This window comes from Kogia breviceps, chromosome 13 (genome assembly GCF_026419965.1).
Source record: "Kogia breviceps isolate mKogBre1 chromosome 13, mKogBre1 haplotype 1, whole genome shotgun sequence".
Taxonomy (NCBI): Eukaryota; Metazoa; Chordata; class Mammalia; order Artiodactyla; family Physeteridae; genus Kogia; species Kogia breviceps.
This window is the reverse complement of record NC_081322.1, coordinates 69,427,205-69,571,383: the sequence shown is the minus strand read 5'-3', so window position 1 is coordinate 69,571,383 and position 144,179 is coordinate 69,427,205.

The window sequence follows — 144,179 nt, the reverse complement described above, 5'->3', positions numbered from 1 at the left end:
AGGTGATAGAAAAAGATATTTCATGCAAATGGAAATGACAAGAAAGCAGGGGTAGCAATACTCATATCAGAGAAAACAGACTTTAAAACAAAGGCTGTTTAAATACTTAAACATAAGACATGACACCATAAAACTCCTAGAAGAGAGCATAGGCAAAACACTCTCTGACATAAATTTTAGTAATATTTTCATAGGTCAGTCTCCCAAGGCAATAGAAATAAAAACAAAAATAAACAAATGGGACCTAATCAAACTTACAATCTTTTGCACAGCAAAGGAAATGATAAAAAAAACCCCAAAAAGACAACCTATGTAATGGGAGAAAAATACTTGCAAATGACACGACTGACAAGGGCTTAATCTCCAAAATATGCAAACAGCTAATTCAACTCAACACCAAAAAAACCAAAAAACCCAATCAAAAAATGGGCAGAAGACCTAATAGACATTTCTCCAAAGAAGACATTCAGATGGCCAGTAGACACATGGAAAGATGCTCAACATCACTAATTATTAGAGAAACACAAATCAAAACTACAGTGAGGTACCTCACACTGGTCAGAATGGCCATCATTAAAAAGTCTACAAATGAAAAATGCTGGAGAGGGTGTGGACAAAATGGAACCCTCCTACACTGTTGGTGGGAATGTAAGTTGGTGCAGCCACTATGGAAAACAGTATGGAGGTTCCTCAGAAAACTAAAAATAGAACTACCATATGATCTAGCAATCCCACTCCTGGGCATACACCTGGACAAAACTCTAACTCATAAAGATGCATGTACCCCTATGTTTATAGCAGCACTATTCACAATAGCAAAGACATGGAAACAACCTAAATGTCCATCAACAGCTGAATGGATAAAGAAAATGTGGTATACACACACACACACACACACACACACACACACACACAAGGGAATACTACTTAGCCATAAAAAAGAATGAAGTTTTGCCATTTGCAGCAACATGGATGAACCTAAAGATTATCATACTAAGTGAAGTAAATCAGACAAATATCATATGATCACTTATATGTGGAATCTAAAATATGATACAAATGAACTTATTTACAAAACAGAAACAGACTCACAGACATAGAAAACAAACTCATGGTTACCAAAGAGGAAAAGTGAGGGGATAAATAAGGAGTTTGGGATTAGCAGATACAAATTACTGTATAGAAAATAAACAACAAGGATTTACTGTGCAGCACAGGGAATTATATTCAATACCTTATAATAACCTATAATGGAAAAGAATATGAAAAAGAATATGTATATATATGTGCAACTGAATCACTCTGCTGTACACCAGAAACTAACACAACCTTGTAAATCAACTATACTTTAATAAAAAATTTAAAAAAAACAAATTCAACATGTCTAAGATATGTATGATCTCTGTGCACCACCTTCTTCTTCTACAGCATGATTGTGTATGCACCACACTTCATTAACACTCACATCCCATACCTCTTAGTTAACTTCTGTTTCTCATTTCAGTGAGAGGCAGTGCCATCCAGAGAAAGATGTGAGATATAATTTTTTCACTCTACTTCATCTTCATTACCCCTCAATCAAATTAACCATCAAATCCTGTCACTTAACAACTGCAGTTCAGAGGGATGGGTCCATTAATGATAAGTATAGGTAGACCCAATGATGGGCCATAAAACAAATCTCAATACATTTAAAGGGATTAAAATCTTGCAGAGTATCTTTTCTGACCACTATGAAATTGAATTAGAAATCAATTACATTTGATTGATATTCAGTCAATCATATTACAGTAAGATATTTAGAGAAACCCTAAATATTTGGAAATTAAACAGCAAACTTCTGAATAACCCACAGATAAAAGAATAAGTTACATGGGAAGTTAAAAAGTATTGGTACTGAATGATAGAAAATACAGTTAAGAGTTTACTGAAGTAATGTGGGTAAGAAAGATACTGGCTCTTCACATCAGAGTGGTGACAGCAGGGGTGATAGAAGTGGTTGTAGTTTGGATATTTAAAAAAAAAATAATGAACAAGATTTCATGACTGATTGGATGTGATATTTGAGAGAAAGAAAAGAATAAAGGATGGCTTCAATATTTTTTGCTGGAACAACAGAAAAGATGGAGTTACATTAATTCAATGGAGACAGCTGTGGGTAGAGCAAATTTGGGGAAGAATATCAAGAGTTCAGTTTAGAGCATGTTCAGTTTGAGATGTTAAGGAAGAAAGCTGAAGAGAGGTCTGAGCCAGAGATATAAATTTGGGATTCATCACTTTACATAAAGTATTTAAAGGCATGAGAGTGTATGGGGTCACCAAGAGAGGGTGTTTGGATGGAGAATAGAACAGGATCAAAGATTGTTCCTTGTAGAATTTCACCATTGGGAAATTAGGGAAAAGAAGAGGAACCAGCAAACATAGCAGAAAATGTACAGTCACCTATTAAGGAGGAAAACCAGTATGTGGAAAGTGCTGGAAGAAACACAGAACTGTATCAAGGAGGAAGCCATAATCCTTTGTGTAAATGATGCTGACAGGTCAAGTAAGATGATAACTGTTAAATGAGCATAGGACTTAGCAATATGGAAGTCATGGCATTTTTGACATGAGCAGTTTTGGTGGAGTGTGGGGATGAAAGCCTGAGAGGTATGGGTTTAAGAGAGAATGGGAAGGGACCTCCCTGGCGGTCCAGTGGTTGAGACTCCGTGCTTCCAGTGCAGGGGTGTGGGCTCGATCCCTGGTCAGGGAACTAGGATCCTGTATGCTGTGTGGTGTGGCCAAAAGAAAGAGAGAATGGGAAGAGAGGAAATGGGTAAAGTTAGTTTAAACAATTTCTTTCTAAAAGTTTTGCTGCCAAGGAGAGTAATGCGATTGGGTGATATCAAATGGGGAAAATGAGATCAAGAGAAAAAAATATCATAAGAGAAGTAAGAAAATGCTTAAATGTTTAAAGAAATGATCCAGCAATTAAAATATTAAAAGAAATTCCACTTTTTAGAACTTTTAAAAACAATAAAAATGAAAGTGATAACTCAGCAATATTTTTTCAAAATGTGCCTCTTCTAGCCCTTGATTCACTTTCCTGCTGCAACAGCTTCTAGAATCTATTTGCTAATCAATCTCCCCAGATGCCTCCTCCAATCCAAACTGTTCCACCCCATCCCCTCCCTAATCTAGCCTATCCTCTCCCATCTCCTCAAAACTTTGAGAACCCTCACTCTCTCTAACAGCCTAGATCTCACTCTCTCTCTGCTGTAGAACCTGCATCACAAGAGATTCAGAAACCTACCATCAAGAACTTCTCTAGAAAGTGAGTGCTGGGGTCAGGGGTGAGCAGTAGGTAACAATGAGGGGAAATCAGAGAATATCCTCATGTTAATAATTTTTTTCTCTTTCACTGTGGTTTTGCTTGTTTGTTTGTTTGTTGTTGTTCTTTTGTTTGTTTTGAACCAGATTGGTTTCAGGCTGCTCTAGACCTGAACAGCCCCAGTGAATATAGCAGTAATTGGGAAAAAGGTTTTCCCTTGGAAATTGGGTGGATGCTAAACTAGTTGAAAATACAGAGCCACAAAGAATGTTAAATGCTCTCAGGGTTTTCTTTTCTCTCTTACTTGTCAAGAGATTCTAGGAATTAAAGGCTGGTAAATGACATCAATAATTAAGATTTTGTATAATTTCTTTGCATGAATAAAGCATTTTTTCCTGATGCTGTCATAATAAAAAATCTTTGCCCATTGAAACAGTATTTTATCTTTTCCAAGCATTTATATTTTCTGTCTAGATAATTACTTCATAGCATTAAATACAACTACTAGATTACTAATGATCATATAACTATGGCCGTAATCATCTCTAATATGTGATCACAATATTTTGAAATTATCATAGCATTAAAATAATACTGGAGGTCAAAAGTCTATCTCTATGTAATTATTTATCTGGATAATTTTAAGATATAATATTATACATATTTTTATGACAGGGAGTGCTTTCTTTACGTTTGACTTATCTGTATGAAAGTGAACATAGCAAGTGATTTAGAAGCTCATCTTGACTTGGTTTCTGGTTCAACACATAAAGAGCTCAGGAGTTGTCACTTCCATCCTCACAACAGAATAAAATCTGAGTAAACTAAAAATCAATCGCTCTTCTAAGAGCTATCAGAGAATTGAGGTCACGGGACAAACCATTGCCCCTCAAACTGGAGAGACAGGCTGATAACAGAAAATCATTCTTGTGGGCCGCAGAAGGCATGGCTGGAGCCTGGTAGGAATGCTAATCGGTAAAGCACTAATTGTTGGAGATTGAGTGTGAACTAACAGAGAGAAAAACTCCTGGGGTCTTGGCCTTTTTTATTGCAGGGGTGGTAAGGAGACCCACGCTTTCATACGTTTTCCCTCCAGGAACCCCACCAGGTTCTCAGGGTGAAGATCAGAGAAAAATCTCCTCATGCTTCCGGTGGGAGGAGAGGAAAAGCATCCAGTCTGAAGTAAGCCCAAAGCTCCCTGTTCCCTGAACAAAGGCCTCCCCTCAAGGGAAACTATTTTACCAGAAACTTAACTGATTTGGGTTTTACCAGACCTTAACCAATCTGAGGAAAGGAAATACCAACGCTGGCCCCTCTAGCCTTCCTGTCACACCTAAGTGGGGGAAACAGAGCTGGGAAGCACATGTGAAGGTCACATCCCAAGAACACAGGCTCCCTAAGGACTGAGCCTATAGGATTAAGGGCTAACATAGGATTACAGAATGCTCACCACCACACCAATATGGGTTCCTCTAATAAAAAGGGATTACAGCTGAAAGAACTGTAAGACTCAGACCTTATTTAAGATGGAGTTTGTACAGAGACCCAAAGATAATAGAGGAAACAAAAACAAGGACACTAGAGGAAATTTAGCCTCTAACATCATAGCTACAACAAGCAGTCATCACAGCCTAACTCTTAGCAAGATAAACATAGCGCCTTATATTAAAGGGTTTATTTACCTTGGTTCCTTTTACCAGATACATCATGCCTGGCTTTCCACAAAAATTTACAAAGCATACTAAAAGGAAAAAAAAAAAAACCCCAAACCAAAAAAATCAAAAGAAACAAAACAAACATCAAAACCAGACTCAGACGTGGTAGAGATTTTGAATTTTCAGATTGGGAATTTAAAGTAACTATGATTAATATGCTAAGGTCTTTGATGGGAAAAGTGGACAACATGCAAGAACAGATGGGTAATGTAAAGAGAGAGATGTAGCTCAGAGGAAAAATACAAACAAAATTCTAGAAATAAAAAACACTAATAGGAATAAAGAATGCCTTCAATGGACTCAGTACACTAGACATGGCCTAGTTTGCTGAGAGTTTATACTATGACTGGGTGTGCATTGTTTACCCTGCAGATGTGAGAGACAGCATTAGTTGATTTTCGAATGTTGAACCAGCCTTGCGTACTTGAAATAAATTTCACTTCCTTGTGGTGCATAATTCTTTTTATACATGATTGAATTCAACTTGTTAATACTATCTTGAGGATTTTTCTATTTATGTTTATTAGAGATTGTGGTCTGCAACATTCCTTTCTTGTGATGTTTTTGTCTGGTTTTTGTATAAGAATAATACTGGCCTCATAGAACTGGGGAGTGTTTCCTCTGCTTCTATTTTCTGAAACAGATTGTAGAGAGTTGGTATCTTTTCTACCTTAAATATTTGGTAGAGTTCACAAGTGAACCCATCTGGTCCTGGTGCAAATAAGCATGTAAAAAGATGCCTAACATCATATGTCATTAGACAATTGAAAATATAAGTGAGATACCATTATAATCATTACAGCAGCAAAACTCTAAAACACTGATTGCATCAAATACTTGTGAGGATCCAGAGTAACAAGAACTCTCATTCATTTTTGATGGGAATACACCATTGTACAGCCACTTTAGAAGACAGTTTGGAAGTTTCCTACAAAACTAACACAATCGTACCATATGACCCAGAAATTGTGTTCCTTGGTATTTACCCGAGTGAGTTGGTAACTTGTGTCCACACAGAAACTTGCACACAAATGTTTATAGTACTTTGTTTGTAATTAACAAAACTTGTGACCAACCAAGATATCCTTCAATAGATGGATGAATAAACTGTGGTACATCCATGTAATGGAATTTTCTTTAACAATAAAAAAATTAGCTGTCAAACATGGAAGAACTTTAAATGCATATTACTAAGTGAAAGATGCCAGTCTGAAAAGGCTACATACTTAGGATTCCAACTATATGACTTTATGGAAAAGGCAAAACTATAGAGAGAGTAAAAAGATCTGTGGTTGACAGGGGTTAGGGAAAAAGATGAATAGGTGAAGCACAGGAGATTTTTAGAGCAGTGAAACTATATAGTACTGTAACGATGAATGTGTGACATCATGCCTTTGTTAAAATTCACAGAGCTTTAAAACACAGAGTGAAAGCAAACTATGAACTTAGTTAATAAAAACGTAAATATTGGTTCATCAATTATAACAAATGTATCACACTAATACAAGCTGTTAACAATAGGGGAATAATCGGGGAGGGGACATTGGAGCTCTGTACTTCCTGCATTTGTAGCACTAAAACTGCTCTGAAAATACAGTCAATTAAATTTTAAAAGATCATCTTTAATTCTTGTTATTTTGAATAAGCTTTAGTTTCATGAAAAGAATTAATTATAGAAATATCACTGTTATTGGGTTGCTTAAAAAAATATCAGATAGTGATAGAGGAGCAATCATTTTTTTAAGCACATGATTGTTCCTCCAACTGCACATAAATGACAAAGAACTGCTGATGTGGAAGAGAAGGGATTATTTTGCTGTAGGTTGGTAGCCTACTAGAAGGCCTGGTGTTATAGATAGTTGTAGTTTCTTAGAATATTTCATAGTTTATATCAGTCAGATAAGCAATGGAAGCTTCATTTGGACTCTACTTCCATTTTACAGAACTGAAGTGATTACAAAACAGACGTAATGACAGAACAAATGATAATTAGCATTAAAGATAAGGAAGATAGCTTTTTGTTCATGTTAGTTACTAGGTAAAAATGAATAAAGGGTGCATAAATTTAGCCAAATTAACCAGAATCTTATTAAATAACTATATCATATAACCATTTCACAGTTTGATTTATTTTAGGTTACCAGACACTTGATAAACAACAAGAATTTTAAGTGTACTTGGCTAAGATCTGTCATGTACTTGGGAAAATAGAAAAATGAAATCTGTATTAAATTATATCAGATTTTATGGTAATCATTTGAGCTATAATAAAATTCTAATTGTTTTACCAGTGAATTTTTTAGGTTTCTTATTTCTAACATTTTTAATGATCAATTTCAATTTGCTTTCATGTATTTCATTTCTCCCTTCATCACCTGTCTTTTAATATTGTGAAACCTGGTAATAATAGATTCATTTGAATTTTATGAACCTAGTAAATGTCTTTTTATGATGCCTTTTGCATTTCTAGGGAAAAAGATATTCCCAGCCTTGGAAGACTGTTTCTTTAAGCGTTTTATAAAAGCTAGTAAAATTGGTTTAACTGTCCTGACCCTTTCAGTTTTAGTCAGTTTTCCATTCCACTGTCTCACGTAAAAGTGCATCTCAAGTTTTTAAAAGTAGCTATCAGAAGTTGAAGTATCAAAGATAAAAACTGAAAACAAAAAACCCCAACATGATATGGAAACAAATCCTATAAAAGATATTATAGTATCATTGCAATTATATTATCCCTGTTTGGATATAAAAGAGTGAAAAAAGTTTTATTTTGTTACTACCCTGAAGTTCATACTATAACACCCTTATTCACTAAATATCTCCATATATTTTGCACATTTGTAATAATAGCTAATATCAGCTGAGCACTTAATATGAGATACTACCAAGATAATTGTATTAGCAGAAGAGGATTCTGCCCAACAGGAGAATAGTAATGGTTTTAACACGGAACAAGTGCTCAGTAAAAATCAGTTATTCTTATTATTTATCTTAGGGCATTGCTTTCTTTCTAAACTGAGATTTCTAACTTTGTTCCTAAATTGAGATTTAATTTATGTATGGTGAAGCACACAAGTACACATTCTGAATGTACAATTCAATGAGTCTTGATAAATAATTACATCTACATAACCTGCACTCAGTCAAGATATAGAATATTTTGATCTTCCTAGAAAAAGTCTTTCTTGCCCCTTTCCAGCAGATCTGAGTAGAGGCAACTTCTATTCTGACCTCTATTAGTTTACATAAATTGTGCTTATTCCCAAACTTCATAGAGTGGAGTTCTATAGTTTGTACTCTTGTTTCTGGCTTCTTTCACTCAAGAGTATTTTTGAGCTCATCTATGTTGTTGTTTATATCAGTAGTTTGTTTCTTTTTGTTTCTGAGTAATATTCCATTTGTATGAATCTGTCTAGATTTGTTTATTCATTCACCTGTTGACGAGCATCAGTTGTTTTCAGTTTTTGGCTACTGTTAATAAAACGAATACAGTTACATTCAATGAAATGCAAGGAGGCCCTTATAGCTAGATTTTATAGCACAGGGAAGAATTGATAAGAAATGATGCTCGTGAAGATAATGTGGGGTCGATCATGAACTTTATTTTGCTAAAGGAGTTTGGTTTTAATTGTCAGAGATGGGAGACCATCTAAGGAAATAATGTTTCAGATAATCATTTCAGATTTACTACTTGGGTAACAATGAGTAAAAAACATGGCTTTCTAAAAGCTCCACCTCAAAGGAGGAAAAAGATATTGCTCAGAATTAAAATATGTCAAATATTTCCTGTTACTTAAAGCATAGGATACAGCTGTGTGTTTGCGGAAAGGATTTGTTTGGGCCCTGTAGGGTAAGAAATAAGCGCCTATGCATACAGAGATCAGTACTCAGCCATAGACTTGAGGGGATAACCCTGTGGAACTCTGGAATGTTCCCTCCTTGCTGCCTCTTCCTCTCCAGTACACAAATTCTAGCACCTCAACGTCCTCAAATTTGTAACTCCAATCTCTTTCCCCTCAACCTATGGAGACTGCCAACCTCTGTTTTGAGTTTCCTGTCCCTGTGCTGCAGTTTAGAATCTGATTCCAGGCAATCAGTTAGAGTCTCCATGAAGCTCACCTCATTGGTTTCCTTGCTGTCAAGCATTACAGGCCTGCACTGCCAGTTGTCCAACCTATGAAAATATTAAATATAAAAATATTTATATTAATTATAAATTAATTATTTATATTAATTATATATTTAAATATATAAAAATATTCAGTTTTCTACGTGTTTACAGTAAAAGTACAATTTTCACAGCAGTTTGTCCTTACGGAAGTCACAATTCTATTTTTATTGCTAGTACTGAGCTCACTAATATGTCTGTTTCTCCCTGCAGAGCAAGTTCCACAAGCATGAGAATTTATTATTTAAAATTTTTTTTTTGCCCCTGCTCAGTAGTACTGAGAACAATAGGGCTCTGGGTGGGCTTGTTCTGCAGTGTCCAGATGAGGCAGTGCTAGACTGAAGAACCTAGGGGAGCCTGGAACATACTCACCACCAAATTCTTCTTTATTCTAGAAGCTTCCCAAGTCTGGGCATGTTTGTCTTGTAGAAGTCATTCAGTATCCTTGCCCAGTGTGTACCAGAGACAAAGTATGCAAGAAAATAAGAACTGTTTTCTGACTTGGTAATTTATTGAAGTAGAATTATTAGTTTCAGCACCATATATGTATTAGCCTGCAAAGGGCATTATATATATTACACCATTTGATTCTCACTGGAATCTCACTGGCTTTTCAGAAATCTCACTGGATATTTTTTTCTCAGAGTAAGTAGCCCATTTAGGGTCACAGAACTAGTGACCTAGTGGGTGGCTCAAGTGTAGTAGAAGTGCAGGCCCTTAGAACCTAAGAAGTAAGAAGTTTTCAGGAGCCTTGTCTGATGAGTTATTTATACAGATAAACCAAGTCTCTACATCTCCCAAAAATGGAGTGACAGAATTGATGCTAAGAAAGTAGTCTAAGATTATACACACCTGGAACCATGCTAGGATTTGAACCAAAGCTGTCCAAACCCAAAGTATTAGTAAGCAAAGAGCATATTTTATTGTATTTATTATATAAAGCCAATTCATTAATTTTGTATCCGTTTTCTTGCAACATGATTTTCTGATCTCTAATGGTAATTCCTCCTTGTTGAATTTGTATCTGTGATAGTTGACTTAGTTTCAGCTGTGTCTGATTTTGGATTGGCTGCTCTGTCTCTAAAATCCACAAGGAGGAAAAGAATTACTGAATCACAACTTTTCAATCTATAGTGGTTGAATTGTGATTAATTTCATTCGCCAAACATTGATTTATGTCCTCTTAGGTATCTAAAGTCATACAAAATAGCAAATTTTGTAACGAACCAAGCTAATTTTCTAGGACTGCCTTGGAAGCTGATTTCAAGTCATGCCATTTAAAAAAAAAATCGTTTTCATATTTATACTGAACATAGCTTATTTTGAACTTCTAAATGAAGCAAAAATAACATCTGGAAAGCAATAATAACATCTCTCACACATTCTCCTCGATGTGGTTTCATGCCCAGTTTTTATACAGCATTTTCCCATTATCACATTATTCTTAAAAAAAGCTGATGAAGTACATAGAGATGGTATTTTCACTCCTACATACAAATGCTGGAAGTGATATGCAGAGATGGCCAAGCATTGGTCCTGATAGGCAGGATATGTATGAGGAGGAGGACTGAGTCAATAACTTAGCTCTCCTGTTGTTCTGCCCACGAATCTTTCAGTTTTTGCTGTCAGCTTTGACAGATAGTCTGAACATGATTGAATCCTCAGAAGAACTGCTCATTCCACCTCCCCCGCCCTCACCATGAACTACAGCAGAAGCGAGCAGGCTCTCTGGCCTTCACACTCGCAAAGAAAGCGAGTGAAACTAATCAAGAAACAAACATGAAGCACTGTGAAAGCATCTTGGAAATTAATATTCAAAGCACTCTATGACTTTATTATAATGATTCCCAGAGTCATGTTTTATCTTCATAGAAAATGCTGAAGAAACTTCATATAGATTGAAATGAGAAAATAATACTAAGCTGCAAGAAACAGAATAAAATGATGTTTTCATTTTCTCTCTCAAATCAGGATTTATCCAACTAGTAACATTTCAGTGTTCATGTGTATTTAGCAATTTACTGAGTAGTACACCCTCACTTTCGGGATTCTTATGAATCCTATGAAATAAATGAGTTTGCTGGTTCATGCTTGGCAGACAGTGGTCAATCATTTTTACTAGTTAAATCTAACTAAGTGATAATGTGAGAAAAAAAATCAAACCTGTGAAAATTGCAAGAAGTAAAATGACTAATTTTGTTAGAACATAGCATTTGTGTCTTGTTTTGAAGTGTATATAATTAGAGGTTTTTTTTTTTTTTTTTTTTTTTTTTTTTTTTTTTTTTTTTTTCCGATACGCGGGCCTCTCACTGTTGTGGCCCCTCCCGTTGCGGAGCACAGGCTCCGGATGCGCAGGCTCAGCGGCCACGGCTCACCGGCCCAGCAGCTCCACGGCATGTGGGATCTTCCCGGACCGGGGTACGAACCCGTGTTCCCTGCATTGGCAGGCAGACTCTCAACCACTGCGCCACCAGGGAAGCCCGAGGGTTTTTAATGAAGAGAAAAATGTGGTTATATATTGATCTCTTTCCTCTGAATGATCCCTCATTTCCTCCTTTGAAATCTAGTAGCACTTTGTGCAATCTTGAGGTACTTGTAACAAATTACATTACAGTAATTTATAGAGCTTTCTAAAGTCTCTCTGAGTACAAGTACTTTTCTCCAGGTTGGGCACATGCTGGATATTCCTCTTTTTCCTGTAACACCTTGCTGAGTGTCTGGCTAAAAACGTATGAATATTGAACAAATTAATCAAAATCATGATTAACAAAAGTTTTTTCCAAATTTCTGCCTTCGAAACCTTGTTTTCTTAGGATTCTCTAGGAAGATTCTCTAGGAACAGAGATTCTCTGTTTGCCAGCACAATCAGTATAAATTTTGCAGGATTGCAGGATAGATTTACAGGCAAGTGTCGCGACCTAACATCCGTCTGCAAGATGGAGGCAGCTTGCCAATTAGTTTTCCCTGTTTTTCTGAAATATAGTTTTTACTTTCTGAAGTTTAGATATTGTTAGTCAAGTTTTTATTTTAAATCTTCCTTACAGCTTTTCAAATATGTTTTGTGGACCATCATTTGAGTTAACCTGAGCTGTGTGAGGAAGTGTGGGGTTTCAGGGAGGCTTCCAACCGTTCTGGGGAATTATAGAAACAGAGAGAGTTCTCCATGAAGAAATGCATGGCTATGCAATGAGAAGTACAAAGCCTGCTGTAGCTAGTATTCGATCAGATGTCATTTCTTTGAAATGCTAATATTTTAGCAATAAAGAACTTTTTATCATGTCAAGTACATAGTTTACCTTAAAAATCTTTATCAAAATGTAAATATACTCATTAGTCTTTTATCAGCTGATACTCAAAGCTACCTTTAAATGCTAAAGAAATAGGCTTTGAAAGTGAAGCACCGGCAAAGTAAATATTTGTTGAAAGGGAGAATTAGAAAGACCAAGTTCACTTACTTTGAGATTTTACTGTAGGTCTGCCCTGGATAAGGGTGAGCATTTCATTTGCCATTGGCTTCCCTTTCTTAGCCTTTATGCTCAGTACTTGGGAAGAAACCATATCTTATAATGGCACTAAAGCTGCTTTTCCACTCCTGGGAGCTGTGTTAACAATAGCGCATTCCTTTAGCAGTCACTGTGAGTGGCAAGGCAAGGACGCCTTCCAGGCTGATGCCATCTGGAAATGTTCTCCTGCATTCTTCCAGCTCCAGGTTAATCTGAACCCTCTGTTCACACATTGTGTTGCTATTAATATTATATCTGTTGCATGGATATAAAGAGATAATATCAAGGAATGAATATGTATTCTGAAAATACAGGCCAAAAAAGTAAAGTTGACATTTTATTATAGTAGAATCTATTGAATCAAATTTACACGTGTCAAAAGATTGTAAATGGTCTTTGAAAAACCATGGCAAAAGAGCTTTCCAACTGTAACAGAAGTCACTGGGTGGCTGACAGGTCAGAAATATCAGCCAAAGTCAAAAGAATTGGGAGAATTACATTTTATCTTTTGCTTTTCATGTGAACAGTGATTCACCCATCAGATACTCAGAAGGAAGCTGTATTTTGTATGGCTCTTAGATTAGTTGATACCGTCTGTGAGTCGATATCAACTTCCTTGTTTGTTGAAATTGACTGGACAAAGAGAGATCTCTTTAATGCTGCAAAATGCTACCTAAGTCTTTTTTATATTTATGAACGCATAATTTTGGTTGAGTTCATGAATAAATAGAAAATTGTAATTATATTTGGGTTGTTTTTTTAAACTTTTGAAGTGAAGGTCTTAGCATTCATAAAATTTTCAAAGGGTTCCTATAGCAATCATTTTCACAGCAGGAAACAGATGGCATAAACAAATTGAGATAATTTGAGGAAATTTAAATAGGGGACTATGTATAAGGAAATCATGCTGAATAACACAATATCCTTGGGCTTGTATCACTGAGGACAGGAACCTCCAAGGCCTGAAGTGGCAAGTACCTGGAAGAAGAGGCACAGAGGCTTGTGTAGACAGGGCTGACTGACATTAACTCTGATCTTCAGTTGAGAGATGATGCCATCCCATGGTGATCTCGCCTCCTCCCCCATGGGTGAGAGTCAGAGGATAAATACCTAGATCTCATTTTCATTTTACTTTCTGTTTTCCTATTCAGACCCTAACTGGTGGAACCCAGGAATCCAGTGGACAAAGAAACCTGTGATACAGGCCATGCAGAGCAATCTCTAAGGGCATTGAGAAAAATAGAGAAGGGTAGGAAAGGGATCTAGAGGTTATATATTATATATACTATAAATATATATATGTATATAGTATATCAGTAATGCACTGTATATATTTAGCTCATTTCCACCAGTAAAGCATGTTTAAGTCTTGCCCTGTTAACTCTTCTTCCTGCAAAGTTGAAATATGTCTACTTGTAATTTTCACACATTTGTTCAAATCCTTATTCTTAATTCTTCAGGGCATGATTTGATATCCCTTAAGTATTTGAATACTTTTATCATGTTCCTTCTAATTCATTTCTAACCCACTTTTAACTCTTCCAGTCTTCTCAAGAAGACTTACCTGGTGGTTTAGATTCTAAAGTTAATAAAATTGGTGTAAATGAGCATAGTTAAAATAAAATTATATTTGAAATCCTTTAAATCATCCAAATAACATGTACACATTGTTAGTGCATGCAATATCACATTGGAGAACCATGACAGAAGCAACAAAGAAAAAGCTTCATGTAGCTGTCTGGGAAAACAAACCATTTTATCTTATATATAACTAACAAATCCATAGTGGTGGATGAGGAACAAGTGAAAAATTCTAAAGTGTTCCTAATTGCCTGTAGGTTCATACTATTCTGTTTTAATATCAAGCTTCTTTAAGCTTAATACATTTATGTTTGTTTCTTCTTGCAACGATTAAATAAATGAGTGAAGTCATGTCTTTGGGAAGGTGAATTAACACATAAGTTAAATATGTATATGTTATATTTCTACCATATATGGTTTCTGCTCTCCTCTCAAGTCTTCTTCCTGGAACTCTATTTCATCTTTTACAAGATATTTATACTTGGACATGATACCTCAGTTGTGAACTCTCTGTACAATATAGTGGGAGTAATATTTCCTTAAACTTGAAATGATAATGCACTTAATACTCCTGACAATTACATTATCATCATATTGGTTAAATTATATTGAACTAAAATCTCTAATAAATGTTTTTAAACAGGAGTTTCTATTTAATTAGGAATTGATAATCTGATTGCTTGTGCAATTTATAACCAAAACGCACACCAGTAGATCAGTCCTTAATAAATTTTATTTTTTGAAGTCATCTAACCTATTGAAATCAAATGCAAAGAAATGAGAAACATAAATAAGTCTTCAAGAACTGGATGAATGAACATCTCAATGGAATATTGTAGAAGGGACTCCTTCATTATATATATGTTTGGAATTAATGACCACAAGGTCTTTTAATTCAACACCTTCAACAAATATTCATTGAGTAACTATTATGTGACAAGTGCCATAAGACAAAGTCATAATTAAAAAGTAATGCATGATCCCTAGCCTCAAAGATTGCACAGTTTAGTAGATCAACCACATTTATGCCAGAGTTAGAGGTTATATTTTGAAAAGATAAAGATGGTGAGGAAGAATAGGTGTAGTTAGTCTTTTCTGGGGATGGAGTTAAGGTGTGTGTATGGTAGAAATTCTTCATAAAAGATATAACACTTAGGAATCTTGAAGAATGCAAGAAAGGAATGGGGGTCTTGGAGAAGATACTCCAGGTATAAGGAGTAGCATTAATGGAAGTTCAGAAATATGAAACTAATATCCCCAACACACACACAGAGGTCATAGAAATGTAGAGAAGACAGGGCTACAACTAGAGAGACAAGTAAGAACAACATCATCAAAGACTTACATCTTATATTTCATTCTATAAACTTTGGGAGCCAATAAAACACTTTAAATAAGGCTGCACATGAACAGATTTTTATTTTGGAAAGCATCTCTGTCAATCACATGGAGGTTACAGTAGAAACAAAAGCTTGGACAGTAGTTAGGTAAGGATTACATCAGTACTAATGAGTTTTAATGAGGTTTTGAATTAAAGCGGTAGTGGTGAGGACAGAAAGATGGGGCAAATATGAGAAGCATTAATGAGTCAGTAGAATTTAAAGTTTGATAGGGAAAACGTCAGCATACTTCATATCTGGCTTGTTGAACTAGGTGGATTGAGTTGGATTTACCATAATAAGGATTAAAGAATAAGCAGATTTACACATGAAAGTATCTATGAAATATATAATTTTCAAAATCAACTAGGCAGTTGGATATATGATTCTGGAAACTATGAAAAATGTATAGATTGAATAAATAGATTAGAGGGTCAAATCTCCCCCAGAATGATTTATGGTTTACTTATTTATGATTTATGGTTTTAGATATATTTTATACTATGGGGAAAGAAGAGGCCCAAGGTCAAAACCTTTGGGGATATCAAAATTGAAAAATTTTTTAAGTGGAAAGGAGTTACCAAAAAACAGTGTGGAGGAAAAGAGAGTTATCAATATTATCAGATGTCATAGGTTGATAAAGTAAGATGAGGTCATTGAACAACTCACTGAACTTGGTGATTCGGTGTCCTTGGTAAACTTTGCCAAAGAGATGTCGTTGGAGAATTGTGGTAGAAGTTCCACAGCACACTGAAAAGTGATTGTGGGCTGGGAAGAGGGGATGTAGTCAGAAGTGTAGGCTGTTGTATAGTCATAATTGTGGACTTTTTTCTTCTGGAACTTTGCTTTGAATAGAGGAAAGAATCACAGGGTGGAGGAGTCTGGGCGCTGTGCACCGAGAAGAGAGGTGAGGCTCCAGTAAGGGGCAAAAAGTTGAAAACACAAGAAAGGAACTCTTTTCACATGAGACAGTGAAAGATCAGATAATGAGCTCAGGAGGAGGAATGAGCCTTCCAAGAGGAGGCGATACTTTTGAGAATGGGAGAAATAAGGGAGAGTAGATTCAGGTTTAGGTAAATTTGCAGGTAGGGATATTAGAAGGTTAACTTCTAATAGTCAAATTGTCCTCTGCTAGTTTTTGGAGGTTGAATATGGTTGGAAAATTATTTTAGGAACAGGAGGAGTTGACCAATAAGTTAGAAAAGGGTTTCTGGGAACCTCTGAGGAGTTGTTATGGGCTGAATTGTGTTCCCGGAAAAAAATATTGTTGAAGTCTGAACCACAGGTACCAATGTGATTGGATTTGGACGTAGGATCTTTAGGGAGGTGATTCAGTTAAAATGAGGTCATTAAAGTAGGTTCTAGTATATCTACTAAATGCTCTGTTGCTTTTTTAGTTGTAGGATTTTCAAAGTGTAACAATGTCTCATTTTCTGTGGATGACATGGCAGCTGAAAAAATAGCTGCAGATGTTTTGGTACTACTTCCATTGAGAGGTTGAATCCAGTTTCCTTTCCTCTGAATTTGGTCTGGTCTCAGTTACTTAACTCTATCGAGATAATGCAGCAAAACTAACCCTCTGAAGCTTTCGAGGTAGAGTGATAAGCAGCCTTGCAGCTTCTGTCCAGGACTCTTGAGGGACTCACTCTCTGAATCTAGTTACCATGTTTTAAGAAACTTGAGGAAGTCCTGAGGAGGGTCCATGTGCAAAGGAACCAAGGTCCCTCAGCAGTTCCAGTTGAGTTCACAGTCTATAGCCAGCCTCAACTTGCTACCAAGTGAGTGAGCCTCTGGCCCCAACTGGTTGGGGCCGCATAGAGCAGAAGTGAGTTGTTCCCACCACTTCCTGCTTGAACTGCAGATACATGAACAAAGTAAATCATTGTTTGTTTTCTAAGTCACAAAGCGTTGGATTGTTTTATTTTTTTGGAGCAATGGATAATTGGAACAGAGGGAATATCCCATTATGGCCCACAGCACAGGACTGCTAAATACTTCATTAATATGGCAGGTGCCATAAATGTTTTTAGGGTTTATTTCCTACTCTCTTGTTCACATGTGACTTACCGTCATGTCCAGAATACTTTACAGTTTCTGCCGACATCTCTAAATAACATAATGTCATCAGTATAATGGGCCAGTGTGATGTTATAAAGAATGTCACGTGGCCCAACTAGGGAAGTATAGTACCTTCTGTGAGAAGAAAGAGATCATTAACTAAAAATATGTAGGACCTTGCAAATATTTTCTGGCAGAAAACAGGAGAACATGTCTTGGAACAGATTTGGGGGTATGGAAACAGGGAGGACAGAATATAATAGTGGATACAAGGAGGCTTCCCTGGTGGCGCAGTGGTTGAGAGTCCGCCTTCCGATGCAGGGGACACAGGTTCGTGCCCCGGTCTGGGAAGATCCCACATGCCATGGAGTGGCTGGGCCTGTGAGCCATGGCTGCTGAGCCTGCGCATCCGGAGCCTATGCTCTGCACGGGAGACGCCACAACAGTGAGAGGCCCGCGTACCGCAAAAAAAAAAAGTGGATACAAGGAACTTTTGTACTATAAAGCCACTCTCTTACACCTCATGATTTAATATTCTGTCACTGATACCTGGAGCTGGTCCTAATACAGTGCTGGGATCATTTCTTGAGGCTTGGGTAGAACAATGGCCCGTAACAATGATGTAGAGATGCTGAAGTATAAAATCATACATAGTAAAATAAATTATTTTCAAATAAGCTAAAATAAGACAAAAATAAATAAACCAGCATTAATGGATAATTCTTGAAACTGATGGAGTTGGGTATGTGGACACTTAATTTCCTCCTTCTTTTGAATATTACTTTCTATTTCCTTTATTTGAAATATGAGAATAAGATGATTTTTATTCTGCTGCAATTTTCAAAAGAGATGATCCCTTTGATTTTGCAGAATATTTCACTCAATATCTGTTTCACTCTACAAAGCAGTGAAGAAAACATGTTAACATTCTGTAGGCTTTAAATTTGTTCATGAGAAAGCGATAGGAATTTCAGTGCAGTCACATTTTTGTTTCATTTCCTATCATATCTGGATTTGGATTTAAAAACACTAAAATTATTCTGTATTCAAATTATTCAGTCCATGATGACTAGATTCTCATTTTCACGCATTACTCCTGCATATTGAAAATATGCATTAAGTTGAAAGAAACAGAGCTGGAAATTAGAAGAGGAAAAGGAAAGGAGGAACCAAAAACATAGAAAACATCCAGAAATAAAGTCTTTATTTAGTTAAGCATTGAACGTATTCATTCATTCATTCTCTCATTCATTCATACAATTATACTTTTCTTCACTAAATTCTTATTACATATCTACCAGACTCTGAGGATTGATACATGAACAAGATCTAAATGTTCCCTGCTTTCATAAAGCTATAGTCTAGCTGAAAGAAATATATTAAAAGGTTACAAAATAAATTATTTAATTAAAACTGTGAATAATCTTATAAGAAGAGCAAGAGCCTTCTAAACAGCCTTCCTACTTTGGCAGTTGCCTTCCAACAGCTCCTATCTTCTCACAACATGGCATAAATGAGACTCCTTCAAAGACATGTCATTCCTCTGCTCAGAATCTTCCAATGGGTTTCTATCTCACAGAAAAATCCTTTTTTGATTACTTGTTGCAGAGTAACAAACCACCCCAAAACTTAACGGCTTAAAATAACAATTGATTATCTCTTATGTTTGGGATTAACTGTGTTCAGAAGGGTGGTTCTCGAGGTCTCTCCTGTGGTTGCAGTCAAATGCAGCAGGGCTAAATTCATATAAGACTTCATGGAACTGGACACCTAGGGTAACTTCTTCACTCACAGGTATTAGTTATGAATGGCTGGAGCAGCTACTGGCTGTTCAGGATCTCTCTGAATGTGCAGCTTCCCCATTGGTTAGCTTTGGCTTCCTTAGAATATGGAAGTCTCAAGGTTGACTCCTTATCATGGTTAGCTTTCCCAAGAGTGAGCATACCAAGAGACACAAAGAGAAGCAAGACTTTTTTATGATTCCGTAATGAATGCCACACTATTGCTTACACAGGGCCAGTCTGGGTTTGATACCGAGCAGGACTCTGTGGGGCTCCTGGGCACAAAAGCCTTTCTGTGTCCCCCATTTCTTGATTACAGGAAACAGGCTTCATTCAGCCTCCATGACCTTCCCTGAGTTCCAACAGCAGGTTCAAACAGTTGCTAATTAGGGAAGGGAGGGGATGTGGAGACAAGGGAGGCATAGTCAAAAGATACAACAGTGCAGCCTTGGGAAAGGCTGGTCCCCCCTCAAGGGACATACATAACAATACCTTTGAGCTGTTTTGCAGATACTGAAACCCCTACCGGGTGGGAGAAGTTAACAGTATGCTGCCCACAAGCATGTAGACTCCAGACCAGATAAAAACAGGTTAATGATGCTGACTCCCACTTACCTCACCATCAACCAATCAGAAGAATGTCCACGAGCTGATCATGCCCTCTTTGAACCATTTCTATAAAACTTCTCATTACCCCCTCCAAGTTGGGACACACAGTTTTGAGGGCATTAGCCCGCTGTGGCTTCTTTTGCCTGGCAAAGCAATAAAACTATTCTTTTCTACTTCACCCAAAACTGTCTCTGAGATTTAATTTGGTGTTGGGGTACAGAGGCTGGATTTGGCTTTGGGTTCAGTGTGGAAAGGGGCTTTACAAAATTGTGATTACTGTGAATCCTGGTTCCCTTTGGAGACTAAGTCTCACAAGTTTAAAGCCCTTAAAATATCCTTTTAAAGGCCTTGAAATATCTGGCCTCACTTCCTTATTACTTCTGTAGGGAAGAGCAAAATCAGACTCCATGCTGGATCTATCTCTTTAACCTTTGCTTTTCCTTGCTTTTGTTATTATAATAATACATAATGGCCTGCCTCAGGGAACCCTGACCCTCTGGCTGAATGTTAAACTAAAGTGCTTTTGTTCGGCTCACAGGGAGACAATCTGACCCTGCTCACCTGTGAATGGCTGCAGAAAAGAAGAAATTAACACATCCCCTTCTGGATGCTGGCCAAGCCAGGAGAATTTTGCAAAACTAGTGGCCTTTTTACTTTACTTCTCACCTCCTCCCCCTCTCTGTTCTATAAAAGAAACTGGCATCCAGCCCCCCATGAGATGGTTTTTTGGAGACATTAGTCTGCCATCTCCTCGGTCCAGTTTTCCGAATAAAGTCGCTATTCCTTGCCTTAACACCTCCTCTCCCGATTTATCGGCCTGTGGTGCGGTGAGCAGAGAGAGCTGGGACTCAGTAACACTTCCATGTATGATTCTTCCTCCCTTGGTCATTTCATTCAGCTTTCCTGGCCTATTCAATGTTCATCGAAAACGCTATGTTGACAACCAACACAAGGAATTTAATACTGTGATTTCCTCTTTCTGGAACACACTTTTCCAGATGTTCACATGACTTTTTCCCTCACTATTATATTTATGCTGAAAAGTCACCTTCTCAGTGAGATGTTTTCTGGTTACCCTATTTTAAATAGCTACCAATATTGTCAAACCATGTTCCTCCTATGGCATGTCTATTTTCATCTTTTGCTTCATTTTTTTCCATGTAACATCTGACATACTATATGTTTTTTAAATAATTTTTTAAGTTAGAACATGCATACAGCAGAGTCACAGAACATAAATTTTCAGCCAAATGGATGTCCTGAAGTGAACAAACTCATAAAACCTGTACCTAAAACAAATAACAATATTACTGCAACCTAAGAAATTCTTCATTATCCCCTTCTAGTCATTATCACCTCATCCAGTGGTAACCTCTATCTTGATTTATAATAGCATGGATTTTTCTTGTCTACTTTCTAACTCTCTGTATGGAATAAGACGAAGTTTATACTTTATATGTTACAAAATGTAACATGTCAACTTTATCGAATAAAAAAAAATAATGGAATTAACAACTTTCCTTATGAGAAGTTTGGCTAAGAAGTTGTAGGGTGAGATAAAGCAACCGTTAGGAGATGTTCCAAACACTGAAAACAGGTCTTAAAAATTTGTTTTATGTGAAAAAGACATAAGGAAAGATGAGGTAGGAAGCAAGAGATAAAAATAGGAGGAGATGGCTTCCCTGGTGGCGCAGTGGTTGAGAGTCCGCCTGCCAATGCAGGGGACACGGGTTGGTGCTCCGGTCCGGGAAGATCCCACGTGCTGCTGTTAGACCTGAACGGTCTCCGAAGAATCCCAGCTCGCCCAAGAACCGCCAAGAGTCGAGAGTCGCTGCAACACGCAAGAGGTTTATTAGGAGCCGGTGCACCGGGGTTCCTTGGTCCTCACGCAGGAGGCCGAAGAGGAACCCCCCCAAGCGGAATCACATACATTTTATAGTTTTCATTTTTCATTATGCAAAGTGTGGATATATCAAGGGTTTTTTTCTCATTGGTTTGTTTGTTCCTGGACCGGAGTGGGGACTTGGCTCTAGTTCCTTGATTGGTTAGCTGTCGGATGCCTACTTTACATTTACCGGAGTGGGGTCTTGGCTCTAGTTCCTTGATTGGTTAGCTGTCGGATGCCTACTTTACATTTACCGGAGTGGGGTCTTGGCTCTAGTTCCTTGATTGGTTAGCTGTTGGATGCCTACTTTACATTTTCGTGTTTTTGTGGTGGGGGGTTGAGTCACATGAGTTATGGTTGGCTAGGGCGACCTTTAAACTCTGGCTTAATCATTCTTATCACCCGCCATACTGGTTTGCTCGAGGTTTCATCCCCCGCCATACTTGTTTGCTCGGAACGGTTTCTGCCCAGGGGGGACATTCCAGTATCTTATTGCCAGCCGAAAAAGCTTAAAGCTCAAAAGTATCGATAGGGAAGTAGGGGTGTAAGTATAGTTAAGGCCCTACACTGCGGAGCGGCTGGGCCCGTGAGCCGTGGCCGCTGAGCCTGCGCGTCTGGAGCCTGTGCTCCGCAACGGGAGAGGCAACAGCAGTGAGAGGCCCGCGTACCGCAAAAAAAAAATATAGGAGGAGAGCGCAGGGACAATGAATAGCATATGTTTTCTCACGAGGCTGAAGGGGATGAAATCCAGAGCACAGATGGAGTGCTTGGCTTTAGATAGGAAGATCTGTGCTTTGTAACAGTTAAAGGGCAGGAGCAATTGGGTGCAGCTGCAATGAGGTTTCGGGGTGGAAAGATGAAGAATTCCCATCTGATGGTTCCAATTTTCTTTACAAAGGAGAAGGCCTGGGCCTATGCCAAGGATCAAGTGGTCAATTGTTCAGCGGTGAGAGAAGGGATTAACCAGGGAGATGCACCGGAGTCTATGACAACTGCATCCCGGGGCCTGGTGAGTGTGTACTAAGCATGGTCCCTGTTTGATGCCTTGTTAGGTGATTTATTCTTGTAGTACCCAGCGTGGCGAGTAGAGACAAGAGAAATATAGATGGTTCCTTCAGAATGGCTGTTGTTTTTGCTTGCTTATTTTTATATGCCTATATTTTGTTTTGAGACAGGTTAGAAATGAGAACAAAATTAGGAGACTAGAGTAGTGGGTAAATATATCTCTTGGACTCATGTAGTTCCTGAGATTTTCTTAAAACATCTAGGGCATTAAAAATGTCTAGGAGGGCTTCCCTGGTGGCACAGTGGTTGAGAGTCCGCCTGCCGATGTGGGGGGGTGCGGGTTCGTGCCCTGGTCTCGGAAGATCCCACATGCCGCGGAACGGCTGGGCCCGTGAGCCACGGCCGCTGAGCCTGCGCGTCCGGAGCCTCTGCTCCGCAGCGGGAGAGGCCACAACAGTGAGAGGCCCGTGTAACGCAAAAAAAAAAAAAAAAAAAAAGACTAGGAAAGAATTTCAGATTGTGTTTCAAAGAACATAGAAAAAATTAGTTGATTGCACTCTAAAATAGGTCTTATCTGTTATTGCTTTATAGCGTCTTGTTCTTTCCTTTCCTAGCACTTGGCATTAATTACAATGCCTATTTATTCATGTGTTTATTGGTTCAATGTCTGTGTCTTCTAGTATAAACTTGTAACTGTAGGTTTTTGGCTGTTTAGTTGAGCTCTGCTGGTGCTCAGTAATACTGATCGTGTTGAATGTATAGAGTCCGTGTAATAATTTTCCCCTGAATATTAGCATGAGGATCTGTTCAGGTACAGGGTCTCTTCTTGTCTCCTAAATTGGTTTCAAATCTGTGATTAACAAAAAGACAGTAGGTTTTGAAGCCTACGTGATGTCATATAAGTTACACAATTTCTCAGAGTCTCCGTTTTCTCATTTGTAGAGAGTATGCATCAGAGAAGAAAAGGTGGCTACCCAATATAAAAAACGTTGAAGCCACTTCTACATTTCAGGAAAGCAGGGCAATTTAACCCAGGGGAAAGTGATTGTGAAAGGGTAGGCCCTATCTAGTTTTAGTGAAATAGATTGAGAAAAGCAAGAATTGAATTATTCCATATAATAAAGAATTAAGAAACGGTGAGCAACCTAGTAGACCCCAATATAGAGGTTTTTTGCGGGAGGATCAGAAAGGAAATTCGATAAAAGATTTTGGCTGGAAGAAATATATCACTGAAATGATAGTGTCAGGCGAGGGCTATGGAGCCTCATAGCCAGTTATGAATTTTCTGTGACAGTGATGAGTAGTGGCTTATGGGAGAGAAGTAGTAACTGATACCTGATATTCAATTTTGAATTATTGCTGTTGTTTTTTGTCATTTCTCTTTCATATTCAGAGAAGCTAGATACTGTTACTAACAGCTTGTATGTGTTTTGCTGCCCTAGGGAATTCATGCAGAAAAGCCAGGATTTTCTGTGGAGTAAAGTGATGTCATGAGAAGATGGTAGCCACAGGATTGGTAGAGAAGCAGCCAGAAGTACTGCACAAAATTCTAATCAAGAGATTATCATACCAACTAAATATTAGAATCCAAATACATATTGGGGAGGCTACTTGAGATCTCACAGTTAGGAGGGAGAGGGTTGGCTTATATTATTTTATTTGACTATTTAAAGAATGATCTCCTCAGAATACTTTAGTTTACAAGAAGTTCATAACCATCTACCACTGAAGAATTTGTTGCCAGGAACAAATAAGATAATACCAGTGCAGCTGTTAGCACATACAGCACTGTTGTGAAAATTAGAATAAGAAACATACTCTTGGGCTTCCCTGGTGGCGCAGTGGTTGACAGTCTGCCTGCCTATACAGGGGACGCGGGTTCGTGCCCCGGTCTGGGAGGATCCCACATGCAGCGGAGCGGCTGGGCCTGTGAACCATGGACGCTGAGCCCGTGCGTCCGGAGCCTGTGCTCTGCAACGGGAGAGGCCCGCGTACAGGAAAAAAAAAAAAGGAAACATACTCTTGGTGGATGAATTAGAAAAAGTGCCAATTTTGGATGGCTGCATCCTTCTTTAGAAGGCACAGTCCCCTCCAGGGTGTGCAGATTCCCTTGCCTCTGTGGCCAGTGCACAAACTGCACCCATTTAGCATAGCAGCCCGTGGGTAATGTAAGTACCTGATATATAGTAAGCACGCAAAATATGGTAGTGATGCAAATTACTCTGGATTACATTAAACCACGATCCTGCTTGTTTCTGGAAACTAGAGCTGATATGCTGAAGATAAAGGATTTTCAATTTTTTCTACAATAGATCTAAATTCAAGTACGTTTGTGTGTTTGTGTATGTGTGTGTATCCATGCATGCATAGGTCCTCTGCTTACAAAGTTAGTTAGTTGTATTTCTTTGAAGTTGCTGATGTCAAATGCATGTATCATAGGAAATTTAACTCATCTCTACTAATTATTTCGAATACAAATGCATTCTAAATTGGTGATTTTAATAGACTTCCTTGTTTTAGAGAGGGTATTTTATTTTACTTTAAATTTTCATTCTGGGATAGGTTCTCCTCTCTCACTACAATCTCAGCTGCAAAGGTAGCACAGGCTCCTGGAGCTGGGCTGACCTGAGGGCAGAATTTGAGCCTCTAATGTTTCATTATACCCCAACCTCCTGCAGATCTCTGTGTGCTACCCCTCTGATCCTAGTGAATGGATCTTCGGATGGCGTTTTGACTCTTATGCTTCTGTGATCTTGGGATACAACAGGCAAGGCACAGATATGCACTTTTTTCTACTGAGCCTCTCTACCCTAAATTCTTGTGTTCTTACTGCTTTATAGTTAACTATCTTAGACACAATGTGGCTACCTAACTCCTATGCAGCATTAATGAAGTTTTAATTGTACTATTACATGATTTGACATATATTTTCCAATTCCCTCTTCTAGAAGTAATTTCCAATTCTCTTTATTCCTTGGTAAACTGTAATTTTTCAGAGTGAGGAATTGCAACAGCTTTTCCAGGCATTATTTATGTTCAACCTTCGTGTGCAGGACACAGATTTTGAAAATAAGTTTTTAATAGTTAATGGGAAATATGCTTCTGGCTATGTATAGAAGTTCACCTAAATGCATCTAAATTCTCATCCTGCAAGGTAGTTGAAATGAAATTTGTTGAACTTGAATAGTAAATATTGGGAACCATGGCATTTTAAAACAGTTTAAACAAGATAAACAAATTATTTGTATACAGCAATGGGGTGGATATTGCTAGTTGTTTATCCAGTATTGATTTCCTCTTCCTTTTTCATAACAGAATGCTTACTTAGGTTATGTATGTATTTCTCTCCTACACCGTCTATACCTCAGGGAAATTTGATCCTAACCTCAATTCCAAGGATGGGTCAGATTGGACAAGAATAAATCCCATCTCTCTTCTCAATGATCAGCTCAAGAATAAGTTTGTGATCCAATGTTGTCCAGTAAAATGTGAGGTTGGGTTTTCTGATATCTTTTAGGGAAATTTTTCCTTGGTCCTAAGTCTCTGCAAACTGGTTCTCTTTCTCCTGCAAAATATGAGCAAGGGAATGTTAAGTACTAGCAGTCATTCTACAATCTGAGTTTTTACTGGGTCAAACAACATTGAAGTCTGACCTGCCTCTGGACTTGCTTTTGTATGAGCTAATGCATTCCTTACTGTTAAGCAAGTCCAGTTCAGTGAGACAAACACTGAAGGCAGTAAACACATTGTCACACAGATACATGAATGGTAAAAGAAACTGAGAAAGATTATGAAAAACAAACAAACTAGGTGTGATAGAGAATTTAGTTTAGGGGTCAGAGAAGGCCTCTTTGAAGAGATATTGTTCAAGCTGAGACCCAAAGTATAATTTTACTAGGTAAAGAGTCAGGAAAAGGATATTCCTTGGTAAGGTCCAGGGGTAAATTTGTTGGTACTTCTGAGGAACTCAGAGAAACAGCATGACGATCAAGGGTAAAGAGCAAGCAGGGAAATAGGAAATTGGTATGAAATGAGGCTAAACATATAGGCAATGGTCAAATACTACAGGACATTTAAAATATTGGAGGAATCGTGAATTCAATCAAATATCATAAGATTTTGTAAGTTTAATGGTGTCTTTCATTTTTGTATTGTCCCTGACCTCACGTTAATAACCACGCTAGAGGGAGTGTCTTGTACGCAGGTACATGAGCAAGAAAGGTAAATGCTCCCCCCTGCACCCCCCAAGGTTCTCACTGCCCTCCTTTTCTATTGGTGGAAACACAATGGTCACATGTTGTTTTCTTTCTTTTATGCCAACTTAGTAAGTCTAATTTTTAAATAGGAGAACAAAATTTACTGCCCAATTTTTAGTTAACCTAAACCAGAGGTTACATTCAATTACTGTGGGTTGCTTGGGTAAATATGACAATGATTTTTGTTATCTGTGTTCATTGATAAGCTTGGCTATATTTTTTCGATTAGCAACATACTAGAGGTATATACCTATTGAGGAATCCTCAGAAGAACATGTAACTCAGAATAGCGAGCCTGCCTGATGAACCTTCTTTATCACAGTGCTCTTTCTTGTTGAGCCTCGTGTTTAATCTACCATGAGGACACCAGACTGTCCACAAAACACTTATGGGAAAGCAAAGGGAAGTAGAACTTATTAAGATTGGACCTAGAAGAATTTGTATGGGTAAATGGTGCTTACCTGAATGAGGTGCCTAGTGGGAGTCTAAATTAGGGGGCCACTGAAGAATAGGACACTGATCTATTAACAGTAGCTGAAATTAAAAGCACCTTGGTCTATTGACAGTAGCTGAAATATAAAATGTCTCTATCTGATGGGTGAGATAGAGTAGCCAGATTTCTCAGGGAGGCAACATTTAAAATTAAGTAGGCAAGAACTTTAGTTTTCTCCCAAAGAGAAGATGATGTCAAGTTTAGAAAGATTGATAAGTAGGTTTGAGAATCAGCCAAGCCTCCAAATCCAGTGGGGGAAATAGAAAGGTAGTGAGACGTTGAGACAGATACCCATTAAAAATAATGGGAACAGGGGCTTCCCTGGTGGCGCAGTGGTTGAGAGTCCGCCTGCCGATGCGGGGGACACGGGTTCGTGCCCCGGTCCGGGAAGATCCCACGTGCCTCAGAGCGGCTGGGCCCGTGAGCCATGGCCGCTGAGCCTGCGCGTCCGGAGCCTGTGCTCCGCGACGGGAGAGGCCACAACAGTGAGAGGCCCGCGTACCACACAAAAAAAATAATAATAATAATGGGAACAGAAACAAGTTGTAATTTCTTACCAGTTTCTTCATGAATCAATAAATTAAATAAAATCTTTGATACATGTTCAAAAAATGTAGCAATCACAACACAACTACAACAACAAAAAAGCTGTTATCATCACCATCACTGTTACTAAAGCTGTTAACATCCCTATTTTTTTTTTTTTTTTGCGGTACGCGGGCCTCTCACCTATGTGGCCTCTCCCGTTGCGGAGCACAGGCTCCGGACGCGCAGGCCCAGCGGCCACGGCTCACGGGCCCAGCCGCTCCGCGGCACGTGGGATCCTCCCGGACCGGGGCACAAACCCGCGTCCCCTGCATCGGCAGGCGGACTCTCAACCACTGAGCCACCAGGGAAGCCCAACATCCCCATTTTTAATGCTACACACATTGCAGTCATCATCTCTCTCACAACAGAGCTATGTGGTGGTGAGCGTTTAGTTATCCAATAATCATTGGAAGGAAAAAAAGTCCAAAGTAAATTCTCCTTTAAGAGTGTACCTTATTACCTTACTGAGATAAAATACACATACTTTAACTATGTTATATGTATATTTTGTACTTGCAGGACAAAAAAAAAAATCAGAATTAAAATTTTGAGAATTTACTTGTATCTCTATGTTTCATAAATAATAACTTCTAGAAGTTGTCTTACAAACCCCAGATCCTGAATTAACCTGGAGGAAAGAGCACGGGTATGGGATAAAGGCACTGTGTCCTTGGGTCCCAAGTGTTTGATAGAGGTATTATATAGATTGATTAAATTCATTCATTACCAACTGACCAAGGGTCACTAGGCACAAAGAAATTAGAGGACTTCTCAGTATTATAATAAGGGATAATAACAATGATTTTATATTCATAGAGGGGGTTAGAACACAAATGAGAACATTCTAAATTTTTTTCAACAGTGATGAATATTTCTAGGACTCGTATATGAGCTGTTAAAAAAAGGAATTTCCCCAATTTAAAATTCCTTTAAAATAATCACCTCATTCCTTCATGAAGAGTATGTGAGGGAAATCAAATTATTCACAAAAATGGGGTCAGGCTACCTGAATGCAATGAACTGAGTAAATTGCTGGCACCTGAATCCATGACCGGGCTCTCTCTCATTTATGGTTTCTATTTCACTTGGCCTCTCTTCCTGCTCCAGAAAAGTGTGGCTTTGAAATTATAATTTCAAATGAAGCTAATAATAACATGTTTTGCTGAAGCTGTTTCTAGCAAAGTGTAAAATCCCACATTGATTGACCCTGTTTGAGTCAGTGAAAGCCAAAAACAATCAATGTGACATAGAAGATAACTACATTTCTCTTTAAATTTGCATATTGCCGGGGGAAGAGAGTCAAAATAATTTTCACATGTTTCCTGGTTGGGCAAATATATTTCAAGACTTTTTGCTTGAATTATATAGTAACAGTAGCAACAATGAATACCTTAATTCTGTTTTGAAAAGCGGGCTTAGTGCCCTTTTGGATGCAATGGAATGCTCTAATTGGTTGGAGAGGTTTCAGAAATATATTCAGTAACTGAATTGTGGACAGTTGCAAATAATTTATTACGAAGTATCCAATTATTTTTTAAATTATCCAAGTACCTTAAACATGGATGAGTGGGCTCACAGTAGATATTGAGAATAAATATTTGTCAAAACAATTTAAACTATACATAAAGTTAGGATTGTTTATTTATTTATTTACATTTATTCCTTTATTTATTTGGTGATGCCAAAAGGGCCAAAAAGACACAAGTGGATTAGTCAGGGCATGAAGATGCTAGTAAATTTTATAACATAAAAATAAAATCCTGTTTAATTTACCACTGTTCATGAAAATTATATAGTTTAACACTGGAAGAGATGATTCATTTTCTGCCAAAAGTAGACTAGTTCTAATAACAGAACTAATATTATGGAAACTCCTTTACCTCATATTCAGTTTAACCCCTTTAATGACTAGAGCAGGCACTCCTTAATATAATAAAACAGTTTTACATTTATATAGCATATGACTCTATACATATACCTCCTCCTTTATTTTAATATTACCATGAACAATTGGCAAAGAAAGACCTTTTGCCATTTTTGGTTTTAAAGAAATAACCATTTCCCTGTCATTACTTATTTCTCATTTATAATCCACAGATACAAGCCCACATACAACCTGTGGTCCTTTTCTTGTGCATTTACCCCCTCTCCATTCAATATGTGACTCAGAAGATACATGTGTAACTGTTTAATTAAGAAAAGCCTCAATGAATTGATAATCTTTTCCTTTTGATATAACTAGTTATGGCGTCATCGTCTTTTGTAATACCTCTTTAAATGGTGTTACATTCTTAAGTTTTTATAAAGTGTCTCACACTCTGCTAGGTTTACTTAAATTCTGTTTCAAAATTTGTCTGGAAAGGATTGATGCATTTGTTTATAGAATATTTTTTAGGACAGTCTGGAATGATGTCTGAGGTCTAATAAAATAAAGTGTAAAAAAGAGACAAATGGAAATCCTGTGTTGAGAGCTTAAAAAATACAAACTGAGAAAAACATAACTTATGGCATATGGGAAAGAAAAATAGGAATGTTTGATTTATTGTATGCTCCATTTTTATTAACGGTGTGATGGTGTTGCCAATAATGCTCATATGATCTTAGGTTACACTTGTAGAAACAGTGTTCAGAGAAAGCCAAAGGGGTATTGGTTATCGCATACCACAGTTCTGGAGCCACATAGCACAGACTTTAAGGGACATACTTTGAAGTCACATTACTTAGGTTATGAGTTTTGGCTCTTTTTTTTTTTTTTTTTTCTTTTTTTTTTTCGGTACGCGGGCCTCTCACTGTTGCGGAGCACAGGCTCCAGACGAGCAGGCTCAGCGGCCATGGCTCACGGGCCCAGCCGCTCCGCGGCATGTGGGATCTTCCCGGACCGGGGCACGAACCCGTGTCCCCTGCATCGGCAGGCAGACTCTGAACCACTGCGCCACCAGGGAAGCCCGTTTTGGCTCTTATATGTACTAGTTATGCAAACTTAGATGGGTTAGTTAATAACATCTCTAAGGCCCAGTTTTCTTATCTTTGAAATCGGGATTATTTAATAGTATTTTCTTCAGAGTGATGTTTAACAATTAAATGAGGTTATATTGTTAATATGCTTATTTACTCATTAATTTAAAAATATTAATACTTCACCAAGTAAAAAATGTCTCCCAATTCAGTTTGGACTATGGAATCCCATCCCCTGGTAAACAGATACCCTACATCATCAATTTATTGATGAAATGCTTTCTTTATGTTTTTATCTTCAGTTGAACTTGGCTTTTCACTGTAGCCATGTCTATGAGATTGCCTAGTTTTCTGCATTTCACAGTCCTGTGGCCTAGAATTCCCATTAAGACCTTCCCTTAGCATTCAGCCCTCATTTAAAAACTCTCCCATATTTGAGAGCTTTGCATTCTGGCTAGACTGTCTTACCCCTAATGTGCTGTAGTGATACAATCCCCTAATCATCACATTTTCTCATCCTCTGACTGATTCTCAATCATGTGACCTCAGTCTTTCTGAGAAAAGTAATACAAGTTCTTATTTTAATCTCCAAATTATTCATCTGTTTACATTTAAAATATATTCTTGTATTTCTCACTTATTTGTTGTAATGAAGGGTGTGTAGAAGAAAAAAATTATTTACTAAGAATATTATTTTGGGGATTCCCTGGTGGCGCAGTGGTTGAGAGTCCGCCTGCCGATGCAGGGGACATGGGTTCGTGCCCCGGTCCGGGAAGATCCCACATGCCGCGGAGCCACTGGGCCCATGAGCCATGGCCACTGAGCCTGTGCGTCCGGAGCCTGTTCTCTGTAACGGGAGAGGCCACAACAGTGAGGCCGGCGTACCGCAAAACAAACAAACAAACAGAATATTATTTAGATCAAGAAATTGAAAGATAATATGGGAATTCCCTCATAGTCCAGTGGTTAGGACTCTGGGATTTCACTGCCAAGGGTCTGGGTTTGATCTCTGGTCAGGGAACTAAGATCCCACAAGCCACACAGTGTAGCCAAAAAAAAATCAAAACAAAACCAAACAACAACAAAAGAAATTGAAAGATAATTGATTACCTATCTTCAAATGATCTAAAATAATCTACGTATAATAAACAAGATAGAGAACCAGATTTATGCTTTGATAATTCATTTCTTTTTATTATTAATTAGTTAATTAATTTTTGGCTGCATTGGGTCTTTGTTGCTACATGCAGGCTTTCTCTAGGGGCGAGTGAGGGCTACTCTTCGTTGTGGTGCATGGGCTTCTCATTGTGGTGGCTTCTCTTGTTGCAGAGCATGGGCTCAAGGGCCATGGACTTCAGTAGTTGTGGCACATGGGCTCAGTAGTTGTGGCTTGTGGGCTCTAGAGCACAGGCTCAGTAGTGTGGCACACAGGCTTAACTGCTCTGTGGCATGTGGGATCTTCCCAGACCAGGGCTCAAACCCGTGTCCCCTGCATTGGCAGGTGGAGTCTTAACCACTGTGCCACCAGGGAAGCCCTTTGCTAATTTATTAGTTTGCCATTTAATGTTTCTTTTCTTATCTCTAGGATTTAATATCACATGACAATGTATTACTTGTTAAAGAAAATCTGGTTCAATGAAATATACAAAGTTACTTTATCCATATTTCTTTGACATTAATATACTGGAAATCATAGACATGCTTTTGTATACACTTTTAAATTTATGCTTTAAAATTCTACCATAATTAAAATTGATATGTATGATATTGCCTTAGCAATATATAATACAAATTAAACTAAATCAATCCTAATGCAATTCATGCACTAAAAAATACATCATTTAGAAAATATAATACAAGACATACAAAATAGACCTTAAAAACCATTATCAAAATTAATATTGGAAAACGTATACCAATCCAGTTGGAAAACAATTGAGTTTCTATACTTGAAAATTTAATTACCCCTTGAATATTTTATATTAATCTGAATTGTTTATACAAACAACTAAAAAAAGTGCCCTTTGGGTCTTAGTTTTTAATTCTAATCAAACTTTCTTTCTATATCTAGTTTTCACTACTTTGAAGTATCTTTACAATAAGGATATTTAAGTCATGTAGTTCAACACTTATTTTCTATTTTACAGTACCTTAATACATCATTAATATTTTCAATGTTTTTTATGATTCCTATTACTTTATGTTTATACTTGGGAGAAATACATATTGCAGTCATCATTTTCAAAAGTGAGTGCTCTTATATGCATTTTTCTATATCTTAAAGGCACTGAAATATTTACATCTTCTGTTAGCCTTGGTGTCTGATTATTAACTGAAGATTCTCTTTCATCTCTGATAACTAGTAATGATTTTGGCTCCCTTTCAGTTTGAATAAAAAAGAAAACATAATTTTGCATGAATATTAAAATTATAGAAGTTTTTGTTATTGCTATGGCTCTTTATTTTTTTATTCAAATATTATTAAGAGAGTCTCATTTTTTTCCAGCTTCTGGGCACACATATAATGTTCAGGGAAATAGCTCTAACAAAAAAATTGTGGAATAAAAATTTACTGTAGAAGAGTATATACATAGTATAGTGAAAATATAAGCTTTTTAAATTTGATTTTGTCCTTCAATAAGTACATTATTAAAAAAAACAAAACAGTGAGCAATATTGTTCTTTTTGTTGTTTGAATGTAGTAAAATTTAAGAAATAGTCCAAGTTTGGGACAAAAATTCAGATTATAAAACCTCAAAACATTTGATTAAAGAGTACTTTAAGATGGTAGATAAGATGGTAGAGTAGAAGGAGCTTGAACTCATGTCTCACAAGCACATCAAAATCATATTACAATAGCTGAGACATGGAAACAACCTAAATGTCCTTCAACAGATGTATGGATAAAGAAGATGTGGTATATATATAAATATATATATATGCAATGAAATATTACTCAGTCATAAAAAAGAATGAAATAATGCCATTTGTGGCAACAAGGATGGACCTAGAGATTATTCACTTATAACTAAGTGAAGTAAGTCAGACAGAGAAAGATAAATATCATATGATATCACTTATATGTGGAGTCTAAAAAAATGATACAAATGAACTTATCTACAAAACAGGAAGAGACCCACAGACATAGAAAACAAACTTATGGTTACCAAAGGGGAAAGGGGAGGAGGGATAAATTAGGAGTTTGGGATTAACATATACACACTACTATATATAAAATAGAGAACCAACAAGGACCTATTGTTTAGCACAGGGAACTATACTTAATATTTTATAATAACCTATAAGGGAAAAGAATCTGAAAAAAAATATGTATAACTGAATCACTTTGCTGTACACCTGAAACTAATATGACATTGTAAATCAACTACCTGTCAATAAATAAAAGCATTTGAAAATCCTAAAATATTTTCATATTTAAAAGAAAAATACTTTAAAATATCCAGAGGGTCAAAGAAGAAATCAAACAGGAAATTAGAAGTTATTTTGAATGAATAAAAATGAAAGCACAACACTATCAAAATTTGTGGAATGCCACTAAAAGAGCATTTATGGGAAAAATAATAGTGGTAAATACCTATATAAGAAAATAAAAACTATCTTAAACCAAAGACACAGCTTCCACTTTAAAAAATAGGAGAAAAAAACCTAATTAAAATGAAAGTATGTGAAGTATTAATAAAAGGATATAGATAAGAGTAGCAATCAAATAAGTAGAAAACAAAAATAAAAGAGAAGATCAAAGAAAGCAAAAGCTGATTTCTTGAGATCAATGAAGTTGATAAGCCTCTAGCTAGTCTGAACAGAAAAAAAAAAGACATAAATTACAATTATCAAGAATGAGAGTTAACATCACTACAGATTCAATAGATATTACAATGATTACAAAGGAATGAATAACTTTGGCAATAAATTTGACATCTTGAATGGAACTGACAAATCTTTGAAAGGTATAATCTATTGTGGTTCCCTCAAGAAGAAACAGATAACCTAAATAGAACTATATATGAAGAAATTAAATTGTAGTTAAAAATCTTCTCACAAAGAAAATTTCAGTCTGAGATGATTTCAATGGTGAATTCTACTAAACATTTAAGGACAAAATAATACCAATTCTACATAAACTCTTCCAGTAACTGAAGAGACAGGAATGCTTCCCAATTCACCCTATGAGTACAGAATTACTCTAATATCAAACAGACATTTTATTTTATTTTTTTTATTTTTTTATTTTTTCAAACAGACATTTAAAAAAGTATAGACCAATATCACTTGTGAACATAGATGCAAAAATTCTAAAAGATATGTATCGTCAGATCAAACAACATATAAAAAGGATAATAATTATGACCAGTTTTCCTAGAATACAATGTTAGTTAAACATGAAATTTATTTATATAATTAGTCATAAAAATAAAACAAAAACAAAGCAAAACTATGTGATCATCTTAAAAGACACAGAAAAAACATTTGACTGGATCCAAAATATATTTCTATAAAAACTCTTAGCAAATTATGAATAGAATTGACTTAAGGATATCTGTGGAAAACTTGACTTGATTAAGGACGTCTATGGAAAACCTACAGATAACATCATATTTAATGGTGAAAGGCTTAAAGCTTTCCTCTTAAAATCAGGAAAAGTAAAGGATATCCCATCTCACTCCTTCTAGTCAGCATTGTGCTGGAGATTCTAGCCAGTGCAATCAGGAGAGAAAAAGAAATAAAAGACATTCAGACAGGAAAGGAAGAGATAAAACCACTTTATTCACAGATGACATGACTGTCTATGTAGAAAATCCGTTGACATATACAAAAAAGCTACTAGAATTAATAAGTGGGTTTGGCAAGGTTGTTTATGGGTCAGAAGATTCATCCAATTTGCCCTCAAATGATCTGTAGGTTTAACACAACCCCAACAAAAATCTCACCAGGTGTTTGTAGAAATTGACAAGCTGACTCTAAAACTCATATAGAAATTCAAAGGGAGCCAAAAGAACTTGGAAAAAACAAAATAAAGTTGAATGATTAATACCACCTCTCCTCCAGTAAGAGTCATGATATAAGTAAGAAAAAAAAAATATATATATTAAATTCACCAGGCCCTTGTGGGGTTTTGACTGTTCCTCAATCTGCCTCTTATTTAATTTTCAGAGTCCTCAAGTAGTTGTTTTTTGAATTCTGTCTAGAGATTTAAGTTGTAGTGAGTGGGAGAAGTAAAATGTAGTCATTTTACTGCAGCTTGGCTGGTACAAGCAGTCTGTAATAATTTTTTAAAAGAACCAATTTCTGACATTATTGATCCTCTACTTTGTAGGTTCGTTTCATTAATTTCTGTCTTCATGTTTATTATTTTCTTTTTTTGTATTTAATTAATACATGATGTTCGATGTTAATAGAAGTTCTAGATGCCAAAATTCTATGGGGAAAAAAAAAAGGCCTTCAGTCCTATAGCATTCAACTTCTGAGCAAAGGCTATCAATTTATTTGTTTGTCATCATTTTTCTTATGAAAGACATTTTTTTGGTCTTTATTCCTTGAAAACTCCTTCTCCTTTATTTTTTCGTCATTGTGTTAGGTGGTAATTTTCTGCAAAAACTGATGGATAGTACTTATGATTTAGTGATTTGAGGGATTTTTGCATGCCAAATACATTATAACGTATGGGATGAGAACAGGGATTTCTGGAGAGAGTAAAACCTGGATTCAAATTCAAGTCTATCACATAATCATCTGTATGACCTTGAAAACATTGTTTAAAGTTTCCTTAAATTCTTTACCTATAAAATTGAAGTAGTAATAGCTACTGGCCATGGTTATAAGGATTAACGAAGATTTTGCATAACACGTGTCTAGCACATGGCTAGTATGTGGTAAGCATTAAGTTAAAGGTAGCTGTACATTAATCTTAGGACAGTGAATATTTTATTGTTGACACTTATTCTGGTGTTTGATAACATTTCATTAAGCAATTTTGACTTTGTAAAACTTTATCCTTTAATGGTTTTAATTTTGTGTGATATTTGATTGGAAAAACTAGAGGGAAACACTACTGCTGTGATATAAGCCAAATGTGCCTCTCTGTGATTATTTAATGGACTTGATTCACTAGATGCTTCTCTGCATGGTAAGGATTAATTTAGAAAGTTAATAAACATCACATATAGGGCATATTTATTTTGAAGCAAAACAGAAGAAACGTTCTGAAGTGAGCTGATTGCAAATGCACTAATTTGAATTAGTTTGCTTCACTTGAACTCTGTTATACTTTTTGAGATCATTAAATATGAATAATGAACTGTCTTAATTCTCATATTTGGAGGGGCCTGGAATAGATAAATTTAAGTTTGAGCAGTCTTTCCATTTTTGAGTTTTATTCTGGAAATTTTCTATTTTGTACATAGAAATAAATAAAAATAATCTAAAATTTAACATTAAAAATGGTCTAATAAGGCATTCTCTTATTAACCAAAGGCTTAAAGCCCAACCTACTATAGAAATGAAACAAAATATCATTCATTTTAAAGACATAACTTTTATAGCATCTATTATAAAGTACTTAGGCCATATATAAGTAGCTTAAGCAACTAACACAGTAACCAATGATATTAAATTGAATGTCATAAGATACAATGCCTTACCATGATATATATTACTTGAGTTTTTCTTCTTTACAATTTCAGTCCAAATTTCCTAATGAATGCAACAAATTGTGGGAGTTGTATGAAATGTAAAAGAGCTTCTTTGGTGATTTTTCACAGGCATTGTTTTTCTTTTTTACAAGACATCTCATTATACTTTGAGAATTTATTCTGGTTTCCTGCTTTCTCTTCCTATATATATTTCCAAACAGTAATGGAATTAAGGATTAAGCCATTCTTCTGCTTTTAAGTAAGGACTGTTTTCCTTTCTTGAATTGCCCTCTTATTCACATGAATAGTTTCATTTTTTCAAATGATGGCACAGTGCGTACCTGTTCTTAAAAATGGATATGACAACTCTTTGCACATGCTATTCTTTTCCCTATGGCTACATTTCACTCTCAAAATCTCAATTTCTCTTGAATAGTAAGTAGGCTGTCTCAAAAGGGGTGCTTGATTTTGCTTTTAGAGCAGGAGTGAGCAAACTACAGCCTGATGGCCAAATCCAACCCACTTTCTCTTTTTGTACAGCTGTGAACTAAGAATTATTTTTATATTTTTAAATGGTTGAAAGAAATTAAAAAGGCTAATACTTTATGAAACATGAAAATAATATGAAATTTAAAAGCATAAGTATAAATAAAATTTTGAATTTTAAAAATTAAATGTTTGTGGACATTCTTTCTTTGTATATAAGTTCCACATCATATCCTTGATTTTTTTCTCTTGGCCAGCAAAGCCTAAATATTTAATAACTGGCCCTTTGCAGAAAAACTTTGCTGACCCTTGCTTTAGAGAAATGGATTGCAATTTTTATGAAATACCACTTTTTATATGTTTTTTAAAAATGATTTCAGTGACTGAAGAAAATATGCATTCAAAAAAACAGGAATGAAGTTAATTTTAATGCAACTCTATGGAATCTTTTACATCTAGAAAGGTATTGTGCTTTCAAGTAATCCTCTGGTGAGAGGATGGATATATTCTTTCTATAAGGTTTTACAACATAGAATTATTTTCTAGAGATGGTTTACCAGACATTAAGAAACTGGACTCATGAACTTATGATCATTGGTTTGTTCTCTAATTCTGAAAACAAAGGTTTTTTCCTTTTTTCCTTTTTTCTTCATTTCCTAATTTCTTCCTTCTCACTCCTGAAGTTTGAGACACATGGTGTCTATTCTATTTCCATTGGAATATCCTCTGTAACCTCCATTTAAACTTCTCGTTTAATGTGTCATCCACAGGCACTGGCAGGATTTATCTAAAATGCATATATAATCATTATTCTGCAATGTCTCTTAGTCAGTCCAACTGCTGCATCTGAACAGGAGTCTTTATTGAGAGCTGACCACTTTCTGCCTTTCCAGCCTAGTTTTCCACTATTCTCCAATATAAGCCAGTTACAGGGGTAAACCTGCGACTCCTAGACAATGTCGTGTTTGCTTTTGCCTCACACTTTGAATAAACCATTTTTCCTTACTGGGTAAGAAGATTTCGCTGTGGAGATCTACTCATTCTTTCCGACTTTGCACAAGGACCAGCTCTGAGGTTATCTTACTCTTCACCTCTGCTTAGGCTGAAAATAATCATAATATTGGGGTTTTCCTCAGCATTCTGTACTGAATTTACAGGTTTTGTAGCATTCACAACGTTATAATCGTTGAATTGCTCATCCATCTTTCTTCCCGGTAATGTGAAAATTCCTGGAAGACATGACTGAGATGGTACCTCTCTGTAGCCTCACTTTACAAGCACCACACCTTTCCTGTTGTATGTACCAAACGGCAAAGTCTTTCTTTCCCCCTATAATTTCGTTATGTTGAAAGGTTTCCAATCACTCAGATAGAGCGGGTCTATGGAACATGTAGAAGTGGTTACTTTGTAAGAAAATACATCTGCAATGGTCTGAAAGCTTGTGTCCCCTCAAAATTCGTATGATCAATCCTAATACCCAATGTGATGGTACTTTGAGGTGGGGCCTTTGGGAGGTGATTAGGTCATGAGGGTAGTGCTGTCATGAATGGGATTAGTGTCCCTATAAAAGAGGCTCGGAGAGAGCCCCTTTGCCTTTTCACCACGTGAAGTCCAAGACGAAGGACTTCCCAGCCTCCAGAGCTATGAGAAATAAATTTCTGTTGTTTATAAGCTACACAGTTTATACTATTTTATTATAACAACCCAAACAGACTAAGACATCTGAGGAAAAGAAGTGGAAGCTTTATGCATTGCTTGTCAAAAGCAGAATAAAGTAAGTTTATAAATTCATGTTAGTTGTTCTGTGAGTGTCATGAATTGATAAGGTAGTAATAACTGGCCAAGCATTTAAAACGTCATCCCTGGAAATCAAGGACTGTCTAAATGTGGCATGTTGTATGACAAATGTGTCAAATTGGTGAATTGAGTTTATCTACAGGGTTTTGTACTCATGCTTTTCCACTAAAATATGTATGTGTGTATGATATATGTATATATATATATATATATACACATATATGATATGCATATAAAAGAAATGAGGAGTACATTTATTTCTTTTTACTCTTCTTGAAATTTTCTTTGTGCCTGTTAATTTTTTTTTTTTTTTTTTTTTTTTGCAGATGATGTAAACAAAACACTTAAGAGGACTGTGATAATTTCTCAGGATTGCTTTGGCTATATGGGGTCTTTTGTTGTTCCATATACATTTTAGGATTTTTTTGTTCTATTTCTGTGAAAAATGTCATTGGGATTTTGACAGGGATGGCACTGAATCTGTAGATTGCTTTAGGTAGTATGGACATTTTATCAGTGTTAATTCTTTTAATACACAACCATGGAATATATTTCCATTTCTTTGTGTCTTCTTCAATTTTTTTTTTTCCAGCAGTGTCTTATGGTTTTCAGGTACAGGTCTCTCACATTCTTGGTTAAATTTATTGCTAGGTATTTTATTCTTTGTTGTTGTGATTGTAAATGGGAGTGCTTTTTAATTTCTCTTTCTGTTATAGCTCAAACTGTCACTTTTAGAATGCTTTAAGTTTAGTGAATGGTTATGTTCCCTATTTCTGCCCTTAAGGCTGACTCTGCCCTGGTGGAATACACACACACACACACACACACACACACACACACACACACACACACACACGCTTTTTTCAGGTTTAGTGGAATGCTTTTAGTGTTTGCTTCTTCTCTTCAGAAAATCAATGTTTTTTAGCTTATGTAGAAGTAAGCTTGTTTTCTAGAGTCTTCTCAAACACATTCTACTCATCCAAAGCAGATCCAGCCTCAAGTATATTTGCCAAATGCCTTAATTTCCTGTAAGTTACTTGTTTGTGCCTTTAGCAATAAATTAGTGGCAGGAGAGAGATTAGAACAGACACTCTGGAGATGCTTCTGTACCTCCTGCTTCAGTTACAGAAAGGAAAATAATGAAGATTTTCTGTTGAATGCTTGTTGGTAATTAGACTTTCTATTATCTAAATACTAATTGGTTTTTTAAATTCAGTCTATTCACTTAAGGTGAACTACTAATTAAGGGTTTTCTCTTCATGATTTTTTTTCTGAAGACAACAGGACAGCTAGTGAATGGAAGGGTGTTTAGAGTTTTCAGTGCATACAAATCAATATATATAAGGAGTGTGTATATTTTATTAGGGTTTTTTCAGATAACAGATGCATCCTGGTTTGCATAGATTTACCATTATTAAAAATCTCTTGAGTTTCTAAGAGGCCAAATATGCCATAAAGGGAGAACAGAATCAAACCCTTGATGTATTTGAGTGAGGCTCCCTACATCTCTCTATAACTTCCCTATCTCCTTCGTGCTGCTGTTCTCCCTCTTCACTATATTACCATGCTTGAAAGCCCAGCAAGCATGTCTATTCCTGCTGTGAGTGTGTGTGTGAGTTCAAGTTCCTTCAGGAGGCAAAGTCATACTGATAATAACTTTCTATTAGTGGCCATTCAGAAAAGCTAAAGACTGCTGCATGCCTATACTAAGTACTATCTATTGATGTAGATAGATAGTGTTTAAATGTGTTTTTTTGTGAAAAGAAGCTCAAGTTTCTTTAGAAGGAAGAAATGGTTTCTGGTAAACTTGGTTAGGCCTTTTTTGCAAGATGAAATGAATAAGTAGTAGAGTATGAAGTTGTTGTTTATATTTTGAAATAGTTTAACTCATAATAATTTGCAGTATAGAGCATACCCCTGTAATCAGTTCTCCTTCCACTCAGCTTCCTCAATAATAACAGCTTAGGTGAATACAGTACATTTTCAAAGCCAGGAAACTGACATTCATGCAATGCTATTAACTGAACTACAGACCTTATTCTGATTTTACCAGTTTTTTTCATGCACTTGCTTTGTTTTGTCTTCTGACATGTAACATGATAAAAGTTTTATCATACGTACAATTCCATATAACCACCACCAAAATCAAGATACAGACTATTCCATCAAGGCAGAGAAAAACTCTAATCACTGATTCCCTCACTACAATTTTGTCATTTCGAGAAAGTTATATAAATAAAATCATGTAGTATGTAACATTTTATGGTTTGCTTTTCCCACTCAGCATAATGCCCTTGAGATCCATCCAAGTAGTTGAATATATCACTAGTTATTTTCTTTAATTGCTGACTAGTATTCCATAGCATGAACTTTCTTTTTTTTTAATTCATGGTTTTTGTTTTTTTGTTTGTTTGTTTTGTTTTTTTTTAAGAAGGACTTTTGAATTGTTTCTAAATTTGGTTATTACAAATAAAGTGACAATGAACATTCGGGTACAGGTTTTTGTGTGGACATAAATTTTCATTTTTGTTGGAATAAATACCCAGGAGTGAAATTGCTAGGTTGTAAAATAGTATTAAAACACACAAACAGATTCATCTCTGAAGTAGGTAAAGATATATGAAACAATCTACCTTGCAAATGCATTTAAGTTTTAGTAAGCACACTGAATGTTATTTCCAAACGATATGTCCAGGTAGACTTTCTAAGCACTCTCTGTCCTTTACCACTTTCTGATGTGGCATCAGAAGCAGCCTTACAAAAACTTGATCACAATTTTGGAAGCATAAAAACAAAAGGTCCATCTGCCAAGAAGTTTCTTTTTACATACTTGTGCCTAATGCACATGGAACTGATTTTTGATATCATTTCGTATATGGACATACTCCCAACCCTACCATTGATAATTATCACAGTACAATTATTTAGAATATTCCATCCTTTTCTGATCTGAAATGCCATTTTCATCATATATTAAAATTCCTTATTTACATTTCTGTGTTTTATATCTATTCTAATACTATACTTGTTTAATACTTGCACTAAAAACAGTGTCACAAATTTTAGAGTATCTTAAGATATTAAAATATCCTATATATCAATATGATATTTAGATACATATTTCTATGTGTGTACTATAATTTGATAAAATTTTGTAATTTGTTCCATAAGCATCATGCTCATCTTTTATTAGAGATATGCCTATGATACATACACACACATCACACACACACACATACACGAACACACATATGGAGAGAAAGTGATTGAGTTGAGAGATTTAGTTGAATTGAGATTAAAAGAGACAAAGAGTTGCTATGGAAAAATGCAAACCTTTCAAAATTAGGTTTTCTAACTTTGTTGTTTCAGATAGAAAAACAATGATTTTTGCATATTGATCATATATTTACCAAGGTTGCTAAATTCTCTCATTAATTTAAAATCTAAAGATTTTAGATACCATTGGGTTTTCTATATAGCCAGTACTTTCTAAACGTGACAGTTCTGCTTCTTCATTTATAATCTCTATGACATTATATCTTTCTCTTGATATATATACTGGCTAGACTCTGCTTCACCTTCTTTACTTCTTTACTAGAAATAATATGCTCTCCTGGTTTCCTCCCTGCTTTTCTGGCATCTTATTCTCTGATTCTTTATTTTTCCAGCCTGTAAATGCTGGATGCCCCAGTAATCAGACCTTTGATTTCCTTTCCCTTGTATCTATATTCCTCAGGTAAACTCATTTAGTCTTGCTGCTGTAAGCACATAAGAACTTCAAGACTTTCAAGTTTATAAATATAGGTTAGTACTCTTTCTTGAACACGATGTTCATGTGACACTATTAAGTTTCTCCAACTTATATGCATATTAAGGATCTGAAACTTACCGTCTTGGAAAACAAAGTCCAAATACTGGTGAGCTGCAGCATGGGCAAGTTGAAGTGTAAGAGCAGGTAAGGAACAGACTGAATTTCATTGCAGAAATTATGAAATTTTGTCTTTGTTCTAAAAACAATGACAAATTATTGATATAAGAAAAGAATAGTAACTTCAAATTTGCCACCATAAAAACCCTAGCCGTGTATGTATGTAGAATAGATTGACAAGGTACGTGAGTATATAAAAAACGCATCTCAGAAATTATCAGTAATCTGGATGAGAGATGACAGTAGCTGAGATGAGAGTATTTGGCAGTAGAGATGGAGAGAAAGAACTGTACTTGAGAAATGACTTTTATATACTAAACATACTGAATGCTTACATATAGCTCTGCTTCTGCTTTGTGTATTCTAATCTGTTGGTTAGACCTTATTCTTGTGTAAATACCATACTACTTTAGTTAGTGCAGTTTTTGTATGTGTTTTAATATTTGGCAATATACTTACTCATTTTTTGGTCTTTTTCCTCAAATCAAAAATGATTTTTACCATTTACTTCCTAGAACAGAAGTTATAAGACAAAATATATTTCTAGATATTTTTAACCAAGCCAACATTTTCAAATAAGGGTATTTTACATAAAAATTGGATTATTTATTTGTCCAGAAATGTCAGAAGATCCAATAATACTATTTCCTATATTTCAACAACTGGCAGGAACTAGGAGACTGCCCTCTTGAGAGAGGATGATAACATACATGTTCTGGTTTTTCTGGGATAGTCTAGATTATAACTCCTCCCTGGAATAATAATTAATGTACTGGGTAGGAAAACAAATTATAGATTTACCCTACCTTTGCATATTTGTAAATGCCCCTTCATTTGTCTTAATTTTGTTAATTAGGTTAACTACTTGGAACCTGTAGGCATTTGAATTTAGGGATATTTTTCTAGATGAACATTAGAAAAAGTTTGTCAAGTTCCTCAAATCCCATTGCATTTTTCAATGGATATATATTGAATTATAAGTGACTTGGCAAGTGAGATTTTTGTTTTCATTCCCAATATCACTTGTTTTATAATTCTTGAGTTTAGCTATGGGGTATAATTCAGATTGCAAAGGTAACTCTTTATTGGCTTAAGTTAATCAGATCCTGACATTTTCCTCACCGTAGTGATTAGTTAAGAGTTGAACACATAACTTAAAGTTCGACCCAGTAGAATGTACTTCAGGATTTTATTTGAAGTTTGTGAAAGACATAGATCTCCCATCCCCTCACCCCCAACGTGGACAAGAAATCCTATAATCCAGGGAGCTTTGGGCAACTAACTCACAATCAGGAAAAAAGACAAACCTTAGAATAAAGCTAACAATATGCATGGCAGAACATAAAGATCGAAAAATAAACTGAGACTTTGGACGTAAGTCAATAAATTAAGACAACACTGAATTTCAGTTTTCTCCTGGGCTTCCAGTTACATAAGCCAATAAATACCCTCATCCATAAGGCCAGTTCTATTTGATTTTATGTTAATTTTTCACATTAAGTGTCCTGATTAATACAAGAAGTAATGTGATTTTTGCATTTCATCTTTCCAGTCAGGAAAGGAATATGACCTGCATTTGTTTACATCTTTTCCACATGCCTCATTAAATGTTTGTCTGTTTTTCTATACATCTCCTACCACTTTACTCATTGTGATTTTCCTGGAAATATTACTATATTGACTAAATTGTCAACATAATCTGAACTTCTGATTTTGTATACACTAGCGATACATGCAAAATAGTGAAGAAAAGCATTGTTTAGGAATTCTTTAAAAATTCAAAGTGTAGTTCATATGTTAAAAACAAAGTAAATGTAGCAAATTTTCACTTCTGAAAGGTATACATAAAAATCTAAGATTGACATATTACTTGAAAAAACTGGAGAAAATATCCTGATTATGATTCATGGCTCACAGAACAGGAAATTATATTGCAAATGATTCAAACTAGACTAGCAAAAATTTAAGTCTCTACAAAGTGATACTTAAATTTAGACTACAGATGAAAAATAAAAGGCTTTTATGAATATCAAATATATTGACAGGAAGTTTAAATTTACCTACAACCCTTAGCTTTTGACAAATGGAACATCTCCTAAACTGCTACTGTAAAGACAAATTAAAAACTTTGCAGAAACCTTTAAAAACTATTTAAAATATGAATTCACGTGAAATTTATAAGTTCCTAAAAGAAACATTGCTTTACTAAATTAAGCAAAGGTAGTGAAAAATTTTTTGTTGAATTGATCATTTGGTGTTTCATTTTTGAAATGGTGTTTCAAATGTTTGATCCATTTCTGTTCCTAATAATATACTTTTTGTTCTAAAGCTTATTGTAAAAATTCTTAATTTTTATGTCTTTGCTCTGTATTGGTATTCAGTAACCCTGTGCTTGATATTTCTAAATCAAATTGCAGTATAAACTATATTTGCTTTTTGAAATGTCTATCAAGCACTGAATGGCTCCTAAGCCATTGCAGTTTGTAAAAGAAGTATAAACAATTTTGAAGTTTTGCAGTGGATATCTAATTCTGAGTATAGCCTTTCTTTCCATTTCCTAAGTCCACAGTAAACACAAAGATTTAACTTACTTTTAGAACCTATATCCACAAACTAGATGCATAAATGTTTCAATATAATTAAAATTGCCTTCTGAATTGTAGAAAGAACTAAACTACAGTTTGGCCCAATTCTTAGAAGACTGATTAATTATACACAAGAGACTAATTATTTTTCCCATTTTTATGTTTTAAATTGTAGTGTGGGTTCTGTGCCTTGGGGTAATTAAGCACTTGTTTGTTTTTCAGGATTAACCCAAATGGCTTACATTAGAGGACTATACCCTGGGAAATCATGCTTTGCTTTAAAGGCAACAATGCAGAAATGCTAAAATTTCATTGTCTTTTTTACCTTAAGCATGATATTTACTTTGTTAAATAATTAGGGCTTTCTTAATTATGACCAAGTTTTACTTTAAAAATAAATGTTATAAAAATGTCCAACTTAAGTACCAATGTTAATTAAATGTAAATAAGTCACTTCTACAATTCATTTCAATTAAGGTCATCAGAAATCATCAAAACACTTTCACATAAAATAAAGGGCAACCAAACTGAAATTTATCTAATAATGTATGTTTCTGTAATTTATTTCCAGGAAAAGGGTACGTCTTGATAAAATACAATATTTTTTGTTTGATTTGAGCTTTTGAATCTTGCTTGCTTCTTTTAAAATTGCAGATGTCATTTCTCACTTTGTACTCTTTTGAAAGTTGTATCATCTTGACAAGATGCTAAACCTGTGTTTATATTCTGACTATAATAATAATGTATGACATTATTCAACAGCTTATCTTCAAAGATCTCAAAGGCTGTAGATAACATGTCATCACACACATCATAGCATTGCTGTGAATTTTGATACTTTCTTTTCTTTTTGTTTGAATTAAATAATCCCAGAATAGGGTGTTGAAAATGAAAACACTTCATATTGGAAGCATTATGAAGAGCTTAGTTCATTATTTTCTTAAGCTCTAAAATAAGATATTTGAATTTGTAAGTTTAATCAAAAGTTATAGAGACATTTAATTAGAAAAAGAATCCAATTAATCTAATTCAACCTCTCTCCTACAGCAAGATTACCTTTTACTTTATTCCATACACAGTGTCGCTCAGTTGTACTTAAATTCCCTTATGTCGGGAGACAATCTCTTCCAGTGTTAAATACTTCTGCTTCCCTAAAATACCTTTTTAATATTGAGCTGAAATCTGTCTACATGTACGTTTCACCTTTTGGGTCCCATTCTTTACTCTAAAACAACACATCACTCTCTGATCAAAATCCCAGGCCAATACTTAAGCAGGACTGAGGCATTGCATTTACCAAGTAAAGGCTTGTTAATGGCAGGGTATGACCTGCAGAGGGCCCAGGTTTACAGTCTCTGGGCTTTCTATAAACCATGGACAGCCAATAATGTTTTTGAGAATGAGACAGATTTTGAAGAGAGAATGTTGCATTAAGAGAATAAATTGGACAGGGCAGATGCTGAGTATCAAGAAAAGGTTTGCACAGTGACCTAGGAAAAAGAGAATGGGACCTCATCCAATAAGATAATAATAAGGATGAGAAAAGGGAAAGAGTTTGGAATATTTTAGAGTCGACTTGAAGACATGGTGACTCATTAGATATGGGGCAGAATTGCATCAAAATGACTAATATTTGGAGCCTGATTGACAGTAAGAATTATAGTGATATCAAGAGAGTATCTCTTGTAATCAATAGTTACTAAAAATTCATCATATATATATATATATATATATATATATATATATATATATATATATACATCTCCCTGTTTAAAGCTTTCAAATGGTTGCTCATTGCACATAGAATAACAATGAAATTCTGTACCATGTTCTGCAAGATCTACATAATCTATTCTTTCCTACCTTTTTTTACATCATCTCATGCCACTCCAGCTCATACTTACTGTCTTCCATCCTCACTAGTCTTATACATTTTATAAGTTTACTTCCTTGCACATTTTATGGCAAGCTTGTTATTGTACTAATGTTTAATAAATTTGCTGTAACCCACCCCTGAAATACTCATTCCTGAAATCTCCATGGTTATTCAGGTCATAGGTAATGTATCATCCTCCTAGAGCAGACTTTCTTGACAAACCATCCACATTTTTAGCTTCCTTTCAATTAAACTGTGGTGTCATGGTTTCTTAGTTTTATTTTTATTTTAAAAATATGCATGTATCATGCATTTATATTCTTCATTCCTTACTCATATCTTTTATTATATTTAATACACTTTGTTATAGGAGGTTACTCTCTAGGACCTTCCACCTTCATACTTGAATTCCAGTCAAGTTGCTTTATTGACATAGTCCTCTTTCTGGTCTTTTAGTGATTGCTTTATATTCATTTCCCATCACCTCCTTTTTGGTATCCCATCACTTCCTCTTTCATCATTGGATAAATACTATATAAAAGAAACCCCAAAGTGAATACTGGCTTAAACATATTATAAGTTTATTTCTTGACCACATAATAGCACTGGGAGCATGAAAACCTTGGTTGAAAGGTCTCTTCTGTATTCTGTTTCAGGGACCTAGATTGATGGAAGTGCTGAGTTTTTCAGGTGCAATCTGCAATAGGGTTTGTGCAACAGGAGCTACTTTTCCATCACTTATAGCCAGAATTCTGGGCATAATGTCTTAACTAAAGTGTTCTTCTGTGGTGGTTCCTTATTTTCCTCTCTGCTTTAATCTTTGTCTCTGCATATACACTTACTCAAAATGATCTATTGGCACCATTTCTCTTTACTCAGGATTGGTGTGCACTGCCAAAGATCCATCTAAAGTGAGTGCCCTTATACATTCTGTTTACATGATTTAGGTGAAAATCAGCATTTTTTCACAAAGGCAGCTGAGTTCACCACTGTCTCTGATGATGGAAGAAATTCTAGAGCTCTATTGGCACAAATTGCCCATGACAGATTGGGGGTTTGAACCAAAAGTTTCCTCATTTGTGCAAAAGACTAATGGTCAAAATATGAAAGAGATCTTTGGAGATTATTGTTTGGCTCCTTCCTACTTATCTTCTTGAAATATAAGGTTCAAATATTTCACTGAATCTACATACCACAGGCTCTGCCTCAAAGCAGAACTTCACCACTTATGTTGAAAAGAAACCAAAACCTAAACGATGAAGGAGATTGTGTATAAGATTATATCTGCAATTCCTTTTGGGATCTTTAAGTGTCACTTACTATGATTAGAAATATTTTTTTCTCTTTCTAGTTTACTTTCCTATTTTCCACATTTGTTTGAGGACAAAATTATATATAGACAGATGCATAGATCTCAAATGTACAATTCACTGAGTTTTGTTGTAGCATGAAGATACAGAAAATTTCAGTCTTTCAGAAAGTGTCTTCAGGACTCTTTCCAGTCAATATCCATACTTACACTCATATTTTTTTAAGATCAATTTTTGGTTTAAGGCAAAATTGAGAGAAGTACAGAGATTTCCCGTATAACACTGCTCAGGCACATGCATAGCCTCCCCCATTATCTACATCACTCACCATAGGGGGACTCTTGTTACGACTGATGAGCTTACACTGATATATCATACTCACCCAAAGTCCATAGTTTACATTGTGGTTCACTCTTGGTGTTGTGCAGTCTGTGGGTTTTGACAAATGTATAATGACATGTAGCCATCCTTATAGGAACTATTTTCAATGTCCTGAAAGTCCCGTGTGCTCCACCTGTTCATCTCCAACCCCAACCCTTGACAACCACTGTTTTTTTTTTTTTTTCTGTCTCCATATTTTTCGGCTATTTTAAAATGTCATATAGTTGAAGTATATAGTATGTAGCCTTTTCAGATTGGCTTCTTTCACATAGTAATGTAAATTTAAGTTTCTTCTATGTCTTTCATGGCTTGGTAACACACCTCTTTTTAGTGCTGAATAACATTCCATTCTCTGGATGTACCATAGTTGCTTGCTTCAGTTTTGGAAATTATTAATGACACTGCTATAAACATCCACCTGCAGGTTTTTATGTGGATGGACATAAGTTTTCAACTTCTTTCTGTAAATACCAAGGAGTGTGATTGTTGGATAGTACGGTAAGAGGATATTTAGTTTTGTAAAAATCACTAGACTGTCTTCCAAAGTGGCTGTATCATTTTGCATTGCCACCAGCAAGGTATGAGAGTTCTTGTTGCTCCACATTCCTGTCAACATCTGGTGCTTTCAGCATCTTGGATTTTGGCCATTCCATTAGGTGTGTAGTGGTATCTCATTGTTATTTTAATTTACATTTCTCTGATGAGATATGATGTAGAACTTATTTTTATATGCTTATTTGCCATCTGTATATTTTCTTTGGTGAGATGACTGTAAAGGTCTTTGATCTATTTTAAAATAAGATTATTTTTTTCTTATGGTTGAATTTTAGAGTTCTTTGTATATTTTTGGATAACAGTTCTTTATCATATGTGTTTTTTGCAAATATTTTCTCCCTGTCTGTGGCTTGCCTTCTAATTCTCCTGACATTGTCTTTCACAGAGAAAAAGTTTTTAATTTTTATGAAATCCAGCTTATCAATTATTTCTTTTATGGAACAAGCCTTTCAGGTCATTGAATTCCCCTTTTTATTATTGTTTTGTAGTTTTTAAAAAGATATTCTGGAAACAATTGCTTTGTTATGTCTATATGTATTATGAATGATTTTTTTTCTTAATGGTAAGCAGATGCTTTAAATTTTAATGAAGTCCCACTTATCAAGTTTTTCTTTTATGGCTAATTTTCATGTCTCCTTTCTGAGAAATCTTTCTTATCCCTAAGCTCGTGAAGACTTTCTCCTACATTTTCTTCTAAAACTTTAGAGTTGTTTTATGTTGAGTGGTAGGTTTCAAGGTTCATATTTTTCATGCATCTATGCAATTATTGTAGCATCTTATGTTGAAATAGCACTCTTTTCCTTATCAGGTTGTCTTAGGACTTTTGTTGAAAATCAGTTGACTTTTTGTGTTTGTGGACTCTATTCTGTACTATCGATCTATTTGTCTCTTCATATTTTGATACGACACTGTTGATTACTGTAAGTCTATGAGAAGTCAGTTTCAATTGCATTCCTACAGATTGTTTCAATTATTTTACGTTTTTGGCATTTCTGTGTAACTTTTGTCAATATGTCAATGAAAAGAAAAAGGAATTGGAATTTTGTTTGAGATTACATTAAGCATATAGATTGGCTTGACATCTTAATAATATTAAGGCTTCTAATCCATCAACATGGCATATTTCTCTATTTATTTAGGTCTTTAACATCTCTCAGCAATGTTTTTTAGTTTTAAGGTAGAGTTTTCTACATCTTTTGTTAACCTTCTTATTAAGTATTTTATTTCTAATATTACTCTACAGTAATTGTTGACATTTTGTTTCCAATTCTTTGGGGCTAGAAAATAGAGATACATAAGGCTTTGTATGTTGATTTTTTATCCTGTGTCCTTGGTAAATTGATTTTCAGATTTAGTCTTTTTCTTGGGTATTTAAAAAAATTTTCTATGTAAATAATTACATCATCTGCAAATAGAATTTTACTTCTGCTTTTGATATCCATGCCTTTTATTTTTTTAAATTGTTTTTAGTGCACTTCAAATGTCCATATGCTCTTGACAGGGCATGATGAAATGGGACATCTCTACCTTCTTCCAGAATTTAAATGGAAAATATTCAAGTTTTTCCCATTATGTATGATGAAAACTTAAATATAAGCTATGTGGATTTTCTCAAATGCCTTTTATTAAAAATTTCCCTCGTATTTCTAGTTTGCAGACAGTCTGCAACATAAGTGGGTATTGGAGATTTTCAAAAATTTTGAGATAACTTGATCTTTCTCTGTTATTTTAGCAATAATAATAAAATAAAACCAATACATTATACATATCCCCATTATTTTCATATACACTATATATATGTCCCAAATATATATTTCAAATATGTATCCCATGTATATATGTCCCAAATATTTTCAGAAGTTGGATTTCTCAAACGGAGGAGAGAACCACATAATACTACAGGGAACAATGAGTTCTGGGCTCAGGAGACTCTCAGACTATTCTCCAGGATAGACTCTTAAACATTCTCCTAATAGAGGCATCAAATTCTGCCAACTCCAGTTCCTTGCCCATTCTCATCCATTCTAAATCTATTTCAACTCATATTTCAATTCATAACAGAAAATATTTATTCAGTATTAAGCACAATGTTATTTAGTACAAGTGAATGCTGGTACAAACTTTTTTGAATGGCTGGAGTAGAGGCTCTAAGTTTAGCCTCCAATACCGATTCCCAGAAAACACTACAGAATCTCTCAGCAAAGGAGCTGCCACTTCTACCACACTCACAAAATTGGGAAATAAAATGGCTGTTGTCCAACTGCTGCTCACTGCATTGTACCAACTTAACTTTGATTTCTGGATCGGAAGTCTGCCATGCATATTTATTCCCGTTCTATGTCAGCAGAATGAATGTCGTGTATACAATACCTTCTTTTCCTACCCACATCATTCAGCTTAACTTTCCAAGAATTGCACCTCATTTGTTTAGCTTTCCAGCATCTGTGCACCAATGTAGAAACAGATATTGAAAAGGTAATCTATCATACCCATTTTAGAGGGTGCACTCAAAATCTTCAACTGTCCCAATCAAATGAGAAGAGTTTTGTCTGGTGGAAATGTGTGAAAAGAGCAATAGTATATTTTCGCTTAGTGGATAGTTTTTCACCAAGAATCATGCCAAGAATAATAACCTATATGGGAAAAGAATCGGAAAAAGAATAGATATATGTATATGTATAACAATCACTTTGCTGTACACCTGAAACTAACACAACACTGTAAATCAACTTTACTCCAGTATAAAAAAGAAAAAAAATGAATCATGCCTTTGTGCTTTGTTTCCTTTTTTCTGTCAGGAATATGTCCTAAGACCTAAGACAGAACTTTTCTTTTTCTGTAAAGAATATCTCCTGGCTTAATTTCAATTAGGAAAATCAACTATACTTCAATTTAAAAAGTAAATAAATAAATAAAAAATAAAATGTTATCCAAAAATAATTCAGTTGGGAACTACTAATTTGAACTACTTTTATCTGGCTAAGGATGTTTTTTAAATACATAATTTAAAAGGTTATAGAATGAACACAGAAAAAAATCAACCCAGGTAGTTCAAAGATGGAACACTGAATAGGTAATAGTACCTATAGCAGAATAACTGAAGATGTTGTCTTTATGTTTATCACTTTGCAATGAAACCCATATGTTTTTTTCAAAAAGTTCTGTCAAAATAGGTAAATCTATAAGTTTATTAGACCTTATCCTTTTGTGGATAGAAGAGTTTATTCTTTCATTTTTTAAAACAGAAGTGGATTAAGGGAGTATGGCTTAAGAATTGATACAATTTTCATTGTGTTTATTACTAAAAAACACACAACATAGTCTCTCTTCAGAGACTTTATAACAATACCTCAAAGAAAATAAAGTGCTGAAATCATGTGGGATCAGCAAAGGTAATTAACTTCATCCTCTTTGTAGGGATTTGAAATAAAGTGGAAATAAAATTGTTAGATTTTATAAGGCAGGGATGTATTAACTTACCAAATAGACATTTCTGTCTTGTGCTTTTCATGACAAAATTGAGATCATGAAGCTCTTGAGTGAGAACTTTGGTCACAAATCAATAAAACCAATTATAGTCTGTTTTCAACTTTCTTAGATTTGGGACTTTTGCATCACATAATTGTGTTGATGAGCTAAAAAAGAAGATGAGTGAGTAATTTTATTTGATATATTTTATGATATAAATAGCATTTCTGTGCTTCAGTAAAACATTTATTGTTCTAAGAATTTTATAAAATAGGTAGACATATTTCCCAAGAGTTCTAGTTTTTACAGCTGGTAAATAGAATAAATGGAGACAGAAATACCTGAGCAATGGTTTGGGAAGAAGAATAAAATGTGTAATCTATCTTCATTGAGTCTTATACATTAGTATTTTACTAACAAAACATGCCCATGTAATGCCCCAATATACCTAAAATATTCCCCAGTAACAAAATGATACCCATAAAAACTGGGTTTATATTCTAGGTGTATAAAGTGAAATGTTAAATGTGTGATCCTTATTCTACTGTATTGAAAACTTTAATGGGGTTAACACATACTCCTTTCATAAAATAGGTATTAGGTTTTGCTTTGCTTTGTTAGTGGTGGTGTTGCCATTAAAAGCATTTTGAAAGAGAAGTCTTATCTTTTCCTCAGATGTTTCTTTTAAAGACAATTTTGTCACTATTATTGTGCCATTGGATATCAGGAGATTTTGTCAACATCATGGAACTGGAAGGAAATACTGATGTAAGATGCGTCTTACTTAAATAGGTGTAAAAGAAGGAAACCCTTAGAAATAACTTGCAGACTCCAAGAGCAAAATATCTTCTCTAACTTCTCAGGTTTACCCCATCTGGTTACCAGAATAATCCACAACTGATAATAAACAGAACAAAAAGAACAAGCAGAGCTGTCTTCATAGGCAATATAATTTCCTTTTTAACAGTTGTCGTTTACCACTACCAATTAAGTCCTACTTCTGAAATATTCAGTTTCTGATAGGTGTTTCAAAGGTTCTTAATTCTTTACATCTTAGATATCAGAGGGGACAATTAGATTTCTATCAAAAAGCAAGATAAATTGATCTATAGTAAATTTAGACATAACATATGTGTAATGAAGCAAATCTTTTGGAAGGAAGAAAAATAATTAGGTAAATATAAAGCCATTTGTTTTAAACTGTTTCTCCCTAAAGGAGGACCTTGATTCAAACAATGTAAAAATTGAGGAAGGGACAGAATAAGAAGTAATCTCTTCAGTCTCTCAGGGCTATAATATTAACATAATTGACACATTCAACTCCACAGTATCTTCTTGCAGAGTTCCTTCTTATTCCCACAACTCATTTAAATGAGTTTAGTAAGAATGGTAATGTTTTCAACAGATAATTAAATGAGATGTAGGAACTGGTTTGGGTGAGAAACAACAAAGCCAGTAGGGATGTAGGGTCAGAAGATCTGCAAGTGCCTTTACTCGTCTTCCCACGGGCATCCTGTTTTCTCACAGAGGAGGAAGGGTGCTGCTCTGTTTGGTTATATTATAGGACACCGTTTGGTCCACATCTGTAATGGGTGGAATCACTATGCATTAAAGGGCTGGGTGTGTGGCTTCTCTTCCTTTTCTGCCTTCTACAGGATGGAGTAATAAGGGCCAGGGATTGTCTCTGCACAGAAAGAGGTTGAAAGCTCTCACAATCTCACCCCGTTGTCCTACGTGGAGTTAGGTAGTGGTGGTGATATTGGCACCACGTGCCAACTTGTCATCCTTTGCTCTATAGCTCTGGTTCCATACCCCCAATACTGGGTGAATGTTCATCCTTAGAAGATTGAGCCATCCTCATGGCCTTTTTGAGCTTGAAATTATTTGGCCTAAAACATTTTAGGACAAAGTTGTATAGTACAGTGAGGTTCACAAATATTCTGTGGGTTGAGTTAAATAACTCCAGCCTGGTATCCTTTTGCCTCCCATTTGATAGCAGTTGCAACTTCTGAAAAATAATATGTGTTTGTCTGAAGACCAAATGGGGAGGTATGACTGCAGTGTGAAGAACAATATTCAGAAAATTCTGGATTTCCTGGCCCTAATATGTAATAGCCTCGCAATTTCACCTTTTATTTTTGCACTGGGGACCACAGAGTGTTGTTGTAAACCAGTACCTTTGAATTCATACATAAGTTCTTAATAAACTTGGCCTTCATGTTGGGGAGAATTGGGTAGTATAAGAGAGGTAACAGAAAATTCAGATGAAAGGAGAAATAAAAGAACCATATAAAAAGATTAAAGAAAGAAACCACAGACTTGAAGGTCTATTGGAAAATAACTATCCAGGCATTGTGAAATTATGAGTTGTCTTCCAAAATCTATATAGAGATCTGGTTCTGTAATTAATATTGGCAAGTCACTTTTAAGAAGTCAAGTTTTTAGTATTTCATTTCAAAATGAACTTTAAAAATAGAGATCTTTACCTTGTAAAACAAACTCAAAGGTCATTAGGATAAAGTTCAGAAGATGACTTACAAGGATGTCAAAATGAAATGCCTTTCTACTGTTCCAAATACAGAAAAATTATGTGTCTGTTTTGGTGAAGAATTCTAAATAACTTGAAGAATACACCAGTCATCATATCCTGAATCCTTGGCTGTTTCCATTGTGATTTAAGGCCTGGGGACTTTCTCAGCAATTCCAACAGTTATTTAAAACAAATCTCATGCTGCATAGATAGTACAACATTACTTTGGACTGATTATGATGTAACAACTTATATTAGGGTGTCATTAATAAATTATTCTTCTTGCATTTCCCAAATCAAGCTACCCAAATCTGCTTATTCTACTTCTGAACCGTCCTCTATTCCATTCTGATTTCCCATGCTGTTATCTTGTTACATTTTGCTTGAATCACTGCAAAAGCCATTGTTACTCTCTAACCCTCTTTCCATCATTCTAACTTCAGAGTTATATTATATTACATGTGGATTGGTGGTATGGCAGGAATTGATGAATGTGGGATTATTATTTGTTTCCCAACTAAATTAATGATACATTGCCCTAAATAATATTTCAGTAACCTAAGTAGTTAAAACAACTTCTTCCGGATATTGGACACTGGCAATACCTACTCTGTGTCAGCTGAACTCAGATTGTTTCAAGAGGTGATGAACCCCCTGGACCTCTCATAAAATAATAAAAGCATTATTGCTAAACAACCCAACAGAATATTCCCTTTATTCTCTCATTCTTTCAGTTAAATTTAAAAGGTAGTCGGTCTTTATATAATCCTATTGCATCCCTGGCCACACTAACGGAAATTGCTTGTACATGGCACTGACAACCTTCTGAATGTCTATGAATTAGTGCACAGTCACTCCCTGTGGAACAAATCAATTGTCGTCTGTGTATCCTGAGTTTAAATAAACTTATTTGTTTAAGATTCCTGGTTAAGAAAGATGAGTTCATTAAGAAAATTATAAAATAAAGGTAGCAGATCCTATTAGGAGAGAAATGCCTACAAGACTCACTCTGTTTTAATAAAAATATTTTCTATCTGACATCTCAGTTCGAGCAGAAAATGATAATCTTATAGACAAAGTAATAAATGTGGGTGTGCCTTCACATCTGCTTTCTAATACTTCTCTATAGTACAGTTTTGTTGCTTTATAATAATGGGCTTTGCCATGAAGAAAAACGTTTTTTTCTCAGCTTTCCCACTGTGATGAGATACAATTACTTACTGATAAAGTACAAATATAACTTTGGCCAATATTAGTGAATGCTAAAAAACTTAAGATTACCATATGTAATCAATTTCTCTTCTTTCCACAGAAATCTTTCTGCTTTAAATGATGAGTGGAGCGGGTAGATTATAAATTCTAAAATCATAATATTTGTACAGTATGAATGTTGGCTGAAGCATAGGGCTGTAGCTATCAGCTGACTCCTACATCATATTATTCGAAAACACTGGTAAGGATTGAAGTGGAATTCTTCCTGAAAATGTTATGAGGGGAATGTTGACACAGAACTGGCTAGAGTGTTTAGCTAAGTTTTAAGTTAGAAAAAGGTCAGCTTTTCAGATAATGTTTACTTTCCAGGGAGCAGGGAATGGGGGAGGGAAATGGAGCAAGTTTCCTTTCCAGTGGTTAGAAGAGCTACAACATTTTATTTTCATAAATTGTCTTATCCACAAACTCCTATTCAGAAATACAAATTATGTATTGCCTATTCTACTTAAGCTGATTAGGAAATCTCATACAATAGCACTCCTCCTACTGGGTTGTTCAAGCAAGTCTTGGAGACAGTTTCAATTAAGACGGATGCCAGCAACATGATAGCAACGATTATGGAAGTAAATGAGGAAACTATGCTAATTCTTGCTTTTTTTATGTTTCTATCACTGAAGATACATATTTAGTATGTAAACATATCCTCTGGAATTTGGAAGACAAGATATACAAATATAGTAGCAGTATCCAAGAACATTGAGCAGATCAATAATTTTACTTGGATAAATGAGAGAAATTCTAACAGGAAATGTTGAGAATATTTTTATTATGTCATGTTTGTATAAGAAAGCTTACCTGGCTGTTTGTGTTTTACCATTATGTTTTTATATTTGAGTCTCTGTTACTGAGAAATGTGACTTGAACTAGTACCCACTAGGGAGGGCTTCCTCACATCTATTCCTTATCCTATCGTCTACCATTCAGCAACATGGTCAACTTAGAATTAATTTCTAGCATTTGTGTATATAAGAATGTGAAATATATAGCAACTAAAAAGTAAAACTGAAGTTTTCCCTTCTCTTACCCTGCTGCTACCCTAACAAAAATGTTTATCTCCTTTTATTCTAATTACTTATTTAAATATTAAATGTAATAATTATGTCATCTATATAAAATTTCAAATAAAATGGTATAGAGCTGGTGTCCCCAACCCCCGGGCAGGGTAGTGGACTGGTACCGGTGGGCGGCCTGTTAAGAACCGGGCCGCACATCAGGAGGTGAGTAGCGAGCGAGCAAAGCTTCATCTGGGCTCCGCGTCGCTCGCATTACCGCCTGAGACATCCATCCCCCACACCCCACCCCCGCCGCCGTAGGAAACGTCTTCCAAAAAGGTTGGAGACCGCTGGTACAGAGAAAAGGTTGAAAGGCCATTTTGCTCTATCCAGTTGTATTTCTCTTGCCAATGGACAATACTACTTACATTTGGAATATGTCCCTTTGAGACTTTTACTAACATTTGTATAGTGTATAGGTATAGGTATAGGTATAGGTATGTGTACCCAAATGAGTTCATATGCTCCATAATATTCTAGGTCTTTATTTCCTAGCACCATTATGTCTAATCAATTTGTTAATGCCAGTACAGATAGTTCTATCTCATTCTTTTTAGCAATTGCATACTATTTTATAATAGTTATAATTTATCTAATTTTCTCTCTATTGGTAAACTTCTATGTTGTTAACAAATTTTTGCTATTACAAATTATGTTTTAATGTCCAAAGAAGGGAGAACTTCCATGGCTGATAAATATAAGATAAATGCTCAACATGACCAATAATGGAAGTAATAAGTTTAAAAATATATTGTTTCACATACATCACAATGACAAAAATGAAAAATTTTACCCACATTAAATGTGCATGAAGATTCGGAGCAATGGATACTCATGTGTACTGGTTGTTGATGTGTAAATTAGGATAACTTTTCTGGAGAAACAGTAAGGGTTATCTGGTAAATTGAAGGTGTATATGCCTATGATGTAGCAATTCATTTCTAAATACATAGCAATTCCTGTGTATCCTTAGAAGTTCTCCTAAGACAGTATCTGAGTAGTTCTCAATGCTAGTAAGTGTTTTGGAAATGTATGGGGTATTGATAGTTACCACAACTATTGGAGGATGCTGCTTGTGGGTAGTGGGCAGGTCCACAAAAGCCAAATATTAGGGAATACACAGGACAATCCCATACAACAAAGAATTGCTTTGTCCACAACTGTATTTTCTTTCAAATGTCTTCCTGGGCACTTGCCTAAGTGAAATATCTGTTTTAAATAACCTGAGCTTAGCATATAACATCATTTTATATTAAAAAATGAAGCAGTATTTTCAGATGATTTAATGTATACTGAATTTTCTGGGAGTAAGTTTTCTTTTGTCTGGAAATTTACCATGTGTTGTTCACCATTTGGAAACTACCCCCAATAGAACAGCTCATAGTATTTAAGTCACCGGTACAGTCTTCCTGTATCGATGTCTATTTATAACATAAAGCAATATCTATTTCCAACATCATGTTGCTTTCAGAATGATTGCATATATGGGGGCAAGTAAATCTCCCTACTTCATTATGACTTCAAGTACAGCTGTCCCTGAGTACTTACCTATTAAAATACATATTGTTTATTTTAAATTATTTTTTGTTTTATATAGTTATTTATTTTTTAATAGATAATACATAGGTATATTATCTATGAATACTTTTAAGAGAGAGTAAATGGCATGTGACAAAATAGTTGCTATGAAAAGTGGGGTGATGAATTTGACTGAATTGAACACCATCGTCATATAGGAATTTTTACAATGTACACAAGGAATAATCATGAATGTTCATTGTAATATGACTAAAATTTGGAAATATCATATATATCTCTTCACAGGAAAATAGAGGATTTTTGGTCTCAATACCAGAAACACTATGCAGCTATTAAAATGAATGATTCTAAGTTACAAGTATCTAATACATAACTCTCAAAATAATACAGAATAAAAAAATAGCTTATACATTGATATTATGGTATAGAATAACATATGAAGTTTAATATTTGCTTAACCTTGTGATACACTTGTGATACACTGTGAAAGGATGTAAAAATGATAAACACTAAATAATGGTATTGATTCCTGCTGAGAATATATCAAAGAGGAAGGAACTTGAAAAAGCATGTACATAGGAGATCTAAATCACATCAGAAATGTTTCTTAATAAATAATGGGTGTAGAAGTGTTATATAATTATTTTAAAATTTTGTTTTGTCTGAATTATAACTTTAAAAATGAAAATACATAAAGACAAGGGCCAGTTTTAATACATTTGTATAAATATTCACTTTAGAACAAGGTAGTTTCAATGGATTCATAGAGAATAAAATATAATATAGTAACTAATTTCATGCCAGAGCTGTTTTAAGTATCAAAATGAATGAATTTTTTCATATATTCCAATACTTTTTTCAAACCATACAATTTTAACACTTGTATTTTGACCACGCTTTTCTTGCACAATGGTTTTTCTCTGGCGCTTCTAATTATCTTCCCCTTCTTGTTGATAGATGGCAAGTAAAAAACAAACAAACAATATTTTCCTCATACCATTAATAGCTTTCAGATATTTAGTCAACTTATTTGTTAAATGATTTAGCATATACTGAATTATTTCTAGGCCTATTTTACAACTGTCATACTGCAAATTCTATTATACTCTCAGATTTAGGTCCACTATATCAAGGATCCCATGTGTCAGTTTATTTTTTTTCTGAATTATTTCCCCAAGTTTTGTTGTTGTGTGCTTCGGCATGGAATTCTGTGTTAAAATAGTTTTCCTAGAAACTTAAAGACTTTGCTCATTAATTTCCAGCATCTAATATTAAAAAGCTCTTTTCAATCTTATTTTTGCTCTCTAATTATTCTGGTTTTTCTTATCTGTAAGATTTTATGCTCCTCAATTTGAAATTTTATGAAAATGAGTACTTTAAAAAAATCCTACTTGCTACTTTGTGATTTTTATTATCTGAAAACTTGTATCTTTCTCTAGCCTTAGCAAATGTTCTTTCTGCCATCATTCCCCACCCCTTTACTTTCTTTGATGCCTTGCTCTGGTGCCCCATTAGGTGATGTTGGCTTTCTGAACTGATCTTCAGCCAGCTTTTTTTCCCATGCATCTTCTCTCTTCATCTTTCGGCTCTACTTTTAGGGTGATTTGCTTGGCCTTTTCTCTCAATCTTTATTTAGATGTTTATGTTGGCACACTTTATCTACATAATATCGTAGTACCAAATAACTCTAAAATATTACTGGCTTATTCTAACAGTTGTTTTGGGCCAGTGTTAAGTTTTGGCTGTGGCCCTGCTCCAAGTATCTTCTCTTTGAAATCTAAGATGAAAATAGTTATCTGGTACCCGCTATTTTCTTGGTGGTATGAGAAGAACAATGGTGGAGTCATGCAATATCTCTTAAAGTTTCTTCTTAGATGTGGTATTTATCAGTCTGCTTGGATTTTATTGCCCAAAGCAAGTCACAAAAGAAGGCCCAGCCTGACATTAGTGGGGTGGAAAACAGACCAGAAAGAGTGCCCAACAGGCTCATTAGAGAATTACAGACCTATTTTGAGCCTGTAATAGGGCTGGCACACATCTTTGCCTTCTTTCTTTTCCTCTGATTGCCTCCTTTGCATATTACCCTGATTTCTACTTTGATTGCAGTATTTAAAAGTCTTTCTGAGAATTCTAATTAGATTTTTGTTGTTGTTCTTACTTCCTTCTTTTCAGTAGATTTTTAATGTTTATTCCTGGGACAATTTTTCCATTGTTTACATTGATAATTTACACTTTTGCGGTTGATTTTCCTCCATTGCTTGGTGATGCCAGATCATATTTATGAATGTTAGACTTACTTACTTAATTAAAAATTAAGAATTGATTTTCTATATAATCTCCAGCATCATTTCTGAATGAGGAGCTTTCCCTGTGTGTGTCTGCTTATCCTTTGACAGGTTATACTTTACTTGAGCAAACTGCAGGAAATCAGAGAGGAAATCAGCGCCAAATGTCAAATTTGGATGGGACATCAACCTTGACTCTGTGATGCCAGCCTCCACCCACCTCCACTTCCACTCCTGACATGTGGCTTCATTTCTTTAGAAGTTATTTCTCTGACTTCAAGCAGAGGGTGAATGCTAATAGTGGAAGTACAGGACTCTGAGTAGTAACTGTGTGTTGAAGGCCAGTGAGGGGTAAATTCCACATTGATTCTATAGCCAGTTCACCAATCAAATTACTTTAGTGACCAGTCCCCTCATACTCCAGGTAGGGGGTACTGCTGCTTCTTCTGCTTTTCCCTTTGCATGTTCCATGCTCCATCCTCTTAAGCTTTGAGTTAAGGATCAGTTTTGTTCCACTAACACTTTTTTTTTTTACATTAATTTATTTATTTTTGGCTGCATTGGGTTTTCGTTGTTGCTGCCGGCTTCTCTAGTTGCGGCGAGCGGGGGCTACTTTTGTTGCAGTGTGCAGGCTTCTCATTGCGGCGGCTTCTCTTGCTGTGGAGCAGAGGCCCTTGGCGCACGGGCTTCAGTAGTTGCAGCACGCAGGCTCAGTAGTTGTGGCTCACGGGCTCTAGAGTGCAGGCTCTGTAGTTGTGGCGCATGGGGCTTAGTTGCTCTGCAGCATGTGGGATCCTCCCGGACCAGGGCTCGAAGCCATGTCCCCTCCATTGGCAGGTGGTTTCTTAACCACTGCACCACCAGGGAAGTTCCCACTAATACTTTTAATACATTTTTCCTACCTACAGTTCATATCTGATTTGTTGAAATATCTTTTATTACTTCAGTGCCTTAGTAAATTTATCCCTTTTTAAGACATTTCCCTCTTGATAACAGTGACTTTTTAGCAATAAAGGAAAGACAGCATAAGGGCTATTCGCCATCGTGAACTAGAACTGGCTGAGTGTGTTTTTTAATTGTTGAGGGAAACTGCTAACTTCTCGAAATAATTGTATTAATTTAGTCTCTCAACGTTAATGTGTACAGAATGATGATTTCACCACATACTTGCCATCAGGGAATATTACAATGTTTTATAATTATTGCCAATGTAACAGGAGTGAGGTGTTACCTCATTGTGGCTTTAATTTACGTTTCCTTGTTACTAGTGAGGCCAAATGTGTTCGTGCATGTTAATTTGGCATTTGTATTTTTCTTCTTTTGATTATTTATTTACTTTGCCAAAGTATCTCATATTTAATTTTATTAGAGATTTTAGAATAATTTTATATTTTTCTTGTTTGTTTATCTTTTAACCCTTTTATTGTGTCTTTTACTGCAGAGATTTTTTTAATATGATTAAGTAAACTTTCCTTTGTAATTTTTGGTTTCATATATTTTTAGAACATTCTATCTAACTCCAGATTATTATAGTTTTATCCTGCATTTTCTTCCTTTAATGCCATTTAGTACTTTTACAATTTTGTGTTATACATTTTGATTCTTAACCAACTGAAATGTATTTTTGTGCGTGGTATGAATTAGATATTTAACTCAGTTCTTCTCCATATGTATAGTAATTTTCCCAAGGCCAGTTTCTGAACATTTGTATGTTATTTGAAATACTACACTGATCCTATACTAAACCTCTCTATCTGTATAGGTATGTGTATATTTGTGTGCCATGCATGTGCACAAGCATGTATATATAAAATGTTTATCTTAATTCTGCTATGGTTACTTCCTTCTTTTAAAGTTTTTGGTATCTACTTTTAGCACCAATATCATATGGCTTTATGTAACATTGCTGTTAGCATATTTTGATATCTAACTGAGAGTGTTTTCTTTTTATTTGGTTAGCACTTTGCAGGGTCTTTCCTTTTGAAGACTTGTGCCTTTCATTAGCCTTGAGACTTGGTAAATTAAGAACTTCACTAGTCTTTGAAAAATGTTTCCTTATTCCTCCTTGTACATTTTCTCTTCCAGATACTCTTTTAGAGTTAGAAGTTTACTTCAAGGCCTTGTTTGAAATATTTGAGAAAAAAATTTAAATGTGAAAAGAAACCTTTATTACATTAAATGCTTCAGTGCATTAATCTGGCATATATTTCTATTATTTGGCCTTCTAATCTGTTCTTCATTATGAATTGTTCCTCACCCTGGGTTTGGACATTTCAGAACAGGTTATTACCAAATCTTTTATAGGCTTGTATTGTGTTTGTAAACATCCCCCTCCTCCTTCCCTTCTGTCCTCTTATTCTTTATATTTTTCTTTCAGTATTGATGAATAAAAAAATTAGTGGGTTATATAAATTGAAATACCTTGTAATATCTAATAATTTTTCAACTAGTATCTTGTGTTTCTCTGTAGACTGTTGTATAAATTACCAACTATAATGATTATTTATTCCTTTTCAATATTTAAAAGTCTTATTTTTTAATCCTGCTTTACTGTACTGGGAAATCCTTACAAAACAACATAGAAATTGAGTAGTAATGGCAAAAAAACAGACTCCAACAGAATTGGAGAAAGTATTTGCAAAAGACATATCTGATAAAGGGCTATTATCCAAAATATACAAAGAACTCTTGAAACTCAACCATATGAAAATGAACAACTGGATTAAAAAATGGGCCAAAGACCTTAACAGATATCTCACCAAAGATGATATACAGATGGCAAATAAGCCTATGAAAAAAGTCCCACCTCATATGTCATCAGGGAAATGCAAATTAAAACAACAATGAGATACTAGTACACAGCTGTTAGAATGGTGAAAATCTGGAACACTGACAACACCAAGTGCTGCTGAGGATGTGGAGTAAAAGGACCTCTCCCATGTTAACGGGAATGAAAAATGGTACAGACACTTTCAAAGACACTTGGGAACTTCTTATAAAAGTTAACATCATCTTATCGTACAATCCAATGATCACGCTCCTTGGTATTTACTTAAAGGAGTTGAAAAGTTATATCAACACAATAACCAGCACCCAGAGGTTTATATAGTAGCTTATTCATGATTGACAAAACTTAAAAGTAACCAAGATGTCCTTTAGAAGGTGAATACACGAACTATGATACATTCAGACCGAGGAGTATTATCCAGTGCTAAAAAAGAAATGAGTTATCAACCCATGCAAAGACATGGAGTAAACTTAAAATGTATATTATTAAGTGACAGAAGCCAAACAGAAAAGACCACATACTGTATGATTCTAACTCTGTGACATTCTGGAAAAGACAAAACTGTGGAGATAATAAAAAGTTGCCAGGAGTTAAGGGGAAGGAGGAGTGAATAAATGGCACACAGAGGATTTTTAGAGCCATAAAACTATTCTGCATGACACTATAAATGTGGGTACACGTCATTGTACATTTGTCCAAAGACATGGAATGTACAACACCAAAGTGGACCCTAATTTAAACAATGGGCTTTGGGTGATAAGGATTTATCAATATGGGTTTATCAGTTGTAACAAATGTACCTCTGTGGTGGGGGGTGTTGATGTGGGGTGAAGCTGTGCATTTGTGGGACAGGGAGAAAAATGGGAAATCTCTGTACCTTCTCAATTTCCCTGTGAATCTAAAACTGCTCTAAAAAAAGATCTTTTTGAAAAATAGAATTTTATTATTGATGTAAAACAAAGAGACTTGTCTTTTTCTAGACTCTATTTGGAATAACCTGTGAAAGAATGTTGCTCAGGATGTTTATTTTTCATTTCTAGTAGATAGTTAAGCTTCCCCATAGCTTCTGTCGTGATTCTTATCGCTTTTTCAGGTTATGGAGTTTTGAAGAAGCTCAGAAAAAAGGGAAGGTTGGTTTGTTCTATGATTTGGCATTTGTAGATTATTTGAACTTAATATTGAATATTACTAAAATCCTTGTTTTGAAGTTTTACTAAGTAACATATAATATGCATTGTTATATTACACAAAATTTGTTGATTCCAATGAAAGGTGAAAAATTTAAAGGGAAGAAAAATTGTAATTCATTTTGTGGCAACAGCAAAATTAATGATATTATGTAGTCACAAACCCAAACATCTGTTTTCTGTATCTGTGAGTCTGTTTCTGTTTTGTTATAGTTGTTCATTTGTTTTAACTTTTAGATTCCACATCCAAGTGAAAACATACAGTATTTGTCTCTCTCAGAGTATTTTTATAGAATGTAAGACTACATAGAAATGAAAACAGATGTACTACTAGTACATACAACTACGTGAATAAATATCACAAATGTAATTTAGAGTAAAAGAAGTCAGTCACAGTAGAAACAACATAGTTTCTATTGTGTACTCTATGTATCAAACGTAAAATAGATAGCTAGTGGGAAGCAGCCGCATAGCACAGGGAGATCAGCTCGGTGGTTTGTGACCACCTAGAGGGGTGGGATAGGGAGGGAGGGAGGGAGGGAGACGCAAGAGGGAAGAGATATGGGAACATATGTATAACTGATTCACTTTGTTGTAAAGCAGAAACTAACACACCATTGTAAAGCAATTATACTCCAATAAAGATGTTAAAAAAAAAAAAAAAGACTGACACACCGTCCTGTAGGGAGGAAGAATGATGGTTTTCAAGGCTTTGTCACGTAGGCCCGTGGAGTTAGAGATAGTCAAGAGGAGTTAGAGATAGTCCTCACCATGAAGGGCTCTGTTCAGTTACATCCCTTGACCTGTGCTGAAATGAAAACCTCTGTCTAAGAGTAAATGATCCAGAATGACTCACTACCACATCTGTGGTGAAGGGTCTTGGTGCATAAAACCTGTCCAGTCATTTCTCCACCTCTCTGTTCTTTATAAATTTCAGAGGCACTGGTGAAAGGAAATGAGTGTATTAGAGAAATTCCTCAGAATATCAGTTATACCAAAATTAAAGGAGTAATAAGGGTTTATGAATTTTGAGAATGAATATGTTTTGCAGCAAAACCAGGTAATTATGGTAGATATAGATAAGGAAGGTGGAATATTGCTTCTTTGTCCTTAGTTTTTCCTTGATGCTTCTTGGAAAAATCATTCCTACAATCACCACAATGTGATTCTCAGGAAAGGAAGAAGGTATTTAAAAATATTAATAAGGTCAGAAAAGTAGACTCGAGCAAATTACAAAATAATTTATTTCCACATGGAACTAATATTGAATTGGAGTTTGAGCCATAAAACATTTTTTCTTGTCTGACTCTACTTTTCCTTGCTTCATATTAGCACCTATACCCCAATTTTCTCTGTTTCATTTCTGGACTTAAAGTTTATTTTTCTTTAAGGTTCAGCGTTCTTATCTATCTCCAAATTATTTCAGGTGGTTCCTTGAGAATCAGGTAAGGACAGTGAGGACATTTTTCCTATCAAGTGATGCAGGATGTAATGGCAGAAGAATAATACAGCAACACATACTATAATTACACTTTAGATTATATTATTAAGCGCATTAGCTTATGTGGTTTTTTAAAATGCAGTATAGAAGGTGATCTCTTTCCTTGAGCAGAGAGTTGTTTTCTTTTGTTTGTGAGCAAGAGCCACTGGAATATCAGAAAAGCAGCTAAAAGCTTTGTTTTATATTTGTGTTTTAGCCAATAGAAGTTGAATTCGTTGTCCTCTCCAAACTCTTTGCCCACCAACCACCCTGATTCCAGTTGTTCCTAATTTCCAGGACAAGATTTTCACTTCATTTTAAAAACAATTTCATCTGCATAATTTCTTCTACATACTTTAGTTTAACTTAAAAATCCACTTCTGTTTAGGGGATACCATTTTCACTCCAGATTAATCTCACCTATAAATTGAATGAAATGGTCTTTCACTCCTCTACTACCTGATAGTAACTTACTCTTTTTGCCAGTTTTCCTTAAAAATTTCATGAAATTTAATGAACGTATAAACATATAAAGTAGTTGTTACAAACCAGAGACCTAAATTCAGGCCAGCAGATGAGTTTTGTTTGGTCAGGACAATGGGATTATCTTTAAAATTATTCATAAGTGCTTTTAGGTGAACAGACACAGTGTGACAGCACAGGCTTCACTATTTCCTGTTACTTCGTACCTAATCTGCTCACACTATTTTACCTTTCCAGTCCCTATAAGAATTTGCAGTTTGGGCATTTTAGTAAATGCCAAAGGACACAATTGCAGGATGGTGTGGTAAGATTATGTTTGGTTTTGTAAGAAGCAGTTGAACTGTCTTCCAAAGTGGCTGAACCCCTTTGCATTCTTACCAGAAATATATGAGAGTTCTTGTTCCTCCATACCCTTGTCAGAATTTGGTGCTGTCAGTGTCCTGGATTTTAGCCATTATAATAGGTGTGTAGTGGTGTGCCATTTTGTTTTAACTTACATTTCCTTGATTACATAGGAGGTACAACATCTTTCTATATGCTTATTTGCCATCTGTATACCTTTGGCGAGGTGTCTATTAAGGTCATCGGCCTATGTTTTATTCAGGTTTTAGTTTTCTTTTTATTTATTGTTTTGTTGCGGAGCACAGGCTCCAGACGCACAGGCACAGCGGCCATGGCTCACGGGCCTCGCCTCTCCCAGCATGTGGGATCTTCCCGGACCGGGGCAAGAACCCGTGTCCCCTGCATCGGCAGGCGGACTCTCAACCACTGCGCCACCAGGGAAGCCCCAGGTTTTAGTTTTCTTATTGTTGCTATATAACATATAATGTTGAGCATCTTTTCATTGGTATACACTTTTTCTGGGATAAGAAAACTGAAGTTCCAGTGGTTTTGGATAAGCCAGTTCATGTCACAAAAGTGCAGGTAATAACTAGCAATAGTATAAAGAAATAAAGTGACACATAAGAGTGAGTGGAATTGGTCTATGGTCTCATTTGATAAGCTCCATACTCTTCCCAATACATTCTTCTGGGGACCTTGGTAAATGGGAAGCTAAAATATTGGGTGTCTGTCATTATATGATACGGGGTAGAAGGTGAGCTGTATGCAACAGGCGATAACTTCTGAAAATTGTTATAAACTCACAATCTAGAATTTTCGTTAATGGACATTACCCATGGATGTGTTGGAGAAGTGAAAAGAACTTTTGGAGAAGCAAAAACTCTTCAAATCTCTCCTTCCAGGGAAGGTCTGGACCCCCTTTCTAATGCTCACCAAATCAGCTGAGCCCACTTAAGACAGTCTCTCTTTCCATGAACTCAAATCCGCTAATTAGGGATCTTAATTACATCTGCAAAATCCCTTTTACATTTGCCATATAATGTAGTTACAGGAATGAAATTCTGTTATATTCACAAGTCCCATTGAGAAGAGAGGATTATATAGGGATGTATATCAGGGAGTAGAGATTTTGGGAACCATTGTAGAATTCTGCCCACCAGACCATCTTTAACTAGAAGTCTAGTGAGTTATATTTGGCCTAAACATCTTTTGCATGTCTTTCAAGCTGATTTCAAATGAGCACATTTACTATTGAATAAAAATGACGACATAAAAAAAAAATGGTGACATATCTGAAAACTAGACCTTCTATAACCTGATATCTTAACTAAAGGCATAAGGAGTTATGTAAAATCAGTGACTCATTGAAGGTATGAAATTTATACATTATACAGTATAAAATCTGATGTATTATTATTGTTTCAGGCATTTTAAGAACACCAACAATAATATCAAATTTATAAGATAAATCTTCAGAGGGGTCAGGTAAATCCTTTCCAGGATTATAGCTTGTATTAGTTTCCTAGGGCTGCTGTTACAAAGTGCCACAAACTGTGTGGCTCAGAACAACAGACATATACCATCTCACAGTTCTGGAGGATAGAAGTCCAAAATCAAGATTCCAGCACGGCCACGTTCCCTTGGAAACCTGTAGGGAAAATGTCGTTTCTTGTCTCTTCAAAGCTTCTGGTGGTTTATTGACAATTTTTGGCAGTCCTTGGCTTGTAGATGTAACACACCAGTAACAGGGCCATCTTTTCCCCGTGTGTCTTCACGTCACCTTCCCTCTGTGCATTCTGCCTCTGTGTTCAAATTTCCCCTTTTGTAAGGACACCAGTCATACAGGATTAGTGCCTACCTTAGTGACCTCATTTTAACTTGGTTACCCTGTAAAGACCTTACTTCCAAATAAGGCCACATCTTGAAGCATTGGGGGTTAAGACTTCAACACATCCTTTATGGGGGGAAACAATTGAACCTGCAATATGGGCATCTTTAATCTTTGCTATTTGGGTACTACACACATATCAGTAAGTTTACATGCTCTGTCCCTTTCCCCTTTTCTAGCATGGTCTCCCATTCCTAGGGTGGAACATAAGGCTTGTCATATCCGTTTTGTTCTTTAATATCTCTCAATTCTAAACACTCGTTTATTCCTACTACCATGTCTTTAAGCCAAACTTCTATCATCTCTTATTTGCACTATTAACTTGCCTACCAATTGGTCTTACATCTACTTTTTCCTCCACACAGTCTCTTCACTGCAATTAGGGACATCTTTCAAACAAAAGTCTTAGTAAGTTACCGATGTGTTTAAAATTCTTCTAAGGCTCCCTTTGTTCTAAGGATGAAGAATAAAGACAAATAAAGATTAGTAAGATCAAGTGAAGTGGCCCCTGCTTACCACTTCAGGCTCTACTGAATCCAGTGACATTCTTTTCTCTTCAACACCTACCGAGCCCTTCTCACAATATGTTGGGTGCACTCTTCTGTCTTCTACCACAGGGCCTTTGCACATGTTTTTCTTTTTCAGGAATGCTGTTCTCACCTTCTCTTTCTTCCTTAACTTGGTGAACTCCTATTCATTATTCTAAACACATTTCTAACTTCACTTCCTGAGAAAAACTTTCCCTGACCTTCCAAATCAATTAATTTCCTTTTTCATGCACTTTCACAGAAATGCAGATTTTTCTCCCAGAACACTCAGTTTCCTTTTGAGTTTTTCTCAGGCAATCATGCTTTAATTAATGTGATTTGAAAAAAAGACTCTGTTCCACTAAACTGTATTTCATTGGATCAAAGACTTCCTTTTTATCTTCATTAGGCACAGTGTTCATCACCTAGTAAATATAAATATTTCTTAGATGAATCAGTGATTTTGCTTCATGACCATATTTGTGGTTACTTTAATTGAATGCATCATGTTTAGGGATACTAACCAGAGGAAGACAAAGAGCTGGTCTGGATTAATGCTTTCCATCCTAGGTAGTTGGAACCTGTGGTATAGCAGAACTCAGGGCAGCTGGGCAGTTAGCACTAAGCTGAATTTATAAAACACATCGGTTACATGCTTGGATGCCTAAAGTCTATAATGTTCGGACAGAGAATACTAACCTGTAGGAAAAAAAGAAAGAAAAATACAACAGTCCTGCCAACAGAAGCAGAAATGGAGATCATGTGGTGCTTGAGAAAGAGAGAAGCTTGTTTCTGATTTTTTTATTTCCAGCTCTAGTCCCCTTAGCTGTGTTTGCCTCATTTACATTCCGTGAAATTCCCGTTTGTGCATGTCATGAAATCCCAGTGGAGAATAATTCTGTTTGAGTAACCATACATGCTTTGACTCCAGCAGTTCATATTCCAGTTTTCAAATATAAAAAGAATCATCTAAAAGAAAGCAAACGAATGAATATAAGCAAATGATTTCTTGACCTGGCAAATAAATATGTCTAGGATAATATTTTTCTAACATAGGACAGAGCTCATTTGAGAATGATTCAGAGAGGAATAGATTTTTTTTTAAACTTTAAGTTAGTAGAGGAAAATTATACTTTTCAATAAGTTCTTCATTTTAGAATGGTTTACAACTACCCCATACATTTATTTAAAATTCTCTGAGATGCAGTTGACATTTCTTTAAAACTCTATACTTTCAGTGAAATATTATTTTGATTTTGGTGCTAATGATATTCAACTGTTTATCACTCTCCAAATATGCCAAAAGATCCCTTCCATGGTGTCTCCCACTGAGCACAAAATATGCTAACATAGTCATTAGTGTTTCTAATTTAAATCCATTAAAAATAGGAAGATAATATTGAAGATGTTACCAATTTTCAAAATAACCTAATTTATATGCATTTTCTACTCTATTTCTCAACTATAGCTATGTTGGCAGAACATAAAAGCAATTTAAAAATTTCTCTCAAAATATCCTGAGACCATTTAAAGTAGAAAGACACTTGTGATTGAGCTCTTCTGTAGAGCTAAAAGAGGAAATATCGGCAGATTCCCACAAAGTTAATACATAAAAGATACATATATGTATATAAACATGTATAGTATAATGCTGTCCTTTCTGCGCTCTCTTAAATCACTATTCAAAATTATTTGGCTCATAAAGCTTTCCATTTGTACGATATTTATTGGCTTTATGTTCATTCCAGGTATTTTGTTATTTAGATTCTACATTTTTCTTTGTCAAAAAAAATTTTGAAAATGTTTAAAGTTGTCAGGTATTAACAAGATTTTAAAGATTTTTCAGTTTTTCATTCATGTGGGTAATAGGTAATGAAAACTGTACAAAAGAAAAAAGTAATATGATCTGGGAGTGTAGACTTTCGAAAGCAAGAATTCTAAAAAGTAAAGTGTGGCTATGACAGGCAATGATTTATCTGTGTTACCACCTTATACCAGGGATTTTGGTCCCTGACCCCGAAAGCAATCCATAAGATTTATAGAATCGACAAGTTTGAAAATCTTTTTGCAAATTGAGGTTGCATTTCTGATTCTACCCTTAAAAACATTGTGCTGGATGGCCTTGGAAGAAATTGCTTATGTTCTCCAGTCTTACTTATTTTCTAGGAAAACAATATTTGTTATTGAGACTAAATTATTTTAAAAATTGCCTGAATATGTAGATGAATGCACTTGGTATTTCATTTTGTTATTTATTATACTGCCTCAATTTAGGATATGTATAGAATTCTTTCTGTTTTCCAGATAAAGATGTATTATGATGTTTCTGCGATGTTTGAATGAGACACAGGTAGATTTATTCTGTATTTTAGTTTAACAGATGAATTAGCCCCCTTCTAAAATATATACTCAAACCCATACAGGGGAGAGGGACGTAAGCAACTCACCATGACACTGAGAACTGTGCAACTTTTCTGTTTGTTTGCTTCTGGCATAAAAGTATAATGCACTTGGAAAATGAAATGCTTTTTATACTAGCTTAATCCTTTAATTCATATGAGATATTGCATAATTGGTACCTGTCAATTTAAACAATATTTTATAAACATCAAAAATAGTTTATTATTAGCAGCTGAAATACATTGACATATGAAATGCAGAAAAAAGTTTTTTATGACATAATAAAGTTAAGTTTTGTGTTACCCTCTCCTACCCTACTTAAGCCACACTACCACACTATGTAGCATCTTGGTTCCGGTTGGAAATGACCACATAAGAACTTCTGGAGAGAACAGAAGGAGATAGCCCTGAGGGAAGCAATGAAAAGAGATGGGGTGAGGAGGGTAGTGTATTTCATTCTTTATGGCCTGATGCTCTCCTCCTACAAAATACCAGTTTTTTTTTCTTTTATAAACCGTCTAAAGTCTATCTAGTCTATAATTTCACCTCAAATCTCATCTTCTCCATAAAATTTCTCTGAATCGCTTGATGCCATCATCATCATCATAATAGCTAATATTGCATGCCAGACATCCTTATAAGCACTTTTCAGATATTAATTTACTTTTTCCTACACATACCCTAAACTTTAGGTCTTTATTTTACAGATGAGAATGCGGAAGCTCTCAGAAGCCAGATATTTTGCTCTGACTCTGCTAATTAGAAAATATTACAGTTGGGGTCTGAATTCAAAAGTATCCAGAATCTGTACACTTAATCCTCATGTTTAGATTCCCTCTTTTCCTTTGAAGTCTTAGGGTACCGATTTAACTTACACATTCTGTTTTATTTGGTGCTTATCTTCTCGTACATGTATGTCTTACTTTACAAAGTAGAATGCAAGTTTCCTGAGTATAAGGACCTAGAGAAGGATCATATAACAATATTTAAAGAAGCTGCTGAGATTTTTCATGAGTAATGTCAGTAAAGGGACATCCCCGAATCTGTTGGGCAGCTGACCTCCCTCCTGTACATCTCCATAATTTAGGCCAGGGTTTCTCAATCTTGGTGCTGTTGCCATCTCGGGCTGGGTGATTCTCTGTTGTAGGTGCTGACCTACGCACCCTGGGATGTTTGTCAGCATCTTGAGCATCAGCAAACTAGATACCAGGGACACTCTCCCTCCCCCATTCAGACTTGTGACAGAATGTCTCCAGACTTTACCAAATGTCCCATTTGGCATAAAATCACGCCAGGCTGAGACCACTAATTTAGACAGATATTCTTGCCTATTATATGGACAAATTTTCCTTTTTTGTAAATTCTGCTTCTGTCATCATTTAGTCAATCAAGTTCAGCCTTCTAGAGAAACACACATCCTGTCTTCTCATTCATTTTAATGGGAACCCATGAACCATTTCAAGATATCTATCAAGAATGCCCTTAGGGCTTCCCTGGTGGCGCAGTGGTTGAGAATCCGCCTGCCGATGCAGGGGATACGGGTTCGTGCCCCGGTCCGGGAAGATCCCACGTGCCGCAGAGCGGCTGGGCCCGTGAGCCATGGCCGCTGAGCCTGCGCGTCCGGAGCCTGTGCTCCGCAACGGGAGAGGCCACAACAGTGAGAGGCCCGCGTACCGCAAAAAAAAAAAAAAAAAAAAAAAAAGAATGCCCTTAGTCTTGCCTCCTTTTAGGGCCAAACATAAATTTATTTCTTTAACTTTTTTAAGGGAACGTGTCTCCATACCTTTCAATTTCTTGCTTTCCCTCCTGTTTAGGCTCTTAGATTGTCTGTGATCATATTAACTATGGAACTGAAAACTGAAGTAATTGTTGGACACCTGTTTCCTGTCACTGGAATATTTTAATTCTATATCTGCGAAAAATGTTACATTAATTTTATTTTTATTGCTAATCTTATGACATTTAATCTAGTATTTTTATTAAAAGTATTTTAGATTTTGTTAATTTTATTTTTGGAGCCTTTAAATAAGATTAATATATCAATGTAGAAATCAGTGTTGTTTTCTCTATATAAATATTTAAAATTGTCTGTAAGTGATAAATTCAGTTGTTTATGTATTTTAAGTTCATGTATTTTAATGTATACTTTTTTCTGAGTTATCTTTTCATTTCTAATGACTTGTATGGCCCTTGGCAAGTGAATTGAAGATTTGAACTCAGGGCAGTGGCTGTCAGCAATTTTGAAATCTCTGAGTTTAATAATTTGTATGGGACCTAAAATTATAAATTACATATGGGATATGAATCTTCATTTAAAAATAAACTCTGCAGTAGAAGGATTAGTTATGTAAGCCCTTCCTGAGTTCAGTATGAAAGAATGTGATGGGTCATATATGAGTTGTGTCGTTCAGAATAACTCTGGAAGCCAGAACCCAGAAGGTGATTTGAGAAAGAGTTGATTCATCTAAGAAAATAGCAGTTTGTTCCAGAGTCGTGCTGTAAATGAACTGGATATAATATATCATAAAGAGGAAGGAATGGGTGAAATGGTAAACAAAAATATTTTACTGGTTTCAGGAGATGTAAAAGGCAAAAGGAAACCTTTGGGGTGATAGTGATATTCTATATCTTGATTGAGGCAGTGGTTACATGACTGAATACGGATCTCGATGTTCATCAAGCTCAGAACTTCTATGGGTGAATTTTATTACATGTAGATTATACCTAAATAAAGAGGTGGGAGGCAGGGGGTAATGTCAGTGGTCTCAGTAACAATTGTGTTAGGTAGTTGGAAGCAACTGCTTTAGGTACCTCTACCTCACAGGGCATACCCAACTAAGTCTGTCAGTAGAGTGTTGGCTATTGCTAAATTGGCTTTTTCATAGAAAACGCTGACTGAATATTATTATTTTCATGTTTCCTGTACTTGGAAATATGTCCTGTAATGATCCCAGTGGAGCAGGATAAGAGATTGAGACTGATATTTTTGAAATCTTTTAGAAAAGAAATATTTGAAGTTGTTGGGTAAACATCGTTGTGTATATATATATTGTAAATGTATATAAAGTTTTAACTTGCTTAGTATTTCAACAACACACATTTACAAATCATCGTATAATATCAGATTTCTATATTCTTCCTGATATTTCAATTATAGTTCTATTAGCAAATGTAAGAAACAGGCAATAGTGCTAATACACAAAATTACATTGCAGATTAACTCATCACCACAGTAACCAGATGAGATTGTAAAACTTCATCAAAATTTGTTTTAAAGAGAATTGTCTTAGAAGTTTTGTACACCAATAATATTGATAGTCTTTGATATTAAAAACATGAGGAATTTTATAATTCTTCCACTTTAAGAAAACAATTTTATTTTAAAAGTTCTTTCAATTTTATATAAGTCCAATTATTTCAATTTAAAATCAAAAGTAAATATAGTTTTGGATGTTAAAACAGATTTTTATGTGTGTTCTATGAGTTGAATTCTTGGATTATTTTTTTACAAGGTCACAGAAATTTTCCAAATACTACAGATAAACAAATGATGTGTAGAGGGAAACAGCCAAGAGGAAAAGACAAATTGCAGACACATACATAGAGTGAAGTTGAGGCAAAGTTATCAAAACATTATTTTTGTGTGTGTTGATTGAAGTTAGCAAGATTTTCTATGTATAACAATCACTGTGTTAGACAACAATTCATTCAGAGATTAATAAATAATATACCTACTTTATAATCTGTAGTCAATTGGAAAATTATGCAAGCAAACATAATTAAAACATAATACTACATGATAATTCTATAATAGAAATATGTTCAATATGATTAAGTACTAGTAAGAAGAGTGCTTAATTCTGTTCAGATGAGCTGGGTAAATCTTCCTGGAAGTGGTACAGTTGATTGATTTGGGAAAAGAATGAGGAGTTTGCCAAATGTATTAAGTGAGCAAAATCATTATAGCAAAAGGGAAAACAAGTTGAAAGCTAATAAGGTATAGAGGAATGAAAGGTATGGCATGGTTGGAGAACTGTGTGCCTGGAATATAAGATGCATATGAAAAAATTTGAAATGCTATTTATGGTGTATTCATCAGCTTGGGCTGCCGTAACCAAATGCCATAGACTGGTGGCTTAAACAACAAAAATTGACTTTTTCACAGTTCTGGAGGCTGGAAATCTGAGATCAGGGTGCCAGCATCATCTGTTTCTGGCAAGAGCTCTCTTCCTGGCTTATAGCTAGCCACCATCTCTCTGTGTGCTCACATGACCTTTTCATTGTGCATGTTCAGAGAGAGAGATCTCTGGTGTCTCTTTTTATAAGGACACTGATCCCATCATGAAAGCCACAATCTCATGACTTCATCCAAACTTGATTACTTCCCAAAGGCCCCATCTTCAAATACCATTACATTGGATGAATTTTTGAGAACACACATATTCAGACCACAACAAAGGGGAATTAGCATTTTGGAGACAAATATACTGGAAACTATTGGAAGTTAATAAGGTAAAATGTTCCTGAGAATATTTTAACAAAAATTATAAATGTATATTTTTAATAGTTTCTAAGTTTAAAACTGTGAACTTCTCATCCCTTCCCTCATTTCTCATCTTGAACTTTTTGCTGCTTTTTTCTACATCACTAAATATCTTGCAAATTTTGTATACATGGCTCTTCAGTTTTCAACATTATCTATTGATATCTCAAAATGAAATACTTGATTATTCCAAAAGTGAATAATTGATATCTAATATACTTCCTCCACAGAACAGTTAGGTAATAAACTTTGGTGAGCTTAATATTCAGTTTTGCATTATTATGACCATGCATATTATTCTTATTTGACTTGTGAAAGGTATTATTGATTACATTTACTTTCTGGAACAACATTCATTTTCCCCACATATTGCAAGTTGTCTCTGATAGTGCTTTGTTTTCTATGGTCATAATTATTTCATCGCCAGCATTTATCACAAAAAAATAAATCTCTTCACAGCATGATTAAAATATTCAGAATGCTATAAATTTCATCTTTTTATTGGATACTTTTTTCCTGGAATGCTTTGACTTTCTGCTCTAGCCAGAACTGTTTGCTCTCTGAGTCCACTGTATGGATGTTGACCTAGGATTTCCCTTCACCATTATCTGAGTGATTATCTTCATCTTGCTCTTTATTAAACTTCTTGTTTTTTTTTTTTTTTTTTTTAAACTTCTTGTTTTTGAATCTCATTCCATTATTTGTGAGACAGGCTGGGTTCTCCAGACTCTGAGGTTGATCTGGGTGTAGAATGTTCATTAAGACATACCTTGGGATCAACCAGTGGGAAGAGAGGGGAAGAAGCAAGCCTTGTCAGAGGGGAAGGTTGATTTGCGGTATGGGTTCAATGAAAATTGGCTGATCCTAAAAGAATTCCTAGAGTTAGAATGGCTCTTCAGGAGTTGCCCCAGTGTAAGTCAAAATGTGCAGGTCTTTATAACTACACTTTGGTCATGTCTTTGATACGACCCACCCAGGTAAATGCCATTATCTTGGGTAAGGCAAGTCTCTGCACCTGAGGCAGTTCCTAAAGGGATCAACAGATGAAGAACAGTTGCAGATACATACATAGAGTGAAGTTGAGGCAGATGAAGAACAGTTCTGCCAACAGTTGAAGAAATATGACCTTAATAAGGAGGAATCTGGACGGCTCCTGAGAGCATCTACCACATTCTGTTTTGGTTTACTCTCTCTTTTTGGTGGAGCACATCCTCCAGTAGTTTCCTGCAAAAGAGTGCATGGGAGATAAAAAATTTGAGAACTTGCCTGTCAGAAGTGCTTTTATTTTAGCCTCTACTTAATTGAAAATATTGCTGGATATAGAAATTCCAGGTGTAAAATTATTTTCCCTCAGAAATTTGAAGGATTATATATATATATGGATATATATAGATATAATTTTCTTCTAAATTAATGTTGCTCTTGAGAAATCTAATATATCAATTATTTCCTTCATGGATTGTACCTTTGGTGCTGTATCTAAAATGTCACTGCCATGTCCAAAGTCAACTAGATTTTCTCCTTCATTATCTTCTAGGAATTTTATAGTTTTGTGCTTTACATTTAGGTCTATGATCCATTTTGAGTTAATTTTTTGAAGGGTGTAAGATATGTGTCTAGATTCTTTTTTTTGCATGTGAATATCTAGTTGTTCCAGCACCATTTCTTAAAAAGAGTATTTTTATCATAAATGGTGTTTGCTTTTGTCAAATGTTTTTTTCTGCATTTATTGATATGATCATGTGATTTTTCTTTTTTAGCCTATTGATGTGATAAATTGCATTAATTAATTTTTTTTTAAAGAAGATGTTGGGGGTAGGAGTTTATTAATTAATTAATTTATTTTTGCTGTGTTGGGTCTTCATTTCTGTGCGAGGGCTTTCTCTAGTTGTGGCAAGCGGGGGCCACTGTTCATCGTGGTGCATGGGCCTCTCACTATCGCGGCCTCTCTTGTTGCAGAGCACAGGCTCCATGCGCAGGCTCAGTAGTTGTGGCTCACGGGCCTAGTTGCTCCGCGGCATGTGGTATCCTCCCAGACCAGGGCTCGAACCCGTGTTCCCTGCATTAACAGGCAGATTCTCAACCATTGTGCCACCAGGGAAGCCCACATTAATTAATATTTGAATGTTGAACCAGTCTTACATATCTGGGATAAATCCTACTTGGTTGTAGTGTATAATTCTTTTTATACATTGTTGGATTTGATTTGCTAATATTTTGTTGAGAATTTTTAAATCTATATTCATGAGAGATATGAGTCTATACTTTCTTGTAAAGTCTTTGCCTGGATTTGGTATTGGGGTAATGCTGGCCTCACAAAATGAGTTAGAAAATATTCCTTCTGCTTTTATCTGTGGAAGAGATTGTAGAAACTTGATATACTTTTTTCCTTAAATGTTTGGTATAATTCACCAGTGAACCTATCTGACCAGTTTAGCCATTTAAAAAATCTATTTGTTATTTCTTTTTAATAATTCATGAGAGGGCTATATTAAGCTTATTTGTTCAATATGCCTCATTTAATCAGAAATCTGACAATTTATGAGTTAATTGATACAAAAAGATTTATTTTTAGAAAATATACATTTTTTGGGGGGGCAGTGGGAGAAGCTAGAAGGTCAACAGATAGGTGATTCAGAAATAAGATAGGAAGTTTGCCACCTGTCCAGATGACAGATCATAAAAAATCTGGGTTAAGGAAATGAGGGAAAATTTTTGAGAGAATTAGTTGCAGATTGTGTTTTGTAAGCCAAGGAAGAATAAATATTTAAGAAGTATCATCTGGTCAGTTATAGAAAGTGCTTCAGAGAGATATTGAAGACTAGGAATACATGATTAGATTTGATATTCACGGGATTACAAATGATCTTTAAAAAAAGGCAGTTTCATTAGTGTGGCAGAAAGAGTAGCCAGATTCCATAAAGTTGATGGGTTATCTGTATAAAAAGTGTAGTGATTGTCTTGATAATACTCAATCCTTTGAATTTGATTCCTGCAGTATGCTAGAGGCCCAGTATAGTATGGCATTCTCTGTGTACTCAAACTATAACTCACTTAATAATTTCAAGTTATACTTGTTTTGGCTGACAACGTCCCAAATAGGTAGAAATGGCAACACTATATCAGCAGGATAATATAGTTTAAAAAATTGAACGCTGAGTATGTTCAAAATTGATAGAAAGGAATAAGAATAATTTGTGTATAGTCTCAGAGGTAGATATTTATTCCAGTTCCTTGATTCTCTGTATATACTGAATTGGATTCAATTAGATTGGCAGAATTATAAATCTTTGAAGAACCATGTTACGGAACCCTCTACAAGAGAGCTTTCTGTGAAAACTATTGTAATGTTATACATTTGACTTTACAACACTGAGTCATATAATTGTCCTTTCTTTTAACTATAAAAGTCTTATTGGGTTTTTGACTCTTATATTGAACATATGCCAAAGGTACAATGGTAAGATTTTGTCAAGTGGTTTTGAGGGAAACAGAGATTGACATAGACTAAGGATCAGAGCAGAAATGGAAAATATGACAGGCATTGAAGGATAACTTTGGCTGACATTCTAGTTCTTAATTACATGTTAGCAACTGCGTGGGGACTCTCAGAAATGATAGGGAGTGACTTTGAATGTGACTAGAAATTCTTATATGAGTAAGTAGGGTTAGGGACCTTTTTTTTTTTTTTTTCTTTGAGTGATGACTACTACCATGAACCCATTTTTACCTAAAAGGCAAAGAGGCCTGGGAAAAACTTAGTAATATCTAGTTTATTATTCTTATTATATGCATATCTTCATTCTCATAATCCATTTCAAGTCTTCTTGAAAATAGTCTGATATAAGTATGTTATATAACTTACCATTCATATTAAGCAAATTGAATTATACAGAGAAATATTTTCAAATTAGAGAAAGATAGAGGCCTTATTTGTTAATGGTGATGATGTAATGATCTTGGGGATATGTTGGATTATAAAAGTGCTAAATTGTGCTTTAAAAACATGATTTGGTACTATTTCATATTTTAGACTAAATATAGAGCAGATGAAATAATTGAGAAGAAAAAATTTCTGGAAACAATTCAGGTGTATTCAGAAATTTAAGATACTACATAATAAAAGGAGATGATATATACATATATATGTTTTAAACTACTTGATTTCAAGATTAATATAAATCTACTGTAATCAAGGCAATGTGATATTAGTGAAAGGAGGAACAATTGACATATGGAATAAAAGAGAAGAGGCCAGAAATAAAACCACCGGCATAAGGTCAATTTTGACGTATTTTTCAAGAGAATTAAATGGAGAAAAAAATTACTGTTTTCAACAAATGGTGCTGAAACAATTGGATATCTGCATGAAAAAAAAGTCAACTCATACCTTGCATTATACAAAAAATTAACTTGAAATGAATCATAAACCTAAGTTTAAAACTAAAGCTATAAAACTTCTAGAAAATATGGGAGAAATATTTGTGAACTTTTGTTAGGAAGATGGGCCATAAAAAGCACAATTCATTAAGGAAAACTTTGATAAACTGGAAGTTATAAACATTAAAAATTTTTGTTCTTCAAAAAACATTATTTCTTCAAAAGAAAATAAAATTACAAGTCATATTCAGAAAGAAAAAATTTGTAAAGTATATTGGTGATAGAGTATTGATAACCAAGATATATAAAGAACTCAAATTTCATTAGAAAGGAAACAACCTAATTAAAATGCATAAAAGTTTTGAGCAGCGCTTAAAGAAGATATACAACTGACAAATAAGTATATGAATGTCATAAATCGTTAAGAAAATGCAAATTAAAACTACATATAGATAATACTACATACTTATTAGCATGGATCAAATAAGTAAAAACTGATGTTAACACATTCTTTTTTTTTTTTTTTTTTTTTTTTTTGGTATGCGGGCCTCTCACTGTCGTGGCCTCTCCCGTTGCGGAGGGCAGGCTCCGGACGCGCAGGCTCTGTGGCCACGGCTCACGGGCCCAGCCGCTCCGCGGCATGTGGGATCCTCCCGGACCGGGGCACGAACCCGTGTTCCCTGCATCGGCAGGCGGACTCTCAACCACTGCGCCACCAGGGAAGCCCTAACACATTCTTGTAAGGATGAAAGCAACTGGCCTCTCATAATTGCTGGTGGGAACACAAAATGTTACATCCACATTGCAAAATAGTTTGACAGAGTCTTATAATGTTAACATACACTTACCATACTATCCAGAAATCTCATTCCTACGTACTTAACCAAGATTAAGGAAGACACATGTTTGCACAGAACTTGGATGCCAATATTTAGGGCTGCTCTACTGATAATCCCTCAAGCTGTTAACAATACAAATATCCATGAACTGGTGAATTGATTAGCAAACTGTGGAATATTTATGCAATGCATACTACTCAGCAATAAAAAGGAATGAACTAATGTTACATGTTACAACATGAGTAATCTCAAAATAATGATGTCTAGTAGAAAGTGGTTGTCAAAACACTGCATACTATATTACTCCATTTATCTGAATTCTGGAAAATTACAAAACTAGAGGACAAAAATGCAATCAGTAGTTTCTATAGATTGGGGGTGATGGACAGGAGCAGACTCTAATCAGGGAACTTTCAGATGATGACAGTATTTTATATCTTGGTTGTGGTGGTGGTTATTCAATTGCATGAGTTTTAACAAACTCACAGAACGAGGGGACATCTAGAAAGGTTTCACTTAGTGTATGTAAATTATACCTTTATAAGTCTGACAATTTATTTTGAAAACTTAGAACAAAAATAATATAGCTTCTGTGTGATTACTAGTACTATCATTGTGTATTCTCCACCATGTATATAATTTTTCACCTCTCCTTATAGAGAAGTATAATCTGTCATGGTCAGTGTATCTCTCTTTCATTCCCAATGTTTTTCCCAAACTAGGATGACCTAAAGTTCTTAGGTCAATTTTACATTCCAGTATTAAATCAATTCATAGTCATACAGTCTTATTTTATTAATATATACCATAAGCTGTTTCTAATTTTTTGCTACCCAAAAGTCATAATACCAATTTTGTTTTTCACTAAAATAAGCTTATTATGTAGGAGAGATCAGAGTTAAAATAGCATATGTAAAAGCAGCATAGTAAGGGGAAGGAGTTCAGGCTGTCATCACAGTATAACCATATTTAAAATCCTGAATATATTGCTTTAAGGGTTGTGTAGCTTTGACTAAATTACATATTCTTCCTGAGTCTTAATTTTTCACTCTATAAAATGAAGATAATTGATGCTCTCAGGTTGTTCTTGATAATTCTTCAGAAGAGTTCTACTTCATATTGTAAAATAGTATTGGATGAAATTCTGACAGGCTTATCTTGAAATCTACACTTAAAATATTGGTTTCTTTTTGTTTTATGTTTTTATTTTAGTTATTTATTATAAACCAAGGCATATTTTATATTTAGCAAAATTATATAGTGAAATGTGTATATCTTATGTTTATAGTTTAATGAACTGACACATGCATACACCTGGGTAATTCACAGCACTATCATGATAGGAATATTTCCATCAGCCCATAAAGTGCCTTTGCATCCCTTCCTCCCAGTCAATCCCCACCTCTACTTCCTGAGGCAACTATTGTTTGTACTCATCACCATAGCTTACTTTCACCTATAGAAGTTCCTGTAAGTGGAATCACATGTAATATACTCGTTTGTTTCTGGTTACTTACAGTAGCCATAATAATTTTGAGATTCATCTACAAATACTATTATTACTGAGTAGTACTACCTAGTATGGGCATACTAGCTTTTTATTCATTTCCTGTTCTTGAGCATTCTTGGGTTTGGCTATAGTGAATTAAGATATTATGAATATTCTTGTACATATAGTATAATGGGTATATTTTCATGTATCTTGTATAAATATATAGAAACAGAATCACTAGATTATAAGGTAGGTGAATTTTTATCCTTAAAAGAAACTGTCGGTTTTCTAAAGTTGCTTCACCGTGTTTCTCTCCTGCTAGTAATTAAGAGTTCCAGTTGCTCTATATCCATACCAACCTTTGGTGTTATTGATCTTTTAAACTTTCAGCCATTCCAGGAATATATAGTGAAAACTCATTTTGATTTTATGTTTCCCTGACATCTAATAATGTTGAGCATATTTTATGTGTTTATTAGGTACTTTGTCTAATTTTGTGAAACATATGTTCAAGAATGTTCCCATTTTTATTGATTTATCTTTTTATTATTGACTTTTAGAATTCTTATCTATCTTCATTACCTGGTATATTGATTGCATATATTTTTCCTCAGCCTATGGCTTACTGACTGACTTTCTTAATTGTGTCTTTTGATGAACAAAAGTTTTAATTTTGCTGAAGTTAATTTATCATTTTTTCTTTTATATTTAATCTATTTTTCTATTATCTCATAATTTATATAGAGTAAAATAGGTAAAATAGTAAGTAAACTAATATGATGGCAGGCAAAGTATATTTTTTGATGAGAATCTTTTTCATAAGACTAGTAGAAATAGCACAGGTGCTTATTCAAGTACAAAAGCATTGAGATGGCAAATTAAATCCATCTACTATAACAGCATTACACATGTTGTTACTTACTGTGAAATGTAACTTAGACAGCAATCGAAGATCACCTATTAAAGGACAATTGATATTCAGTTTACAGAAAAAGACAGCCAGGATACACAAGGAATGTTAAGTAAGCATGGGTGAGAAATATTCCATTCTACTCAAATGAAAAAAAGAAAGGAATAAATTGACTTGAGAATATTATGTTATCTGAAATAAAATAATTTTCTCAGGGATTCCTAATCTTAAAGTGATATTCCTTTTTACTCATTCGATAATTTATCCCTGTATTCCCTGAATGAGATTCATTAATTATTCAAGAAATATTTATTGAATAGGTACTATGTACTAGACTCTCTTTGATTTGACCTAAGGATGAGGGAGTGATAAAGTAAAACCTCTGAGCTAAGCAAGGTGAGGATGCCGCTTGCTTCACTATGTTCCTTCCTTGTGTTTTAAACAGTGGAGTTCAAAAGTCAATTTTAAAAGTAAAAAAAAGATTAAAAGTGAAAGAGAAAGAAGAAGGAAGCAGTCATGGCAGAGCTTATTATTGTGAGTTTACTAGCGAAGCATTAAAAAACTACTAGTATTTGATAGTTTTGAATCTATTAACTGGGTGACCTGAGCTAAACAGTTTGTTTATTTTTTTGTGTCTGTTTTTTTACTGAGTCTACTTGAGTTATTCTTAACTTTGGGATCTCACTGGCCGTGTTTATTTTGTTATTTTTCTTTTATGTAAATGTTTGAGGAATACAGGCAATTAAAGGACCATGAAAAATAAATGAAAAAGTTGTTTAAATTAGTGATCAAGGGAAAATATGAAGTTATAAATACCACTCGGCATCCAGTCATTTCAATAGTTTGTAAGTTCTTGTTTCATAGTGGACAGATTAAATTATTTCTGAATTGATATTCTTTATGTCCTTTATAGAATAAGTAATTGCATTTAGAAAATTCTACATTCTCTGGGTGATATTCCTTCATCTTAGTCTATTAATAAGTTTCACTTTAAAGGTAGGTTCTGTGATATGTCATCTTCAGTCATGCAGCATATCCCTAAAATATCTACCAAAACCCACTTAAACATCCATCAGATGTATTTCTGCTTCCAATTATTATGTAGAAGCTATGGCAGCTTCTACATAATAAATCATTTCTACTATTTAAACTAGGGAAAAAGTTATTACAAAAACATATTATTTTAGAAGACATTAGACAGAAAAGGTCTCCAGTTAAGTGGATGTCCACTCCGCACTCCCTAACCCCAATTTTTTCTCCAAGGACATTTGCAGATCTGGGCATGGACTGAGGATCAAGCTTGCCTTAAGCAGAAAGACTCTGCTGGGGTAAAGATAAGCCAGAGGAGCTTTTGATTGCTGCATTGGCTGATGTGACAGTTTGAAATCTGGAAAGCCTAAATGCAGAGCTGCCAATTTTTTCCCAGTGGACTGTAGCTAAGTGCTAGGCAGCTTGGAGTCAGGATGGAAACGTGGAATGAAATTCATACAGTTGAACACTGCTTAAAAGTCAAAGTCCTGGCAGAGGGACAGGTGTTCAGCAAACACATGACAGGTCATATTCTCAAGATCTTTGACACCAGAATGAAAATTAGAGTGATGCAAGCTTCAACCGATCCCTGGTCATGCTTAATACTTGATTGGGTCAATGTGATCAGTCCATCATTGGCTACCTAAAATAGATAAATGTATGTTGCCTCAGGGGAAATGCACCCCAAGTTCAGCCTCTTTGTCATTTTAGAAACAATGTCTGACATTTAGTAAAATTTGAGAGATATATTTAGAAGCAAGATATGTGATCCAAAGCAAGAAACTGTGGTCCAAGGAAAATAGAGGCAATACAACCATACATTTATGTAATTCATACGTTAAAATTAACAGAAAAAGTCTTAGTATTACTCCTATAAACATGTTAAGAAAAAATGGAGAAAACGGTTAAGTCTTTTGGATAAAAAACTGATAATTTCAACAGAGAAATTATATTTATTTAAAAAGAATCAAATAGGCAAACTAAAACTGAAAAATTAGTAACTGAAGTTAAGGATTCATTGGATGTGTTTATATAAGAAGAAAACAGCAGAAGAAAAGATCAGAAACTTGAAGAGGAAATCAATGGAAACTACCAAACCTGAAGCTCAGAGAAAAATAATTTAAAAAGTAACAAAATAAAACACAACAAAACATGAGATACATGAAGAGACACTGTCAGATTCTGACATAAACTTTGGAGTTCCTGAAGGAAAGGAAAGAAGAGAAAGAACATAGCAAGAAATTGTGTTTTAAGAAAAAATTGTGAAAAAATTTCAAAAACTGATGAAAGATCAACAATACATTAAAGAATGTCATTAACTTCCAAGAAGCACTTTGAATTAACTGGGGGAGTAGAATTAATTATTTAGGTATATCAGAATCAAATTGCTGAAAATGGAAGATAAAGAGAAAATCTAAAAAATAGTTGAGGAGAAAAAGACAAATTATTGTTGAAAGGGCAACACTTAACTTGATGACAGACTCTCCCACAGAATCATGGAAGCCAGAAATGAATAAAATGATATATTTGATGTGATAAAAGAAACATTTTTCTCCCTAGAATTCTATAACCAGCAAAAATATCCTTGAACAACTAAGATGCCATATAGATGTTTTAAATAACAGACATTGAGAGAACGTGTCACCAACAAAACTGCAATACTATAAATATCAATACTAAAGAAGATCTTTGAGCTGAAAAGTAGTGATCTCAGGTGGGAGCAGAAAACTTAAGAAAGGAATAAAGAAAACCCCGAGTGGAAATTATGCAGGTTTATATAAATAATGACAATGATTATTTAAGGAACAATAGTAATACTGTCTTATAGATTTTAATTTTTTTTTAAAGTTAGACTTAGTAATAGTGATTAATAACACACTATTTTGGTGTGTAGTCCTATGAGTTTTAAAATTTGGATAGATTCATGTAACCATGACCACAAATAGGATACAGAGCAATTTCTGTCTTAAACTTCCTTATATATTTTAGAGTTCTTTATATACTCAAGATTCAACCCTCTGTTTAATATGTGATTTAAAAATATTTTATCTTGGTGGCTTCTCCTCAAACGAAGAGAATATACTTAACAAATTATGTACAACACTTGTACAGTGAAAAGCATAAGCCATGTTTACAGAAACTAAACAGACGTAAATGGAGACATTTATCCTAATCATGAATTGGATGACTCAATATTGCTAAATACATCATTCTCCTCAAATTGATTCAAAATTCAAAACAATACCAATCAAATTCCTGGCATCTTTTTTTTCTTAGAAATTGATCATTTACATTTGGAGATATGAAGAAAAATACGTGCCCAAAAACAACTTTGAAAGAGAAAAACAGTTGGGGGGTTTCACTATCTGATTTCATGTCTTACTATAAAGCTATTGCATTCAAGACAGTGTGGTGGTGGCATAAGCAAACACACATAGCTCAATGCACTTCTCCAGAATAGGGGATTTACAAGACAATCTATAACATATATGGTCAATAGATTTAAAAAAATGGTATCAGCTTGGAAAGGACAGTATTTTCATCAAATAGTGCTGAAACAATTGGATAGCTATTAAAAAATGAACCTCATCTTTTTCCTCACAACAAATTAAAAAATAAACTTAAATGAAGAAAGTAGATGGTAAAAATTTAGGAGAAAACACACACACTTGGTATGAGCAAAGATTTATCAGATAGAACACATTAAAAGCACTAACTATAGAAAAAAACATACATATAACTTCTTCAAAATTAAAATTGTCTTATCTTCAAAAGATATCATTAAGAAAATATGAAGTCCTGCTAAACACATTGGGATCAAATAAAATTAACGCATCTATGTACCAAAGTCTTACATCAAGAAAGTATAAAAAACCCTGACAACTCAATATGAGAAAACAAAGAACCCAATAAAAATAATCAAATATTCAAACCCACTCTTCACAAAAGAAGATGGACAATTAGGCAACAGTTTAACATCAGTAATTATCATGGATATATAAATGAAAACTACAATGGGATTCTACTATATAAATTCTCGAATGGATACTATTAACGACACTAGTAATACTAAGTGTTGGAGAAGTTTGGTGTAATCAGAACTCTTGTACATTCCTGGAGAATTAGAATTAGAAAATTGTACAACCACTTTAGAAAAATGTTCAGCAGTTTCTGGTCATCTAAATTTATAATTTATAAAACCCAGAAATTAATGTGAATGATAAAAAAACGTAAGCAAAAATTTTCATAGCAGCATTATTCATAATGGCCCCAAACTCGAAAAAACTGAATGTCCATCAACAGATAGATGGATAAACAAACAGTGGTACATAGTGTATGATTCCATTTATTTGGAAGTCCAGAATAGAAAAACTTACAAAACAGAAATTAGATGAATGGTTTCCAGGGGCTGGGGGAGAGGTTATTGGGATTGACTACTAAAGTGTAGGGAGTTTCTTCTTAGAGTGATGTTCTAAAATTAGACAGTGGTGATAGTTGACCAACTCTGAAAATATACTAAATACCACTGAATTTACTGACTTAAGAGAGTAAATTTCATGGTACCTGAATTTTATTTCAATAAAGCTATTAAAAAATAAACTGTGTTATAATAAGATGCAATTAAAGAGAATGAACTACTAATACCACAAGATGGATCAATCTTAAAAATATTTTACTGGGCTTCCTTGGTGGCGTAGTGGTTGAGAGTCTGCCTGCTGATGCAGGGGCACGGGTTCGTGCCCCGGTTCGGGAAGATCCCACATGCCGCGGAGTGGCTGGGCCCGTGAGCCATGGCCGCTGAGCCCGTGCTCTGCAATGGGAGAGGCCACAACAGTGAGAGGCCTGCGTACCGAAAAAAAAAAAAAAAAAAAAAATTTACTAATTGAAGGAACCAGAAACAAGAGTACACAGTTTTACTCCATTTTTATTAATTCAAGAAGAGGCAGCATACATTGCTGATGACAGAATCATCAGAAGTCAGAATCAGGAGTCAGAATATTCAGTTAAAAGGCAGGATAAATGTATGTATTCTGGAAGGTGGTATAGGGGAAAAGGGGCATTTTAGTGTATCTTAGTGAAATATTCTGCATCTCACCTGTTTGTGATTATTTAAGTGTATATATAAGTAAACATATCTGAGACACACATTAAGGATTAGTGCATTTCATGCAAATGATTGCATGTATTAAATCTTTACAAAGAAAGTAAGCAGTGTTTGTTGTGAAACTTTACAGGGAATTATATTAAAATTTCATATTTTGGAAAACTCCAGTGGTTATGGTAGCATTACTTTGTTTACTTTATCAGTTATCACTTATGAACTTATTAGTAATTGTTAACTGCAAATGGTACAATGTCTTAATTCTTTTTTTTGTCATTACCTTGATGAGACTGTGGCAGATAAAAGGCTTAGTGGGCAAACCCTGAACAACTTCAAGTCTAAAGGATATAATTTGTTGTTCCAGGTAACACTTATACTATGACTCTATTTGTAGCCTCTCCGAAAGAGAAGAAAATGATAACAGTGGAGTAATGTAAACTATGCTTAGAACATTATAAATGAAAAATATTCTATAAAACATAATTGGGTGAAAAGGCATACAAATATAAGTCTGCAGTAATACATTAAAAATATATATGGTAATCAGTGATGGGTGGAATTTTTCAGAAGTAATTCAAATGCTAATGAATCCGGTCAAATCTTTCAGCTGGGAAATGAGTGGATCTGTTTTTGTTGTTTGCTCTGCCAGCTTCCAATTTCTCTCGGCTGAGAAAATCCCTTTATGAATTAATAAAAGCTTTCCAGACTGAAAATAGAGGGATATACAGCATAATGCCTAGAATGTGTTGCCAGGATTTTGTAATGGAGACAGTTTGTTATGACTAGAACAATGAATGATCCAATGCATTGAACTTTAATGTTGAAATGTCAGCTTCCTTTTGAGCAGTTCAGGAGCCAGGCCTACACCTGCTTGCTTTTAGAAGAGTTGTGATTTGCATCCACCTCTGGCAAATAGAATCTGTGAAGTCAGTATGATGATAATATTAGGCACTTTTCAACTGCCAAACATGATAAAAACATGTATTAATAAAAACCTTTTTAAAAAATAAAATACTCTCCATTTTCAACATTGAAAAAAAAAAGAGGAGGGCCCCAAAAATCTGGAGAGAAAGGGCCACGTTATAAACCATGTATCTTATCTTGAATTCAAGCTTTTTCAAAATGTGTTTACTTCTCCTTGAAAAATATCATAATTTCTTGTCATTACTTTTCACATTGACCCATGAATAACAGATGCAGTTCAATTTACAGTGACTAAGGGTGACCAAATGTGGCTTGATACTAAAGTCTACAAAAAATAAAATGCTTTGCATGACACCATCTAGGAAATAACCTCTGAAGTTCTCAGTTTAATCTGTGAGGCACTAAAACAATTAATTTGACCACTGGATGAACTGTTATTCTCAATGAATTTCTAGTAATTTAGAACAGGATTATGTCTATTAGTACTAACTATGTAGCTTTTACCAAGTTAATCATCACCTCTTGTGTTGTCTTATCATTTTTATTCAGTTATTTTTAGAAACTATCTAATTTTGTAGGGAAAAAACCCCACAGACAAACAGGAAACACATCTCCGGAGAAATGGGGACACCGGATACTAGTCATTGAGTACTACTTTGTAAATCAACAGTAACTGAACTCTGGATTCAGACCTAAAAGATAAGTGGAATCGTATACATGTGCATCTTTGACCAATAACTTGATGTTAAGCAAAACCTACTTTTAATGAGTCCATCTGGATGTCCTCTGGATATTTCTTAAATAACCATATCCATAATATACTATATGTCATTTCTAGTGTAATTTTTATTTAGAGTGAAGTGACAAAGAGAGTTGCAAAGCAGTCACTGGTAGAATTGTTCTCTAATTTAAAATATCATCCCCATTTTCTTTACGTTTGTCTTAATTTGAGTGCATTTTTAAACTATATATTCCAATGCTGACAGGATAGGGCATTATCAAGTCGGAAACATTCAATTTAGATTTCTCCAAACTACTAGCCTTTTTCTATTTATATTTAATCAATTTACATCATATTTAACGAAATAATGTAGTCTCAATAACAACTTGACATAAAGAGATGGAAATAGTCAAAGGAGAAGAACAAGGATTTATGGGAGAGTAGACATCATGATCCCAGAGTTCAGTGTCCCATGGGATACCTAGTTGGTGTTCACTGTAAAATACACAGGGAAAGTTTCTCTGACAAAACCAATAAATGAATGCCACTTAAGAGAGTATCTACTATATAAGTTCAGAATAAAATAAGCCATATCCTTTCACTATATCCTGATTGAATATGAAATCTTAATCAAGAATTTAGATAAAGTTCTAACATGGGGTTGGCTATTATCCTGTTAAATGTTAACTATTACTTTAGATATGAAATATCTGTGAACTTGGTAGACACACTATTCAAAGTGTACTCAAGAGAGAAGAGAAGATAAATGGAGAAACAAATAAAACATGGCTGATCTTTTCAAGTTGCTAGTATGCTTCAATTGTTGGGTTTCATTGGTATTCACTTTTGCTTCCATTTTTGTTTGTTTTTTCTTTTTTTAGCTCTAATTATTTATCATAGAACATGCCTGAAGATTTTCCTATATATATGCAAACATAATAATATTTCCTATATAATATGCACGGAAAAAGTACATAACATTTTGCTATTGTTTTCCCTATAATTTCTAATTACCTCACTATAAGAAAAGTATAAGATACAGGACATTTTTACATCCTACTGATATGCTACTTCAATAATCTTAACTAAAAAGACCAAAAGTAATCAATATTTTTAGATTTATTATAATATTATTTTATTAATTGTACATAATTACTTTTCTATCCAGGATACTATACACACAACAATGATGATAGTAACCATTTTGGTGCTTTTTTTTTTTTTTTTTTTGCTGGACACGGGCCTCTCACTGCTGTGGCCTCTCCCGTTGCGGAGCGCAGGCTCCGGACGCGCAGGCGCAGCGGCCATGGCTCACGGGCCCAGCCGCTCCGCGGCATGTGGGATCTTCCCGGACCGGGGCACGAACCCACGTCCCCTGCATTGGCAGGCGGACTTTCAACCACTGCGCCACCAGGGAAGCCCTGGTGCTTTTTATATGTCAAACTTGTAGGTAGAGATTTTGAAGAACCATGTTCTTGTGTTGGGAGGTGAAAGGAAGATAAAATATGGTAACTACAGAGTATTTTGAAAGACATGTTTTAATGTAATATTATAAGTGAAATCAAAAGGGTAACACAAAGGCAGTAGGATAACCCAATAGATGTTTTGAATATCAGACTATGCAATCCAAGATTAAGTGACATCCCATCAGGTGGTTTTAGGAAAATCTCATAGTAAATATTAGAATTCCAGAGCACAGAAAAGAAAATGGCAAAAGAAAGGTATTCTAGATCTGAAAAGTTAGTATGCCCAGGGGCATATATGAGCAACTCATTAAATACGCATATTTCTTCTTTACGATAGATATTCTTTTTTAAAAAACATCTTTATTGTAGTATAATTGCTCTACAATGTTGTGTTAGTTTCTACTATATAACAAAGTGAATCAGCTATACGTATACATATATCCCCATATCCCCTCTCTTTTGTGTCTCCCTCCCACCCTCCTTATCCCATCCCTCTAGGTGGTCACAAAACACCAAGCTGATCTCCCTATGCTATGCAACTGCTTCCCACTAGCTATCTATTTTACATTTGGTAGTGTATATATGTCAATTCTATTCTCTCACTTGGTCCCAGCCTACCCTTCCTCCTCCCCGTATCCTCAAGTCCATTCTCTACGTCTGCATCATTATTCGTGTCCTGCCCCTAGGTTCATCACTTTTTTTTTTTTTTTTTTAGATTCGATATATATGTGTTATCATACGGTATTTGTTTTTCTCTTTCTGATTAACTTCACTCTGTATGACAGTCTCTACGTCCACTCACCTCACTGCAAATGACTCAATTTCCTCTCTTTTTATGAATGAGTAATATTCCATTGTATATATGTGCCACATCTTCTTTATCCATTCATCTGTCAGTGGACACTTAGGTTGCTTCCATGTTTTGGCTATTGTAAATAGTGCTGAAATGACCATTGTGGTACATGACTCTTTTAGAATGATGGTTTTCTCAGGGTATATGCCCAGTAGTGGAATTGTTGGGTCATATGGTAGTTCTATGTTTAGTTTTTTAAGGAACCTCCATACTGTTCTCCATAGTGGCTGTATCAATTTACATTCCCACCAACAGTACAAGAGGGTGCCCTTTTCTCCACACTCTCTCCAGCATTTATTGTGTGTAGATTTTTTGATGATGGCCATTCTGACTGGTGTGAGGTGATACCTCATTGTAGTTTTGATTTGCATTTCTCTAATGATTAGTGATGTTAAGCATCCTTTCATGTGTTTGTTGGCAATCTGTATATCTTCTGTGGAGGAATGTCTATTTAGGTCTTCTGCCCATTTTTGGGTTGGGTTGTTTGTTTTTTTGTTATTGAGCTGCATGAGTTGCTTATAAATTTTGGAGATTAATCCTTTGTCAGTTGCTTCATTTGCAACTATTTTCTCCCATTCTGAGGGTTGTCTTTTGGTCTTGTTTATGGTATCCTTTGCGGTGCAAAGCTTTTAAGTTTCATTAGGTCCCATTTGTTTATTTTTGTTTTTATTTCCATTTCTCTAGGAGGTGGGTCAAAAAGGATCTTGCTGTGATTTATGTCATAGAGTGTTCTTCCTATGTTTTCCTCTAAGAGTTTTATAGTGTCTGGCCTTACATTTCCATTTACTGGTCTTTAATCCATTTTTGTATTTATTTTTGTGCACACTGTTAGGAATTGTTCTAATTTCATCCTTTTACACGTAGCTGTCCAGTTTTCCCAGCACCACTTACTGAAGAAGCTGTCTTTTCTCCAGTGTATATTCCTGCCTCCTTTATCAAAGATAAGGTGAACGTATGTGAGTGGGTATATCTCTGGTCTTTCTATCCTGGTCCATTGATCTATATTTCTGTTTTTGTGCCAGTACCATACTGTCTTGATTACTGTAGCTTTGTGGTATAGTCTGAAGTCAGGGAGCCTGATTCCTCCAGCTCTGTTTTTCTTTTTCAGGATTGCTTTGGCTATTCGGGGTCTTTTGTGTTTCCATACAAATTGTGAAATTTTTTGTTCTAGTTCTGTGAAAAATGCCATTGGTAGTTTTATAGGGTTTGCACTGAATCTGTAGATTGCTTTGGGTAGTATAGTCATTTTCACAATGTTGATTCTTCCAATCCAAGAACATGGTATATCTCTCCATGTGTTTGTATCGTCTTAAATTTCTTTCATCAGTGTCTTACAGTTTTCTGCATACAGGTCTTTTGTCTCCTTAGATAGGTTTATTCCTAGGTATTTTATTCTTTTTGTTGAAATGGTAAATGGGAGTGCTTCCTTAATTTCTGTTTCAGATTTTTCATCATTAGTGTATTGGAATGCAAGAGATTTCTGTGCATTAATTTTGTATCCTGCAACATTACTGGATTCATTGATTAGCTCTAGTAGTTTTCTCATAGCATCTTTAGTATTCTCTGTGCATAGTATCATGTCATCTGTAAACAGTGACAGTTTTACCCTTTTCTGATTTGGATTCCTTTTATTTCTTTTTCTTTTCTGATTGCTGTGGCTAAAACTTCCAAAACTATGTTGAATAATAGTGGTGGGAGTGGGCAACTTTGTCTTGTTCCTGATCTTAGAGGAAATGGTTTCTGTTTTTCACCATTGAGAGTGATGTTGGCATGGGTTTTTCATATATGGCATTTATTATGTTGAGGTAGGTTCCCTCTATGCCTACTGTCTGGAGCGTTTGTAACATAAATGGGTGTTGAATTTTGTTGAAAGTTTTTTCTGCATCTATTGAGATTATCATATAGCTTTTATCCTTCAGTTTGTTAATATGGTGTATCACATTGATTTGCGTATATTGAAGAATCCTTACATTCTTGGGAAAACCCCATTTGATCATGTTGTATGATCCTTTTAATGTGCTGTTGGATTCTGTTTGCTAGTATTTTGTTGAGGATTTTTGCATCTATGTTCATTAGTGATATTGGCCTGTAGTTTTCTTTTTTTGTGGCATCTTTGTCTGGTTTTGGTATCAGGGTGATGGTGGCTCCGTGGAATGAGTTTGGTAGTGTTCCTCCCTCTGCTGTATTTTGCAAGAGTTTGAGAAGGATAGATGTTAACTCTTCTCTAGTTGTTTGATAGAATTTGCCTGTGAAGCCTCCTTGTCCTGGGCTGTTGTTTGTTGCAAGATTTTTAATCACAGTTTCAATATCAGTGTTTCTGATTGCTCTGTTTATATTTTCTATTTCTTTCTGGTTTAGTCTCGGAGGGTGTGCTTTTCTAAGAATTTGTCCATTTCTTCCAAGATTACTTGTAGTAATCTCTCATGATCCTTTGTATTTCTGCAGTGTCAGTTGTTACTTCTTTTTTATTTCTAATTCTGGTGATTTGAGTCTTCTCCCTTTTTTTCTTGATGAGTCTGGCTAATGTTTTATCAATTTTGTTTATCTTCTCAAAGAACCAGCTTTTAGTTTTATTGATCTTTGCTATTGTTTCCTTCATTTCTTTTAACTTTATTTCTGATCTGATATTTATGATTTCTTTCCTTCTGCTGACTTTGTTTTTTTTGTTCTTTTTTCTCTAATTGCTTTAGGTGTAAGGTTAGGTTGTCTATTTGAGATTTTTCTTGTTTCTTGAGGTAGGATTATATTGCTATAAACTACCCTCTTAGAAATGCTTTTGCTGCATCCCATAGGTTTGGGGTTGTTGTGTTTTCATTGTCATTTGTCTGGTATGTTTTTATTTCCTCTTTGATTTCTTCGGTGATCTCTTGGTTATTTAGTAGCATATTGTTTAGCCTCCATGTAATTGTTATGATTACAGTTTTTTTTTTTCCTGTAATTGATATCTACTCTCATAGCTTGTGGTCAGAAAATATACTTGATATGATTTCAGTTTTCTTAAGTTTACTGAGGCTTGATTTGTGACCCAAGATATGATTTCTCCTGGAGAATGTTCCATGAGCACTTGAGAAGAAAGTGTATTCTGTTGTTTTTGGATGGAATGTCCTAAAAATATCAATTAAGTCCATCTTTTTTAATGTATCATTTAAAGCTGTGTTTCTTTATTTTCATTTTGGATGATCTGTCCATTGGTAAAAGTGGGGTGTTAAAGTCCCCTACTATTATTGTGTTTCTGTCCATTTCCCCTTTTATGGCTGTTAGCATATGCCTTAGGTACTGAGGTGCTCCTATGTTGGGTGCATAAATATTTACAATTGTTATATCTTCTTCTTGGATTGACCCCTTGAACATTATGTAGTGTCCTTCTTTGTCTCTTGTAATAGTCTTTATTTTAAAGTCTATTTTGTCTTTTATGAGAATTGCTACTCCAGCTTTCTTTTGATTTCCATTTGCATGCAATATCTTTTTCCATCCCATCACTTTCAGTCTGTATGTGTCCCTAGGTCTGAAGTGGGTCTCTTGTAGACAGCATATATATGGGTCTTGTTTTTGTATCCATTCAGCCAGTCTATTTCTTTTGACTGGAGCATTTAATCCATTTACCTTTAAGGTAATTATCAATATGTATGTTCCTATTACCATTTTCTTAATTGTTTTGGTTTGTTTCTGTAGGTCTTTTCCTTCTCTTGTGTTTCTTGCCTAGAGAATTTCCCTTAGCATTTGTTGTAAAGCTGGTTTGGTGGTGCTGAATTATCTTAACTTTTGCTTGTCTGTAAAGGTTTTAATTTCTCTGTAGAATCTGAATGAGATCCTTGGTGGTTATAGTAATCTTGATTGTAGGTTTTTACCTTTCATCACTTTAAATATGTCCTGCCACTACCTTCTGGCTTGCAGAATTTCTACTGAAAGATCACCTGTTAACCTTACGGGGATTCCCTTGTATGTTATTTGTTGCTTTTCCCTTGCTGCTTTTAATATTTTTTCTTTGTATTTAATTTTTGATAGGTTGATTAATATGTGTCTAATATATATTAGTTATCTATTGCTGTGTAACGAATAACTCCAAAACTTAGTAGCTTAAAACAAGTGTTGTCTCACAGTTTCTGTAGGTCAGGAAATTTGAAGCAGCTTGGCTGGTGGTTCTGTCTAAGTATCTCTCATGAGGCTGTACTCAAGAGATTGGCCAGGCCTGCAGTCATCTGAAGTCTTTGACTGGGTGGAGTTTCCACATCCAAGATGGGTTTCTCACATATTTGGTCAAGTTCATGCTGGCTATTGATAAGAGGACTAATTTCCTCACCGCATGGAACTCTTAATCTGACTCTTTGGGTGTCCCTACCATTTGGCAGCTGATTTCTCTCAAAATGAGTGATCCATCCCTAATTTCATTCTGGAATGCAGCTAAACAAAACAAGGAAACACACACACATAAACTCCTACCAAATACCGCTTGGGGTTTGCATCAACCAGTAGGCCTAGAGAGGTGAAAAGAAATAGGCACAGCCTTTCTATCAGGCATGGGTCAAGTTGTCCACCAATTCTGTAACTGAATCTGCCATCTACCAATAAAACCACAGGGCCATAACTCCAAAGAAATATTTTAAGATCTGGTTTTCAGTGAGGAAACTGGGGCACAGACTGCCACCTGGAGACAACCAAAAATAGAAAATAAACACACACACACACACACACACACACACACACACACACACACAGAGGAAGCACAAGAAGGTACAAAGTGAGGAGAGAGAAAATATATAATAAAACAAAACAAAGCAAAAGCTTCCTAAAAATCAATCTGCAAATGAAATCCCAGTACATAACTAGCCATTAGCAGATATCCAAAGCTGAAAAAGCCAAGAGAACCAACAACCAGGAGATGAATTTTGTCCAAAAGAAAATATTTTTTAGAGCAATTTGACAAAGATTAACATATATTTGGGTCTATATAGAGGATTAAACACTTACGTGTATTTAAGTTCCATCTCAAATCCCCATGTAAGCTAGAGTAAGTGGGGTTTTTAAAGCATAAAATCATATAGATGGTAATAACCACCTAACCAGAATCCAAAAGATCACAAAACTTTGCCTTGATAATTATCTTCAGTGTCTTCTTTTCATACTAGATATGACAAAAAGAAAATAGTTGATGAAACGATCTCCAAGTTTCAAGCAACCACTAACAGTGAAGGAAATGTACTACATAGGAGGTCAGTGAAATATACTAGGACAATCTCTGACTACTGCTCCGCTAAACAGAACAGGGCTCTCTCAAGCAAATGTGGCACAAAGAAAAGTTCCTATAAGAATATAGTTTAGATATATTCTTGCTGGAATAAGTCTTCTTGCCTAAAATTAAACCTAAATCATCATTTTTTATTCAATCTAATATCTGTTTATAGTCTCCCAAGCCTATTGGTAAACTGAAATGCCATAGAGTGGATTAGAATTATAATGGTTAACTGTGAGTGTTTTGTTATGATTTGTCCATTTATTCTTGTTTCATAGTAAAGTGGCCAATTATACTTTTTCACACATTTCCCTCTTTAGACTACAATAAAGTATTATCACTCCTGTGAGAAAAAACAGCTCATATATATGATTACTAATTTCTTCCCTGTGTCAAGTGACAGTGTCTTCATCTTTGGTTATTTTTTTCAGAATTATTCTCAGAGGATTGTCACCTTCAAGATCATTTAACAATAATTTCAAAATAAAAGAGTCATTTTAAAAATCAGAATTGCATTTTTCCAGAAGTTACAGATTGTGCATCATATTTTCTGTTTTTGAAACAGAGCAGCTGGCTCGGTGTATGTGTGTTTTGCTGCTGAAGAATGGTCTTCCTTTTAACAAAATTAGAAATATGAGATGTTAAGAGCTTTTTTTAAATAAAAATATATCTTAAAAAAATTAATTCCATACACATAAAAAATATCAGTGTTAGGGTAAGAGATGCTTCCATAGTAAGCTGACAGAGAAAGAAAGGAGAGTGTGAAAAAAGGGGGGTGTCAAGGGATCAGGCAGACATGAGCCAGTTCTCTAAAACATCAGTTCTTAGAATTTTTAAAGTCTACATTATCCAGGTCTTAAGTTATACTCTGGAGATTGTGACCAGCATTGCAAAATGAGATACTGAACAGAAGACAATCATGAAACCCTTAAGGGTAAATATATGTGCCATAGTTATAATAAAATTTATCCTGTAAAGTTGTTCTGAAGGCACAAAATGTACCTTGCACAGGACCTGGAATGTGGTGTGTACTCCTTGAATGAATGTTTATACCTTCTTGAATGTTTATACCTTCTTCTTAAAGGTGCAAATAAAAATAAAAGGGTTGAAATAATGATATTAAATAGAGAGTATTTAATGATATATGCTCTGTATCTGGGTTTTCGATGTTGGATAGAAAATTTTTAGCATTATTCAGATGTGAGACTTTCAAAGTCAGTGTGTAGTCTTTAAATAATCAGCAGGGAAATCTCTCCTACAAAAGGGTCAAGGTAAGTGGAATGACATAGGCCTGAAAATAAATTTGCTATGGTCAGTGTCAGACTCAGGGCAGTTTTAATGGGAGAAAATATTTAAAGAAGAGAGATAACCCTTAAAATCAATCTCATTGATGAATTTACTAATAATGTGAAACATATTTGAACACTAATACCTAAATTTTAAAATACAAATTAACTTCTTGATTTGGAAGCTAGGTTATATTGAACAAGTGAGTTTTATGTTTTTGGATTAAAATGTCTATCTATTTAACCAGATTAACTATAAAGTTTTCAAACCCTTTTCCCCTAAAGCTCAAATATACAATCTATCCCTTCCTCTTTGGCATCAACATTATGCGTTGTTGATATTTTGGTGTAACTCCTATCATATTCCAAATTGATTGTTTCCACGTTTTTCTCCCTTAATATGCTGTAAGCTCTTTGAGTCTATTTTAATCATCTTTATATCCTTACTACATAGTCCCATAATTGGAAAGTCAAAATGTCTTCAAATAAATGACCAAAATCATGTGTCAAAGAAAAATGATATCCCCAAATTTGTTTTCCATAACTGATTCATTAGTTTAAAAATTCCAGTATCTGGCACTCAGCTCTTTCAGGATTAGCTGAATTTAAAAGTACATGTTATACCTATCAATGTGAGATTATATGTCTAAAGTAAAACTATTTTCTCTAAATCAACTAAGAGGTGTAAAATTTCTCCCAATTGAAGCAAGTTTAGAAAAAAGAACCTCAACTTGGATTTAAAGCTGCTTTGAGTGCAAAAATAAATTACATATTTAAGTTTTCCTAAATCTTCCTCTGATAATGATGTTTAAAAGAAATCTATTGGACTAGATGTGTATATAAGATTGTTACTATGGTTTAATTACCATATGTACCTCTGTTTTATAAGACAGAGTAAATGTAATACATAGGTTAAGAAAAAGGCAATGGGATATAGCAGACAAATTGCTGTGTTTGAGAACATACAGTCTGCTATATGACTTGGGTAAATGTCTTGTTTGATTATATTTCTCTCCTTATCTTGAGAAGTAGAGTCAAACTAAAGAAGGATGCTATGAGGATTGAACCAAAATATGTATTAAAGTTGTTTGGTATGTTGTAGGATTCTGAAATTTTTATTTATTTTTTCCTAACCTACATTAAACTTTAGCTTGAAATTGTACCAAGAGAATTAAACCTATGTGTTACTTTGTAATCATATATAGATATATCCATGTATCAGTATGGCATTTTTATCTGGAGACCTCTTAAGTGTTCAACCATAAAAGCCAAGGTAAAAGCAGAGAGCTAGATCAAGGTCAGCTGATGGCAACACACATAAAATGGGAATTGTTAAGAGAGATCCTGTTGTTGTCCTAGTGTTCATTTTTTTTTCTGTTAAACAATGACTGATATGCTAAAAAGTAATAAAATTACTTCTGTATATGCAACTTTTTCCCTTAGGGCCAAACACTCCATGCCTAGGATAGCCAGAATTATTTTCCAATAAATTACGTACCTTACCTGTTCATAGCTTTTATAGTAAATCATATTCTTTGAGGTAAAGATTACATACACATATGGACCAATTTTAAGTATACAGTTCCATTTTCTACTTCATTTACTTATGCTGCATCTTTTTACTTCCCTTCTCTACTTACTTTGGGTTTAGTTGTTCTTTTTTTTTATAGTTTCTTAAAGTGATAGCTTAAGGCTTACTTTTAGATATTTCTTATTTTCTGGCATATACATTTAACACTATAAGTTTTCTTCTACACTATGCCTTAGATGCAATCAACAAATTTTTACATAAAGTATTTTTATTGCCATTTGAGGAAAAGATATTCTAATGTCTCTTGTGGTTTCATTTTTGATTGAAAAGCAATTTAGAAGTTTGTATAGCTTATTTTTTTAACTATTTGGAGATTTCTTGGATATATTTCACTTGTTTAACTGTTGTGAAGATTAAACATATTCCATATCATTTTAGTCATTTTATTCTTATCAAAACTTGTTTCATTGCCCCATATATAGTCTTTCTTGGTGAACATTCCCTTTTATACTTGGAAAAAAATGTGGATTTTTCTATTGTTTGTTGGAGTGTTCTATAAATATCAGTTAGGTCAAGTTAGTTCATATTATTGTTCAATTCTCCCATATTCATAGATTGTTTGTCTACTAATTTCATGCAATTCCATCTTTTTATCAGAAGGGAATGTTGACATCACTAGTTATGATTGTGGATTTGTCTTTTTCTCCTTTTAGTTCTGTCACGTTTTGCTTTGAGTAAAATGAAGCTTTGTTATTAAGCGTAAAAACACTTGGAATTTTTACGTCCTTGGTGAGTTGTTGCTTTTGTCTTTATTACATATCTCTTGTCGCCCCTAATAATATGCTTCATTTGAAATCTGCTTTGTTGTTAGTATAGACACTCAACCCTTGCTGTCATTAGCAACAGATTGGGATCGTCAAATAAAAGAGCTGGCTTAAATGCTTAACTAAAGAATTTATATCTAATTTGGCTGGCACTTGAGAACTATGAGTAATTTAATGACGTTGTCAGTACTTTATATTGAATGTATGCATCAAGGTAACACAGAAGGAGAACTGTAATAAATTAAATATTTATCTTTGCCTAGCGGGTGAAAACACAATTTACGGAGTGTGACAGATACGATATATTACTTGCTGCACTACTGCTTTGAAAAATATATTTAACCACTTTAAGTTTTAGGGTTTTTTTAGTATTTTTTTATGATGGAATAGTCATATTATAAAAAGTTGTCTATAATTTATGTGTATGGTCTAAAAGATTACTACAAAGCAAACACATATTTACTAAATTCTGGGTTAAGAAATAGAACAATCCCAATATCAATATTCTCTTCCCTGAGGCAACTACAAGCCTAAATTATGTGCTTATCCTTCCTTTGTAGTATTACCACTTATGTTTGCTCTTTTTTATTTTTATAAATTTATTTATTTATTTATTTTTGGCTGTGTTGGGTCTTTGTTGCTGCGCATGGGCTTTCTATAGCTGCGGCGAGCAGGGGCTACTCTTGTTGCAGAGCATGGGCTGTAGGCACGCGGGCTTCGGTAGTTGTGGCTTGCGGGCTGTAGAGCGCAGGCTCAGTAGTTGTGGCTCACAGGCTTAGTTGCTCTGCGGCACGTGGGATCTTCCTGTACCAGGGCTCGAACCAGTGTCCCCTGCCTTGGCAGGAGGATTCTTAACCACTGTACCACCAGGGAGGCCCCTGCACTTTTTTTTTTCCTTTTTTTTTTTTGCGGTAAGCGGGCCTCTCACTGCTGTGGCCTCTCCCGTTGCGGAGCACAGGCTCCGGACGCGCAGGCTCAGCGGCCATGGCTCACGGGCCCAGCCGCTCTGCGGCATGTGGGATCTTCCCGGACCGGGGCACGAACCCGTGTCCCCTGCATCGGCAGGCGGGCTCTCAACCACTGCCCCACCAGGGAGGCCCATGCACTTTTAACATATAGTTTAACCATATGATTTAATTATGCATTTTGGACTTCACATGAAAAGAACCATCTTATCTCTATATCTAGCGATCTATTGATTTATACATGCTAATCTTTTGTGATTTACTTTTTTCTGTTCTGTTTGTAAAATATGTCTGGATTGTTATGTGCAGCTTTAATTCAATAATTTTCACTCTCACGTAGAATTTTTTTTTTATACCTGAATCTGCTACAGATTTTTAATTCAATTTCTATTTAGTGGTAATATTTGTGTTATTTGTAATTTTATATATTATAAACTGCTCATATGTCCATCCTGGGATGAAAGTATTTCTCAATAGTATAGAGCTGGAAATGAAATTTTAGGTTATAGAGTTTTCAAGTATTCAATATTACTATAAAATATTACTCTAAAAGTTGCCCCAATTTACACCATCATTAGCAAAGCTGAGTGTTGAACTTTTCTACCAATTGTTAGTATTGGCAGGCTTTTTCCAATTCTGCAGATCAGAGTGAGGGTGCAAAGGGTTTAAATTTTGATCTAATCATGGTTTTAAATTGTATTTTTGTATTAGCGTATTAGTTTTTTTCTTTATTGACTTTTTAATTAACTCTTTTATGCATTCAAGATAATAATATTTTTCTTAGGATATGTTGCAAATATATAATCTTCACCTGGTTTTTAGCTTGTACAATTTCTTTATGGTATGTTAACAAAGTTACTTTCTAAATTTATCAACATTTTTTTTATGTTACATGCTTTTATTTTTTTCCAAGAAATCTTTTCCTATCTCAAGATCTTAAAAGTAATCTTCTGTATTAATATTTTTTTAAAATTGTCATTCATATTTATATTCATATTTATATCCTTTATATTTATATCATTCATATTTATATCCTTAACCCAGTGGTTCTTAACTGGGGGTCATTTCGCCCCCCAGGAGACACTTGCAAATGTCTGTGGACAGTTGGTTATAATAGTTCTACTGGCATCTATTAGATGGAGGCCAGGGATATTGCTAAACATTCTAAAATGCACAAAGCAGCCCTCCACAACAAAGAAATATTTGACCAAAAATGTCAACAGTGCTGCTATTAAGAAACCTTGCCAAAGATAAAAAAAAAAAAAAAAAAAAGAAACCTTGCCTTAATCTACTGGAAACTATTTTTTAATGACCTACTGCAGGAATCTTTTGATTTTGAGACTATCTGTAACAATTATATATTGTTCCATTTACTTTCATGGCCTTTAATATGCTATCAGTGACATTTCTCATTATCTATATACAGGTCTTAACTATATATAATATTTTTGCTTTTATTCTTGGGTACCTTATAATTTGTGATTCTATTTGAATCTTTTTCTAAAATTATAATATCTAACTATATGTTCATATATAGAAATGCAGTTGATCTTATATCTGGCAACTTTCTAGTAAATTGATCTTAAATCTTGCAACATTGCTAAATACTTGTTTTTAATAATTTTTCTTTAGATTACTTACAGGTTTTTATGTGGTCAATCATATTATCTATAAACAATGAGAGCTTTATTTCTTATATTTGCAATTTTGTTTTATTCATTTATGATTTTTAAAATATATGTTTACTTAATGTAGCTGCCTAGAACATCTTGGAAAAGCTAAATAGGATTAGTGAGAGCAGTATATTTTTCCTATTTGTAATTTTAAAGGAAATTGCTTTTATGTTTCACTATTAAGATGTTAGCTATAGGCTTTGTTTTGTAGCTAGAGGTTATCTGTTTGAGAAAATTGTTTTCTGTTGTTAGTTTGATTAGAATTTTTATCTTTGATGGATATTTGATTCTATTAAATGACTTTTTATTTCATCTGTGAAATGAAATATAAAAGAAGCACAAATGTACAGAGGTATTCCCATGATTATGTAAGGTGATCAATGTTAAGTACTTAGGATAATGCCTAGTAATTAATATTAGTTATAATAAATGTAGTAATTGCAATGGTGGTGAATGATAATTGCTCTTGAGATCATCCATTAATTTGATTTTTTAAAAATTTAGCCTTTGTCATTTGCACAGGATGTTTTCATAGATGAATATCTCAACCTGAGGAAATAGTCCACCTTTGTCAATTACAAACATCTTTTTTATTTTGAAGGAAAAAGACTTTTAAACCTGTTGTTTAAATTAGAGATTGTATTATATTATTTCATTGCAAATAATAAAGGATTGTTTGCCATGATTTCCCTCAGCCATCTGTGCTCCATACCAACTCCCTTAATTGGCAAACTGTACTCATGCTTCACCAAACTATCCAGGTAGTAGTCATCTCCTCTGTGAACTTATTTGTAACTCTGCTTCAGGCAAAGTTGATGTTCTGTTTTCTGTGCTCCCAAGACAACCTGATTACAGAAATCATAGATCTTGCCAATAACAAAACTGCTAATGATTCAAAGGATATAGGTAAACATTAGTCACAAATGAAGCATTCTTTCCTTTGAAGAGTGTAAAGTGGTCATACACAGCTCTCTAGAAATATCCTTTCTGTTATGCATTAGGCACATTTTGGTTTTTGAATAACAGACAAGTTGAGCATTTGTGTAATAGAATCATTACTCTGCTGTTTCAGTGTTTTTACTGTCAACTACATAGACAGAAGATTGTTTATATGACTAACTTCTTTATTCAGACTGCTCTACCCCATTTATTCATATTTCAGACCGATTTACAGTAAGTGATCTGGACAAACTTGGTATATCCTGCTCAAACCCTTCTATATATAGGAATTCTCTGTTTTCTATAGCATTAGCATGTTTACAACTCCTTTTTTGGCAGAGAGGAATGGGTTCAGGTCATTTATTTATACATCTAGGCCTCCTTTGGGCTTGTTAAGTTATAAACCAACCTGCCACGAATACTCTTCTTCCCAGTTTGCAACATAGGTTAGTGGTTGGGAGCATTGGTCTTGGCGTCAGATAATCTTGCATAAGATACAGAAAATGATGACTTTTTAGCAGCATAAAATTAACCCCTCTTGGGCTTCAGTTTCCTCATTAGTAAAATAGATATAATATTTGTCTACCATAGATTTATTTTGATAATCAATTATGAAATAAATATCTAATTTATGACTGCATATTAATATAGCACTGGTCACACTCAACTGTAGTTATTTATTTGTATGTCTCTCTACCTTCTCCTTAACTTAGTGAGTTTTACAAAGAAGAGAGACAGCATCTTTTTATCTTGTTAACCACCGGTACAATGCCTATTACAAAATAAGGTATCTTACTGTCTAAATGGAAGGAGACTTGTTTTGTCTCAAGCTTTAAACTTTCAACACAAGAAACTTTTGTTATTGTGAAATTGGTAGTTTTTTTGCAGTATATTTTAAATACATTCTTGTTCTGCTACAAAGGTTTAAAATATTACATGAGACAATTGCAGTTCTTTGTTGAATACATATTTCGCAATGCTTTTTAAAAAAAGATAGATTCCTTAGGTTGAAAATATACACGTGAATTTTTATCTTCTATAAGTGATAATTCAAAATTAATAATCAAGTGTTTTAATGACAAGAGCTATATAAATACTTATTATTATGAAGAATCAATCGACAGTAAATGAATCTATTTTAATCTCCATCAGATATATTTACTAAAGTGCAACAATTCCTTGTTACATATTTAAAATTTCCTGAGTTATAGTTGGCATTTTTCTTTGTTCACTATTATATTTCTCAGGAATATATGGCATTGAAACTTCAGAGTCTTGGATAAAGAAGGACTATGTAGTAACTTTGAATTATCCAGTATTTATCTGGTCCACTTTGTATCATCCTGTTCATAAGTAATTTTAAAAAAATCATAATTTCTCTCAAAGAAATGCATTGGAAATCTGTTTCTTTATAGGCAGGGGATACAAGAAAAATCTTAAGATTTCCTTGGAAGTCCACAGCTAGTCCCACCCTACCATGGTGATTACTCTCAACAATATTACCAATGATCTATTTAGGAGCACATTGAACATTTGCCCATATCTCTCTTACTTGACTTTCCCCAAGCATTTGATAGAATTATTCAGTACATATTGGGCATGTGTTTATTTCGTCAGTTAACTCCTAAGAAATACCTCTTATTGCCTGGCATTTAAGTCACCATTTTATCATAGATTTCTTTCTGTTCCTCTGATTGCTCATTTTCAGTGTTCCAGGATCTTTTTTTTTTTTTTTTTTTTTTTTTTTTTTTTTTTTTTTTTTTTGCGGTATGCGGGCCTCTCACTGTTGTGGCCTCTCCCGTTGCGGAGCACAGGCTCCGGACGCGCAGGCTCAGCGGCCATGGCTCACGGGCTCAGTTGCTCCGCGGCATGTGGGATCTTCCCGGACCAGGGCACGAACCCGTGTCTCCTGCATCGGCAGGCGGATTCTCAACCACTGCGCCACCAGGGAAGCCCCAGGATCTTTTTATTCCTTCCATGCTTTAAAGATTTGAGTTTCCCAAAGTTCTATTTTGGCCTACTCCTCTTTCTGACATTCTCGTTTTGCAGTCTCATCCATATCCATGGTTTCAATGACCACATATGTGCTGACAATTCAAAAACATTTATTTATAGAGACTGCACCAGTCTCTGAGCTCACACACACACACACACACACACACACATACCTACTGGTATTACCTAGTGCACTTTTCCATTTAATGAGTCACAATCATTCAAATTTAACAGATATGAAATCGATCTCATCATCTCCTCTACCAAAAAAGTCATTCCATCTCAATTTACTATCTTGATAGAAACTAGGGCTATTTACCTAAACTTTTCCCCTCTTCCTGCAATCTAGCTACAATAAATTACCAAATCCTGTTTATTTCTAATTTCTGTGTGCTTATCCATCACTGTTTCTAATATCTTCATGTTGGCCGTTGTCATTAACTGTAAGGTATATCAACGTCTCCTATCTGATCTTCCTGTCTCCAGCCTCACTTCTCTTCTCTACAATGCTGCCAGCTGAGTATTTCTAAAGTATATATGTATTTATGCTGTTATGTTTATTTACATATTTCAATGTTTCTTTTTCACTTTTAGAATAAAAGCTAATACCATTAGTCATTTAAGTTATCCCTAGTCAATTAAGCAATTCTCCCCAAGTTGACAGTACGTATCCTGACTGCCTACTTAGTGAAGACCTTCAGCATGGCTTAGAATAATTTCTCATTAGGAAGCCACACACTCTTTAACTTCATGACGTCATGTAAAGTAGAATTTTAAACAATGAAAACTGAAATGAATTAATTTTAAAAAATCAGAATTTTAATAATTGAGAAGCAGCACAGAGTAAAGGTACAGATTCTAAGAACTTGAAAACCAGATTTGCCTCTTACTACCTGAGTTACCTTGGGCAAGCTACCAAAACTTTAAAATTCAGCTTTCACTTCTATAGAGTGGGTATAACACAGCAAGCAAAATGATTCATGAAAGGAATTTGCTAAAAGCCAATTTTTGAAAATACAATTTTCTGAAGAATCAAATTGCTAAAATCAATTTAGGAAAAGTCAATTTGCAAAAACACAATTCAAAGAATAGACAATTTGGGCTTCCCTGGTGGCGCAGTGGTTGAGAATCCGCCTGCCGATGCAGGGGACACGGGTTCGTGCCCCGGTCCGGGAAGATCCCATGTGCCGCGGAGCGGCTGGGCCCATGAGCCATGGCCACTGAGCCTGCGCTTCCGGAGCCTTCGCTCCGCAACGGGAGAGGCCACAACAGTGAGAGGCCCGCGTACCGCAAAAAAAAAAAAAAAAAAAAAAAAGAATAGACAATTTAACAAGTATAATAGGACGATCTACTTCTCATTAATTTTAAGGGATTGAAATGTCACTTTATAATTTTCAAATTTAAAGCATTTAGTATCATTCTCAATTTTTATCAGAAATAAAACATACATTACAATTAAATTTGAATTTTAAAATATCTGGGCTAAATCAGATATTAAAATTTCATGCCTCTAAGACAGAGCAGTTTGGATATGACAACTAGAAGCAGTTTGCAGGTAAAATAGAAACTGTCGAATGTAGGAAAAGGAAAGAATGATACTATGAATGTAATGTTCTGTATGTTTCATACTTAAATTTTGATATAATTTAATTATAAGGAAAAAATAAAGAATTTAAAAATGAATTAAATTCCTAAAACTGATAAGATGAAAAATTTTGGCAAGACTAAATGATACAGAGGATTAAAAATCACTATTGACTAAGAATTCCCATGAGAAATAATTATTTATTTTGAAATGATAAATGTGATATTTATTATAAATAATATTCTTAAATTTAAGATTTCAGTATTCAAAAATACCTCAATTGTAATCATATTTCACGTTCTTGCTAATGCTATTATATCTCCTGTTAATTCTATTGAAACCATTTTTGGTATACTGGTAAATGTTTTAATTTGGCAAATTTGGAAAGTTGAGAATCTGCAAATTGCTCATTAGATAATTGGATCTTCAGTAACTTGGTCACTTGTTGAATCAAATATTGGAGGCTTTTATATTAGCAATAAATGATAACTTAAAACCATAAAAATAATTTCTAATTAATGGGATCATGGTAAGGAAAAATGTGATTATGCATGTAAAATTTTGGCACATTGTATGTAGCTAATGTTAGTAACCATTAATATAGATTTAGTATAATTATTTGATTACCTATTTTTATAATTGTTATTGTTGTCGGTGTTAGCACTGCATAATTTTTATGGCACTGCTTCTGCCTGACTATGTAACTTCATTTGTCACTATTTATTCAATTCTCCAAATTTCATGGAATAAAGTTATACCAGAACAGATCTTCTTGACAGAGAAGGGAACAGCTTTAATGAACCTCATCATGCAAATGCAAGGCAAATACAACATTCTTGCCTTGCAGAAGTGTTATGTTAGGACCTGTTCTGATGTTCAGTGACAACTTTCTGCTGTCATACCCCAAGGGAAGAGGATAGAACATGTTGCATGAGAAGACAAGGGACTTACTGTGAAAGAAATGATCAAAACCAGACACTCAGTGCCTCATGGTGGAAAGTTAAAGGTGGCCCTGGATAAGGTTAATTGGAATAAAAGGGGAAAAATGAACAACAATGATCTCAAAAAGAACACAACCATATGGAAGAAAAGTATGAACAGGTATACTGACCTCAACACAAAAACAAGGATTGGCTTGAACTTGCTGATCTGGGCACACCTTATGTTAAAGCTGGAACTCTAGTGACTCTGACAGAGTGACATGATTTAGAAACAAGGGTCAAGTATGTCGAGAAAGCAAACTGACACATGCCCTGATACCACTTGATTTGTTTATAGTTACTACAATCAGAGAGTTAAAAAAAGAAAAGCTATTTTCATTTCATCCTGAGATATCCAAATCATGATAACCAAACAGATGGAATGTTGAGTCATTTTCTGTATGTTCACTAAAGGAAACAAGTTTATTCTTGATTTTTGTAAAACTGTGACAATCATTGCCAGATATAATTTTAGAAAGTGACTACTTATCCACTCTGAACAGACTATTTGTAACCTTAGTAAACTCTTTTATTTAAAGTACACGCTTTTAAAAAAATTGTGATTGAAAAGATTCTTCTGAAGTCTGCACTTCTTGCAAAAACATTTAAAAGTATTTTTTTTCCTTAATCATTTTTTCTAGTGTTTATTTCACAAATACCATTTTCACTGAGATGTCTCAGTGGATCTAGTCACCAGCCCTGATGATATTGAGCTTCTGTTGAAGGCAACACCCCTGGGCCTCTTGCAGCCAGGTGTACATTCTTTAGCTCGCAGGGTGGATTTCATTATTCTAGAGAGCTTTCACTCTATTCCTGATTCAATTCCATTTTCTGAATCAGGTGCTGTGTTACTCATTTACTCTCTTTCTGGATTAGCATCAGTTCTTTCCCAAGACTGTATCTGGTTCCAAATCTGGTTTGACTTTTATTTGGCTACCACTTTTCTCCTACTTTTGGTTTCAGTGGTTCTGATTACCTGGTCCAAACATCTTTACCTTTTTAATGTTTGAGGGGTTTTTTTGTTTGCTTTTTCTACTTGTTTTGAGAATTCTGATTTCTCCTGGCCTCTGAGACACCTGCTGCTGTTTCATCATGTCCCAAAATAATGGTTTAGTAATGATGAAAGTAACGTTTCTGTCACTGCCTAAAGTGCTGCCTAGTTGGCTGCCAATTGTCAATAAAATCCTGTGTTATTCATTTTCTTATGTTCCACTGTAAGCTCAAATAAGTCAGAACAAGAAAAAAAAGAAAAAGCAATTTATGTTCACTAGAATAAAAAGCAGCCACTAGATCAGGAAACATCAGGATAAGTATGCCTTTGAGACTGTCTGTGTCACTCTGACCTTCTGTTCTGGAACTGATGAAACCAACCAGTCAATTTTATGGAGATACACAACAATTTGTATTCCAAATTTATTTGACCCATGTCTGAAATTGTAACACTGAGACTACCAATCTGTGTGTGTGTGTGTGTGTGTGTGTGTGTGTTTGCTTAAATGGGAAAAAGAAACAAAGATTTTGTTCTTCTCGAAAAAGGAAGGTAATTTGCGTCTTACAATGAGCTGTTTATAGCTCTTTCTGTGTCTTGTAGCTTGATTATTCCTTTAACTCCTTTTTATCTCTTCCCTTTTTTTAAAACTTGTATTTCTTACTTGGTCAAAATTTTTAATATGTTGTCTACCTTCAAGCATGTCTAATTCAAAGACATATCTATTGTTACTTGAAAAGATACACATAAAAAAGGCAGCTTAGAAAATGCAGAGCTTTGACCCTTGCTAAGAACTTTGCCTGGTTAAAATAACAATTTTTATGGCTCAGCCTGAGGGTGTTCTGAAATGGGAATATAAATGATACAGGATTGATTGCTTCTGGCCTGAGGAGAGCTTCATCTCCTCTCGAGACATCTGAAGGGCTCATAATGCACAATATTTCCTCCCTATCATCTCAAAAGAAAATAGAAAATCCCTATAGAAATACATAAATAAACCAAGTCAATATGTGAGAAAATGCTGTATGTGCTGAAAACAAGATGTTAATAAGCTTTAAATTTGAACTTTTATCTTAACCTACAACCTTACAGTTACTAAAGAAAACAATATATAATATAGAAACTCAGTCATAATCTCCAGATTTCCACAGGTTGCTCTTGATTTTAAGATTCTTCCCATGTATGAATATAGTTTCTGAACAGATTACTATAACTTTGCCTGTTTTTTGGCTTACCTACTGCTACTTAGCAAACCACTCCACAACTTTGTGGCTGAAAACATCAATTTATTATTTCTGTTGGATCTGTGTCCACTAGACTTGGTGGGTCGTTTGCATTTGAGGCACCTACCTCAGTTAGTGGCTGGATCTGTAGATGACTGAAGGCTCCACTGGATTGTTCATTCTCATGGCTGGCAGCTGATGCTTCCCCTCATCTGGAAGCTCAGCTGGGGTGTTGGCAGGATCAAACACACTTGGCTTATCCACGTGGCTTGGGTTCTTCATGATTTGTCAGTTGAGTACTGCGAGGGAACATCCCAAGAGCATGCGTTCCAAGAGGCCCAGACTTCTTATGCCCCAGACTTGGAAGTTACACAGGGCCTCTCCCACAGTATTCTGCTGGTCAGAGCAATTCACAGGCCCAGCCCAGATTCAGGATGAGGTGAAAAAGACTCCACCTCCCAATGGGGGTGTTGCAGTCAACTGTGGTCATCTTTAATCAACCACACTGCCCAAACTATTTATATTCCTCACACATGGAACAGATACTCATCTCCCCTCAAGGCCCTTAAACACTCCATGCCGTTTCAGAATCAGGAGCAGGCTTGACCTTCTGGAGGAGCTCATCGTCCCAAACACTTAGGTAGATACACTGTACAAATGGAGTTCCTCAGGTGTAGATCCCTGAGCCAGATTATCCCTGAGTCATCCTTTCTTTTTATGAGAAATGTCTTGTTTTTGTAGTTGAGTAGCTTTTCAGCATGCTTTCTGTTTATAGAAAGTTGAGGGACCAGAAGCTTCTATTCATTTTGAGCTATTTCTGATCTTTTTAATTTAAGCTGTCGGATAGTGCTTCTGCCAATACAAGGCTCTTAAAATGGTTTTGAGTTTCCCAGGGATATTACTGGGATTCATTCTCCTAGTTAAAAGCCCCTGCCCTAAATCTCAGACATATTTCTGTCTTGGGAGCTAGGGTGCTATAGAAAAATATACTTAAGCGTTTTAGAGAAACTGTCTATGCAAAAAGTTAAGGAGGCACACAGTTAATATCTTTAGGAGACCTTTCATCTGGATAAGAGGATCTGGGGGCACACAATTAAGATGCTTCGAAACCTTTCCATCTTATTTCCATAGTGTAAGAGGCTCTGCCGTAAACCTTTCTTAGGTCTTAAGAAAAGGTGTTAACAGCCACACCTCGGGTCAGGAATTCATACTAAACCACATTTTACTGGTAGCACCTTATGTTTGATCTTTGCCCTGTAAAACTTAAACTACTCACAACTTTGTTGGCTAAGGGTAGTCTCATTTATTACGAGGCCGCCAGGCTCGCAGCTGGCCGGGGGCGGGGCTTCGAGGCTGGGGCTTTGATGATTGGCTCCCGCAGCCTCAGGCTGGGCCCACTGTGCACCTATTGCTGTTCAGACGCCGAGCGCGCAAAATCTCCTTCTTCCTGACCTCGAGTCCTGAGGTGAGGTGAAGGAGGTGGAAGAGACCGTGGATGGATTGCTCCCTAGGCTGGAAGGGTTTTTCATCCTGACTGACATGATCAGGAGCGATTCTTTGCAGATCTTGGAGGAAAACATCTCACTCCTTAAGGCCAAAGAGATGGAAATGCACGGCATATATGCTGTAGGGGACCAGATAAAGGCCTTCGTCAGGATGCCTGGGCAACTCGTCCCCTTCCTGGAAGCCTGGTGCTTCAGGCCGAGCGGGGCCCTGGGGCTTTCTCACAGGCCCTGGGGCGGTGGCGTGGCTCCACGAGGCTCCCTTTCCTCAGGAACAAACTGTCAGGCCGGCACCCCCGACGAAGTAGCTGCCCGCGCAGTACAGGCCTCAGAGGGACGCCGAGGAGGCAACGCTCCAAACCCGCAGCTGCCATGGGCGTTTGAGAGCTTTGTGGCCCTCCCATCAGGTATGCGGGAAGGTGAAACTCTATGCGAGAGCCGCTTGGGTGTTTTATTGTCGATTGGATTTCTGAATTTCTTCCCTTGCTTCACCTAACAATGCGGGGTTCGGAGGAGCAGTTGGAACCCGTGTGCCCTGCATTGGCAGGCGGACTCCCAACCACTTCGCCACCAGGCGGTGCCTCAGAGATTAGCCGGAGAAGCCATTTTCCGCCAGCGTTTGGCCTGCCTGGTGTCCTAAAGAATGAGGCCTTCAGCTCCGAGCGGTGGCTGGTGGACCCCGGGGACTTGGAGTTACGTTCTTTCTGAAGGGCTTTGCACGGGAATCATGGGGAACTCGCTAGATGCCACCTGGCTGCTTGGCTCCACTGTTGGTTGTTTGTCTGCGAGCCTCAGTGCCCACTGGCCCCACGAATCATCTCCATAAAGTTGTAGAGGTTAAAAACAAAAACACCAACACCTCTTCACCCTCCCCACCGAAAAACGCCGAAACCTAACTACGAGAAGTGGCACAAGGAAGGGATGGATATTTAAGAGGTTCAGATGGAAGCTGAAGAACATTCCGTGACTTTTGCTCAGATTTCATGCATCAGTGCTGTCATTGAAACCTTTTGGCCAGATTCAAGGTAAGAGGAAATTAACAGGATTCTTGACCATTTTAATCTATCCTTTTACCAAAAAACCTAATAATTAGATAACGAAGTCTTTCATATGTAAAACAAAAATGTTTCGATTAGCTTATAGAAAATAAAAGGCACGTATAAATTGAAAATAAGAATTCAATAATTTCGAGGAAAGAAAAAAAACCTTTTGCTTTATGTAGTCTGGACTTTTATGAAAGCTTCAGATGCTTGCTGACGTAGTAACTCAAATAACAAAAACCAATTTAGCTGTGAATTAGCTTGATGACCTTGGTCATTAAGCTATAAGATAAAGAGAATGTGAAGTAATATTAGGCGAATAAATGGTAGGTGAAAATGCAAATGATGATTGTCACTCCAATGCAATAATGACAGTTATTTAAGACTTGGTAAACTACGTGTGTCTATGTGTATATACATCTCTCTCTCTCTCTGTATATATATATGTTTATATATAGATCTATGTGATTCCTTGAAAAAATTTAATGCATTTAATTTTCTTTTAAAATCAGTTATGTGTGTTCTGATTGGGTAAAAGTGTGAAAAATATTGTTAGCATAATGGTATAATTTACAAAAGAGTCATTTATTTTCTTATGGAAAATCTAGTTAACTTAAAATTTCTAAATATTAAGTTGACTTTTCAGTCAAGTTTTGTTGATGGTAGTGTATATTTTCACATGTGGTTTAAAGGCAGTGAAATGTAAAAAGTATGTGTGCAATTAAATGACATTAACTGATGTATTCTAAAACAGTATGCTTTTATGGGCTTCAGGTATTGCTGAACATTATGTAAAGTTAGTTTTTCCACTTAAAATAGCTAATCAGATTATTTCTGACAAACTCATAATATTAGTAATTTATGGTTTTTTTGGTGATAGGAACCAGATTAAATTAGATTAAATTTCTAGAAAACTACTTAGGAGAAAATCTAGGTGGTTTTGAGTTTGGCAATGTGTTTTTACTCTTTTTTTTTTTTTTTTTTTTTTTTGCGGTATGCGGGCCTCTCACTGTTGTGGCCTCTCCCGTTGCGGAGCATAGGCTCCGGACGTGCAGGCTCAGCGGCCATGGCTCACGGGCCCAGCCGCTCCACAGCATGTGGGATCTTCCTGGACCGGGTCACGAATCCGTGTCCCCTGAATCGGCAGGCGGACTCTCAACCACTGCGCCACCAGGGAAGCCCTCTCATGCATTCTTTATAGTTTATATCAATGCTCTGTCATCAAGGAGGGAGGGCATAGCTCTGTACTCTTTAGGTAGTCTACATACAGTTAATTTTCTTCCAAACATACAGCATGGGAAAGGGGAAAAAAGAGTCAACTTTAGATTAGAGAAACCTGACAAACTCTGCCTTAGGTCATTAAGGTCATCATCAATAGACATTGTCATGTTGATAGGATGTACCCTTGATATGATGTGATTAAAATGGTGGTCTTCCTCTTTGCTGTAAGAGAGGAAGTAGTTTTCTTATAAGAAAAAGTCAGACACATTCCAATAGTGAGGCAGCCTGCAAAATACTTGACCAGTGCTCCTGAAAATATCAAAGTCAATCAAAAGCGAGGAAAGTCAGAGAAACTGCTACAGCAAAGAGGAGCCTGAAGAGACAGAATAAGTAAATATAACATATCCTTGATGAGATCTTGGAACTGAAAATAGGACATTAGGTAAAAACTAAGGAAATCTGAATAAATTACTGAGTTTTATTAATAATGTATCACTATTGCTTCATTAATTGCAACACAGGCACCATATCAGTGTAACATGTTAGTAATAGGGGAAATTGAATGTGGGATGTTTGGGAACCCTATGTACTCTCTTCTCAATTTCTCTCTACACTTAAAAGTGTTATAAAATTAAATTCTATTTTTTAAAATCTTAAAAAAAAGAACATATATGGCTATGGAAGGATTGCCTTACTGGAGATACGCTGATTTGCTAGGGTGCTAGTGGATGATACTTCTCTGTTTACTTCTGCAGTTTTAGTTTTTCAGTGTTTTTACGGGAACAAAAGTTGGTTACTTTGGTTAAAGATATTAGGTAGAATAATTTAAAAAATATGAGAGAGTATACAGTTTGTTGTGAAAGCTTGAAGGAAATTTGTTTGCTAGTAACAAGTTTGTAATATATTTTTATAAAGGAAATGTATTAGGTGTTGACAAAGTTAGGTGGTCGGGTCACGTTTTACAGGTTAATCTATACTATGGAAAAAGGTTTGTTACTCCTTTAATGCAAACTGCTACATGGGTTATATGCAGAGTGAAATAAGAATTGTTTTCTTTCTGTTAAAATGACAGATATGTCTTTAATAATATATCCTGTTCATTACAGGAAAATGCAGGAAAAAAAAGATATACCATAGTCAAATAGATGAAGTTCCTTATACCACCAAAATGTTCTCACTGGAAAGCCTATTACTATATGAGCCCTTTTTTTATTCTTGTCAATCACTAACAAAATTTCTTCCCTTTTGTAAAAGCTAGAATTCCTAATAATTATTATCTGTTCTCTTCACTTAAAATATTGTCAATTTAATCCAAAACTGAAACCATTTCTTCTTCTAGATACTTAAGAGTATGACCCTGTCTTATATCCTCTAATAAGTCTTTTTGATACTGGCTTTCTTAAGTGCAAATTTAAGAACTCAAATTCAGAATAATAAAACTGTTAGATTTTTTTCACACTCATACTGCCTTTGAGGTTTTTTCCAGACAGCTGATTGACACCAAATATTTTTTTCTCTTTATAAAAGAAGAGATAAAAAATTTATGTATGCTTGGTCGTCTCTGTATTTTTAATTCGCTTAAAATATACAGAGAGCTGTGCTACTTATGAAGCCTTCACTCTGTAGACTATTGGTGAATCAAAAGGAGGAACTCAAACAGGGTCCCTAGGATAAGTAGATACCAGTGGTACTTTAAAAATATTTCAGCAGTTATGCCCCTTTCAGGATGGATAAAGGCACAATCATGTTTATGTATAAAGACTGTCAGTAATTGTCATCAAATTGATTTAAAAATTTATTTTGTAATCTTGTCAATTCATGACAAGCTCAACAAACACTTTATGAGATGAATTAGAAGTCCCTAGAGATTTGTCAATGTCTCATTGTTCACAATACTTTCTTACTCTCAGGATTATCATTGACTTTATTATTAAAAATGGATTGTTACCTCTATAGAAGATTCCAGTCTTCTCCTTTCTGAAATTTCCATATATTATAATAAATTAACCAGAAACTTTCAGTCTCATTATTGACAGTTGATTTCTGCTTTTCCCTTACACTTGTCTACGAGGCCCTGAATAATTATTTTGGGAGAAGTTTCAAAAGAATAATAGTCTCAGTAAGGAGCATTACCAGCTATTTTTGACTAGTCATATTTCAGGGAATAGATGCATGGGCAGGTTTCTCAAGTTTGAGCTGATATTCTCTCTATAAAGGGATCCTTTTCATTCTATGGAACCAAGTCAGGATTTTCAAGACTCAGTCTAGTAGCTGACAAATAACACCCCTTTCTTTTCTTCTTTAGCTATATCTAAATATCAATTTCACAGACTATATTTGTATAAACTGTAATGAAATACTGTCTAAATAGTTTCTTGTTCAAATTGACCCTGTACAATTCAGAAAATACAACATATAGAAATACTTAAGTCTGAATTAATGAATCAATAGGAAGACTTAAGAGTAGTGACTCTGAAGAGTGGAAATATATAGTTAAATTTGCCTTACGTACTAAATTACTAGGATCTGTAGTTAAAAGTGAAACAAAGTACTTTCACTGGTACCCTTATTATTCATGACCATGTGGTTATTTACTAAATTCATTAAGAATACATGTTTCAGACAAGAGCTGTACTTTATTTGTGTATTTGGTGCCTAAAGGTCCTTTCAGAAAACTAGCATAGTATATGTTCTCTAGCTAATGAAAACCGATACTTGCAGGTCATAATGAATATTTCCTCCTCACAGGTCAAGTACACTCAAAAAACGTGTTGATTTAAAAAGTAAGTAAATAAAAGGATATCCTATCATAGATGGTTAGTTCCTGTAGGCAAACTCAGTATAAATAAATCATCTCATTCTGTCTGTAGCCTTGAAGTAGTTAATACAAGTTTATGAATGCTATAAAAATTATTTATGGCATATAAATATGATTGAGATGTGATTCAATCAACATAGCTTTAGGGTATCCCCAGACAGATGTTAACTGTCAAGCCCTAGTATTGTCAAGTGTCATGCTCTTCTACTTCTGTTAACCAAGACACAGGGTTTTTATGTATTAATCATTGTATCTCATGGCATCCTTGGAAAAAAAAAAAAGAGCCAGAAACACAAAGCATAAAATGAATGACATTGAAACAGAAAATTGCTAAATACAGTTAGGTGGTCAAATCATGCTTTAGAGGCAGAACTTAACTTTCAAGGATGTATACAGCAAATTGACACCATGCCTTGTCACCATAATTGGTAAGCATGGCTATAATATCCCCCTGTCAAAAGTAAAAAAAAAATAAATAAATAAAACCCCCCACACTTGTACCTTGAGATAAATAATAATAAAAATATCAACTACACAAAAACCGGGTTTTATCATATTTGGACAAACAAGAGATGTACCTTATCTTTAGTATCAAATGGTAAAATGCCTTATGAATGTTTTCTGAAACAGTGTCCTGATGCCCTAAAATTTCCTTCCCCCATTACTTTACCAGGCTCTTCCCTATTCATGTGAAATCTTTTCTTTCCTACAAAGAGGCTAGAGGCTTTTCTTTGATGCTCCCAGTATATCTTGTGCATACCTTTATTAATATGATTAGCATTTTGATGTAAATTCTCAACTTCTCTTTCCCTCATTATATTATAAACTTGATGAGGATTATATCTTGTTGATACGTGTCCCCAGTGAATGAATCCTACTCTCAATAAATGTATGTTTAATTGAATTATCTATTGGTAGATTTTTTTTGATAATTTATATTCTGGCTCAGTATTTTTTCTTTTTAGCTTACTTATTCATAGGGCATATGACAGCTCATTGTCACTTTCTAAGAGGTCTTTCTGGTCATAGTGGTTTTTTTTTTTTTTTTGTCGATACGCGGGCCTCTCACTGTTGTGGCCTCTCCCGTTGCGGAGCACAGGCTCCGGATGCGAAGGCTCAGCGGCCATGGCTCACGGGCCTAGCCGCTCCGTGGCATGTGTGATCTTCCTGGACCGGGGCACCAACCCGCGTCCCCTGCATTGGCAGGCGGACTCTCACCCACAGTGCCACCAGGAAAGCCCTGGTCATAGTGTTTTTATGCACACTTATCCCCTACTGTTTTAACTGAACATTGAGAACGTTTTAAAATGAAAGCATTGATAGGATGGACTCTGTGACAAATAATAAATTATTACTTTTGTCTATTTGAAAGCATAACTGCATGATAAAATATAATTCTTTACCAAGCAAGGATTCAGATTTCTATATAAGCCTGTTTATTTATATTTTTTCAAATGAGAAGAACAGTAGGATTTTATTTGACTTAATTTGTGCCATCTTGAATACATTTAATTATGCATCTGTGGTTTAATTATCATCAGGAAGTTAAAGAACTTGTGCAACAACAGCATAATTGAGAAATGAATACTAGAATGCCCTAGAAAATCTTCAATGGGCAGATTCCAGGATTTTCACTTAAAAATGGCACAGATTGGATTAAAAAGCAAGAAAAAGCAAACAAACAGCAAAAAAACTTTGGTCGACTGCCGAGAGGTTGTACTCTTCTAAAACCTGCATTACTTAAAGTATGGTAAAATAATTTTCAGTGCACTCTACAACAGTGAATTTTTTATACAATTCCCAAATGAAAAATTTGTGAAACTTAAATTAATGCATATGTCCAGGTTCCTGTAAACTAAATAACATTTGATTGGGTAATTAAATCTACCCATTTACTTGGTAAGTGGAGTATCGAAGTCAGGCAATATATGAGTATACCAATAGCAAGAGACAGTGAGTGTCCAGTTTCTTTTTCACACACACACACACACACACACACACACACACTCACACACTTTTATACAGATTGTTAAGACTTCTGTCCTTTAAAAAAATCTTTTCATCTCTTATGTAGTAGAGCTTCAGTCTGTTGATTTGTTGCTTGGCACTTTGACTTGCTCCTGCTACTTGCTAGTAATTGCAAAAACATTCCCTCTCTTAATTATGCAGTTCGATTCTAGTGACTAACCCCAAACTCACCTGCAACCTCCCTTCCAACCTTGCTATTAGGTTTGCCAAACCATCGGCTTTCTTCTCCATTTCCCACCTTTTCACATACCCCATGAATATTTGTGAGGTGATGAGATTGATATAAAGTTTGATTCCCCAATAAAACATGATTTCAACTTCCCCTCCATGAGCCCCCACGCTTAAAATTTGGCAGTAACTGTGGTAGGTGCAGATGTTTAAATGTTTGTTTTCACACTACCAACTGTTTCTACTTTGAAAACTTTTTTGAGGTTCCCCTTGGAAATCTTAGGTGGATGTTTTTCAAACTCTGTGAAAAGGTGCAATCTCTTTTTGCACAGCAAAGGATACCATAAACAAGGCCAAAAGACAACCCTCAGAATGGGAGAAAATAGTTGCAAATGAAGCAACTGACAAAGGATTAATCTCCAAAATTTATAAGCAACTCATGTAGCTCAATAACAAAAAAACAAACAACCCAACCCCAAAATGGGCAGAAGACCTAAATAGACATTTCTCCAAAGAAGATATACAGATTGCCAACAAACACATGAAAGGATGCTTAACATCACTAATCATTAGAGAAATGCAAATCAAATCTACAATGAGGTATCACCTCACACCAGTCAGAATGGCCATCATCAAAAAATCTACAAACAATAAATGCTGGAGAGGGTGTGGAGAAAAGGGCACCCTCTTGTACTGTTGGTGGGAATATAAATTGATACAGCCACTATGGAGGACAGTATGGAGGTTCCTTAAAAAACTAAAAATGGAACTACCATATGACCCAGCAATCCCACTACTGAGCATATACCCTGAGAAAACCATCATTCAAAAAGAGTCATGTACCACAATATTCATTGCAGCTCTATTTAAAATAGCCAGGACATGGAAGCAACCTAAGTGTCCATTGACAGATGAATGGATAAAGATATGGCACATATATACAATGGAATATTACTCAGTCATAAAAAGAAACGAAATTGAGTTATTTGTAGTGAGGTGGATGGACCTAGAGTCTGTCATACAGAGTGAAGTAAGTCAGAAAAACAAATACCATATGCTAACACATATATATGGAATCTAAAAAAAAATGGTTCTGAAGAACCTAGCGTTAGGACAGAAATAAAGACACAGACGTAGAGAATGGACATGAGGACACAGGGAGGGGGAAGGGTAAGCTAGGACGAAGTGAGAAGGTGGCATGGACATATATACACTACCAAATGTAAAATAGATAGCTAGTGGGAAGCAGCCGTATAGCATAGGGAGATCAGCTCAGTGCTTTGTGACCACCTAGAGGGGTGGGATAGGGAGGGTGGGAGGGAGGTGCAAGAGGACGGAGATACAGGGTATATGTATATGTGTAGCTGATTCACTTTGTTATGAAGCAGAAACTAACACACGATTGTGAAGCAGTCATACTCCAATAAAGATGTTAAAAATAAATAAATAAATTCCAAGCAAGTGAGGCCAAAAAAAAAAAAAGAATGTGGGATCTATCCAATTTTTTTCCATGTCTTTCCACTTCACTGAACACTTAATTGAATAATCTGTTTTTATTATTGAAATTTGATATGGTCTTTATAATGAATTAAATTCCAATATATTTGAGATTACTCCCAGTTCTCTATTCTGTCTCATTTCTCTGTCTACATGCACTGGTTAAATAATTATAGCGTTATATTATATATTGTATTTAAATATAGGGAGGGCTACTTTCCCCTTGTTATTATTTTATCAACTTTGAATATTTCTCTTGATTTTAAATTTTATAATAGTATTGAGATTTCCCTTTCCCTCTGATTTCCCTATCCCCTTCCCAACTTGTGTCAACTCCAGATATTATGCTGAGATAATATTTCATTTATGGATTCAGTGTCTTGATCTCTACACCACTCAAAGTAATGTGTTTATTAATTCAGAATTTAACAATTTCTCACTTTACTTTTTATATTCTACCATTTGCATGACACAGTTGAGCTTGCTTTCTATTTGAAGCATTGTCATTAACACTGTTTGGTTTATTTGTTTTTCCTGTGGTGATGAATTGATCTCATTATTTTTGCAGAAAGAAGAAACATTACTACTCATATATTGCAGCTTCGTCATTTTATCTACTGAATAAAATGTGTATCATTCCCCTTGAAGGCATTCATCTTGAAACTGTCAGTGACTTTCTGGTTTAATTCAAACCTGTTGAATTTTAGACCAGTTTCCCATTTTTGTAATGGTATTTCTGGGAAATTTAATTTCCTCTTTATTAATACCATCCCCATTTTAAATATGTTATCACTAACATACTTAAACATACTTCCCTAAATAGTTGTGTTGGAAACTAACTTAAGCCAATTGCTCTTTAGTGATTGTCTCACAATATTATATCAGATTATATTGAAAATAAAATCATTTATTAAAGAAGTACTTATTAACAAGATGGCACAGAACAGTTTGTAAAACCTCATTTGTAAGTTTGGTATAAGTCTCTGTTCTCTCTTCTTTTAAGTGCAATGACCACTAACTTGAACTCGAGGGATATCTGACAACACTCCAGAGGCAATATGCTCCTATCCTTATAATTGACATTAGGTAACCAGAAATCCTTCAGAGTGAGATTTATTCAGGAATCAAACCTTGGGTCACTATTTTTAAGATTAGAGACTACAGGTGTCACAGTCTCTGATGTAACTACCCAAGGCACATATTGTGAATATACTACTTTCATCAATGAGAACCCATTTTTAAATACAATTTCATTTTTTAGAGCAGTTTTAGATTCACAGCAAAATTAAGCAAAAAGTGCAGAGATGTTCCACATACCTCTTGTCTCCACAAAAGCACAGCCTCTCCCATTATAACATCCTGCATAGGGTAGTACATTTGTTTAAATAGATTAACCTATATTGACACATCATCATCACCTAAAGTTCATAGTTTACATTAGGATTAAATTCTGGTGTTGTCCTTTCTGTAGGTTTTGACAAGTGTAATATGACACGTATCCACATTTATAGTATCATAAGTAGTAATTTCACTGCCAGAAATATCTTCCACACTCTGCCTGTTTATCCTTCCCTGCCTCCTAAATCCTGGCAACCACTGATATTTTTACTGTCTTCATAGTTTTGTCTTTTCCAAAATGTCCTGTAGTTGGAATCATACAGCATCTACCCTTATCACAATGGCTTCTTTCACTTCGTAATGTGCATTTACGGTTCCTACGTGTCTTTTCATGGCTTGGTAGCACATTTCTTTTTAGTGCTGAATAATATTCCATTGTCTGGACATATCACAGTTTATCCATTCACCTAACGAAGTCATCTTGGTTGCTGCCAAGTCTTGGAAATTATGAATAAAGCTTCTGTAAACATCTGTTTTTTGTGTAGACATGTGTTTTCAATACCTTGGGGTAACTACCAAGGAGTACAATTCCTGTATTGTACAGTTAGAGAATATTTAGTTTTGTAAGAAATCTCCAAACTGTCTTCCAAAGTGGTTGTATCAGTTTGCATTTCCACCAGCAATAAATGAGAATTCTTGTTGCTCTTCATCTTCATCAGCATTTAGTATTACTAGTGTTTTGGATTTTGGCTAGCATAACAGGTGTGTAGTGATATTTCAGTTCCAGTTTGCAATTCCCTGATAGTGTATGATGTGAAGCATCTTTTCATAAGCTTTTTTGCCATCTGAATATCTTCTTTGGTGAGGTGTCTGTTAAAACCTTTGCTCATTTATTATTTGGGCTGCTTGTATCTTATTATTGAATTTTAAAAGTTCTTTGTTTATGTTGGATAACAGGTTATCTCTGTGATCCATTTTGAGTTAATTTTGTGAAGTGTTTTAAGGCATGTGTCCAGGTTCATTTTTTTGCATGGGAATGTCCAGCTGCTTCAACATCATTTGTTGAAAAGACTTTTTCTCATCCAAAAATCAATTGTATTTATTTTGGTCTATTTCTGGGCTGTCTATTCATTTCCATTGATATATCTTGTCTTTTGCCAATGCCGCACTGTCTTGATTACTGTAGTTTTATAGTCAGTCTTGAAGTCAGGTCGTGTTTGTAGTCTGATTTTGTCCATCTCCTTCAGTTTTGTTGTCCAGTCTGGGTACTTTGCTTCTACATATAAACTTTAAAATCGGTTTGTCAACATACAAAAAAACGACTTTCTAGGATTTTGTTTGGGATTACACTGAATCTATAGATTAAGGAAGAACTGACAGATTGACAATATTTACTCTTTAATGCATAAACATGGACTATCTTCATTTATTTTGTTCTTTGATTTCTTTCATCAGAGTTTTTGTAGGTTTTTATATTGTTCTTGTACATTTTTTCTAGATTTATATCTAAGTACTTCATATTTGAGGGTGTTAATGTGAATAGTATTGTGGGTTTTTTTTTTTTTTCTTTTTTTTGTGGTATGCAGGCCTCTCACTGTTGTGGCGTCTCCCGCTGCGGAGCACAGGCTCTGGACGTGCAGGCTCAGCGGCCATGGCTCATGGGCCCAGCCGCTCGGCGGCATGTGGGATCCTCCTGGACCGAGGCACGAACCTGCATCCCCTGCATCGGCAGGCGGACTCTCAACCACTGCGCCACCAGGGAAGCCCTAGTATTGTGTTTTTAATTTGAAGTTTTGCCTGCTCATTGCTGGTATATAGGAAAGTGATTGACTTTTATATATTAACTTTGTACCCTGCAACCTTGCTATTATAATCACTTATAAGTTCAGGATTTTTTTGTCTATTATTTGGAATTTCTACAAAGATTATCATGTCATCTGCAAACAGAAAAGGTTTATTTTTTACTTCCCCATACATATACCTTTTCTTTCTTTTCTGGTCTTACTGCATTAGCTAGAACTTGCAATACAATGTTGAAAAGGAATGGTGAACAGAGACATCCTTGCTTTGTATCTGATCTTAGTGGAAAAGCTTTAAGTTTCTCAGCCTTAAGTAAGATGTTAGCTGTAGGTTTTTCTTAGATACCCTTTATCATGTTGAGGAAATTTCCCTCTATTCCTAAATTACTGAGAATTGTTATCATGAATGAGTGTTGGATTTCGTCAAATGCTTTTTCTGCATCATTGATATACGATCATGTGATTTTTCTTCTTTAGTCTGTTTATATGAATGATTATATTAATTGATTATTGAATGTTGAGCTAGCCTTGATCAACAGCCTTGCTTCACTTATCCGAAGTGGGATAAATACCAGTTGCTCACGGTGTATGATTCTTTTTATACGTTGTTGGATTTGATTTGCTAATTTTTTGTTGACAATTTTGTTTCTATATTCATTGAAGATACAGGTCTGTACTTTCTTGTAATGTCTTTGTCTGGTTTTGATATTAGCATAATATTGGCCTCAGAGACTTAGTTAGGAAGTATTCCCTCTGCTTTAATCTTCTTTATATCTTTGGAACCTGTAGTGATGTACCCTCTTTCATTTCTGATATTGGTAATTTGTTTCCTCTCTCTTTTTTGTTTCCTCAGTTAGCCTGGCTAGAGGCTTATCATTTTATGGTGTCTTCAAAGCACTGGTTTTTGGTTTTATTGCTTTTCTCTATTTTCTGTTTTAAATATCATCAATTTCTGCTCTAATTTTTACTATTTCTTTTCTTCTGCTTACTTTGGATTTAATTTGCTCTTTTTTTTTTTTCTAGTTTTCTAAGGTGGAAGCTTAGAATATTGTTTTCAGATCTTTATTTATTTTTAATAGATGCATTTAAAGGTATAAATTTACATCTAAACACTGATTTTGCTGTATCCCATAAATGCTGATAAATTGTCTTATTATTTTAATTCAATTTAAAATGTTTTAAAATTTATCTTGAGATTTCTTCTTTGATTCATGTGTTATTTAAAAGTGTGTTTTTTAAATCTCTAAGTATTTAAGGATTTCCCAGTTCTCTTTCTGTTATTGATTTCTAGTTTAGTTCTCTTGTGAAAATTCCTTGTTAACATACTTTATATAAATGAAATACAACTAAATTTACACCAGAAAATCTGTTTCTGACTTTTACTATAATAATTAGAGAATTCTCTAATATTGACTGAGATATGGAGAACTAAAATACTGGAAGTAGTCAGACTTGGTTGTGGCATTTCTCATTAAATGCCACACAACCAAGCCTGGGGTTGTCAAAGAAGAATTGTACTGGACAGAGTTAAACAGTCAAGGAAGATTTTATTGAAGACTACTGCAATAGAGGTCAGGACTATTGCCATAGGAGAGAGAAATTGAACTCAACTCCATTGCAACAAAAGGTGGGAGAGTTTTTAATGCCTGGTGTGATCTATCTAGTGAAAAAGTGCGAGAGGAGTTAGTGGGGAGGTTGGTCAATGTGATTAAGCCATCTGTGTTTGCTAATGGGAGCTTTACTGAAGTCAGGCTCCTATCCTCCCCAGAAGACTTGGACTTTGGGGCACTATCTTGCTTGACGATTACATTTCAAAGGGATGGCTCCCAGGTCCTTGAGAAAGAATTCCTGGGTTGTAAAACTGATAAGAGGCTGGGCAAAAAAGAATTTATAATTGTAAGTTTAGTAAAACAAGTACTCTAAGAAAAGTGACATCAGGGACCTCTAGTGAGGAAGAAACCTGCCTAAAGTTAAGTCAAGTTGAGGGAATGTTAAGGACATCTTGGTTAGGTATAAACTCTTGATAAATGAAAACTGGTTTCCTAAATTGTATATCTTTTATAGAATATAATATATATGTCCCACTGCCTATGCTTGTGTGTTTTAAATTAAGTTACCAATATTTTAACTTAGTGCTTGGCAAATACATTTTCTGAATCTTTCCTGTTGAAAACTATATAAATTTTTACCTCACACTAGATTAGTAGTTTGGTTTTATATAGAATTCTAAATTGAAAGTCATTTTTCTTGAAAATATGAAGAATTTGCTCTATTTGCTTTTAACATTTGCTTTTAAATAAGTAATTTCTTGATTACTTATAAGAAATATGATGATTATCTGGTTCTTATTTTTAAGGATCAGGACTTTTATTTATTCATTTTTATTTGCTGTTTAAAATTCATGATGTGGCTGTCTCTTAATTTTATATATATATGCATATATGTGTATATATATATATATATATTCTGCTCAATACTCAGAACATTTTTCAATATGAAGAATTATATTTCTTGAACATTTTTAATGGTTTCCTTTTTTCCATTTAAAAATATACAATTTGTGGATATTACACTTCTTTATTTTATGTATTTTTGTTTTTGTTGTTTCTCACATTTTCTTCTTGTGACTTTTTAAACAGCATATTGATAATTTCTATGAATTTATCATCCAGATTAATTAGCCAATGGCATACTGTTTGTTTTCTGGTTGCAATATAAATATGTCACACCAAATTTGCTAATTGTGTGTTTTTTAATCCTCACTAATTTGTTGAATCATTCTTTTATCTCCTGCAGTCAGGTTTCTGTTCCTTTATTTTAGCTTCTTTCATATGGTAATTTTTCTTATCTTTTTCTGATGACCTCATTGCTCATCTATATTAGTAATAAAGAATTGATTTGGATAATTCACATTTCTAAATTTGTTTTTCCTGATCAACATCTTCTAGAAATAAGAATGATACATGAATGCTGTGCAGCACCATGATGTAAAGAATGCATGCTATGGGCTAACTTGTGTCCTCTCCAAATTCATATGACAAATTCCTAAGTCCTAACTCCTAGTACCTTGGAAAGTGACTGTATTTAGATATAGAGTCTTTAAAGAGTTAAGTTAAAATAAAGCAATTGCTTTGAGCCCCAATCTAATGAGTGTTGTCCAACATGAGAAAAGGACATTTGGACATAGCCATGTATGGTGGGAAGACAGTGTGACACAGAGATGAAGTGCCATCTACAAACCAAGGAGACAGGCCTCAGAAGAAACCAACCCTGCTGACACCTTGATCTCAGACTTTTATCCACCAGAATTGTGAGAAAATTAATTTGTTGTTTAAGCAACTAGTCTGTAATATTTTGTTATGACAGTCCTAGCGAACTAATACATATGGCTTTAGGATTTGCAAATGAGCAGTTTCTGCTTATGTGTCTTCCCAAAGCCAAGGTAAGAGGATGTAAAGTGGCATTCTTCTGATTGCTCTGAAAATCATTATTAAATTCCACAAATTAGAAATTTTGCAAATAACATTTGCCAATATGAAAATGCAGTACAACTAGAAACAAATGACAAAAAAAAATACCTGATTGGAAATAAGAATCATTTATAAAATAATTCTTGAGTCAATGGAAAAATAACAAACCAAAATTACAGAATTTCTAAAATAAAACTTTTATAGAAGCTCTTTACATCAGCATCTTTATGAAAGATCTAGAAGAAAGAAAGTAAATGCACTAAATATGCAACTCATAAAATTAAGAAACGATCAACAAAGAAACCAAAAGACAGTAAAATGAAGGAAATAGTAAAAAAAACCCAAAAACTGAAAATCAATGAACTAGAAACAGAAAAAAACAGTAAAGCAAATAAATCCAAAGTTGTTTTTAAAAAATGAACAAAATAGACAATCTAATAACTAACAAATGAAGGGAAAGAAAAACTGAAAAAATAAATACCTAAAATAAGACATGGCAAGAAGAAAATAACTCTCAAAACAGTGAAAATTTTAAAAAAATCATGAAGCCACTTTCCAAATTTCATACCAAAAATTTTGAAATGTATAATTTTCTAGGAAAACTATAATTTCCCAAAACTAACCTCCAGGAAGGAGTTTTAAACAACTCAGTTTTTATACAAGAAATAGAGAATATTATCAAAGAGCAACCCCCAAATAAGCACTTGACCTAGGTGATGCTTCAAGGATCAGATAACAGTGTTACTTAAACCTCCCTAGTGAATGAGGGGGGGTGGGGTTGGGGAGAGGAAATCTTCCAAGTTCCTGTCATGCAGTCAGCTTTCCCAGCTCTTTCTCTGCATGTTTTCAGCTCTGTTTCTGCTCTTCCTGATCTATTCTGTAGTGCAAGGTCTGGGGCCTCACAAACCACAGTTCCCAAACGCCCAAGGCAAATTATCTCCAATTATGTTCTAAAAATGGGGTACACTAGTGGAAATTTTGTTGGAGTGGGAAGTGGAGAAGTGATTCTATCATCCCTCTTTTTTTTTCATGGTGTTTCTGGCTTTAAGAACAGTAGCAACAACAGCAGTGCTCATGATGGTTGGAGTGGCTTATACAGCTGCAAACAGTAACAGGAGCCTGGAAATGCTGGCTCTTTATTTCCTGCTCAGTCTATATAGTTCCCAGCAAAAGCAGCAGTGGCCTAGACATGCATGCTCATGGATTCCTTATCAGGCATTTTGACTTCAACAAAGCTGTTAGGATTGTGACACAAAGGTCCTGAGCTTACTATTATTTACTGGTTTGCAGCAGTGACTAATGTTTAAAAATGTTAACTTTGTTCCACTAATCCTTCCAAATCGTATATCTAATTATGCATCAAATTCCTTCTGTTTGAAATATATAAAATGGTTTCTGATTTCAAATAGATCATAACAGATGTACTGGTAGAACATTAATACTTAAATCCCAATATGCTTTCATATAAAGGATAGCTACAGACCATCCTTATTTATGCAAATACTGATGCTTGAAATAATATTCGCTATTAGAGAAAAAATACATTAAAATTAATAAATAATGGCTAAGATTAATTTTAGTAATCCAATGATGGAACAAAATTATAAAATCCATTAATATAATTAATGTTTTAAGTAGATATAAGGAGAAAAAATTTTATCACTTCTGTGAAAATTTCTACACAAAATTAAATACCTTTTTCTAATAAAAGCACTCAAAGAAGAGTAATTGATTCAGCGCTCTCCAAATGTGAATAATCCGTAACTTAAATAATGAGAGATGTTGGACCAGTTTCTGTTAAATTCAGAGAAAAGGGAAATGAGGCTCATTATTGCTGCAGTTTTTACTATTGTGTTGAAGATATTAAAAAATAAAATCCGATAAAAGGAAACAATTAGAGGCATAAGAGTTAGAAAAAAAGGTAAAACTATCTCTATTTTTAGATGATGTGATAGTTTGTCTGGAAAACTACAGAGAATCAAAGTAAAGGAGAGTGGTAGAGAGAGAGAGAGAGAGAGAGAGAGAGAGAGAGAGAGAGAGATGAAATTGAGTAAGTACCAATATAAAACTAATATTTTAAAATCAAAGGTCCTTGTGGTGGTTAATTGTATATGTTAACTTGGATAGGCCGTGCTACCCAGATATTTGGTCTAACATCATTCTAGATGTTTTTGTGAAGGTATTTTTTAGGTGAGGATAATATTCAAATCAGTAGATTTTGAGTAAGGTAATGTAGATGGGCCTCACCCAATCATTTGAAGGCTCAATAGAAAAAAGTCTGACCTCCCCTGAGGAGGAGGGAATTCTGCCAGCAGACTGCCTTCTCATTCAAGCTGCAACATTAACTCTTCCTGGAGTCTTCAGTCTTCTAGTATATCTGGCATATTTTGGATTTGTCAGCTTCCATAATCATGGATGTCAGTTCCTTAAAATCTCTCTCTCTGTACACATATCCTGTTCGTTCTCTTTCTCTGGAGAACCCTGACTAACATAGTCCTCATATATAAAAATAATACCCAATTATAAGGTATAATTTATGGAAGGACCCATTACAATCAAAAGGTAATATCCCTAGGTAGTAGTGAAACTGCAGAAATGTGTCTTGGGGGGGCTCCGAGGAGCTCCAGTTCTTTATGTCTCAGCATAGAAAGAATTCAGTGAGAGGCAAAGTGATAGATAAGAAGTGATTTGTTAGAATAGGACACTTGTGAGGTTTACAAGTGGGCAGGCAAGGGAGTGCTGCACTGCGAGAATTAGTGGGGTACAGTTTTATAATCAAAGGAAAGGAGGGGAGGGAAAGAAGTCCACCTTCTTCCTCATTCTTGAGTAGACATCAAACTTTCACTATCAGTTCCTCCTCTGTCCGGCAGGTGAGTTTTCCTGTCCCTACATGGTCAAACTGGGACTGTCATGGCACAATGGAAATGAGCATAAAGGCAGTTACGTGTACTAAAATAGAGTAAATCATCTCAGGTTTTAGTTTAATGTCACCTTTTCCTTATATTTTTGTGTTCAGTGTGTGCAGAGAAGCATGTCCTAAGAATCATTAACTTACTGAGCTCACTGGGCAGGATGTGGGTCTCATGACACCACTGTTTTATTGTTTGGGGGCATGTCTTGTACTTCTGTTGTATGGTTTTGTTGCTAAGCAAGCCTGCTTGGTATTGTGGCTAAGCAAAACTACTTTCCTGAGTGATCATTAATTTGCAGGGGTCTCCCATACTTTTTCTTTACTTAAAATCCTCTGGTGGGATTAACTATTTAATCACCTACTTTGTTTCTTTACTCTGTCCCTATCAGTCCTATGAATATACTTATCAAGAAAGGTACAAAACCTGAATGAGGAAAACTATAAAACACTCCTGAAGGACACAGAAGTAGACTTAAACAAAAAGAAAGGAGAAGATGATAAAGCATCACAGAGACGTTAGTTTGCCTTAGGTCAGTAAGATTTAATGCAATCACAATAAAAATATCAGCTTTTATTTGGTATAGAGGTAAGTTGATTTTAAAGTTCATATGGAATAATGAATAATCTCTAGTAATGAAATTTCTTTAGAGAGCAGTGTTGGAAGAGGGGTTAATCAAATCAACTATTATAATTAATTAAATCAACATCTATAATTAAAAGAGGATAGTATTAGCATGTGAATGGACAAACCAATAAAATAGAGAAGAAATCCCCCCAAAGACAAAGTAGGTATAAAACTATACTGTATAATAAAGAAATCATCTTAAATCACTAGGGAAGTGATGGACATTGTCATATATCATGTTGGGATTTCTTGATAGCCATTTCAAAATCATAACATCGAAGCTGTATTCCTCAACATATAGCAGGATAAGCATCAAATAAATCTGATATATAACTCTGAAAAAAGAAAACATATAAATACTAGAAAAAAATGGGTGAATTTCTGTATAACCTTGGGATGGATAAAAACCTTCCTTATTGTGATTTAGAATCTAGAAGGAGTAAAGGAAAATATTGATAGATTTGACAATATAAAATAAAATATATTTGCATTACAAATTTACCATAAACAAAGGCAAAAACCCCCAGTAAGAATTAGGTATATATGCATATATATTTGCATATGTATTGGCATATTTATTACAAAAAATTGAACTTTCTTATATATAAAGATAATTTAAAAATTGAGTGGAAAAAGATACAAAGCTCAATAAATATTGGCCAATAGATATAAACAGACAGTTCACAGAAAAGAAATACAAGTAGTCCTGAAACATGAAAATTTGTTCTAACTTGTAATAACAAAATACAAATTAAAGCTAAAACTCAAGTATCAGATTGGCAATAATACAGAAGTTGGCTATATGGGTGAAAACTATATGGGTGAAAGCTATGGAGAAGTAAGAATTTCACACAATGCTAGTGGGAGTGTAAAATATTACCATCCCTATGGATGGAATTGGCAATAACAAAGCTACCTATACATTTAATTTTTAGCCAGCACCCCAACCTCAGGAACCTACCCTGAAGATACAACTCTATAAATGCAAAACAACATATGTGCAAGAATATTCACCATGCATTACTTGTAACAGCTAAAAATTTGAAAAATACTGTCACCTGAAGGGGATATGTGTGAATAATCATGAAGTCTCATGCATTGTGAAAAAGTAACTATGATTATAGAGGTTTAAAAAATGAGAAAGCTCTCCAGAATATTGTTTTAAGTGGAGAACAGTAGAGAAAACAAAAATATCTAGTAAGACTATGCACATGCTTGCTTAATTTAAAAAAAAAACACTGGAATGCTAAACCAAAGACTAATAAAATTGAGTAACATATAGGGGGTGGAGTAAAACCAACTGGGAGGATTACTGGTAGAAGCAAGGTTTCTCTGAATGTCTGTTGTAGGTACATTAGACAGACCCTCCCTTCTATAACTGTAGCTAGCTCACTTCTCTGTGATAAGGAAAGCATTTCTCTCTCTTTTGTTCTTGCTGAGGACTCCTGGCAAAGCAACACTGACTTCCTCAGGATCTATCCCCACCAATTCTCATGGCCCTGAGGCCAATAATGAAGTTTAAGTCTCAACATAATCAAGCCAGGGGAGTGCTGCATTGGCTGTGAGAGGAAAGGCAATAGAAATACCTTCTAACAGAGCCACCAGTTATACCTCTTTTTCTTTCAATGCAGCTAATAATTTGCTAATAAGTGCTTTTTTAAACTGAAAGCCTAATCCATGGAGGCTTTGTGACTCTCTGGGCTGACATCTCCATTTTTTGAAGTGGGTTAACTTATACTCAATGGCCCAGCCATCTGGTCTGCCACTGCCTTGAGAGATTACAGACTACCAGACTGAAGCTCCCCTTTGGAACTTGTGAACTCTAGAAACACATTCTAACTGCAGTCAAACAGTCTGAGTCACTCATGTCAATGCCCATAGTAAGAGCCTGTTCTCTAAGTCATACTGGAATAAGCTGGTAATCACGCCTACACTGTCCAGAATCACCATTGCCACTTGGATTTATTATTGCAGCAGGCATGGCAACACATCTATCATCATAGACTGGCCATACAATAAAGGACTATGTACTTCTGATTAAGAAGCTACATTGCCTATTAGAATTGAAACATCTGCTAGAAGTTGGCCCCTTTGTCTTGCCCTCTTGAAGAGGGCCGAATTGCATGAGACATTGACTTTACCTAATCCTGGAAAATTGACTGCATTGGACCTTTGACCCTGCTGAGACTACCAGTGGTGCCTCACTGCTGTTGACACATTGGTAGGTTATGATGTTGTTATTTGTACCTTATGAGCCTTCTCTGGTCACACCATTATGGCTCATCAAACTAAAATGTGCCATGTTTTCAGCTTTCTGGACCACTTATAGTCTTATATTTCTATCCCTTTTGTTGAAAAGGCCACTCTACAATGGGCTGATAGTCGGTGTATTTGAGGGACATTCATATTCTCTATCAGCTGCAGACACGTGGCATTTTTGAGCCCTAGAATTAACTATCAAAGTTAGCCCTAGAATTCAAATCAAAAGGATTTCTGACTCTCCCTCCCTCCCTCTTTATAGTCCATAGCCTTAATAAGGCAGTTTGATCATTGAATGCAGCCATCCCTAGACAAGGTTCATCTTTTATTATTCATCACCTCCTGGTTAATGATCAAGGTGAAAGGGGTGGGGAATTATATAGACTTATTTGGAAAATTTTGCCTGGCACCTTGACCATTCCTAGGCATGGTACATCTCTCTCCTGACAGCAAGTCCAGGTCAACTTGGTTTGTATACCCTTTTGGTGGCAGCCCAGTTAAAAGGGAGGCTAATGGATGCAAACCTAATTCTGGTTTAGCCACCTGTATTCTCTTGTTGGATTAACAGAATTCTAGATTATAAAGATAATTACAACTTGGTTCAGTACACTGCTAACCCAGTGCCTCATAATGACTCAAGTGGGCCAAGGTAGGTTACATAATGCGTCTATGTAAATTTTATAAAAATGCCCTTGTGCCTCTTGTACTTGAACACTGCCTCCCTCCAGATGAGAGGTCTAGGTGTCAGTAGGAGATGATTTGAGAAAATTTGGAGATAAAGCTACTAGGATGAGGCACTTATTTCACAGCCATGAAGTGAGAGGAACAATCCCAGTGCCTGAGAAGGAAACACCTTAGATACTGAGGTTCAGGAAGTGAGAAACAATTAATGTTCTTTGTCTTCTAGATCCCCAAACACAGCATGATAAAGCAATCATTTAACAGCAGTTGTAACTGACCTGCTGCTGGGTTTGTCATCTCCATTCATGTGCTATAAAAACAGAAAAAAGTCATGTAGACATGACCACTCCTAGAATATTCTGATGTATCAGCTGCTATCAGTGGTAGTTTCTGAATATGGAGTCCTCACCACCACTGCCACACTGTACATGTGCAAACACACAGCTGGCATAATTTTGTTTCAGTTCAGTTGATACAAATATATGCTTTTTCTGATACCTGAGTGGCTTTGGGTTGTGCCATGATGGCAAGAAAGGCTGCAACCATTCAGTGCCATGGCCCATGTAGCTTAACCAAATCAATGTAATTGTGACCCAAATCAAGTTTAACAATAAACCCTGAACTGGAATGACCTGTGCTCCTTCAGGATATATTTGTAGGTAGAAGGGAGTGAGCTATGGAAATATCTTTTCATTAGAGATGGGGTTGCTTTTTGGCCCGTATATGGTTCCCTATAATTATTGGCAATAACACCAGAGATCAGAATGTTCCTTTTCACTGTGAAGTGAAATAGATAAAGGGCTGGACTTAGACTACATCTTAGCTGTTTGAGATAAGACTTACTGGTCCCTTCTAGGGCTTATTCACAGTTGGTTGAGTGTGTGACTATAGGTGGTAACTACTTTAAGTCACTAAGGTGGATTGGCCTCCTCCTGACCCCTGGATTCTGGCAGCCTTAAGTTAATATTTGATAAAAATTGAATCAATTTGGTCCTGTCCTTTGCCAGTAAGATTAATCAGAGTGGAAGAACGTTTAGGAACAAGGGATGGACTGTTGGGAGATGTAACCCACCAGGGACCCTGAGCATCCCTGCATATTCTTGCCCAGGTGCCAAGAATGCAAGGTCCTGATTGCTCTGTATCTGGGCCGTTTCTCAGGGTTTGTGGGAAGCAACCTTGAAAAATGTGGTAATATCTCCCTTGGTACAAATAGTAGTCTTGCACAGCATTCATCTGGATCATGTCATGTTGCTCCTTTGGGAGCAAGGGAAATTGACACAAACATAGTGACACATACATTTGGATGTGCAGTGTTTGATCAAAGTCCTCTGTTTCTGAATCAGTAGTGCCAGGTCTTTTGCCAGCACCCACAAAAGAGTAACAGGCTAACTTAACAGCTTGTAAGTGGGATAAAATCAAATCTCAGATCTGACAATAATTTTGACCTTTTAGCTGATAAGTTTATTCCTCTTTGTCTATTATGATTACTGATATGTTCGGACTTTCCCCTCCCATCTTATTTTGTATATTTCATTTGTTCCAAGTTTTAAATAATTAAAAAAAAACTTTCCCATTTCTTATGTTTTCATGAAATGTTGTCAACCCTGTCTCTCATTTGTCTGGAAATTTTTTTTGTTCTATTTTAATTCTATGGTAATTTTGTATAATTTTTTCATGGTTTCTCATGGTAATTTTCCATGTAAATTCAAGCCCAGACTCTCATGAGAGTAGTTCTCTGGCTACACATTCTCTGTGGAAAGTATTCCTACTATCATTATCTTTTTTCCACCTTCAGCTGACTGAAAAAAATCGGCTTCCCTTATGAGTTCCTTTTCTAACTGACTGACTTTTCCCAGCCTACCTTTTCAATAACAATGCAATCTTCACACAGAGATTTCTGGCTTTATGATAGAGTCACATATTTAGCTTTCCATTTTGCATAGCTCTCATCTTATTCTCTTATTCCCCTATTTTTGATGGTTAACCAGCTAAGCCCTGGGGTCCTATTAGTGGCATTTATTCCCAGAACAACTATGGCTTCATGTTCACTTGCCACTTATATTCAGATAGCTGTTTGTGCTTTGGCCTTCATGGAATTCTCCTACTTTTAATGTGGGCTCAACCATGTATGAAAAGTCATAAATTTTGTAGATCTTGTGTCTTTTTTCAGAAGGAAAGCATTTGAAAATATGGAGATCACCATATTGTTTTTGTTAATATTTCTATTCTAATAGCTATAAACTCAACATTTCCTTCATCTATGAAATTCTTTAATTAATACATTCATATACTTTGACAAGTGTTATTTTCCCATTTCACAAAGATTGGTTGGCTTGACTCTAATTCAGGCCTAAAGCTAAAAGGGCCAAATGCTGTCCTTAGGGGTCCGTGTGGCTAGTGCACTTCATAAATGTGGGAGACTTCAGAGAAATATGGTACTAAGGAGCATGTCTGAAGGACAGATTTGCTGGTAGTGACTTCTGTGCAAATAGTCTTATCATTTGAGGATGAATCATGGTCCTAACCATCTCCTAAGTTTCAAACTAATTGGTCTTGATAGACTTTAACATCTTGACATTATAGTCATCAGATATCCAAGTCTTGCATTAAAAGGGGAAAATTATTTGTTTCCTACATAATTCCTGTAATAGGATTTTTCCCCCCAGTAATTATAATATCAAGATATTTCCAGGTAAAAAAGGAGTTCTTTTTGAAGTGTATGCCATATAGGAAGTTAAGTTCATGTATCTTTTTTTTTTTTGGCTGCACTGCACAGCTTGTGGGATCTTAGTTCCCCGACCACAGATTGAACCCACGCCCATGGCAGTGAAAGCGCCAAGTCCTAACCACTGGACCACCAGGGAATTCCCTCATGTATCTTTTAGCTTATCCGAAGCAAGAGAAAAGTAAAAATAATGTTTACTATATTAAAAATTAATTATATGAAAAGACATGTTTTACAACATTTATATCTCTGAACCTCAAGATGCCATTTGAAATAGTTGGAAAAACTGCTGGAGAAAAAGGAGAAAGTATTTCCTCTCTATCCTTAGTACATTATCTTCATAGGCCTCAGAAGATTTCTCATTATTTGCTGTCTCAACAAACCTGCATGCTTCTTTCTTTATGGAATTAGACTTTATTTTTGCAGTTTTTCAAAATAATGCCATTCCAAGGGAATGAAATATTTCTTTCACTTATCCTTGACAAAACATTAATATTCTTCCTGAAAAGAAATCTCTAAGGATTTTAAAATAGCATTTAAAAATCACTTTTCCTTTCAGTCTGGACTGGTGAGTTGCATTTAAAATATGATTTCAAAAATGTACGGGGGTAAAAAAAAAAAAAAAAAAAAAAAAAAAAAAAAAAAAAAAATGTACGGGGGTTAAATGGAGGTGGTTTGTTATTTTTGCAATGACTGGTGAGATTTCAAATTTTAATTTTTGCTTTCTGAATTTATTTATTGTTTCACATGGGTCCATTACTTTCTACCTGTAAGTCTTCTACATGTAGTAAATAAAATGTTTGAGAAAGACTGATTCTATTGTCTAATAATTTTTATAGATGATAAAAGGGTGTCAATAATTTTTATAAAATGATATATTTTATTAAATGTTTATTGAAAAGAATTGTGCCAGAGAGGCTTGTTTAATGAGCAGAGGATTTGAAATGAGAAGAATCTATTCTTCACATATTGTAAGACTATTATTTATCACTCAGTACTGAATAGACAATAGAAAATACATGGTTTTTGCCCAATGAGATGAAAGGTAATATAAGTTTTAATACCTGTAGCATCTTTCAAACAACCACTGGAGAACAGAAATTGCCTATTCTTCCACATCAAGTTGTATAGTATACAGTGATTTACAGAGGCGGTTTCTGAAGATTCACTAGTGTAACATTTGACAAAGAAAAACAGCAACATATTGGCAAGGAATTCAATGGCACCTGGGATTCTCAAGCTGATTTCTCCTCCCTCTCCTCCTCTTTCTTCTTCTCTTTAAAGTCTATATGTTTCTTAGTATTTTCCCTTTTATCATTTCTATCATTTCCATAATCATCATCATCATTATACTTCTTTTAAGGTACCGACCCACATAGGAAAAATGTAAAATAGTGATTAATAGTTAATTTATGTAATCTAAATTAAATATAAACTTAAATAGCAATTTTAAAGCCAGAATATCAAGGAAGGCAAATGCTTTTATTTTCTATAAATAATAATAATAAAAAACATGTAGCATTAGGGAAAAAGGGAATTTTGTTTCGCAGCTCTCTTGACCAGGTCACCTTTTCTCTCAGAATATCTTAACTAAAGCTAGTTTCTCCCTTTGTGAGAGTACTGGACGGATTACAGCCCCCTCATTCTGGGGTGTTTTTCTTCTTCTCATGCACTGTGTCCCATTGGGTCAGTTGGCAGAGTGGGGAGGAAGGAAGCATTATACTTTATATTTATGTGGAATCTTATTCTTTTTCCATTAAGATTACCTGTTGTTTTCATTTACCAACTACCAAGTCCCATACATTTATTAATTTTTGCTACTAGCTCACTGTTTTCATCATCCTACCCAAACTCTTAAAATGCTATAAATCACTCTTTAATTTATTTAAAAATATGTATTTTGAACCTTATTTAATTTATTGCTCAAATGTTGCCTTTTCACTAGGCGTATCTGACCACCATTTGGAAATTGCTACTTGCTTTCCTCATTTTCTATTCCAAGTCCCCTTTACCCTGATTTTTAAATCATAAAATATACTTCTTTTCAGCATAACCTATAAAGTACATATTTAACACTTATGCTTTACTACTTACTGGGTACTGTTTTCAGTTCCTTACAAATATTAGCTCATTTAATTTTCATATCAAACATATCAAAGTAGGTATTATTGTTACTGTTTAATAAATAAGGAAATAAGTACAGAGAGTTAACTAAATCAGAAATCACAGAGCTAGGTAGTGATTGAACTATGATTTGAATCTATGCAGTATGCCTCCAGAGGCCATGCTCTAAAAGCCCTATGCTCCTTTTAAAATTTATTGTACTTACTCTTTATGTCTCCCTGGAGAGCATACATTCTTGTCTGTTTAGTTCACTATTATATCTCTGGTGCCAAGAATGGTGTCTGGAACCCAATAGATACTCAGTTAATATTTGATCTCCTATTATGTGCCAGATAATGTAGATCAGCAAAAAGTTACAACTTTTCTCAGGTCAGGAGAGGAGATGAAATAGATATTAAATGAATCTTCTCAGAAATAAGTGTCTAGGTTTCAAAAACTGACAAAAACTGTGTAGAAAAACACAAAGTACTCTGACAGGGTTTAACATGAGACATACATTTTTAAATGCTTTGCTCATTTTGACTGCCTTAGCTAAAAACATCTGATTAAAAAAAAAAAAATCCTTGAGGCCTGCTCAAGACCTGAAGGACTGGGTAGAACTTATCAAGATAAATTGGGAAGAATGAGTGTACTAGAGATTGAGGAACTAGACTGTTAAGTCTAACCAGTGAGACTGTAATAGAGTCGATGGACTGAAATTCCAATATAACTGGAAACTCTAGGTAGAAGGGAAAAGCTGCGGAAGGGAGTCTATGAAGGCAGCCGGGAATTCTGTTGGAAAGGACCTTGTGGTTCATGTTAAGATGTTTGGATTTTCTTTTAAGACAGTGGGAAGCAGAGTCTTAAACAGTTAACTGACTGATTGGATTTACATTTTGGATATCTGAATGCCTTGCAAAGAATGGATTAAAAGCAAGCAAGAGAGAAGATAAGTAGGCAATATGGAAAGCTACCCAATAGTACAGTGATCCAGATGAGAGGTGATAGTGTTTTTTTTTTTTTTTTTTTTGCGTTATGCGGGCCTCTCACTGCTGTAGCCTCTCCCGCCGCGGAGCACAGGCTCCGGACGCGCAGGCCCAGCGGCCATGGCTCACGGGCTTAGTTGCTCCGCGGCATGTGGGATCCTCCTGGACCAGGGCACGAACCCGTGTCTCCTAGCATCAGCAGGCGGATTCTCAACCACTGCGCCACCAGGGAAGCCCGGTGATAGTGTTTTAAACCAGAGTGGCTGCAGTGGAAATGAAGGCAGTTGTACAGGTGTTCAGGAGTGGAATCTATTGGATCAATTTTTTATTGGATGTTGGAGATGAGGAAGGGAGAGGAGTAAAGGAAGATTTTCTAGATTCTGGCTTGGGTAACAGGTCCTGCTGCCATTAACAACATAGGAAAAATAAAAAATAGGG